Source organism: Mustela erminea, chromosome 6 (genome assembly GCF_009829155.1).
Source record: "Mustela erminea isolate mMusErm1 chromosome 6, mMusErm1.Pri, whole genome shotgun sequence".
NCBI classification, from domain to species: domain Eukaryota; kingdom Metazoa; phylum Chordata; class Mammalia; order Carnivora; family Mustelidae; genus Mustela; species Mustela erminea.
The window spans coordinates 13,044,526-13,188,704 of NC_045619.1; the positions used below are offsets into that span (position 1 = coordinate 13,044,526).

General features: G+C 43.2%; 2 long non-coding RNA genes and 1 pseudogene across 2 annotated transcripts; 1 reads left to right on the plus strand and 2 right to left on the minus strand.

Moving 5' to 3' along the window:
- Nucleotides 1–21,671: 21,671 nt before the first annotated feature.
- On the minus strand, nt 21,672–40,581 carry LOC116592862. The gene is made up of 3 exons (XR_004286635.1): nt 40,460–40,581; nt 31,650–31,776; nt 21,672–21,880 (listed from the first exon to the last, which is right to left on the minus strand). It is a non-coding gene; the product is annotated as an uncharacterized LOC116592862 (long non-coding RNA).
- Nucleotides 23,761–24,614, plus strand: LOC116592860 (annotated as a pseudogene).
- Nucleotides 40,582–44,697: 4,116 nt separating the features above from the next.
- LOC116592861 lies at nt 44,698–84,287 on the minus strand. Its single transcript, XR_004286634.1, has 3 exons — nt 84,253–84,287; nt 56,778–56,959; nt 44,698–44,764 (listed from the first exon to the last, which is right to left on the minus strand). It is a non-coding gene; the product is annotated as an uncharacterized LOC116592861 (long non-coding RNA).
- Between the last annotated feature and the right edge of the window lie 59,892 nt (nt 84,288–144,179).

Consider the following 144,179-nt stretch of genomic DNA (forward strand, 5'->3'; position numbering starts at 1 on the left):
ACTTCTGGTCTCACCATGCACCAAGACCAAGCCCCAAGAGCCTGCTCCACCTTTCAACAGCTCTCACCATTCGAAAGACAACTAAGGATGTGGAAGTAGAAGCATCACCAGCACGGGAGTCGGGGACCTGGGTGCCCAGCCATGTCCTGACCCCAATTAACTCTGAGAGCTTGAACAAGGTCATTCCTCTTTGTGGGTATCAGTTTTGTCATCCGTTAAATGAGAGTGTTGACCTGGGCTATAAGAAGTTCACTTCTAGCTCCTGGGTCCTTCATCCTAACATGAAAGGGAGAGAGAATTCTTCCTAAAAGTCAGGGAGAGAAACTTCCTGGATGGTTCACCTCAGAATGAAAAGGACTTCAGTTAACCTCTAGTTTTTCAGAGTCTCTGGGAATCACCCATAAACATGTAAGTTTCCAACCAAAGTACATTGTTGCTTTTTAGCAAGGAATCTCCCCCCTCTCCTTCTCTCTCTTAGAGTGGCATTTCATGTCCACAGAAAGGTAGGTTTTAAAGGTATAGTGGCAGAAATTCAGGGTGACAGTGATGCGGAGAACTTATTCTCAAAACTGCTTGTCATTCAAGGACACAGAAGGGAATCAACCCACCATCATTTCTCAATTATTTCTCCTCCTGAAGCTCATTAAGGCTTTCTCAATTCATAATCAATACATTAAAGTCCCTCTGTTTTATAAAACAGTTCATCAATATTTTATGGTTTTAATAATTTATGTTTTATTACAGAAGCAGATGGAACCCTACAGCACACATGTTCTCTAGAGACGACAGAGGAGAGAGAAAACCTGAGTTGCAGATTCTGGACTTAAATAATCTGCCTTTCTGTGCCCCTGTCTCCAATTTGGAATTTTCGGAGGAGGGATGGTTCCTGGGTGATGACCCACTTGACTACAAACTTCCTGAAGGAAGGAGCCACTCCCAGTGATTTCTTGACCATGTACCATTTGTCAAGCACTATGCTGAGTATTTGACAGGCATTTGTTCATCTACTTCCCCCAAATTGCCGTGGTAGAGAAGTATTGTTGTGTCCATTGCACAGATGAAGAAACAGAGGCTCAGAATTTGCAAAGAACTTCGTCAAGGCAGCCCAGCCAGGAAATGCCAGTGCGGGGTTTGAAATGAGGTCATCTGATTCCAGCATCCATGCAGTTAACGTCTCTGTCCTTCAATGGCCAACATTCCTTCTCTTGGAAATATTATTTATTGTCAAGTTCTGTAAGCAGTGGGGATGCTGAGATGAATGGCGTAGGTGAGACCTGAGAGCATGGAGCTAATACCCAGGGGCAGGGTGGTTAGACCACATGTACCTAACTCTTTTTCAAAATGTAGAGAGCTCAGAACTCCCACCAGATTCCACCCAATTGCCCCCAAGCTCATAACATGTCTCCCGCAGACCATTTCACTAGCCAGGTCAGGGCATGGCTTGGTCATCTCGGCTGGGCTCGCGTGGTCAAGAACAGAGACCCGGACTGGGCAGTGGAGATACCAGGCTCCAAACCCGAACCCCAGAGGTCCATGTTTTGATGAGCTATCCCCCTGGGAATGTGTTTTCCCAGCACACCAGGGAGTGTTCTCCTGGAGGTTCATGTTTTCTCGGTAGCTGTTATTCGTAGGGGTCCTGTGATTTACCAAAGGCCTGGGGCAGTTAGCTTCTTTCATAAACACAGCAAGGAATTTCAGGCTGGTGGAAACATTTTGCTTCCATTTCCAAGGTGGAGACCAATGTAGAAAGGCTTGGCGCACTAAAGCTTCGTCATCTGCTTGTGAATCTGTCTCCATCGCTTTATGAAAACTGGGGTTTATGTCTCTTTCAGTGTTAGACCCCACTGCCTAACACAATGTGTGGCATGTAGTAGGTGTTCCATAAGTGAATGAATGAATCATTGCTTGAGTTCAAAGCCGGGGGCTATCATTTACTTCCTGTGCAAACTTGGGCAAGTTATGTAAGTCTCTGTGCCTCGGTTTCCCCAAATGTAAAACAGGATGACAAATAGCACCTATTTCACAGAGCTTTTACGAGGACTAATCGAGTGACTAGACATGAAGCCATTAGAAGAATGCATGACACCTGACATAAACAGAATAAATGACAGTTTCCTGCTTTTCACAGTATCTGTACTGGCAAAGGACATTTTCCAGCTGAATAGAATTTTCCCATGCATATTTTCCCAGTGAATTCAATTTATTCAATGCAGAATACGTTTCTGTAGGTATTTGTCATACTAGGAATGATTTTTTTTTTTCCCAGATATTTTTCGGTGCATTTTTTGAGTGGCCATTTCTCTTGGTGAAAATTTTTCTGGTAGGCATTTTTCCCAGGAAGACTCTCTCTCCAGAGGTTTTCCCCTTTCCCTTTTTTTGCACTTTTTTCCAGTGGCTGCTTTGCCCAGTGCATATTTTCATGGTGAGTATTTTCATAATAAGTAGTTTTCCCAGAGGATATTTTTCCCAAGGAGCACTTTTACTGAGACTTATTTCCTGGTGGGTATTTTTGCTAAACACTGTATGTTTTCTTGAGATATTTTTCAGAATGAAGTGTGCCTCCAGGGTTATTCTCCAAATAGGTACTTTTTCTTAGAAGTTAGAGTGTTTCCATGGGTGTTTCCCCCCAAGAGGTTTGATCTCATTATGGACCAAATTGTGTCTTCTAAATTTGTATATTTTTAGGCCTAACCCCCTCATTGTGATTGTATTTGGAAATGGTGCCCTTAAGGTGATTAGGGCTCAATATAAGGATGGGGCCCTGATCCGATAGGATTAGTGTCCTTATAAAAAGAGAGACAGACACCAAGAGGCCAAGTGAGGACTCAGCAGGAAAGGGATTATCTGCAAGTCATGGAGAGAAGCCTTAGGAAAAACCAAGCCTGCTGGTACCTTGATCTTCTGGAGACGTCCATCCTCGGGCACTGGGAGAAAAAGAAAATTTCTGTTTTTTAAGCCCTCGCGGCATTTTGTGATGGCAGCCCTAGCTAATTATTACAATTCCAGGACTTTGGATGTTTGTGTTTGGAGCTGCAACAGAGTGGTAACATCTTTCCTTCCAGCTACTTCTGCTGGTCTTTCAAAGGCCTCCCTTGCTCAGCCCACGTTGAGCATGAAGTCCAATCTCGATGCAAGCAGGAAGTCAGGGCGGGCCTAGGGCTCCCTTTTGTGCTGCTAAAAGAATATATTGTCCTTAATCCGATTTACTTTCTAACCTGAAGCTCTCCGTGCGTCTAGTCCTGGCAAAACCAGCTTGCTAACAAGTGTTCTGGTCCCGTCCACGCAGCCCTGAGGTTGTACCACAGAGCGTCGTGGACACCTAAAGGTCCTGAGGAGCACAGAAGACATGGCTCGGGTCCCTTTGCCCACATAATCCCTTCTTGTCGCCATCCAGGTCTTTTCAACCACAGAAATAATCAAAAACCGATTCATGCCGAAGTGCAAACCACTGGTGGCAACTAAATCCGTCTGTGAATTAAAGGAGTTAAGGTCTGCTGTGTGGAATTTGCAGGATGGGCTCACGGTGGAGGGGAGGGGGATGATTAGCAGAGAGCAGCCCATCTGCTGGGTATCATCCCTACCCTTCCTACAAAGTGCAAGATGTGCTTCTCTGGACTCAAGTCAGCACAGGGACACTTCATGGGGTGGAATCTCACCACATGTAGTAGGAAGGATAATGCCCCATCCAAACACGCAAGAGGCTTCAGGCAGTCCTGACTTTTCTGTTGCGTGGCTCCCCAGCACGCCTCTGCCGGCTCCTCCCTGTTTGGTTCTGGTGGACACGACGGTGTGCTCCAGCCTCCACATTCTCTTCCTCACAGGCACGTGGCCGGACAACATTTCCTCGTCATGGCCACAAGACGGGATTGGGGTCAACAGGATGTGAGCATTAGTGACGAGCGCCACGGCTGAGTCCAGCCCCTAAAAACCTCTCTGGCGTGATTCTCACTCTTTCTGCAGCTGAGCCGAGATGTCTCTGGAGACTTGTCACAGGGAGGAGCCACAGCGTGGAAGGCACCTGGCTTCCCAAGGGACTATTAAGAACAGAGTCTCCGCTCGTCCACGGTGGACTGTGGCATGAATGAAAAAGTCAAACTTTCCTGCAGTGAGCCACAAAATTCAGGGAGTAATTAGCCCACGTCCAACCATTTCCTGGCCCTCTCGGAGCCTCAGTTTCCGGACGAGTAAGATGGGGAGATCACGTGACATCTGAAATGCCTTGGCATGAAAAACTGCAGGCCTCTAACTTTGTCCAGAATTTGGTCCCAGGTCTTCGGACATGAAAAAATAAAAACAGAAAAACAAGTGCATTCATCCACCAACCAGGCTCTTAGTGTTCCATATGTTACTCTCAGGGCAGATCGATTCTTCTTTTAATAATAAAACAGCAGACCACCCATATCCCACTCATTTTCGAAACAGGGTTTCAATTGACTGAGCCTCCAAGCCTTGAATTCCATAGCATGAATTCAGTCAACAATCGACTGAATTGAACTACTTTCAACTTATGGGGAGGCCCCTGATTTAAAAATCATTTCTTGGGGCGCCTGGGTGGCTCAGTTGTTAAGTGTCTGCCTTCAGCTCAGGTCATGATCCCAGGGTCCTGGGATCGAGCCCCGTGTCAGGCTCTCTGTTCACAGGGAGCCTGCTTCCCCCTCTCTCTCTGCCTGCCTCTCTGCCTACTTGTGATCTCTGTCAAATAAACAAATAAAATCTTTAAAAAATAATAATAAAATAAAAATCATTTCTTATGTTTTTACCCATATCACCCAGCTTCATTCCCACTATACCCTAGAGAAGCATGATCACTCCACATCTGCCAGGCCACATAGCTCTCAGGGGGATTGTCTACCTTGATGGAACAAACAACACATGGCTTGACTTTCTGTTTGAGAACTTTGGGACATTGCCTGGAGGGAATGGCAGCTGTCTCCCCAGGCTAGATTTAGTCACAGACAATAATGACATCTTTCCACATTCCCATGATATCGGCTCTAAGTGAGACCCACCAGGATGCGTGAGAGAATAAAGGTGGATTTTCTTTGTTGGATGAGGATGACTGATCTGAATGGTGCCATGGTTTCCCTACTTTCCCCTTGAGTTGACTCTCAACACAGAAGCCAATTTGATCCTGCTAAAATGGGATTTGCAGAATTGCAACTTGCTCCTTCCAGAATTGCAAAGAATTTTATCAGGCTCAAAGTAAAAACCAAAGTCATTCTTAATTTGGCCCATGAGGCCCTACCTTTTCTGGTGTGACTCCATTTCCTTCTCATGTTGTCATCTCTCACTGCTCCCTCCATTTCAGCCACATGTCCCTCTTTGCTGTGACTCAAACACCCTAAGTAGACTCCTGCCTCAGGGCCTTTGCAATTGCTGTTTCTGCTTTCTGGAACGCTCTTCCCTAGATATCTTTATATCCTGCCACATTTCCTTCCACTCTTTGTTCCAATGGAGAGAGCCTCTCTGAAAATTCTGTTTATATTTACAACTCCCTTCATCAAAGGCTCAGCCTATCCCTCTTTCCCCGATTTTATTTTTCCCTATAGCCCTTTTCTCCTTCTAGCATGCTCTACCTATCATACCTAGCTTTATTTTATTGTCTACCCAGCCCTTCCTGAATATAAGCTCCATGAGAACATATCATTGTTCTTTTACCACTGTTTCCTTAGCACCTAGAAGTCTGAATGGTAAGAAGGAAATACTCAATAAATATTTATCGAATGAAAGTAAAATTTCTTTCTGCCCTTATATCTATCAAAAGCCCCTAGATTTAATATATTTCATTATTTGCTTTGGACAGATGTCAATTGTTGTTTTTACTGTGACTCTATTGTAATTCCAGTTGGGTCACCCAAATTCCATAGAGAGTGGAATGGCCTTGCCTTAGTGAGAAAAGTAAGCCTGGGGAGGAGGCAGAGAGTGGTGACAGGTGCCAAGCTGTTAGGACCCCATCCCCTCAGAGCTGGCGATCCCTGGCCACGGCAGAGGTTGCTGATCCAAGATGTGTGGACCCTGAAGTGGTAGGCCTGTAAATCCCCTGAAACCACAGGCAAAAATGTGTTTGTGTGCGCATGTGAGTGTGGGGATGTGAGAGTGTGTGTGTGTGTATATGTGTGTGTGTGTGAGTGTGGATATACAAATGTATGTGTGTGTGTGACTGTAGGGCATGAAAGCGTGTGTGTATATGTGAGTATCGGCATGTGAGTATACATGCGGGTGTGTGTATGAGTGTGGGCATGTGAGTGTGTGTGTATGTGTGAGTGTGGGTGAGTGTGGGCGTGTGACTGTGTGTGAATGTGGGCATGGGAGTATGTATGTGAATGTGTGTGTGAGTGTAGGTATGTGTGTGAGTCTGTTATGTATGGATGGGTGTAGAGTGAGTGTGTATGTGTGGGTGGGTGTGGAGTGTGTGTGTGTGTGTGTGTGTGTGTGTGTGTGTGTGTGAAGCATCGGGTGTATGCTCATTCTCTTCACAACACCTGCACATGCCGCCCTCCCCCGCCCCTGGCCCGCGGGCTCTAGGATTACAAAATCCTCAAGTCCCTCCCTTGTGCGGCTTACATTCCGGTGAGAGAAGAAATGTTAGGCAGATGCCTATTTCCATAAATAGTAAAGCTAAGAGGCCAGAGAGTGAGCAGGCTGGCGGGGAGCTTTTCCAGGTAACTTAAGCCAGAAGGTGTCTTTGAGAAGGTGGGACTTGAGCGGGGATCTGAGTAAAGCGGGGAATGAGAGGTGCAGTCGTCAGGACGCGGTGGCCCAGGCAGAGGGAACGGCAGATGCGAAGACGCCGAGATAAGAATTTAGCATGTTTAGGAGATGGGAAGGAGGCCGGCGCGAAGGGAGTGAGGGGAGCAGAGGGGAGAACGGCAGGGCAGGAGGACAGAGAGATTAAGGGGGGCAGGTGTGTAGCAGCGTGCAGAGCCCTGTGCCGGCGTGGCGTTTTACTGAGCTAAGAGGACAATGGGATTCCCCCGGGAGGCTGTGAGCAAAGACCTATCACCCTGGGACTTGGGTTTTAAAGGGCTCTCTCAGGCTGCTGTTCGCAGAACAGACTGAAGGGGGCGACGTCGATCAGGGAGCTGAAGGGAAAGGCTGCAGAGACCCCCATGAGCGGATGGCCAGGACCAAGTAGGTGGCCTTGGAGGATGAGACATGGGGTTGCTGACTGAGACATGCGGATGTATGGACATATTTCTGGAGGGATGGCCTATATTGGCCACCTGTATCTCCTGACAGCCCAGCAGGCCTCTTCTGGAGAAAATGAGTCCACTTCACATATGGCCAACAACCTTGTCTTGATGGACATGGTGGACATGGAATGGTCCCTCAGAGTTCCCAAACCCACCCAGCTGAGAGGCCAGTCCTGGACCTCGGCAAGGTCAGCAAGGCTCCCTTCCCTGGAAAACTGTATCTTTATTAGAAAGACAGAGTTCTGGGCACCTGGGTGGCTCAGTGGGTTAAGCCTCTGCCTTCAGCTCAGGTCGTGATCCCAGGGTCCTGGGATCAAGCCCTGCATTGGGCTCTCTGCTCAGCAGGGAGCCTGCTTTGCCCTCTCCCTCTGCCTGCCTCTCTGCCTTCTTGTGGTCTCTCTCTCTGTCAAATAAATAAAATCTTTAAAAAGAAAGAAAGAAAGACATAGTTCTGAAACTGGATCATATTCACCCTGACAGGGGTCCCCTGAAGGGGTTGCCCATGGGTTCTACTGGCCTGACCATGGGGCTGCTTTGGTCCCCTTTTTTTCTGATGACTGGAAGTTCCAAGTTTTCCTTGTTTCTATTATCCTATCATGTATATATTCATGCACATATATGAATATATATATACCTACATGTATGAATATATACATACATATACATGTATGCATTCATATACACCATGATGTTATTATATTATATACAATGGATTATGTTATGCTATATTGTGCTATGCTATGTACACTATGTTATGCTATGTATATTAGCCAAAGTTTCTGTGCTTATCAACAACGTAACCTTAAGCAACACAGAGTCCACAGCTGTAATGAGATTATCAAAAGGGTCCAGGCTCCCCGGAGGGTTACAGTAGTGTTCCGGAACCTCGTGCATCAGAGCTCGGTCTGTGAACGAGCATCCCCATCACTCAGGCTCTTGGCAGAAACGCAGTACAGTTTCTAACCCCACCCCAGACCTACAGAATCAGAATCTGCTCTTGCACAAAATCCCCAGGTGATTCCTGCACCCACTAGAGCTTGAGAAGAGCTGTCTGAGAGCGTGACGTGGGAGGAAGCTATCAGACTAGGAGGCAGGACACCTGTGTTCTAGACTTGATTAGCGCCCTAAATAGTCACATGACGTTGCCAACTCTCTTCCTAATATTTCGTCTCTCGTTTTCTCACCTCTTGCAAAAACTAAAGCAGGTCTGTGACTTGCTGTTTGCTCTCATGACTCTTTGGGTGCACCCACATTCCAGCAAGAGGCGCAGAACATTTTAACCAGTTAAATGTCCGTATCCCGCACGTATGGAGGAGTGGGCAGCTTTATTCACTCATCAAGAAATGTTTGCTGACTCTGTTCCTTCTGACAGGCACCTGCCGTGTTCTGGGATGACTACCTGTGTCTGCCCCAGCCCAGTACCAGTGCTCAGTAAATGTTTCCAAATACATGATTTAATGAAAGGATCCCTTTAAAAACCAGTTAATGCACTGAATGTACAGTGTAAAGTGATTTTTAATTATTATTATTATTATTATAAGCATCTCTTTAGAGATCCTTTTCCAGTTCCAACAGCCTAGGAATCTATGGAATGAGTCATTTGTCAGCTGAAGGGTTAGCAAGGATGGATCGTATTTTCTGGAAATCCCAGACCCTCACCTCATGCTTCTCTTTAAGACACGCCATCCGCAGGTTCCTCCACCCCACTTGTGGAGACCTTCTTGGAATTCAAGGATTGGTAGGTAATTTACCTGCCTGGAAAAACAGGTGCTAACTTCTTTATAGCTAAGCTGTTGGGGGGGGGGGAGGGTAAAAGCAACTGTTTCCATAGCAACAGAAATGTACAATTTAAAGGACATAGTGTCTTGCTTAAATCTATTTATAAAGAATGTGTAGGAAAACAATTAAGGAAACAGCAGATGAAGTCCTCGGGCTCCGGCTTAATTGTCTGTCTTCCATCACTTAGCACTCATGAAAAACAGGCTATGACAGATAGGGTCGATGGGTCATCGGCCAAGAAGGGGCACCAAGAGGCACGTGTGACTTTCCTTGTTGGCTGCAGAGAGCTGAACCCGTTCACAGTCTTAGTATTCCCAGCCCCAATATTGGAGAACCCTCTGCCCGTGGCTAGCCTGGGTCCAACAATTTGGAAGGCAGGCCAGAGATGTGGGTAGAAAGTCATCACCTTCGGGGCCACTTTCACTGACCCCTGGGGCACTCTAGAGCGAGAGAAAAAGTCTTTTCTGTGACCTGCTACTCCCGCAGTGAGATGCGCAAAGTTGCATTTATATCCCCTGCCTCCTCTCCAAAATGCGTAATTCTTCCTGGTGCTGGGGCAGGGGTGGGGGGGCTCTCACTCAACATTCCCAAAGCCAGTCGTCCCCCTGCCCGCTGACTCGGATCACATCACCATCTCTGGCATCCAGGAGCAATACCTCCCACATCCCTAAATCTTGCCCACTTTTTCTTCTCGTTGTCTCCTGCTAGGTGTCCATCATCCTGACCCAAGACGGCACAAAACACAGCAGAGCCAGGCTGGATGCGGGGCTTCTGAAGATGGTTCTGGGCTTTTCCCCAGGCCACATCACATCTTCCATCGCACGCCCTGGTGTAGATCTCCAGACCCCAGGGGTACCCAATGGTGTAAATCCGGACTGCTGAGCTGAAGAACCCGTGACCACGCATGTCCTGAACTTGGAGCCCAGCCTGCAAGATCCAGATGTGGGACTGATGTTCCCTGCACAGCTTCGCAAAGGCTTTCAGCTTTCCGTTTTCTGATTCCACAGGAGCTGTGGAGCTGTGCCCTCCCCTCCCCTGAGACCCTCGTCATCGTGGCGCGGATGCAGCCTGTCCCCAAGAGGCAGTGGTGGCTGCTGACCTCCTTCCTCTATCTTTCCGTGCTCCCCAGCAGCCTCACACATGTGTTCAGCCTGGTAAATGGAAAAGACCCCTCACTGCCCCCCCGAGCATGAATGCATCTCTTTCACTAATGAGGCAAACCTGTTAGGCCCTGTACAAACAGCATGCTCTCCAACTCTGAAGATGTGCCTCTCTCTGTCACGTGGGCTGATAATGACCCAACACTTCAAAGTAAAGAGAAAATCAAAATAAAAACCCAAGAATGCTCAGTGTCTTGCTTGTTCAATAAACCCTCCTGGGCCATTTCTCCAGCACCTTCTTCCCTCCCCCAAAAGACCAGATCTTGTTTTTTTTTCTGTAACAGCTCAAACTCTCTGGCCACAGGGGTGGTTGGTGGTACTTCAGCCTCAGACCAGCCTCCCCAAGCCAAGTCCAAGCTCCTTCTGTGGCTCCAACTCCTTCCCACAAGGGCCAGACACCTTCTCTTAGGATGCACAGCTGCCTCCCCCTGCATTTCTCCTCCCCAAAACCATGTTTGTCTGGCCCCTCCTTACCATACAGTTCTCAGCTCCGAGCTGCTTTCCTGGACCACCGTGCCTAAAGGAGCCTTGCCCAGGGTCATCCTGTCCCTGTCCTACTCCCTTCACGGCACTGCCTGACGTTATTCTGTACCTTTGTGACTCCATTTATCTTCTGTTTCCCCCACTTGGATCTCTACTTACTGAAGCAGACACCCTCAATCATTTCCACAGCCTTAGTGTGTACTCAGAGTCTAGCACGTAGTGGGAGCCCCACAAATAAGTTTGTTGAATTAATGCATAATCTTTGTTGACAGCTCCCTGATGTGTGGTTGGCCGAATAATCCCCCCAAGTAGAAGAGGACCGTAGATCCTATAGGATTCTGTGAGCTTTCGGGTAGGAACCTGGGGTGAGTCTCTTCTGGGAGACCTGGTACTGTAGACCAAGGTCAGGTACCTCGCATGGGACAGAGAAGTCAATAGATAGCAATCCATGGAAGAAGGAGTAGCAAATGCAGTGCAAAATGCTGAAAACATTTTTAAAAGCTGTGAGATGCTACAGAATGGTTCAGATTTCAGGCAGAAAGTTGGTATGGAGCCTCCATTGGTTACCAACTCTGTAGACATTAGCTATCACCGCATACTACCTGCTGCACGAAGCAGAGCAGAATACCGCCTGGTTATGAGGGTGAACGTATTAACCCGTTCAGGCTGCCATGACCAAGTACTACAGACGACGTGGCTTAAACAACAGAAATTTGTTTCTCACTGTCCTGGAGGCTGGAAGTCCATGATCGGGGATGGCGAGACTAGTTTCTTCTGAGGGTTCTCTCCTTGGCTTGTAGACAGATGTCTCCTTCCAGGGTCTTCACTTGGCCTTCTCCACGTGTCTGTATCTCGGTCCGGGTCTCTTCCTCTCGGAAGGACATCAGCCATGTTGGACGAGAGCCCAGCCCACCCTACTGACCTCATTTTACCTTCATTACCTCTTTAAAGGTCTTATCTCCACGTAGAGCCACAGGCTGACATAACAGGGGTTAGGACTCCAACATACGAATTTGTGGGGAGACATAACTCAAGCCATAATGGCTAATGAGATTTACTGACATAATATGTACAATCTTTTAGAACCGTGCCTGATACATTTCCTCTGTAAGTGTTGTTATGATAGTCATTATCTGTAATTTTAATAGATTTCATCTCTATATCTTTGCCTGGCCCATATTGCTCAATAACTATGAACTATTGCTATTAGTTTATTCAAGAAATACTTTCCATCATCCATTAAGTGCTCATCCCTGTTCTGGGGCAGGGTGGTGCTGTGACGAGGAAGGATGAGGGACCTGTCCGCAGGGAATTTATTATTATTATTTCCATGGCCTTTCATTATTACCCAATCACATAACCTTTAAAAAAAAAAAATCCGCGATTTAACAAATGTGAAACCACGTTAGTGCCAAGAGATGTATTTATCTTAAATGTTGGTAAACCATCTATTTGTTGTCTGTACTAGAACTTGATGGGATTAAAGTTTAATGCTTTACCGTGTCAAGGGTCTACTTTCTCAGATGCTGGGACAGAACAGGCCCCTCCTCCACCACTCTGGGCTTCTCTCCAGGATCACCGAGTTTGGTTGTGGGACCGGCTGACATTCCCTCCAGCACTCTGGGGTTTGATATGTGAGGCTATGGGTTGTCAACTCGCACAAAGTGGTTCCTGTCCCCTCTCCCCATGGATGACGTCTGCGTCCCACCTGCTTATGGCTGCAAGTCAACCTGCAAGTTGCTTATTCACCGTTCCCCAGTTTGTAACCTGCATTAGGCAGAACGCTTTTCAGTTAGAATAAACTATCCAAAAAAAGGAATTTGTTGACAATATGGACTAGATGTTTGTGTCCTTCAAAATTCACAAGTTGGAATTTGATCCTGCCCCTCCCCGGTGGGATGGGGTATGGGGGTAAAGCCTTCAGGAGATGATTGGGTTCAGATAAGGGGGGTATGGGACTGCCTTGATGGGATTACTGTCTTCACCTGAAGAGGGATAGAGACAGAGCTTTTCTACCATTTTTCTCCAGTACTGCCCATCTCTTTTTCCTGTTCTTTGCTTCAAATAGTGCTGACACTGTCATTTTTGTGCAGTTCAAGATACTTAAGGAACTCCTCCTGCTCATTGTGAACTGTTCTTATACACTGATACTATACTTCTGATTTTGACCACCACCTTTTCTTTAAATTTTATTTTTTATTTATTTTCAGCATAACAGTATTCATTACTTTTGCACCACACCCAGTGCTCCATGCAATCTGTGCCCTCTATAATACCCACCACCTGGTACCCCAAACTGCCCCCCCACCCCTTCAAAACCCTCAGATTGTTTTTCAGAGTCCATAGTCTCTCATGGTTCACCTCCCCTTCCAATTTCCCCCAACTCCCTTCTACTCTCTAACTCCCCATGTCCTCCATGCTATTTGTTATGCTCCACAAATAAGTGAAACCATATGATATTTGACTCTCTCTGCTTGACTGATTTCACTCAGCATAATCTTTTCCAGTCCCGTCCATGTTGCTACAAAAGTTGGGTATTCGTCCTTTCTGATGGAGGCATAATACTCCATAGTTTATATGCACCACATCTTCCTTATCCATTCGTCCGTTGAAGGGCATCTTGGTTCTTTCCACAGTTTGGCGACCGTGGCCATTGCTGCTATAAACATTGGGGTACAGATGGCCCTTCTTTTCACTACATCTATATCTTTGGGGTAAAAACCTGAGTAGATATCTTCTCTGGGTTTCTTAAGATATCTATAGGTTTTCTTTGTCACTGTATTTATTCATGATGATGCAAAGTCCAACTGTTCTTTTTAAGAATTTATACATTCTTTCAACAGTGATTTATTGAGCACCTACTATGTGCAAGATACCCATTGTAGATCCTGACAATATACCAGGTAACAGGGGAGACGCTGTCATCACACTCCCAGACCTTGTATTTCAGTGAGGTGGGGCATGGTATGGATGTAATATTGTTTGTTTGTTTATGTCTTAACCTACTTTTGAGGCTCTGGCTAGAGGATGGTCAATTCCCCTTCTAGAGCCATTAATTAAGTTCACACCTCTACCCACCTACCTTGTAGGGCTTACACTCTGGGTCACTGTCCACCTGCCCTTACAGCACCAGGGTCACATACCAGACAACCAGAGAGAGCCCTTCTGTCCCACAACCTCTTGAAGTTATTCAAATTTGTCTATCCTAGAACTACTTGCCCCACCGCAACTTTTCCTCCTGCAGAACACACAATAAAGCTCTGGCCTACGGGTACCTCCCCTCTACCTCATGACCCTCTATAGTACTTCCCCTGAGTGTCCATGAATAGTATGTTATTAATCCCCAGGGAGCTGAGAGTAGTAAAACAGCAAAACTCTTTCTAGTTGCTCTCTCTTGATTTGTGTCTGGCCTCACTGTACCTCAACCAAGATAAAAAGAATAAAACAGTGTACCAGTTGAATCCCTGGTTCTTGATATCTAAGTATAATTGCCTCAGATTCCCACTATCATGACGTGGAGAAGCCCTCAAATACGGTGGAATTTCTGCTAATTCCTTGTGGTCTGGATTCCCGCATCCCCACATAGTATCTCTGTTCCAAGCCCAAGGTTCCTTGATAAAAACTCACCTTCTTCATCTACTTCCAAAAGAAATCCACGCACAACTAGTGTTTATACAATGATACTGAAAACAGTGCATTTGGGGTAAATATGAGAGCAGTTACCTAGGGAGAGTACAGTAACAGAAGAGATCCAGAATGACACCCCAAGGGGCTCTGACATTTCAAGGCTGGGTAGAGCAGGATGTGGCTAAGGAAGACTGAGGTGGTTAGAGAAAAAGCAGGAGAGAGTGAGTGTGTCCCAAGAGCCAAAAGAAAGGGAAGGTCTTGTCAACAGTGCTGAGAATGGCCAGGAGACCAAGCGACCTGAATGCTGAAAAGCATTCCTTGGATTCAGCCATGTGGGGATCTGTGGAGATCTTCTCAGGAAGCATTTCAGTAGAGTGGTGAAGACAGATAACAGCAAGCTGAGGACGGTGTGGGAGGTGAGAAGAAAAATGCATGCATTTCCTTGAAGGAACTTGACTAAGAATGGAAGTAGAATGTGGTAGGAAATGCTTCAGCAGCCCCAGACTCCAGCCTGCAGCTTGGCATCATACTCAAGTGGCATGAGGCAAAGTTACCAGCATGGCCGTCAGAGTGGATAGATGGATAAGAGACAAGGAGTACTCCTGGGCCCCTGTAACCTGCACCTGTGGCCAAGGGACCGGAACACCTATTACTACAGTGAGAAGACTCAGAGTTGCCAAGGGGAATGCCACAGCAGCCACCTAAAAGCTGCAGAAGCAAATACCCAAGACCACCATCTCCAGCAGAGCCAGCACACATGGCAACCATAGAAATGGATGGCACAGCACACACACACACACACACACACACACACACACACACACAATGATGCAAGCATGTCAAAGAACACAGCAGTCAATGGGAGGGACTCAATGACCAGAGCTGGAATCATTAAGCAACAAGATAAATAAAGTACTATTAGATTATAACCCAAGCTATAAAATCAACATCCAAGAGTCCATACTGATACAAATAAATAAATAAGGAGACAAATCTCTGGTGCAGATGGGGCATTACTTTTCACTTCTTGCATGTGGGCGGTACGTAGTGACTTCCTTCTGAAGAGGACAGTCTGGAAGGGGAAGGATACCTTCACAGTGGAGAAACCGGACATATACTACCTTGGTCAGGTGATCAAGGTCAACATCAACAGCTGTAAGTCATATCAATACCATGTACCCTTGAGGTGGTATGATGTGATAAAAATGGAAATTTATCCCTGTGTTCTTGCCCCCTAAACTCATAGCCCCAGTCTCACCATGAGATAAACATCAGACAAATCCCAAATGAGGGATGTTCTACAAAATATATGACCAATGGTCCTCCAAATTGTCAAGGTCATTGAAAACCGGGGAGCTCTTAGAAAATATCATAATCAAAAAGCGCCTAAGAAGACATGGTGACCAAATGCATGTTCTGGATAGAATCTTAGAACAGAAACAGGAGAAACTGAGGAAATCAGAATAAAGTATGGACTTTACTTAATAATAATGTATCACTGTTGGTCCATTAATTGTGACAAATGTACCATACTCATGTAAGATGTTAATAATAGAGGAAACAGAGTGTGCAATGTATGGGAGCTCTCTGGACTCACTTCACAATAATTCTGTAAATCGAAAACTGTTCTAAAATAAAAAGTTTATTAAAAACACAAAGCAGATGGCATCAGATGAAGTGTGCCTCAGGGCTCTACATGTCCCTGGAGATACTCTGACCAGCCCCTCCACAACAATTGTCAGGAAGGATTCCAAGGATCTGAAATGAATTCAAAGACCCTGTCTTTCTCCTCCCACTACCTCCTTAGAGTCACCTAAGACAACCCCCCCCCCGCCTTTTCATTCAGATTCTATTTTGCAGAGAAACGGGAGAAAAAGAACATTCTGAAAATCAATTAATTACAAAGCTAAAGAAAAAGCCTAAGACACTGGACTTTGATTACTGGGTTGGACCCACCCAGTGGGGTAGAAGGTGGGGACAATCAGAACAGTCTTGGGGAAATAAAGAAGCTCCATTTATGTTGCACAATTGAATGTATTGTGAGTAAAGGCGCAACTCCTTTATCCTTGGGTCACGTTCAGGATTCTTAGTCTGTGTGCGGCATGCATCTGCCCCCACAAGCTGATGACAACTACCTAGAAGAGAAATGGCACAAGGTCTTCTGTGGCTGCTGCCAGGATGCCAAGATACAAATGATATGCAGAGACCCCGTGGAAACAAGCCCACAGAAGAAAGGGAAGATGTGGGGAGGCAGATTCTTCTCACTTGGTAGAGTTCCTTGTCATGCATAATGGTCTACCACTCAAATTCTCTCCACTCTGGGTGTGCAGACCATACGACGGCAAGCTGGAATGAAGAAATCCATACCTGCTTGTGAGCCATCCTTCAGGGACCCTCAACCAGAGATCCCAACTATATTGGTGCTACTCTCCTCGGGTGGAAGAAACAGAGACATAGCACTGAGCATTCCTCATGCATTCTATAATGCCCTCAGACGTGATGCCATTAGTTTGTCCTCCTCATTTTTCCATGTTCACGTGGGAAATTAGACCACCCACTGTACTCTGCCTTGGGGGATGGGGGAGCAAGGAGGTGATGAGGATTGGGGAACATTACTATTACCTAGTACATATTGTAATGCATAATGTAATTGTAATATGTGATATATTACATATTAATGCAGCTAATTTTAGACAAAAGGCTAGGTGGGTCCAAACTAACTGATGTTGTGGGTTGTTACAGATACTTGAAAAAGCAAGTGTGCAAGACCAGACTAGGCTAGCAGGGCCTGCAAGAGAGGAACCATGCCTTGCTAGGGAACACCAGATAAGGAAATACAGTTAGTGGCAGGCAACCCACTCCCTTGCTCGTGATCCGGAAGCTTTGTTCCAAGTATAGAAGGAGTGAAATGAGGAAACCCACAAACTCTCTCTGGAGCCCAGTGGTTCCCATCCTTCTTGCCCACTTTCTGATTCTGAATCAGTAGACTAATTTGAATTTCTAGCAAGATTCCGAATGGCACTGCCTGCTGGACCAAGGACCACACTTTGTGTTGCATTACTATGGAAATCAATCAATCAATCAATCAGTCGCTGAGCAGAGTCTAGGCAGACATTCTTGGCCATCTCCCTTCCCAGCTCACCATATGTGCTTCCTCTCTGCCTGTCAGAAGCATCCACATGATCTGAAGATGTAAGATGGTTTGAGAAAGAATGGAAAGAACCAAAAGTTGTAGCTATAGGGGGTTCATGAACAAAAAATTCTCCCATCCTGTCCAGTGCAAAGTCACTCTTCAAGACTCTGTCCCCAGGATCTGCCTTCCTAGGTTCAGAGATAAGCTTTGACTTAAACTGGTGAATTTTTTAAACGGGGGGAGGGGTAGGATCAGACAGGACTGAAGTGAACTCATTGGTTGAAAATTTGATGAATTATTGAACACTACCTCTGAAACTAATAATGTACTATATGTTAGCTAATTGAATTTTAAAGAAGAAGAAAGAAAGAAAATCTGGGTCCCATTGAACAGAGGTAAGAGCTAGCTTCCTTCTCTTACCTAGTTAGGAGGTTAACTAATAAGCAAGCCTTAACAGTGCTGTTCTCATGGTGTCTGAAGTATAAATTGGCATTCATAACACCCATTGAAGGAATGAACCATAATCTCATCTATTACGCATTTCTTCAAAAGTACTTGCTTATCTCCAAATCATGTGATATCATTTATTGAACACTTCCTAGGTACCATGTACACTGGGAATAGAGACAAATGACAAGGCTCTACACTCAAAGACTCACAATCTAATGGGGAAGAAGACAAAAACATGGCCTGTGGTGGTACAATTTGATGTGTGCTGCTGTAAGAGGTATTTACAGAAGGGGATGTCAACCCAGGTTGAGAGTTTTGCCAAAGGCTTTCTGCAGGCACTGACATCTGAACTGAGATCTGCAGGTCAAGAAAGAGTTGGTCTATGTTACGGACTGAATTGTATTCCCCCAAATTCATATGTGGAAGCCCTCACCTCCAGTGTGAGGTGGGACCTCTGGAAGGTAATTAGGGTTAGATGAAGTCATGACGATGAGGCTTTGCGATGTTGGAAGTAGTGGCTTTGTATAAAAGAGGAAGAGAGAGAGATACCTAGTGTCAGGATCTGTGAGAAACAAATTCTTATCATTTCAGTCCCCAATCTATGGTATTTTGTGATAGCAGCCCCAGCAGAGTCCCGGGGGGATGGGAGAGATAACCTTGTCCGGGGAGTACCAGCCCTTCCGGATTCCTGAATCCCAGGACTCCCACTGCTGGTACTACAAAGGAGGTGACTACGACGATGACAAGTAGAAGTTCAAAGCAAGATACCCAAGAGCTAGAACGCACGCTACTAACCATGACCAGTATACGCATTCAAGGAAGGACAGGGCCGGTGAACGTGGAGCAGGGGGCAGGTGGCCCAACGATTTCTTGGAGGGGGTGTGGCAGCAGAGGGGAAGAACCCTGGCCCAAGGCCAAGAACAGAATCCAATACATTCTCCCTTTGCATTCCATTGTAAAATGAGCACGCGACGGATTCTCTCCTCTCATCCTCTCTTTCCAAGCTGGCTTTCCACAGGAAACTGTTTGGGGACGTGTGTTTGCTTGAGGCAGATTGGAGAGGCCATGGCTTTGGTAAATGTGCATGGAGCTCATTCAAACTGGATGGATTCAAGTACATTTTGGCCAAAGGATTCTCAGAAGCCTTTGCCTAACTGGTTACACAGAGGCAGTGCTGCTGACTCCCTCCCGCGAGCTGGGCTGTACATCTATGGCAACCTTTTAGGGCACTTACCCAGCGAAAAAACAAAATTATGCATTGAAGTGGAGGCGTGATGTGCAGGGGAGAGACAACAGCGTCTCTATTAAACCACTTAGCACCACCATCCTCAGCCACTTGGGGCCGGAAAAGATGGTGTGTTTGAAGGGTGGTGTTTTAAAAAACGTGTTCCGAGCACGTACAGAAATAGTGTTTTGGTTTTTTTTTTTTTTTTTTTTTTTCCTAACAATTAAGAAACACTTTCAGATACTTTGCTGCGGTGGGATATTTCAGAAACATTTGTGTCTTTAAATGCCAGATTCCTCGGACTGGTTATTGCAGAAGTATGGGTGTGGGGAGCTTCTATTTGAAGACATTTTTTCAGAATGCACGCAAGCAGTAGTGGTTGGCATGGGAGTTTTTTGTTCTTTTTCAACCTCTTAAAGGGATGTATCTTGGGACCCTCAAGTTGCTTAATGACTGGCCCCCTACCGACCTCTACATTCTCTTCTCTTGAGACTCTTCAGTTGACCTCTTACACAAAACAGGGCCCCAATGTCAATAATAAGCCAAATATTTCATGCTGTTGGGTGCCTCTGTTTCTGCCCTGTTCCCTCCGCCTAGAATGAATTTTTACCGCTGCTTGCCGAGTGAACCCTTTCCTACACCCTCTGAAATAAACATGAGGTATGACTTCCTCTAGACTCTGAGAGATTTAAAAAAAAAAAAAAAAAAAAAAAGACTCATTTTCTCTCTTTTGCAGCAACACCTTTGAGTTTAGTCCCTGCTCCTGGGCACTTGGACAGTATAGACGAGTTTCTGCTCTTCCCCACCTTACCTTATAGAAATGGAGAGTCCAAAACAGCTTGAGAACATGACCCTTCGTTGCTCACCCACCCCCAGACACACAACTTCTCTGGCCCTGCCCCAGGCTTATTCCAAAGCTCCCTCACGCTTAAGGGGCTGTGTCCCTTACCTGGTAAGCATCAGTTCTGTGTGTTTTCTCTGGATGGATCCATTGGTACATGGAGGCATCTACACTATCTGTGAGTCACAGAGTGCTTTATGCAACCAGCTTAGCAGCTGAATTTTTTCTTACTCTCAATCTTTACAGGCCTGGGCTTAGGGAGGCAGGGTGCATGAAAGCATCAGCCTCATACTAGCCAACTAGCCAAGAATGAACATTGAACTCTGGGTATTCCAGTGAGCACTTAATAGCATCCAGCCCAATGTACAGTAGGAGCCCAGAGGATGGAGTTGCCAGTCTTGCCCGGGGAACAGAGACCTTCCCAGAAGAGGTGCCCCGTACAATCATTGCATCCATGCCAGCGTAGCCCAGACAGCCATGCGACACTTGTTTGTTATTTTGGCTGGATGTGGACAAACATATTTTTTAATGTTTAAAGACAATAAATAGGGCGCCTGGGTGGCTCAGTGGGTTAAGCCGCTGCCTTCGGCTCAGGTCATGATCTCAGGGTCCTGGGATCGAGTCCCGCATCGGGCTCTCTGCTCAGCAGGGAGCCTGCTTCCCTCTCTCTCTCTGCCTGCCTCTCCGACTACTTGTGATTTCTCTCTGTCAAATAAATAAATAAAATCTTTAAAAAAAAAAATAAAAAAAAAATAAAGACAATAAATAGTACAGGTACACTGTGAATCTGGCAAAAATTCAAAGAACCCAAGTCTATTACATGTCATTCTATTTGCCTAATTGATGAACATCATTCTGCTTTCAAATGTTAATTCATTTGAGCTTTATAACAATTCTATGAAGTTGGTACTATGCTAATTTTGGGTCCAGAGGACAGAGGACACTAAAGCATGGAAAGGTTGGTTAATTTACTTGAGGTTGTAGAACTAGCAAGGCAGCGGAGATGTGAACCCACACAGCATGGGGCTGGAGCCCAGGCACCCAGCTACTATCATGGACTGCCTCCTGCACAGATAGGGTGACAAACCATGAACTCAAAGAGGCTGGGGCCATCTCTCCCTTTTTTTTTTCTTCCTGAGCTTATAGCATGGCACCTCATAGGAGCTAAATATTAAGCACTTTTGAAGAAATGGATCATGGAAACAATAAAAAGAACATTTCTTTGGTTGCATTAATCACACCCTTATATAGATCTGCTTACCTATTTGTCTTCCTGGCAAACCTTGAGATTCATAAAGACCAGAGGGGGAATCTTCTTCATCTCAGAATCTTCTCAGGTCTAGGACACAGTGAATTCATTCACTCAAGAGATACATATTTAGTGCTTTGAAACTAGATTATCACATAAGGTCCATAAACGGTGTTGTAATGATGTTGTAAAAATTGGGGGGGGGTATTTTTTAATCAAAGATGATTAGCCCATCCGTCATAGGTCTATACTTGGGCCGTCCTCACGACAAAGGTAATTCCTTCTAAGAAAGCCAGATTTTCACAACAGAGCAGTTGACAGAGTGGCCATGTTACGTGTGTTACAAAGAAATACAATATCATATCAACTCCCCTGAAACGAACTTCAAAGTCATCCTTTTGTTTTTTTGCAACTTTAACTTACACTCCCTTTTTCAAGGACAGCTCTGTGATTTAACGTGAGTGTGCCCATAAATCAATCACGTCACTTTATGCACATGTATCTCACAGGGATGCCCACAAGAAAGGGCACAGAGCATCCTTGCCAGATATTTCATAATTCTTCTGACAAAATCATGTGATGGTTACCCTTTCCATTATCATTAGTGACATTATCTAATGGAGTATAGCACAGAGCATGAAGAAATGAACTTTAAAATTGGACCCACATGGGTTCAAATTCTAGTATGCTGTATTTAGTTTTTTCCCTTTTAACATGTGACTTCATCTTCCTTTCCTTCCCTGCAGGAAAAAAAAAATGGAAATAATAATGTCCACGCACTTGGGACATTGTGAGGTAACACATGTCAAATGCCAGACACATAATAGCTCTGATATAAAAATTATTTTCTTTACGTTTCCCCCATGACCCTCGGTATCCATAAAAAGTTGTCATAGCCATACTACTAATGGGAAATGCTTAAGCGAAAAAAGATATGCCTTGCCAATGTCTTGACTCTTTGAGCCAAGGAGTCAGGTCATCCAGGATATTAAGAAGGTATAGCAAATCCAACAGAATAATAGGAGGGACTGGCCCCTAAACCCTGGGTTTTCTTGGGGGCATTTTAGTGAGTTCTTTGAAAACTCCACAAAAGGAATTCCCCTTACACTATTCCCAGGGGGTGAGTGATGCAAGCTCCAGGAAACTGTGCATAAAATATGCATATATGCACATACTCAGTATATTATGGTTTTTACGAATGTGCACCCTAGAGTCAGACTACTTTAATTAAAACTGAGGTTTCAACATGTATCAGCTATGTGTCCTTAGGAGCTGTATCGAACTCCCTCATGCCTTGACTTTGTTATTTGCAAAAGGAAGATAAGCATTATACCTATCTTCTAGAGTTGTCTGGAGAATTGAATGAAATAATGCATGGAAAGCACTTGGAACAGTGCCTACCATGTTGGAAGCACCCCAGAAGTTGTTCACATACAAGTATCAATAGGGTTATCTTGGTGATGGGATGATGGTCAATTCTCACTGCTTCATATTATTACACATTTTCCGAATCTTTTGCGGGATCAGTCATTTGCCCTCTCACCCATAGCCAGACCTTAATACAGTTTCAATGGGAGAGATATTTTTTCCCCTAGTGAGCAGGCTTTCAATCAAAGGGTGGGAGAGAACTGGAGACTTTCATAGAGCCAACAGATGGAGTCCATAAAGAACCAACAAAGGAACACGGGAAGTGTAGTCTAGAGCAATTCTTAGAGGGAAAGTAGCTGTAAGAGCTTTCTCAATAGATGGCCTAACAGTGCAGGCCAATGGGGTGAAAAAATCTTTAGAGTAGGGTCCAGACTCAATCACAGGTTGGCAGGTTACAATCAACAGAAGTGGTGGGAACTCCAGAGAAGCAGACAGAACCTACCTCATCCAAAGAGGACCACCACCACTGGCTCTTGCCTGTTATAAGCCATGCTGCATTTCCACATCTTATGACTTTTGAAGAGAGCTCAAAAATCTGAAATTTTATGTAAAATAACCCCAAATTTTAAATGTTGGAAACCACTTTCAATTTTTAAAAATATTGAAAGCTAAACAAAGATGTCCTGAAGCCGTGGGTTTGCAACCAATGTGTTAAAGCCTCATCTCCATCCGAAAAAATTCAATAGAGGAAGTGGAAAAAGTTCATATGAAACCCAACAAGGCACATGAGAGATGCCCAGTGGATGGCAAAACAGAAGGAGCAGAAGGGTCTGGGTTCTCGATGACAGTGTTGAGACAACAAAGCAAGCCTGGCGCTACCTGTCTCCTGACTTGTTAAAGAAAAACAAAACAATAAATGTTTAATGATTTCATCCACAATCAGCCAGGTTTTCTTTTACTTGTGGCCAAACGCACCCTTATGTACATACAAAGCAGAAGATTAATCTGGAGAACAATCTGGAGAGAAAGGTGAAGCTGTAGAAGTGTAATCCCTCAAAGAAATCTAACTGCTCATTCAATCATTTTACAAATATTTACTGTGGAACGATCCCATGCCAAGCACTAGGCCAAACACCAAGGGCTTCAAAGATAAGTCAGATTCAACCTCTAGGAGCTCACACATGGAGGCATTTTGCAACTCATCTTCATGGACCAAAAGGAAAAAGAGAACTAGCTTAAAAAGCAGGCCATGTGTTTTTTCCGGCTGGAACCATGGAGGGTGCAGAGGAGAAGAAAAAGAAGGTTCCTGCCGTGCCAGAAACCCTTAAAAAGAAGCGAAGGAATTTCGCAGAGCTGAAGATCAAGCGTCTGAGGAAGAAGTTTGCTCAAAAGATGCTCGAAAGGCAAGGAGGAAGCTTATCTATGAGAAAGCCAAGCATTACCACAAGGAGTACAGACAGATGTACCGGACCAAGATTCGGATGACGAGGATGGCGAGAAAAGCTGGCAACTTCTACGTACCTGCAGAACCCAAGTTGGCGTTTGTCATCAGGATCAGAGGCATCAGTGGTGTGAGCCCAAAGGTTCGAAAGGTGTCGCAGCTCCTTCGCCTTCGTCAAATCTTCAATGGCACCTTTGTTAAGCTCAACAAGGCTTCAGTTAACATGTTAAGGATTGTGGAACCATATATAGCATGGGGGTACCCTAACCTGAAGTCAGTGAATGAATTAATCTACAAGCGTGGTTATGGCAAAATCAACAAGAAGCGAATTGCCCTGACAGATAACACATTGATTGCCCCGATCTCTTGGTAAATATGGCATCATCTGCATGGAGGATCTGATTCACGAGATCTATACTGTTGGAAAACGTTTCAAAGAAGCAAACAACTTTTTATGGCCCTTCAAATTATCTTCTCCACGAGGAGGGATGAAGAAAAAGACCACCCATTTTGTGGAAGGTGGAGATGCTGGCAACAGGGAAGACCAGATCAATAGGCTTATTCGAAGAATGAACTAAGGTATCTACCATGATTATTTCTGTAATCGGGCCAGTTAATAAAGGACTACTCTCAAATGGAAAAAAAAAAAAAAAAAAAAAAAAGCAGGCCATGTGAATGGGCTGCCTACAGGTACAATCCTGAAGGCAATTTCATTCTAGGTGGTAAAGAAATAAATCTATAGACAGGTCTAGGGCTGGCTGCCAAGAACACAAAGTCTGGGTACAAATGTCAAGAGTGGAGTGTTCAGACGTGGCCGCCATGCCTTATGTATGAGGCATTTTCATTTGGCTGCTACCTGGAAAGCCCTAGCCCTGGTCTCCTTGCCACTTTCTTGTACTGCCTACTCTGATAGTGTGATTTACCTCCATTCCTTCTCAGATCCCCCCTGGGCCTGGGAACAAATAAACAAGCAGAGTATATGGCCCCAGAGAGAAGTTAGGGAAACCAGGGTGATCTAGGAGAAGAAAACGGGCTGGGCACCAGTCCCCTTTGTAGAGATGAGCAGGGAAAGGAGTTGTTACTGGCTCTGTCCTCCGTCTTTCTCTTCTCTCCGTGATCTCCCTGATTATGCTCTTCCCACATAGACACTGAGCCCTCTGTGAGGAAAGCTGAGACTGGTCCAACAGTCTCAGGAAGCCAAGGAAATAAAAAGGCAAGGGCCGGTGGTGTCCAAAAGGAAAGAACTTCCTTACCTCCTGTTTCTAAGTCCTCATGCTCAGAAGTGGGAGGTGGACAGGTGGCACAAAGGACAAAATAGAGAATTGCTTCCAAAAAGAGCCCTATTCCCTTCTGCAAAGGCCCTTTCCAATTAACCCGAAGGAAGGGTGTTTTTTTTGGGGTTGCGTGTTTTTTTTTTTTTTTTTCCGCCTTTCTTCCTTGAACCAAGCTTTGCCTGATATGGTTGACTTTGGGCAGCATTTCATAATTTAAACACAGAGAATACTGTTGTTAAGGTCCCCTAGAAAGTCCCAAGACATAAGTTTGCAGAACTGAAAGTGAATTTAAACACCATCCGGTCTTACACTCCCTCAGCCCCGTGTTAGACTTGAATCCACTCTGCCAAATCAGGAATCCACTCTGCAAACATTTCTTGAACACCTCCCCTGTGCCAGGCCCCAAGAATAGAACAGTGAACCAAACAGGCAAAGTTCATCGCCCTCATGGCACTCACCCTTGAACACCATGTGCTTGCTCTACCTTCGTCTGAGTATGTGACGTTTGGGGTCAAAACAATGCTTCCTGGGACAGGTCTGATGTCTGCAAGGCTCTTTCCTTCATCAAATCAAAATACATGTCTCAGTCTTCCTTCACACGTATTGAGTGTCTCCACCGCTCCAGACTATTCAACTTGAAACTTGCCTCTCCTCATTATTTGACATTCCTCATGACTACTTGGTAGGGAAAAGATTTATTCTCATCCTACAGATAGGGAACGGAGTCCTAGAGAGACTCTAGGACTTGGCCAAGGCTACTCTGTTAGCAATGGAAGAGCCAAAACTGGAATATAGACCCTTCCACTGAGATCAGATTCACTGGCCAAAGGCAACCCAGGACCTTCTTGCTGGGTCCTGTCTGGATGGAGGAGGGAACAACTTTCCTTCCTGAGATGGATGTATTCTTGGAATGAAAGGAGGTTGACTTCTGCTGACTGTGATTAATTCAAGAAACTGGGCAAAGAGCATTTCTCCCTTCATTATCCCTGCTTATATGCAGGAGCCTAGAGAGAGGAAAGTTTCCCCACTTTATTGCTGCTGGAAGCTTGTACTCAAGGACCCCGTGAAGCCTACAGAGCCACACTTTGCCAGAAAGTCCTATAGTCCTTAGGAATGACTCTTAAGCTAGAATGCTGGAAGGTGGGAAGGAGAGCCAAAAGAAAGCACTCACCCCCCTCCCCAAGACCAGCAAAGAATCACAAAGCTGATTGCAAGGACTCTTGGCCAAAATGCTCAAGCTCACAGGCAAGGTCTAGAAGGGCCTTAGCATTGCTTCTCCTTTCATTCAAATAGCCTGTACTGTAATGCAGGTATGCAAATCTCAGGGTGCTCTGGTCCAGCCCCCTCAGTTTACAGATAGGGAAATGGAGGCTCAGAAGAGGGCCTAAGGTAGCAACAGCCAGTAGGCAGAAGCCTAAAGACAAGGGGTCAGCAGTTTGGGAAGATGGTTTCAGGCATGGTTTGGTCTAATGTCACATCAATTGGGAATTCAGTAGATGGCCGGACTTTGCCCAGGGGAACAGCAGAGTCTCTGTGGCTGTAGGGGGAAGGCATTAACCAGAGTGCTTGGAGTGACTCAGACCAAGCTGGGTGACTTTTTCTGTTAGAAGATTTTTATTTATTTGACAGAGAGAGAAAGAGAGCACAAGCAGGGCAGTGGCAGAGGGAGAAGGAGAAGCAGGCTCCCCATTGAGCAAGCCTGATGCAGGACCGATCCGAGGAGCCTGGGATCATGACCTGAGCCTAAGGCAGATGCTTAACTGATGGAGTCACGCAGGTGTCCCCAAGCTGTGTGACCTTTAAAAAGTTACTGAACTACTCTGTTCAGCAACCTCATCTGTAAAATGTAGATAGAATTTAAAGTAATATTACCACTGTCATTGAGTTGGGCAGATTAACTGGGATGCTCCAAGAAAAGCCCTTGGCACACAGCCGGGTTCAACAAATAGGGGCTATGATTATAATCCCATCCATCCGTTTAAAAACTTATTTCACTATACGAGAGAAAACCAAGATTCACACAAGACAGTGGAGGCCAGATCTGTTCCTGGGCTCAGTCAGGTTCCAGAGCCTGTGTACTTAACCATTACCCTGTGTCTAGGAGCATAAGACAGCACAATTTCTCAGGTAAAACACTGGCCACATGGACCCCACCCATTTCCTGTCCACACATCCATCCTCCACTGACTGTGAACTCCCCGAAAGCAGGGAGCTACCCATCGGGTTCATTATTTAACCCTACCATCCCAGTACCTGTGGGTGCACAGTGTTGGTTGAGTAACGAATTGAAGGCAAAAGAGCATCACAGATCATGACACTTGGGGGAAGAGAATGAAGCTGAGGGATGGTTGTTCACACCTACTCCTGCTCCCTCTTTCCTGATGACTTCTCTGTCTCTCTCCCTGTCCCTGCCTTCCATTCCTGGGAAGAACCAGTGCCTCATGGAACTCATCTTTCCTCTTTAATCTTCTTGTGTTACTTCTACCTCTGGAGAATTCATTTTTGGCTAGGTGTCATACCTCTTCCACGCCCCCTCTACAGCTAACAAGCTGCTCATCACCCCTCAAAACCCAACTGAAATGCCACCTCTTCCATGGTGTCTTCTCAGCTCCGCTGGGGAATGTAAGTCAGTGCTCCCCATGCTCCTGTGGGTCTTTGTTGTAGTTCACAGCTCTGCTCTGGCATTTACCAGGTGGAAACCTCTGCCTGGCCCCAGTGCTCTGTCTGTCCTACTCGCCCTTGCTAAGCCATCTAAAGGCAAAGCCTGAGTCTTCTTGTCTCTACCTGCAGCATCGAGCCCAGAGGCTGGCATCTAGCAGGTGACAGGACATTGATTAATTAAATGAATGAATGAAGACCAGAATGTGCCCAGTTCTTTAACAGAAGATCTGTTCTTCTGAAGTAAGCAGCATTCAGACATTTAGTAGCTACTCCTTACTGTGCCCTTTGAGTCTACCATGCACTGGGCACAGTTTGAGGCCTGGAGCTCAGGCCTGAAGGAAGCAAGAGAAGTAAGAGGCAAGTACACAAATAAAGAAACAAGAGATTTTAGATGGTGATGAGGGCCATGGAGGGAATAACCCAAGGGGTTAAAGAGAGGGTCACTGCGGTGTTAAGGGGTCAGGGTGGCCTCTCTGAAGAGGTGAGATATGAGCTGGGACCTGAATGAACACAGGAGCTGGTGGGAAAGACCAGTGGCCAAAACTATGCCAGGCAGAGGGAGCATCGAGCAGAAGGGCTCTCAAGAAATGCAGGCTTGTCATGTTGGAGTTATAGCAAGGGGACAAGGACACCTGGCAAGGTGGAGTGAAGGGAAGGTAGAGGAAATGAGACTAGAGACTCTGCAAGGGTCAGATTTTTAGGGCCTCATTGGCATGGTAGGGAGTTTGAATGGACCCAGAATAGTGACTGATCTGCCTTATGTCTTTGAGAGATCACCACAACCAAGGAGAGAAAATGAGTTTTTTGAAGCCACTGCAGAAGTAGACACCGGAAACCCAGTTAGGAAGCCATTCCATTAGTCCAAGTGTGAGTTGATGGCAGCTGGTCCAGGACGTGCTGCTGGTGATGGAGACGAGGTGGGAGTCAGGAGCTATATTGGAGGTAGGCCCTACAGAACCTGTTGGTGCACTCAGAGCAGAAGGTGGGAGAAAGATGGGAGCCAAGGGTGGTGGTGGTTTGTGCAGATGTATTTCTACATGAGAATGTTCTATGACTCCAATGCTTACAGAAAGGACCCCCTCCATTTTTGTACCTCTATGTCCAGGGAAGGTGTTCCACACCCAGCTCCTTCCTCCCATCCCCAAGCCCCCTACGCTTGCCTCCTGCATCTTTTCCTCTTCAAAAACACTGCCTGAGCCTACGAGTCATTGCTATTGATTTCTCTAGCAAATGCAATTTGGGAAAAGCTGGTTTCCTTTTTTTAAAGCATCATTTGTACATAGGAAAGTGTGACATGGGGGATGATGGCTTCCACAGAAAGCTATCCCATCTTGGGCACGGTAAGACACTGCATGAGCCAGCAGTGCTGGGGGAGGATTTGGGACTGTAACATTTTAATAAAGTGCTGATTTCGGATGGGATTTCATGTCTAGGAGGGAAGTGGCTTGAGCCAATGGCATGCTTCTTTTCCTCGTGTTTGCCAAAGCCCTTTGAGAAGGTTGAGAGCCTCATTACTATAAGAACCTATTGTAGACCGCACACCATTGAATCCTTGGCCAGCCTGTGAAATTGATTCTTTGTACTTTCATGGTTTAAGTAACAGATGGAGGCTGATGGCAGCTGGTTGACCAAAATCTGAAGATGGAAAACATACTGCATCTCCTGAGCACCCGTTCTTTCCATACCCCACCCCCTTGGTCTGCATTTGGCAGCCAAAGCCCCTCCCCAGGTTTTCAGACCAATAATGCTCTCAGTGTATACCCAGCATCTATTTATTTTTCTCATCCAAACCAAATGTATTTATTGAATGCCTCCAAATGCCCTGGGGTCGCAGCCATAAGCAAGAGGCAAGGTCCCTACTCTCATGGAAAGCACACTGAAGTAGGGAAGGAGAATAAATAACAGATAAGAATTTCACAGAGTAGTATATTAAGGAAAATATGACTGATGACAATGGAGGGACTCTAGGACAGGGTTTGCAAATATTTTCTATAAAGAGCCAGGGAGTAAATATTTTTGGCCTTGTGAGCCATGGTCACAGCTATGCAACTCACCTGTTGTAGGACAAAAGCAGTGCAGATGAAATGTAAAGCAAGGAAGAATAAAACTGCATCCACAGAAACAGGTGGCAGGCCCATGGACTGTGGTGTGCCAACCCCTGCTCTAAGGGAATGTGGGAGGAATATTTTAAAAGGTGCACTGAAATAGGGTGATATTTAAGCTGAAGTCTGAATGGTGAGAAGGAGCTTGCCACATAAAGAAGAAAAGGGAAGGTGTTCCAGAGAAGGGAACAGCACGTGCAAAGCCCTGAGTCATAATGATTTCAGAAACAGTAATGCCCACCCATGTGGTAGAGCAAAAGGAAGAGGAAGGTCATGGGTAGGCAGGGATTGGGCTACAGTGGTCCATAGTCCAAGATGAGGCCTCACACATAGTAGGTGTTCAATTAATGAATTATGGCTCTATCAAAGGAAATTTAAGGAGCTCCTGGTTACTACCCAAATAATTTGGACAAAGTTCCACAGTCTTCACTCAACTCTGTGTGCACCAGTCCTAGACACAAGAATCTTTGCTCCTGTGGTCAAATTCCCACCTAGAACCTCACTTCCATCATTTATTTTTCAGCCTTGTCTCCTATGAAAGAGCCCACCTATGCCCAGACCCTGCCTTCCTAACCTAGCTTGAGCTCCCAGAACTTCCAAAGCCAGGGACTGACCTAAACCTAAGGGATTCTTGCCTCTGCTCCCCTAGAAGAGAGGGTCCTGTTTTGTGTTAGCCACTGACAAGTGAAAACTCATTAGAGCAGTCACTAGACTAGGTACATTAGCAAATATTCTAATTCTTCTCCTTCCAGGTACTTCCCCATCCCCTGAAAGTTATATGATCAGTAACATGCTTTAGCAACGAATTGTAAACAGATAAGGTGTGAGTAAACTCCAGGTAGAAGCTTTAAGAGCCAAAGTATAAATTGCCACATCTCACTCTGTCCAGCACCACAAATATGCAGCATTTGTCAAGAGGGAGCCCCTTCCATCCACGTTGGACATAGAGTATTAACAGAAATAAATTAGTGTTGTGTTGAAGCACTACGATGCCATGGTTATGGCAGTAACACAACCTACTCCATCCCGACATAATACAGAGATGAGACCCCCAAAAGGAAGGGATGGTCATAACAAAGATCTAAAATATGTTACATTGATATAGAACTTGAACCATGGGAGACTCAAGATGTCCAAATTTAAGGCAAGAGAGCAAGCCAGGGGAACACGGAAACACAGCACATCCAATAAATCCAACTACTAAAGGGTTGTAGATATGACTGTTGGCTCACAGGAACTCCTACATGTTAATTCTGGCCTCTAGAAGCTCACATGCTGTGGACAGCTCAGCCACATACATAAGGAAGTACAATACCTTGTGTAACAAGTTGCCATGATGGAGTTGTCACAGGAACAAAGTCATGGGAATAAGAGAAGGTAAAGTGGCATCGATAGTACCTTTAATTATACAGTAATAGTAAGATTAATTGGCAGGTTATGTTTGGTGGATCATGTAGACTCTACGAAGGTAGGGATTTGTCTGTCTGACTCCTATATCCCTGGAAATATATCAGGTACTGGTGAGTAGATGTTCCATAGATTTTTGTTGAATGAATAAATTTTGAATCTCAGAAATATGGTGGTGGAAGAGTATTTCAGGCAAAGACAAGAGCATATGCCAAGGCATGAAGTTTAACTTTATAATCTAAGAAGTTTCACTTACCTGGATAATATAATATGCCCAGGATGAGAAGGAGGCTGAGGGAGACATGGGAGAAGGAGTCAGGATGATCATGGAGAAGCAACCTGGATTTGCAGATGCTGAGACCAGGCTACTCAAGGTTAAATACCTGCAGGGATAAGGAAGAAAATGTGAGCATGTGAAACCATCGGTTGTTAAGATCTATGTGCTGGTAGAAAGCTGGCCAACTTCATGAACTGTTGGGTGCGTGTTCCTGCTAAAGGCTTTCAATTTGAGATGTTGACAAATATTGTGACAACCAAACACAACATGTCTATAGGCCACAGGCCAGTTTAAAGTCATCAATTTTCAAATCCTTGACCATCAGAAGACAACTGGGGCTTCAAGAAAAAGGGTATAAGTCCCCAATCCTTGTCCATGTTTAACATTCTTGAAGCTGACAACTGAATGCTTTTCATGAGTTTGGCCCAAAACAATGTGGCAGCCAACACTGCCTGAACTTACATGAGGCTATTCATAGTCTTCATTTCTCCCTCTTCATGTGACTATTCATACATTTCACTTTGTGTGTGTGGTCATGGCATACACGGCTATACCTATATAATGTGCTGTATCTTGTTTTTCTTAAACCCCAAAGATTCTGAATTTTTGGAAGACTTCAAAGCTTTGAATCAAGCCTTATGGACCTCTAACATGATCGGCTTCATGCTGTTTTGGTAGAAAGCTCTGGCAGTTGTAGCCATGGTAAACTGAGGGAAGGAGTCAAGAGAGCTGCTTAAGGAGCTCTGGGCAAACCACTGGTGAAAACTATTGAGAGCTGCTCCAAGATAGATATGCTGGAAATGAAGAGGCTTGGGGGATATTTCCCAGTCAGAGCAACACAAATCGGTGCCTTATTGGAGGTGGGAGGTAAGAGAGGAAGGAATCCAGGATGAGTCTCATGCTTCCAGCTTGTAAGAGTGGACAGATGGTGAGCCATCCACCACAAGAGTAAATCCAGAATGATTAGAGTTGAGGGAATTAAAATTGTAAATGCCAGTTTGGACTTGTACATGTGAAGTTCTTCTGTACCCTGTGGTTGGAGATGGAAATGTGGATTTCGAGCCCAGGCAAGAAGCTAGTGACAGAGTACAAATTTGGGAAGTATCATGGTTTAAATAGTGTCCCACGAAAAGATATGTCCAAGTTCTAACCCCCTGTAGCTGTGAGTGTGAATTTCTTTGTGGATATAATTAATTTAACAATCTTAAAATGAGATCATCCTGAATTAAGGGCCCTAAATCCAATGACTGTTTTCCAAATAAGAGAGGGAGAGGGAGATTTGAAACCCAGAGAGAACACAGTGGAAAGGAGAAATTAGAGTGATTGCCAAGGATGCCAGAGCCACTCGAGGCTAGAGAGAGGCAAGGAACAGATTCTCCCTTAGAGCCTCCACAAGGAACCAGCTCTCCTGACACCTTGATTTTGGATTTCTGGCCCCAAGACTGAGAGAATAAATTTCTGTTATTTGAAGCCACTCAGTTTGCGGTAATTTGTTATTGCAGCCCAAGGAGAAGAACACAGAAGACTTCAGCCAAGCAAGATATTTCAGCCCCAGGAGATGGTGAGGAGGAAGGAGAGAGATGGACTCAAGACTGAAGTCAAGAGACACCAGCGTGGTGATGAAGACAGGACGGTGACTAAGGGCAACTGGGGACTAAGACGAGAACTGGGAGAATGGAAGCTCAGAAGGGCACAAGCTTCAGCAAGAAGGTGTGCTCTGCAGTGTCAAATTTTGCAGAGAAAACATATAGAATGAAGGCTGAAAAGGGAATACCAAATTTAGCAATAAGGTCATTGGTGACTTGGAGTTGGAGGAGTTCCAGTAAACTAAGCAATATGTAATTTGTGAGAAATGTGAAGTCAGTAGAGAATTCTTCTAAGAAGTTCGGCAGCTATGAAGGGAAGGAGGGGGCCAAGTCAGTAGCTTGACAGGGTTTCGATTCAGGAAAAAGGGTTTGCAGGCTGTGGAGCACAAACATGTCCACCTGCTGTTTGTGGGAAGGAGCGGTGGGCAAGGCTGGCAATGTAAGAGAGAGAAAGGGACAAGACAGGTCCATCTGACAGAGAGTTAAATGCAACATTTGGGGCATGGAGACCAGGGGCTTCTTAGACAGCTATGGTGGGGAAACAGGTGCCCACTTAGAAACAGCTCCCAGCCTCCCTTGCAGCCTGGTGAGAACATGTGATCAGTTCTCACCAAGGGAATGGAGCAGAAGTGGTATGCCTCTTCCAAGCCAAGGTGCGGGGGAAAGGGGTATGCCTTTTCTCCCTCTTCCCTCTTAGCTCCAACTAGATGCATGAGGATGTCTCAGCCCTTAGGGGTGGCAGCACCACAAAACTGAAAAGGTCGGGGTTCCTGAATCACCACCTGGAGGAAAGCCTCCTATTAACATGAAAATTCACAATAGACTGTCATATGAGTAAAAGAGAAAAATTGTCTTAAATCATGGAAATGTGGGAGTTGATTTGTTTTAGCAGCTAGGTGACTCTAATACAATCTGCTTATTGTATGTGTCCAGATCTTCCACTGCTGGCTTCCTGCCACCTGCCAGAGAACTCAACTGTTACCAGACTAACCTACTAGGGATCACCTGCCTGGCAGTGGCTGGCATCTGTCCCACACTAACTGACGGTCTTTGGTTTATTCAACATAAATGTTTAATTCCTACTATGTGTAATACACCAGACAGGAGACAGGGATACAGGCCAGAGATGTAATAAATCCCTGCCTTAGGGGAGCTTACATTTGAATGGGGCACACAGAAACTGAGCAGACTCGTAAGCCTGTAATGTAATACCAGGTAAGAATATATGATGTGGGGTGCCTGGGTGGCTCAGTGGATTAAGCCACTGCCTTCGGCTCAGGTCATGATCTCAGTGTCCTGGGATTGAGTCCCACATCGGGCTTTCTGCTCAGCGGGGAGCCTGCTTCCCCCTCTGTCTCTGCCTGCCTCTCTGCCTACTTGTGATCTCTCTCTCTGTCAAATAAAATAAGTAAAATCTTTAAAAAAAAAAAAAAGAATATATGATGTGTTATTTAAAAAAAAAAAAAAAAGAAAGAAAGAAGAATAGAGGGATAGAAAGTGATAGGCGGGCTGGGGTGCAGTTTTAAATGAGTTAGTCCAGGAAGGTCACTTTGAGGGTGAGACGCTGATGCAAATATTTAGGCAAAGTGACGAAACAAGCAAAGGAAAAGCTGGAAGAGAGGCAAGCCAGACAGAGGGAACAATTCGTGCAGAAACCCAGAGAAGAGAGTGTGCTTAGCGTTTCAGGGGGTGGCAGGAAGACCCGCGTGAGGACTTTGGGTCCTGTTCTAAGAAATAGGGAGTGCAGGCCCGGTCTCCCAGGCCGGCAGGACTTCTGCCACCATTTCCCAAGAGGCTGCCTGCTCCTTCGCCACAGATCTGTCCAGCTTCCAGGACCCAGCTCCTGCCCCTCAGGTCTCCACTCTGTTAACTCACTCTGAGCTCCCCTGGGCACAGAACCACGAGACTATAGGGTCCCTTGACCAAGGAGAAGCAAGGTAGAGGAAGCGGCTTCTTCCATGAGAGGTGGCTCCTTTGCAGAGAAAAGAAAGTTCATCGGCATACTAGGGGAGAAGCATCACCCACGAGGCAGTGAGCACTAAGTCTATATTTGAGCTGAAAAACATGCAGACAGGCGGGCGGGAGCCCAAACACAACTGTTTATGCCTTATGCGATCGCAAATGAGTAATTTTGCCTCCTGGAGTTTCAGGAAGCTCCTCCAGCTCGGAAACAGAGCCATCTCTCATACTAGAAGGCTGCAAAGCTGTGTGAGAGGGTTTGGGGGCCTCCACAGATGGAAACGCTTCGAACAGCCACCGTCCTTGCATTTGCAAAAGCCGCTTCTCTCATTCTGTCCATTGGTCCTGTCCACACAATAATCTAGGGGGGACTGGCCCCTTTTAGTTTACAAACGAGGGCGTTCTGGCACTTAGAGGTGATGTGTTACGTACGCCTAAGGTCACAAGGCCAGTGGTGGGGTTATTCTTGTAAAGCACACTTTTTTTTTCTTTTCCTAAAGATTTTATTTATTTATTTGACAGAGAGAGACACAACGAGAGAGGGAACACAAGTAGGGGGGAGTGGGAGAGGGAGAAACAGACTCTCCACTTAGCAGGGAGCCTGATGCAGGGCTAGATCCCAGGACCCTGGGATCATGATCTGAGCTGAAGGCAGACCCTTAATGACTGAGCCATTCAGGCATCCCCTTGTGAGCCACACTTAAAAGTCATCATTATCCCCTTGCTTGAAATCATCGTTGGGTACCTAAAATTCAAACTCCTTCTTAGATTCTAAGAGATCTTACACCAGGGATCAGTAAACTCTAGCCCACTGCGTGATTTTGTAAATAAAGTTTTATTGGGAGGAAGCCATGTTCACTCATTTGCATGTTCACTCATTCTCAGGTTTGCAAATTGCTGTGGCCGCTTCTGCACTACAATGGGAAAACTGTGTAGTTGCTTCAGAGACTGGCCCACAAAGCTAGAAATATTTACCATCTGGAACCTCTAATTTCAGATTTATGGACCCTAGCTCTTCACCATCTGTCAAGACCCACTTTTCCTCTGATCTCTCTGCTCTCTCTTCTACTCACCCTCTTCCAGGCATAGTGGTCTTAGCCTTGCTTTTCCTGCCCCAGGACCTTTGCACTTGCCATTCTCTCTGCAGTTCTTCATCCCAATTTTTATATGCTGGTTTCCTTTCCCATTTCAGGTCTTGGATCAAATGCTGACTCCTCAAGGAGACCTTCCATAATCTCCATATCTAATAGGGCCCCAGTCCTGTCTCCAATTCACTCCTCTGTTGTTTTTTATTTTTTGTTTTTTGGTGGTTTGTTTGTTTGTTTTTTGGTGACATATATAACCTTGTAAGTCATCTTATTTTTTTAATGCACTTATTGTTAGAGTCTCTCACTAGAAAAATATCTCCATGGAAACAAGTACCCTGTTTGGGTCACAGTTAAATCCTTGATATACAGAATAGTGTCTGACACAGAGTGGATATTCTATAGTTAAGAGCTAAATGAATCAATGAATCAATGAATTAATGAGTAAATCATAACTATCCTTGGTGTACATCGGCATTTTTCAACCTTGGCACTAGTGATACTCAGGGCTGAATATTTCTTTGTGGCATGGAACTGCCAGGGGCCCCGTAGATTGTTGAGTTCATCCCTGATCTCTACACACCATATGTCACCACCGCCACCAAGATCTGTGACAACTGAAAATGTCTCTGCACATTGCCAAATGTCCTCTGGGGTGGGAGGGAGAGCGATTCACTCCCAGTTGAGAACCACTGAGATACGTGCTTTAAAGCTGCCCTTAGAACTTAAAATAGAACAATAGGCTTTTACGGAAGACAACAGTCATCCCAATTCCCAGTTAATTGTAGTTGTACATACGAGTGACCTCTGGGTCAGGTCCTTGATAAGCTGATGAAATTGCTTCATGAAGGAAGTGTCGGCAATGTTTTAGAAATGAAAGTCCCAAGTCGGAAACCACTTTAATGTTCTCAGTAGGGAATGATTAATAATCGGGAAGCCAGGACGTATGGAGCTACAAGTTATTACCAGGTTCTGGACTCACATGAATGTAAAGAGATGTTGCTGGGTTCCAGGGAGATGGGGAGGTGGAGGGGGCATTGTGATCAGAGAGGTCAAGGGGCTCTTCTGGGGATTTGACCATTTACAGGGAATCAGAATTATTAATGTGAGTGTTTTATTAAGTCTTTTCCCGTGACAAGAAGAAAAACAGATGAGAACAGAGATGGCAGCAAATATAGCACCTGGCAAGGACTGTGGGTGATCTCTGGGGTCCTCAGAGGACGGAAGGATGGGCAGAGTCCCTTTAATGATGCTGTTTTCTGGGAGGAAAATGCTGAGTTCAGGGAACCCACTCTTGCTGTAAGAAAGCTGCTGCTGTCCCGCCTTGGATGTAGAGGCTGGGGAATGTAGTTTGCTCAGTTCCTGGGGATGGAGTCTAGTTTAGTAGCTCTGGCCCCCATGGGGCATAGCTTAATGTACCACCCATCAGATAGAGCCCTGCTTCACCAGAAGGATGGTTGTCCTCCAGCAGGTGATCTGTAGGGTACCATGGTATCAGCAAAGAGGAGAGCCAGGACAGGCTGCCCCAAACCATAATGTGCATTTCGTGATAAGAACAGGAATTGGAAGGGAGAAACAGGGCAGCATAGCCAGCAGCCAGGAACCGTTCCTGTTGTGGTTGGTACATTTCTCTCAGCCTGACTTCCCATGGGTCCTTTTCCCCTTTTGACGGCCCCAGGGGACTAATCCTCATCCCATTCCCCACCCCCCCTGCTGCTGGGACTGCCTCCAGATCTCAGATTTGTCTCCCACCAAAGACTGGTTTCAAATTAAAGGTGTAGTTCTGGCTCCCAAATCTCATTGTGGGAAAGAAGCACACATTCTTTTCTTCCTAGAGTGTTGGGAGAGGGAAATAGACAGGGGTAAATGCAAACAGCATAAGAAGGGAAATGAATATAGTGGGATCCGTTGTTTTTATGTATCTGGGCTCCATTCCCCCTTCTGAGTAGAACACTCACATTTTGGGGGGGAGACCCACCATCCCCTAACTCTCAGTTCTTGGGATCTGAGTTATGGCTAACATCAGCCACACCAGATTCAAGGGCAGGCACATGGCCCCGTCCTGTGGCAATCATGGTATGGTATCTTTCTGCTCACAGTAAAGGGTTTATAGGTGGACAAATGATCCAGGTCAACCCAGTCATCATTAACTCAAGGACTGATGCTGAAGAATTTAGGGAAGATGAATGTTCCTCCTGCCGGGATTGAGGACAGAACAGAATGAAAACTAGGAGTTCCAGGGAGTCTTTTTCCACTGCTGGTGGGGAGCCCGGCAGTTGAGCCAACAGTGAGGAGCTCCGTGAGATGTGGACAGCCTGACCATGTCCCGATGATTGTTTGCTACAGCCGTACCTGAAACTGACCCTATTCGGAACTCATCAATTACATAAGACACACATTATATAAAATACTACTTTCAATTTTTTTCAAGTAGGTTTTGGTTATCTCTTGCAACAAAAATATTTAATATCTCTTGCAACAAAAGAGTCTTGTATTTTAACTCATAGAGTTCCCAAATTCTCATCGATTTCTCAAAGACATGTTCTTTGGTCGATGTAAGTTTCCTTTATTCCCTATAACTTCTAAACCCTTTCTTAAACAGTGGGTGGGTACTTTCTCATACATAGGAGTACTCCATCCTTAACCCCAATGCTGAAAGCTGCTGAGCATTTACTGATCACCTAAAATGTTCAAGGTGCCATGCATGCTTGGTTCTTTATCTAGAGTTTATTATAATTTAACTCAGGTTATAAGAACATATGATAGACAGTCTTACCCTCAATAAAGATGAACAAACTGGGATTCAGAAAGCAAAGTAAGTGCTGAAAACCCCGAACAGCTAAGAAATGGCAGTGCGAGCATTCAAATCCAACACATGTTTCCAGGTCTATGAACCCTTCTCTGATTGTAGCCTGAAATTACAATTAAGAACATCGGCTATGTCCTGCTTGACTGTTGGGATTAACAATACAATTCACCCTACTCAGCGGAAGCCCAAGCGCTGGGCTGAGCACATTGCCTATAATATTTCTAACATCCACACGACACTGTAAGATACGGATTATATTCTTACCATCACCTCCATTTTAAGAATGAAGACACTGAGGCTCAGAAAACGTAAGACAACTTGTTCAAGGTTATACAGTTAGCTCAAGAAGAGATAGAATTCCAGACCACGAAGAGTCCAAGCCAGCGTGCTTTCCAGTAGCCAGATTTCCTCCCAAATCTCAAGTGAGAAATTAACATCTCAAGAGCTTTGCGTTTTCCCACCCCCATGTATCTCTGATCCATAAAAGAAAGCTCTTCTTAGGAAATTTCGTCATATGCCATCCACTTAAATACTTTATGCAGGAAAGGCTTGACTCCCCAGTTAAAATAAGATACTTGGAGGCTGCTCCATGACTTACACATCTACACACCAAGAAGCGTAACAGGTGCATCATAAGCACTTACTCCATCCAGACCTTTCCCGCAAGTGAGGTCCATGGAGATTTCCCAGGGAACGCTGCTAAAATTGCAGATGCCCAGATCTGAGGCCAGGCTGGCTGAATCAGAATATAAGGGATGAAGGGATAAAGAAAACGTGGTATATTGAAATAGTCTACATATAATATGTATTATGAGATCTTTTATATATAACATAACAGAATATTATTTAGCCCTTTAAAAAAAAGAAAGAAGGAACTATTGCCATATGTACCAATAGGCATGAACCTTGAGGACATTATGCTAAGTGGAATAAGCCAGTCATGGAGACATAAATATGACAGGCCTCCACCTATATGAGGTGTCTGAAATAGTGAAACTCACAGAAGCAAAGAGCAGGATGTGGTTGCCAGGGCAAGGAGGGAGAAGGTAATTGTCAAAGGCCATATAGGTTCAGTTATGCTAGATGAATAAATTCTAGAACCTGCTGTACAACATTGTGCCTGAAGTTAATAACAATGCACTGCACACTTAAAATCTGTCATTATAGCATGCACAACAATCACTGAAATAACCCTGAGTTAGTCCCCAAAACACCCACCAATACTTATGTTTTTTAAAGATCTGTTAAGAGGGTAAGTCTTAACCTTAAGTGTTCTTACCATAAGAAAATAAAGATTCAAATTTTAAAAAAGGACACCTGGAGACAAAGCACAGGGGTCTGCATACTTACAGGCATCCAACTGACAGTGCATCCAAGGGGTTATTCTGCTAAGTCAACCGGAGGGACAGGCGTATACTTCATTCCTTCGCTTAACAAATTTCCTGAGTGTCTTTTGTACAAAATGTAGCTTCTAGCCATTGAAAATAAACAGTCACCAAGGTCCCTTCCCTCAAGGAACCTAGCAGTGGGAAAAGATAATATATAAGTAAATACGAAACCCTGTTTACTTACAATTATGCCAGGTTTTTTGGAACATGTAATGGGCAGACTCGACATTGTCTGTGTGTGTGTGCGTGTGTGCGTGTGTGTGTGTGTGTGTGTGTGTACACACAGCGGGCAAGGATCATTGTGCACTTTGAGGATCAGGGGGCATTCTCACTGGGCTCTGAATGTTGGGCAGGAAATAACCAGATAAACCAGCAAAGTGTCTGAGACATAAGAAACAACGTGTGCAAAGGTCTTGCGATGGAAAGGTGAAAAGGTGGTTCTAGAAGCCAAAGGAGGGGGTCTATAGTGTAGAAAGAGAGAGTAAGAGTGTTCACTATGAGACTGATGAAGCACAACCTGGGTGTGTGTGGGGGGGGGGGGTATACACCACTATGAGATGTGCATTTTGGGACGTATTTTTTTTCTTTTTTTCTTTTTAATTCCACTATAGTGAACATAAAGTGTTATATTAGTTTCAGGTGTAAAATCTAGTGATTCAACGCTTCCATCAGATGTGCATTTTTAAAATATCAGCCCACCTGCTTGATTTAAAAAACAACAACAACAACAAAACATTGCAAAGAGGACAAGAGTAGAAGCAGGAAACTGAGTAGGGAGACATTTGTTGTCCAAGCAGGAAATGAAGATGAAGGTGATGTGGACAGTGGACAGAGCAACAGGTATTTGGAAGGTAGCAACAACAATCTCAGGGATGGATTGGATACAATGGCACCGGAGAAGAGTTGCAAATGGCTAGATAGAAACCCAGGAGAGAACAAGGGTTCCGTCAGGGAACACAATGAGCTCAGTTTTGGAAATGTCAGATGTAAGTGTGTATCAGTCAAGGCTCAATGGAAGACAAAAAAACCATTCCAGGTGTTTTAAGCAGTAGTAGATTGAATTCCAGAATCAGATGTTCTCAGTGGTATCTCTTGCTAGGTAACAAACCATTCTAAACTTTGTGGTTTATGAAAAGAGCCCTTTATTTAGCTCACAATTCTCTAACAATTTTGGGTTGAGTGTCGCTGGGTGGTTCTTTGCGTCTTGGCTGGAATCACTTTTGTCTACTGTCATTTGCAAATTAGCCAAGCAGCTCTGCATGTGACCTCTGATTGGCTGTTGGTTGAACATGATGAGGACCACTGGGCCACATATTTCTCATCACTGAGCAGTTTGGCTTGAGCTTTTCACATGGCTGCTGGGAGGAAATGTACACGAGGTCTCCTAAGGGGTAGGCTCAGAGTGGGTACAATGTCACTGCCTCATTCTGTTGGTGAAAGCAAATTACAATGCCAGCCCAAATTCTAGGAGTGGGGAAATGGACCCATGTCTTTCTGGAATGGGCTGTAAAATCTCACTGCAAAGAAGCATAGATATAGGGTGATGTAAGAATATCCTAGTCATTTTAGCAAACAATCCACCACAAGTACTTCTAAAATCACTGAAAGGACTGGAGGAACGTGCTCCACGCTCAGCCTCCAAGAATGCATACGAGAACTTGCTCATCGGGGAGCTGTCTCTGCCACAATCAGGAAGGCCATTGCAGGACAACTGATTTCAAGAGTGGGCCACTGTCCTTGTGATACAACAATCAAGAATCCCCTCTTGCTGCTACTGCAGAAGCAACTGGCTTTCCACATCCTGGAATGCAGTGAGCAGAGATGGGGACCTGCTGCAGAAGAATCCAACACCCCAGCACCTGCAGCAGGAAGAGGGCCTCCACCTTCCCCATCTCATCTGCCGACATATAACTCATAGAATCAGAATTTCCTCTAGAACTGCAGCTGCAATGGAGTCTGGGAAATATAATCGCTAGCTTTCCAGCCTTAATAGTGAAAGAAGGTACTCTAGAAGGGGTTGGGATGGATTCTGGGTGTCAGACCACGATGTGTAGCTCAAGGTGTTGGTGAAGAAGCCAAGGAGAAATGATAAGGAAGCAACCAATCAGATGCAACTGCCACTCGGGGAGGGGTGGCTGGGGAGTCTGGGCTGATCTGAGATTTGAATAAGAACTGAGCATGGTCCAGGAGTCACCGTGTGCCTAGGATTCAAGCCAAGGCCAAACATCCTAACCATTTCTGGTGTACAGTTAACAACCCAGCCCATCCCCACTGCCTCAGTGATTCTTGCTTTAGGACAAGAATGGTGGAACTTGTCTTTAAGTACCCGGAGACCAGAGCCTAAGCCTGTTACTCCATAGCTCTGTGAATTTGACCACTTCCCTCCTACAGTCTTGGTGTTTTCCCCAGTGCGGCACGATGGGCTTGATTTGTCTACACAGATGAATCTCAAAAGCCTTTTTCAGCAACAGGATCTATAAGAGTTTCTTGCTCCCATGTACAGGTATGATTCATCGTCCCCCTCCGGAGTCTCTTTATCAAATGTACACTTCCCAGCGGGTGGAAGGACTTACTCCCTTGACATGTGGTGACAACAGCAAGGAAGGTGCCCTAGATTCCAGCCAGGCTGTCCTGTTCCCCACTCCTGCTGTGCTCCCAGTGCTGGGCTCCCTCCATGCTTCTTCACATTTAACCTTTCTCTCCTATGCAAACCGTCCCCCATCCTGCTGTGAACCTGGTCTCAATCTGGGGCCAGTTACAAGACTGGATCCAATTGTCCTGCAAGGGCAGCTTCATGGCCAGGATCTCAGGAAAACTTCTGAATCCATCTATGGCAGACTTGGTTTTCAGGGACCAGCCAGAGGGTTGGTGAGAATGTCTGGGGATCGCAGAGCTTTGCCTGTGGGGTCATTCAATGGAACTGAAGGGTCAACTGAGAGAGGTAATCAAAGTGGAAGAGAAAAATCTGGAAACTCAGCAGTTCCATCTTTTTATCTAATCAAAGTGTATGAGAAAAAATTTAACCAGCATAGTGTCATAGACATAAAAATGAAAAAAAAAAAAAAAAAACCTCTCTATATAGTCAAAGACCACCCAATTGCCCTTAGCAGCCTGGCTGGCATCTGATGTGTTAGTGTCCTTACTACTGTTCCCAAAGTGGTTCTTCAACCAGGTGAGTGGCAGGTGCTGTGGCCCCCAAGGTCTGCAGGAATCAGTGATGTAAAATTGTACAGGCCATCTGAGGGGTGGGAATTCTAAGAGCAATGAGAAGGGATAGGGAGCGGTTTGAGCATAGGGATGGCATGATTTAATTTAGAAGATCACTCTGCTATTATATAATGAGTAGGTAATGAGAGTAAGAGGAGAGGGAGGGGAATCAGTTAGGAATACTTTCACAGGGATCCACCCGGTAGGGGGGTGATATGAGCGATAATGGAGCCTCCGCACAGATGGCGGCTGTGAAGATGGCTGAGTGGGGCTCAGATCTGGTTAGGAGGGTTTGCCAACAGGACTTGCCATTCCATGGGGGTAGGGAAATAAAGAAAGAAAAGGACTTCTGGTTGTTTGGTTGGAGCTGCTGGGTGGATTCTGATGACATTCCCTAATATGAGGAGGTCTAGAAAGAAGACAGATCTGGAAAATCAACGTGTGAAAACTGCTGGCGTTACACTTGGAATGTCCCTAAGGTGCTGACCTGAATGAGAGAAAGAAATAATGGATGTGAGAATCTGGAACACAGCAAGGTCGGTCCAGAGTTAATAATCTAACCATTATCACCAAATACGCAGTTTATACAGGCTTAGGCTGGATGAGATCAGGCCAAAAAAAAGGTACACACCAGAACAGGACCTTGGACTGAGCCCAGGGATACTCCATGATTTTGAAGCCAAAGGATATCAAGTCAGCAGAGGAGAATGACAAAACTAGCAAGACAGGAGTGAGAGCAGGAAAGGGTGGTGTCCAGAAGCCAAGGGAAACCCGTCACCTGAATAGATAAGGCTAGAAGAGCCCAAATCAATCAGGCCTTCTGGAAGGACATTCAATCAGTGACATCATCTGCACAGAGAAAGGGAAGCACTTACTGAGGAAATGATGTTGGGCAAATAACTACGTGATAAGCAATAACCACATCAGGCAAAAGAACAATTTAGTTTAAACAGTAATTATAAGCCAAAATCACAGGTCATTGTTTGAATTAATTTTGAGGGCTTCATCTTGAAAACCCCAGTCTCCCAGCAAGGACTCAACTCCATCTTTTGGCTAACACCTGAAAGTTCCCATTGGTTTAAAGAGAAAGAAAGAAAGATCTTAATATTTTTATATAGCTCTTTATATTTTTATATATTTTATATAGATCTTTATATTTTAATAATTTTTCACTGTTTTATTTTTTAAATTTATTTTTATTTTTTCAGTGTTCCAAGATTCGTTGCTCATGCACCACACTCAGTGATCCATGCAATATGTGCCCTCCTTAATACTCACCACCAGGCTCACCCATCTCCCCACCCCCTCCCTTCCAAAATCCTGTTTGTTTCTCAGAATCCACAGTCTCTCATGGTTCATCTCCCCCTCCAATTTCCCTCAATTCACTTCTCCTTTCCTTCTCCTAATATCCTCCATGAAAGGTCTTAATATTTAACTTAAGTTATAATAGCTTCCCAATGCTTTTAACTGTGGCTCATCAGTTGTAGTTTCAAAGTGAAATGAGCTGCTTGTGCCATCAGAGGTAGAAGAGAACAAGAAGGGGTTCGATGCGTGTTGTTCAAGACGCACAGTCTTCACTGGGGCCTCTTGGGGAGCCAGGGATAGAACTAAGGGGTCAATGAGGTCAAATGGCCAAAAAAAAAAAGAAAAAAAAATCATCTTTAATTTCAGTACCTTTGATTCTGTGACCAAGAGAATCACAATTTTTCTGTATCATATTACAGTTGTTGCAGGGATCTTGAAATATTGTTTATCCTCATCCACTACTTCAAAGGAGACCTGCCTCTAGATCCTATTCTTTCATGTGCTAACAAAGAAGTACACACATGATTATATCACAATTCTTGTTGCTTTTGTCTTATCGATGTTTTGACAACTGAATTTCAATGTCACTGATTTATCCTCACCAACTACTTCAAAGGAGACCTGCCTCTAGATCCTATGATTCCTTGTGTTAATAAAGAAGTACATACAGTACTATATCACAGCTCTTGTTGCTTTTGTTTTATCAATAGTTTGATAAACTGAATTTCAGTATAACCCCCGGATGCTCCTTTGTGTTTTATTTGATGCATTTAAAAACATGACACTGAGAAGGGGCTCATAGGCTTCCCCAGACTGCTGAGGGAACCCGTGATGTAAAGATGAAGAGACTGTGTCTAGAACAAAGTCTGGTGGGGGGTGGAAGGGCGTGGGGCGGGACTGCTTTAGGAAAAATGGAGAAAATGCTTGACTCCAGAAGCAACTCTGATCTGAAGAGAAGGTACTCAAGAATTGAGATACCACATGAGAAGAAAAGAGTGAAGAAGAGATTGCTCCTCGAAAAATCTAGAAAACATGGGGTAGGAGAACTCAGAATACTCTATGTAGCTCTTAGCTCTTGGGAGCAGCAAAGGAGGAAGCATCCACTTTTGAAACAGTCTGAGGCACAGAAGCCCAAAGCGGCAACTCCATAGTAAAAATTAAGAAAACACAACAGCGAGGTTGTAGATTATTACATTAATGGTTTCCAATATAGCGATGCCAGATACAACAAACAAAAATACTGGATGACCAGTTAAATTTGAATTTCAGATAAATTTTTTAAAAAACTTTTTTCAGCGTAAATACACCCCCAGCATTGCATAGAACATACTAATACCAAAAAAAATTATTCTTTACTTATCTGAAATTCACCAAGGGTTGTCCTGTGTTTTATCTTGTGGCCCTACCTGTCAATCAATCATGCCTTCCATTAGCCACACTTAAGTGTGGTCCCTCCCCTATGGATGCTGGTCATGTGACTTGCTTTAGCCATTGAGATGTCAACAATTGTAACACACGCAGAGACTTGATAGATGCTTGAGCAGAGCCCGCCAAGCCTCCTGAATGCTACTGCCACCATGTGCGGAAGCTTGGTTTAGCCTCCTTGAAGATGCAAGATGCCCTGTAGAGAGAAGTTCAGGTGGCCCAACTGGCTGAGCCCCGGCTGACCATCCAGCTGAATGCAACCACAGGAGGCACCCAGATGAGCCCAGCAGAACATCAAGACCACCAGCCCACGGAATTAATGAGAAATTGCAAATTGCTGTTTAGAGGTGTCTTGTTATGTAGCATCAACCATCGATAGGGTGCATATTGTTTTAACTCACTTAATGAAGGTTTCTGCAGCACTTACTACATGCAAGCCACTAGAACAGGTAGATATGCTGTAATTGCCAGAGCACTATAATCCACCTACATTAGAATCAGGCAGATAGAGGGGTAAAAAATCTATATTCATAGACCAGCCCTGTTGAATCTGAACCTTTGGAGAGAGGACTGAGTCTTTTGCATTTTTGACAAGCCTCCCTGGTAATTCTTTTTTTAAAGATTTTATTTATTTATTTGGCAGAAAGAGACACAGCAAGAGGGAACACAAGCAGAGGGAGTTGCAGAGGGAGAAGCTGGCTTCCCACTGAGCAGGGAGCCGAATGTAGGTCTTGATCCCAGGACCCTGGGATCATGACCAGAGGCGAAGGCAGATGCTTAATGACTCAGCCACCCAGGTGCCCCTCCCTGGTGATTTTTAATTGTCTTAAGAGTTTGAAAACTACTACACTAAGAGACCCCAAAAGCAGGAGACCCCAGTGGGTCCTCAAGCTATGCAACCCAGGGGAGGAGCTAGAGAGGTAGCAAATACTCGGGATCCAAGGCAGAAGGAAATGACTGTCTCAAACATGGCAAAAGAAAAATCCTATGAGCCAAAGCGAAAGGTGAGATTCACTCTGAAGGAGAGGCACAAGAAAGCTTCACAGGAAAGGGGGCTTAGTGAGTATGGATCACAAAAAAGGGCAGTACTAAGAATTTAGGTTCTTGGGTTTGGGTCTCAGCTAATGATAGCCACCATTTATTGAGCAACTACTGTTTTAAGGGGATGAGCAAGGCTCTTTACATGTACTCTACCGAATCATCACAACAACCCTGCAAGGTAGATGCCATAATCCCATTTTTAAATGAAAACAAAAGGCTCAGAGAGGAGACGTCCCTTGCCCAAGGACACACAGCTTGCAGCTGGCGGAACAAAGATTTAGCACCTATCTGCCTGACTCCATAAATCAGGGACCTCCCATTGCATCACATCGCCCCTGACAAGGAGCCAGCTCACCCTTCGGGCCTCTGTTTCTCCATCTGAGATGGAACGAGGTAATTTCTGAGGCACCATTACTAGAACCCAATCGCTTCCATTCTCGAGGCTGATTGTCTTTGTTGGGTTGGGTGTGGGAAGAGGGCAACCGCAGAACGGATGGACCTCAGCCCTTGGGGAAATGTTGCTGGGGTCTGTCTCGATCAGTTTGGGCTGCTGGAACAAACCAGCATAAGCTGGATGACTTATCAATAACAGAAATTTATTTTTCACTGTTCTATGAGTGGAAGCCCAAGGTCAGGGTGCTGGCATGGTCAGGTTCTGGGAACCTCTTCCGGGTCAGCAGACACTAACTTCTTATATCCTCACATGGCAGAGAGTAGGGAGAAGCAGACTCTCTAGTGACTCAAGTAAGGGCACTAATCTCATTCATGGGGGCTCTACCCTCTTGACCTCATCTCCTCCTAATTACCTCTCCAAGGTCCCCCTCCTAATATCATCACATGGGGAGGTAGGGTTTCAACATATGAATGCGGGCAGAACACAAAATATTCAGTGGATAATCATACTCAACCCAGAAATGCCATTCACAAACCATCTGCCTGTCGGTCTCAATAATCATTGCTTTAAAGACTCTGCTTGCCTCCTACAGGACATGAGAGGGAAAGATAGGATGAAGGGAGGGAGGCAGACGAGCGAATAATTGAGTGACTGAAAGAATGACTGAATGGACGGTGAGTCAATGAATGAGTAATGGGAACCAGATGGTTGAGGAAACTCTGATTAAAATGGCCTCAGCCAAATTAAGAGGACTAATAAGTGCTTGGAGCAAGGGTAAGAGAGGCAAGGCATGCTCCAGAGAGAAAAGGAGCTTAGCAAACATCAACGAAGGCAAGGAGAAGATGAGATGTGCAGCAAGACTGACCTGCACAGCTTTGAGGGTCCAGGAGGAAGGGCAGAGAAGGGTGGGGGGCAGGGAGAAGGCAGCTGAGGGGGAATGAAGACTTGGCCATGGAGTAAATGCTGAGTGGGGAGCACGAATGGTCCCTGCACAGAGTTCTGCCCAAAGTGGGTGAGAAGCCACTGATGATTCAAGAAACAGGGAGCGAGTTGACTACAAAAGAGCAGCAAGGACACTCAGATCAGATGACTGGGTGGTGAAGTGCTGGGGTCATTACACCCTGAGACCATGTGGGTTAATGAGATGTCAACGGTATCAGCCCGTGCTGAGAGTCCTTCATTCTGTACTAAATTAAGTCAACTCAGATCATTTAATTAACTATCCTCTAGTTTTCGTACTTTGAAGAGGAAAAAAAAAAAAACCTTTCATTTTCTTCTGATTTCTGAGAAAATGAGTCCCGGCTTTGAGACTGCAGTAGGCACTTTGATAATCAAAAAATGTTCCTCAAATGCAGGAGATTGTTCTGTGAAACGAGATAATCTATTTAGAAGGAGAAAAAAGGAACTAACATTTATAGGCCAAGTACCGTACCAGGCACGTTATGAACGTCAAATCACAGAATCAGCGCACTAGCCCCAAATGGTGTCTTGCCATCTCTACTTTACATATAAGGAAACTGAGTCCCATAGTATCCAGCCCACTGGAAGTAGAGCCCCAGGTCCAGAGTCTGGCTGGGCATTTGCCTCTGGGACTGTGATTTATCATTGTTTGATTTCCTTTTTTCAGGGTACAACCTAGAGAGTTCATCTCTTTAAATATTTGCCATACTAAAGTATATTTTTCATTGGCAAAAGCCATCCTATTAATTGAATTTGGGGATCTAGTCTAGGACCTTACTTTTCAATAATATTTAATAATTATTGCTTCCTTCTAGTTAAAAGGGTAAACATAAGAGTTGGAAAGATGTATTCAATCCAAATATGCCTCAAATTGAGGCTCTCTTCCAGTGGTAATAGTGATAAATTATGTTTGTATAGAATGTTACAAAATTCCACGCATCTCTCACTTAACGTATGCAAAACTGAAGCCTTGATTTTCCCCGAAGCTCTCTGACTTTTGCTAATTTTCCTCATCTCACCCATGGGTTTAGGCCATGGGTTTAGGAGGCATTTCTGTTTTCCTTTCCTTCACCCCTGACTTGTACCCCATCCAACCCTGAGTCCCAAAGCCTTTCCTCTTCTCCATCCTCACTGCCAGCGTCACACCGCCCCGTGTCGCATTTAGCTCACTGCCATGACTTCCTAACTGGCCCTCTGTTCCCCACCATATTCCACTCTGATGCATCCCCACACATAGCCCAGGTCGCCTCCTTAAAAAATAAGTCAGCTTATATCCAAATGACCAGGAGACACAGGAAAAACCCTCCACATCACTAAGCATCAGGGAAATACAAATCAAAACCACAATGAGACACCACCTCACACCAGTCAGAATGGCTAAAATGAACAAGTCAGGAAATGACAGATGCTGGCGAGGATGTGGAGAAAGGGGAACCCTCCTACACTGTTGGTGGGGATGCAAGCTGGTGCAGCCACTCAGGAAACAGTATGGAGGTTCCTCAAGAAGTTAAAAATAGAGCTACCCTGTGACCCAGCAAAAGCACTACTGGGTATTTACCCTAAAGTTACAAATGCAGTGATCCGAAGGGATACCTGCACCCCAATGTTCATAGCAGCAATGTCCACAATAGCCAAACTGTGGAAAGATCCCAGATCTCCAGTAACAGATGAATGGATAAAGAAGATGTGGTACACACACACACACACACACACACACACACACACACACCCCACTGGAATATTACTCAGCCATCAAAAAGAATGACATCTTGCCATTTGCAACAATGTGGATAGAGTTAGAGTGAAATATACTAAATAAAATAACTCAATCAGAGAAAGACGAATATCATATTATTTCACTCGTGTGGAATTTAAGAAACAAAACAGATGAATATAGGGAAAGAGAAGGAAAAAATAAAATAACAGGAAAATTGAGAGGGAGCCAAACCCCAAGAGACTTAATCATATGAAACAAACTGAGGGTTGCTGGAGGGGGGATGGTTGGGGGACGGGGTAACTGGGTGATGGGCATTAGGGAGGGCATGTGATGTAATGAGCACCGGGTGTTACATGCCACTGATGAATCACTGAACTCTACCTCTAAAACTAATTTTAAAAATGTAAGTCATCTTAAATTAAGTCACCTTCCTGCTTAGAAGCTTCCATTGATCTGGAGCTAATAGCATGGTACCTGTGTTAATCCTAGGTTCTGATTAATGTAACCGTTTTTGGAAGATGGAACATGTCGACAACAGTAGAGATTGTGTAAATGGTATAAGGGAACTCTCTGTATTATCCTTGCAACCCTAAATCTAAAATTGTTTTTAAATTCAAACAATTCTTTTAATCTTCCAGAGATTTCCATCTGACTTGGACTAAGATTTGGACTCCTTTCCACAGCCTGCCTGCCTCCTCTATACCAGTTCCTGTTACCCTCTCGTGTCCCCTGCTCCATTCACCGTGGCTTCCTCTTGGTTTCTAGAAAATGCGGTGGATCAAAGTCCTTCCTCATCTCAGGATCTTTGCACATGCCATCTTTTCTGCTGGTAACTTCTCCCTTCATTCTTCCTGTTCCTTCTTTTTGGTCCTTGGGTCTCAGCTTTAAAAAATCCTGCTCAGGAGTCTTCCCTGACTCCCTGTCTAAAGTGGTTAGTCTCCTCACCCTGTATGCCTGCTTCTTTCTGGTTGTGGGCTTCCCTAGCACCTTGTCCTGTACATGGAACATCCATCGGCTTGTGTTTTAATTCCAAGATGATAGTTTGATGTGCTTAATCCTCCTATCTCTGGCACCAGCATTTCCTTCACAAGAGCACAGCCCTTGGGGACCTGGAAAAACTTGTCTTCAGCAAAGTATGCTGGAAATAGATAAACTAGAATTTAGTTCCCCAGCCTATCCTCTAGAGAATGGGCATTTTGAACAAGAGTGATAAAAGGAATGAGAAAAAACCCCTTTCTGCACACTGTTTCTGGTCCCATTTCAGCCCTCCCCCATACACAGGCTATAAAAAGCATATAGAAAACACTATATGAAGAGGTGGTAGAAATAAGCTTGCCATTGAGAACTTCATCTCTAATTTAGATAAGTGTGTCTCAGGAGATATCCGTCTGTCATCCCCTTGAAAGCTTTTGATAGCATGTGACCCTCAGCTCAGCATTTTAGTGCCCGGACTCCCCCTCCCTCTCACCGTCATGCTAGTTCAATGGATCACGCAAAATCAAAGTTACAAAGATGTTCCATACCACCCATGGGCAGGGGACAGGCTTCAAAACAAGCAGTGTTCATGGGGGTTCTATTCAGTGAATAAGAAAATGTGATATAAGCAGCTATCATTTGTTGAGGGGTTCACTGTGTGCCAGGCACTGAGCAAAGTGTATGCTTTGTATGATCTCATTTGATTCTTCACATCGTTTTGTTCAATAATGTCACCCAAATGCCTAGGATAGGCACATAGTAGGTGCTCAGCGAAGTTTCCTATAAATGAATGAATAATGCTCTGACACAGGTATTGCTAAGATCACCATAGTCTGGAGGAGGATCCTGAGACAAAGAGAAAGGAGTCTGTTGCGCATGACACAAGCAGGAAGTGGGAAGTCGCAATGGAGCCCGCATCTAGTCTGAGACTACAGGCGTACCAGTTTTAACAGCTAATCATCACAGCCCCCACTCTCATCCCAGTCTCATTTTGGATACAGGTCCATCAGATGGCCTAATCCCAAAGCACAAGTCCCCAATAGCTCTCCAAATCTAAAGATAGCCACCTGCACACCGAAACCCCTCTCTATTGTCTTTCTAGATGATTGGATCTGAGTGCTGTTCTGAATGAAAGGACGACCTTACAAAAGACCTTTCTCCAAAATGACATTGCCCTTTACATTTGAAAGTCAGCCGGCATCGCTTTCCTTCCATTAGTTCAGGGTTGCTGAATTTCCACTTACTTCTCCAGTGGGTAGATATATAGGGAATATGCATGGATCAGAAAGCCCGGGTCAGTTTTGTTGAGTAACCTGAGGGTGAAACAGGTTTGATTGGTGTTCTCACCGGGCTGCTGGCCAGAACGCAGGGGTGTAGAGTCTTAAATAGCTCTACCAGCCTGCAAGGCTACTAATCTTCATGCGGAAAACGAGACCCACATGGGGTGTGGGGAACGAGGCAAGATGATAAAATGGGAGTCAGAGCATCTCTTTGAAAATAAAAACAGTGATTAAAAAGTAAGTATATTGAACAGGACAATCTGAGGCTATGATGAGAACGGGGCCCCTGGAGTTGTGCAATTAGACAGACTCATACCTGGGCCAACAACTGTACTAAACACTTTATATGGATTTTCTCAATTAATTCTTACAATAAGCCTTAGTATAAACCATGTTATTGCATGCAATTTCCAATGAGGAACGTGAGGCTCAGAGAGATTAAGCATCTTTCCCAAAGTCACACAGCTACTCCATGAGAGAAGACTTTAACTAACTGCTATGAAAATCAGCAAAAATATGGAGAAGTCCTGTGGATTGGTGAGATGCACTAGCTTTAGGACACTGAGTCTGCTTCTCACCAAATATGTGCTCAGGGATTAATCCCTACCCAGCTCCTAATCTCAGTTTCCTTATCTGTCAGAGGAGGAGACCAAACCATATCAGCCAATTAAATGGGGGATTTGTTGCCTCTAGATAGTGCTGAGAAAAAAAAAAAAAAAAACAGAAGAGGGGGTCTAATCTGGTATAGACTCCGTCAGAGGGAAGACAAAGAGGGGTCACAGGAGCTAATGCTTGACCTGAGATGTAAAAAGTAAGTAGAAGTTTGTGGGGACTAGGACTTCAGGGACTGGGAACAGCACATGCGAAGAGGTGGACTGGTGAGCATAATAAGGAAATCTTGAGAAGATGACATGTTCAGGGACTTCGGTTGGTCACTTCTCTCCACCTCCCTGCCTTGTTTTTAATCTATGAAATGAAGTTATTGAGTTAAATGCTCTCGGAGTTCAATGTCTCTGTGGTATTATCTAGAACACCAGAAAGTGTATTTTATTTGGTATATTTACAGTAATGACTGTTTACGCAGGTAATTAGTTATCTAGTTAAAATACCTTTCCTTCTAATCTCAACATTTTCAGTTACTAGATTGTCTGGATTCAAACCCGGCTCTCCCTGCCAGCTAGTAGCCCTGGAACCCTGGGCCAGTGACACAGCCTTGTAGGCACCACAAGTCTATCCTTTTTCAGAAGATATTTGAGATAATAAACAAATGTATTTCTATTAAAGGTGATAAAACAGCAAATAGTGACTGGGTTGGACTATAGTTCTTTTCAACTCTCTTCTGCTCCCAGAGCTAGAATGAGTTTGGTCTTGGTTACATCATTAGAACAAGAGAAAAGGAATGTCTTCATTTTCCTAATACTAGCCTTCCACCTGGAAACCTGGGATTGGTTTGGTAAACACTCAAGACTCAGCAGATATTCCCCCTTCCCACCTCATTCTGCTCACAGCTGGACTCCAGAAACCTTGGAACACTAACCTACCATAACCCCAAGCCATAGATCACTACTGATTTTATAAACATCATATTTACGTTTTCAGATTTCAGTCTGAAACTTTCAACTTTCAGTCACCATCAGTGGCAGAACCCGGTCTTTTTTCTTTAAGTATAAATCAAATAATTGCATCTTCTTCCTGACCTGTCTTACTACCAAAAAATCCACTACAAACATCATTTTAATCAAATCCTGCTATTAAGCTAAAACTAGAGTTTTTACCAGCTAATTCCAGGCCACTTTTCAAATCCACAGAAATGGTAAACCGACAAAAGAATGAACCTGGGTATGAATGGATCAAGTGCAGGAGAGGTAGACAAGAAAAGATAATTCATACTATGGCACAATTTTCCTAGGGGTTCGGTCCAGGTCAAGAAATGCAGATAATTAGGGGTTCTGCTCTTTAGAACTTGAATAAATGAAGAAAGACAATACTAAATGAACTCAATAATTAATGCATAAAGAGGTCCAAAGAGAAAGAAGGTGAAATCAACCATGTGAATCAAAGTCCTTTTTTGTTTGTTACCTTACCATTTCCAAACAATTTTCATGGCAAACAACAGTCACAATAGAGCATCTATAGTGGTGGGCATTGAACACCTCTGGAGATGTTAAACATATATACTGAATGCACTGAGACACAGCGGCAATTAGAAGCTCTTCCTTATCCCCTTCTCCAAACTTAAATTCAACAGATAACAAAATAAAGATTGGTTTTCTATTTAAAAACCCACTTAAAAAATTGGACAGCCACATACAGAAAAATGAAACTGGACCATTTCCTTACACCACACACAAAAACAGACTCAGAATGGATGAAAGACCACAATGTGCGACATGAATCCATCAAAATCCTTGAGGAGAACACAGGCAGCAATCTCTTCGACCTCAGTCACAGCAACTTCTTCTTAGAAACATTGCCAAAAGCAAAGGAAGCAAGGGCAAAGTGAACTATTGGGACTTCATCAAGATCAAAAGTTTTGCACAGCAAAGGAAACAGTCAACAAAACTGAAAGACAATTGACAGAATGGGAGAAGATATTTGCAAATAACATATCAGATAAAGGGTTAGTATCCAAAATCTATAAAGAACTTACCGAACTCAACACCCAAAGAACAAATAGTCTAATCAAGAAATGGGCAGAAGACATGAACAGACATTGCTACAAAGAAGACATCTAGATGGCCAACAGACACATGAAAAAGCGTTCCACATCACTCAGCATCAGGGAAATACAAATCAGAACCACAACAAGATATCACCTCACACCAGTCAGAATGGCTAAAATTAACTAAGTCAGGAAACGACAGATGTTGGTGAGGATGCAGAGAAAGGGGAACCCTCCTATGCTGTTGGTAGGAATGCCAGCTGGTGCAGCCACTCTGGAAAACAGTATGGAGGTTCCTCAAAAAGTTGAAAATAGAGCTACCCTATGACCCAGCAATTGCACTACTGGGTATTTACCTTAAAGATACAAATGTAGTGATCTGAAAGGGCACGTGCACCCCAATGTTTATAGCAGCAATGTCCACAATAGCCAAATTATGGAAAGAGACTAGCCATCCATTGACAGATGAATGGCTAAAGAAGATACAATAGATATATGCAATGGAATATTATGCAGCCATCAAAAAGCCCCCAAATCTTGCCACTTGCAATGACATGGATGGAATTAGAGAGTATTACATTAAGCAAAATAGGTCAATCAGAGAGGGATAATTATCATTTGATCTCATTGATACAAGGAAGTTAAGAAACAAGACAGAGGATCATAGGGGAAGGGAGGGAAAAATGAAACAATCTGAAACCAGAGAGGGAGACAAACCATAAGAGACTCTTAATTTCAGGAAACAAACTGAGGGTTGGCTGGAGTGGAGGGGTTTGAGAGGGATGGGGTGACTGGGTGATTGACATTGGAGAGGGTATGTGCTATGGTGAGCATTGTGAATTGTGTAAGACTGATAAATCACAGACCTGTACCCTTGAAACAAATAATACACTATATGTTAATTTTTAAAATAATAAAACAATAAATAAAAATAAAAACCCACTTAGGTTGTGGCATTAACTCTTTGTACTGTGGAAGCTAGAGAAGCACACAGCAGTCTTCCAAAGCCCGGGGATGGGTGGGCTGGCTAGCAAAACTAGCTTAGCTGGGGTTAATCTTCCATGGAAGAAATAACATTTCTCTCCCACTGTGGGGCAAATTAAATTAGAGATGGCTCTAGAGGGCTGTCTCTCTTCAAAAAGCACCCCCAGCCCATACTTCCTACAAAAAAGGAATGTTCTGCCTCAGACCTTGAAGGATACTGAGTTTTATCTGAATCGCTTATTACTTTGGAGTTTGGGGATGGGGAAGGTTTGGAAGATGAAGACTCTGATTTATCAAGAATTGATTCTGTTAGTGGGAAATTCTGATTACATCTCTGTGACTGCAGTCTGATGTGTCATTTGATGAAATTTCCTTCTGACTCAGACATTTCCTCAAAGTTTGCACCCTTCTCTCCAAACCTGGTTTCCTGTGAAACCCAACAGCCAGTCCATTTGGAGCTATTGCTGAAGAGGTTGATGAAAATGCTTATTCCAGTGGACATTAACTGGAACCTGAGAGAAAAAATCTCGTGCAGTTATTAAAAGCGCCCACATTAGGCTCATGGTTAGTAGCAATATGACCTTGGCCAAATTACTTGACCTTTCAGAAACATGTTTTCCTCGCCTATAGAATAGAAATCAGAATATTAACACTGAAGGGCAAATGTAAGTCTCAAATGGTATCTGTAAAACTTTCAGCATGGTTTCTGACCTGTGATAAGCCAGCACTAAATGGAAGGTCCCATCTTTTTTTTTTTTTAATTTATTTATTTTCAGCATAACAGTATCATTATTTTTTCACCACACCCAGTGCTCCATGTAATCCGTGCCCTCTATAATACCCACCACCTGGTACCCCGACCTCCCACCCCCCCCCCGCCACTTCAAACCCCTCAGATTGTTTTTCAGAGTCCATAGTCTCTCATGATTCACCTCCTATCTTAAGCAAACAACAAGGAACAGAAATAGAAGAAAGGAGTACTCAGAAAATGGGCACAATGCCAGCCCTCTGGGGCTTCTAGACCTGTCACAAGCCTAGAGCTGTGTGAACCCCTCCCAAAGTGAAGGGGGGAAATGAGGGTGGTCTTCCACTGGGGAGTCCATCAGTTTGAAAACAAGGAGCCCCTCCTTCTTCTCTCTGTACTAGTAATGCCTGCTATGGTTTTTGGCCAATGGAAAATGCTCGGTGAATATTTGAACAAGTGAATGAATGAGCCACCCAAAATCAACAAAGCTAAAACCTTAATAATAATAATAATAATAATAATAATACTTGTATAGTGTTTACTAAATGCAAGGTACATATAACAAATGCTTTCAAAACATTAACTCATTTAATCTTCACATCAACTCTATGAAGGATGCCCTACTATTATGCTTGTCTTGGACAAGATGAAACTGAGACACAGTAGAGGTAATCTTCCCAAGGCCACACAGCTAATAAGTAGCAGAGCTGGAATGTTTACAATGGAATATTACTCAGTCATCAAAAAAGTGAAGTCTTACCATTTGCAATGACATGGATGGAACTAGAGGGTATTATGCTAAGCAAAATAAGTCAAATCAGAGAAAGACGATTATATGATTTTGTTCATACGTGGAAGTTAAGAAACAAGACAGAGGATCATAGGGAAGGGAGGGGAGAATAAAATAAGACAAAATCAGAGAAGGAGACAAACCATAAGAGATTCTTAACCATAGAAAACAAACAGCATTGCTGGAGGGGAGGTAGGTGGGGTGTAGGGTAACTGGGTGATAGGCATTAGGACTTGATGTAATGAGCACTGGGTGAATGAATGGGTGTTATATGCAACTGAAGAAATATTGAACACTAGAGTTCATAGTTCATATTAAATTATGAAATAATAATACACTATATTTTAATTCTTTGAATTTAAATAAAAAAAATAAACATAGGCATCCTGGGTTTCAATTCTGTGCACTTAAACCTAAATGTATTACCTATCTCAAAAAAAAAAAAGAAATTTACTCATTTAAAAAAAAAAAAAGCTGACTTGTGCTTGTTTTAGAAAAAAATGGAATGTACAGAATATTAATCCATTGGTTTACTGTCTTCCAAGCTTTTTTTCTATCTATTTGATCAGAGTTACAACCATAACCTGCATACCAATTTACAGCCTTTTAAAGGGATTGGTTGCATAATTAGCTCTGCCAAAATTTGTAAAGAATTTTTGCAAAGTGAAAATTAACACAAAACAAAACAAAACAAAAAATCTATTTATCACTTGCTAGTCTTGGTGCCCAACCCCAAGGATGGAGTCCTTCCCAGTCCTTTGGTCACAGGGGCTCTGACAGAGCTTTCCTCCCAGAATTTGGATGTAGAATATGGAAGCTGACAATACTTAATTTGTGCCTATACCCTGATTTTATCCCCTCAAGGACATTATACTGCTCTTCATGCCCAGCATTCTTGTTCCCTTCACAATCTACTCAATACCCTGTTTCCCCAACCCCCTCCAGTCAGGGGTCTATTTGGACAACTGCTGTTGAAGGTAGCAGGGGACAGTAAGTACTTTTTTCTTTTGAGTTCTTGTTAGTTTATTCCTCTAAGGCCTGGGAGTCACAACATACAGAAAGTAGAGTCTGTGTTTTTCTAGAGCAGTTAATAAAGTGTTACAGCTGAGCTTTGTGCATTCTCTGCCCATTGCTGCTATCCAAGGACAAGAAGTATTAAGCCTCTCTACATGTAGAAAAGATGTGCAGGGTGCAAGAACTGAAACCTTTTACTTTTTCCTGACATTGACCTATAATTGCCAAGTAAGTTCCCTTATTTCTCAACATGACCTCACCTAGGAATGCATGGGCCAAGGCAGTGATTCCAAATTTTGGCTGAATGTTGGGCTAAGAATCTGAATAGATGTTTGCCTAAAGAAGATATACACAGAGGCGCCTGGGTGGCTCAGTTGGTTAAGTGACTGCCTTTAGCTCAGGTCACGATCCTGGAGTCACAGGATCGAGTCCCACATCGGGGTCCAGATCCATGGGGAGTCTGCTTCTCCTCTGACCTTCTCGTCTCTCATGCCCTCTCTCTCTCTCAAATAAATAAATAAAATCTTAAATTTAAAAAAAAAGAAGAAGATATACACAGACACCATAAACACATGAAAATACTTCAACATCCTTCATGATTGGGGAATTGCAAATGAAAACCACAGTAAGAGACCACTTTCTACCATTTAGGATGGTTATCATCTATAAAATATACAATAACAAATGTTGGTGAAGATACAAGGACATTAGAATCCTCATACTCTGTTGATAGGAGTGAAAAACGGTGCAGCCACTGTGGAAAACAGTCTGGCAGTTCTTCAAAAAATTCTGCAGTTTTAAGATGACCAAACAATTCCACTTCTAGGTATATATGTAGGAGACATAAAAGTACATGTTCATACAAAGACATGTACACAAATGGTCATGGCAACATTAATCATAACAGCCAAAAGGTGAAAACAATTGAAACATCCATTAACTGACACATGGGTAAATAAAATGTGGTATATCCACATAATGAAGTATTATTCGGTAATAAAGAAGAAACGAAGTACTGACAGATGCTAAGATATGAATGAACCTTGAAAGCATTATGCTAAGTGAGAGAAACCAGTCACAAATCACCAGATATTGTATCATTCCATTGATGAGCTAGTTCCTTAACAGACAAATCTCTACAGACATAAAGTAGATTAGCGGTTGCATTGGGCTGGGGGAACAAGTGATGGGAAGTTGGGAATAGCTGTTAATGGGTTTCGGGTTTCCTTGAGGAGCTGTACACTAAAAACTCTTGTATTATACGGTAGTCCCCCATTATCCACAGTGCTGCTTTCTGTGGCTTCAGTTGCCTGACACTGACTTTGGTTCTGAAGCACATGATCCTCCCTCCACCATATCGTCAGGTCACCAGTAGCCTAATACTGTGTCACAGTGTCCACAGCATTCACCTCAAGTCACCTCACCACACAGACATTTTGTCATCTCATACCATCCCAAGAAGGAGAGGAGTAAGTACAGCACAATAAAATATCCTGAGAGAGAGAGAGAGAGACTACACCAGAGTGCACTCACATAACTTATTACAATATATTGTTATAATTATTCTATTTTATAATTATTACTTTTAAATATTTTATTTATTTATTTGAGAGACAGCATGCATGGGAGGGGAGGGACAGAGGAAGAGGGAGAAGACTCTGCTGAGCAGGGAGCCTGACTCAGAGCTCAGTCCCAAGAACCTGAGATTATGACCTGAGCTGAAGGAGAATGCTTAACCAACTGAGCCACCCAGGCCCCCTAATTCTATTTTATTAGTAGCATTGCTGTTTATCTCTTACTGTGCCTAATTTATAAATTAAACTTTATCATAGAATTCTAGATATAGGATAAAACATAGTATATAAGGGATTCAGTACCATCCAGTTTCAAGTATCTACTGAAAATCTTAGAATAGGGACCACCGTACAATTTAAGTAGATGCATTGTATGGTGTATGAATTACATCTCAATAAAGCTATTTTTTATCCATCAAGACAATTACCTAATTCAGTCAGACAGTTGTCATTTCATCCTTGAGAGGCTCAGACACACCAATCAAACATTTTTGACCCAGTCTTTTCCTTTGGCTAGATATGCTAACTCTTCAGACAACATAGTGTCTTACAATGATGAGCATTTATTTAGCTCATAAATCTGTGGGTCTACTGGGTGGTACTGCTAAGCTGGGCTAAGCTGGGGTGGTCTTGGTCTGACTCACTGACACGCTGGTCAGCTCGTCATTTGGCTGGCCAGTCTAGGATGATCTTGGCTGGAGTGATTCATCTGCTTTACGTGATCTCTCCTTCTCCAAAGGGCCAACCCAGCTTTGTTCCCATGGAGATAGTAGAGTTTGAAAAATAAATGGAAGCCCGCCGGACCTCTTGAGCCCTAGGCTGAAACTGGAAATTGGCACAAAATCTTAGGACCACATTTAATTGGCCAAGGCAAGTCATAAAGCCAGCCAAAATCAGGGGTGGGGTGGGGGGAGCTCTGAAAAATCACATTGCAAAAAGCAAGGATACAATAAGCAGTAAAAAATTAAGGCAATTTTTATAATCAATCTATCCCATCGTCTTTGGGGCAGTAAGTCTAGCTTTTAATTTAACTCATTTTGTAGGTGGCTTTAGGCACATTTATTACTTCTTCTTGTAAAAGAGATAAGGCATACTTGACCTTCAATCAGATTTCTTGGTTGAAATTAGATTAAAACCTTCTTTAGACTACTTATTTAAAAAAAAATGAGGTTAAATGCAAAGAGTATTCCATACTTATTAGCAGCAAGTGTCTTATGATCCATGGATATGAATAAGGCAGAGTTCAAACTATCACATACTGGAGAGACCTGAGATTTCTGAGAATTAAAAACCCATTTAGGTAATATCTTCCTTGGAATGAATGCAGAGTACAAAAAATTCTTACACAGGCAGTGTGATTCACCCATCCTAATCCATTCAATTTAGCATGACCTGGTAGAAGACAATAGGGATGAATTGCAAGAATGAATAAGACCTTATCCATTTTTTCCAGGAGCAGGTTGAAGTGAAAATACGAAAAGAGAAGCTACCTCCTAGAATCCAAAGTGTGAGAGAATTTCGAGAAGGATAGATAGTCAGCAGCAGCAAACGCATCTGTGAAAACCAGTAGAGTGACAGGGAAAAGGATCCATTGGATTTGGCAGAGTGCGTTCATTCTATAAATGTGAGTTGAGAAGATACAATATGCTAGGCCCTCTGTCGAATGCTAGAACACAGAATTACTGTCTTCTCGATCTCAAAGAACAAACCAGTGGGAGAAAATAGACATCAAAAAAAAAAAAAAAACAGTGTGAAAAACCATTCTGATGGAGGTTATTGGTCTCCTTACAAAGTGTGCTTTTGGTGGAAAGAGAAAGCTGGAAGGAAGGAAGCCTCCTTCAGGTTGGATAATGAAGGAAAGATAAGGTCTAATCATAGCAGTTCAAGAGAAAGAGAAATCGGGAACAGCTTGAGGGAAATGTTGAGTTCTGAAAATGTTTGCTTTGTTGTGTCATTGTTTTTATTTTTGTGTGGAGACCACCAAAGCATATTTGAAGGCTACGGAAAGAAGCCAGTAGAAAAGAAGAGCTTGTAAATAGAGAGGAAGGGAGCGCAGTCACATCGCCTCCTAAAGGGAAGCTGGATCCGGGAGGTAATCAGAGGATTTATTTTGGAAAGGAGTGGGAATCGCTTCTCCTCTGAGCAGAAAGGGAAGCAGGAAACTTGGACAAGTGCCCCTTTTTTTTAACCAAATCTCCAAACACACAGCAGTTTCTGTCAGTTGGGGTCAACAAGAGGCAATCTAGGGAGATGTACTTTGGATTCAAAAATATTGGCATTCTCCAGATATTTCTAAGGTTTCCTGGGAAAACACAACAGGATAACTGAACCTGGGAGTTTCCAGGACAGCGACGACCTGTGTCTGCTTCCATATACTTTCTGGAGACAGATGTGAGGGAAGTTGAGAGAAACCACAAGAGCAAGTCTCTGCTTTCCTGCTGGCATGGTGGAAGTCATGACGGACAGGAGCAGGTGGCACGAGGCGTGGGACTTGGCAGAGAGAGGCCATGTCTCAGAGCAACTGACAGAGGACAGGAAAGGGTGCCAACCAGGAGTCATCTCCCAAATCATCGAAAATGACTGCAGAGGGATTTATGTATTCCAGGAGAAATGCTGAAGAGGTCATGCTGGTTTATGGGAAAACTAATTAGGAAAGTTAATCAGATGCAAAATTATCCCAATGAAGTCCACACATTCCAAAGCTGAAGAGTTATGATTTGAGGATTGCCTGCTGTTCGGGATGGTGTGTGCTGCCAACTCTCCCCTATTACTGCAGATAATTGTGTCAGCTCCGTGGAGTGTCTCTATATATAAATGCGCAGGGCGTGTCACACTTTTCCTGGGTGCCACTTGTCTCTAGGCCAACTTGTTGCCTTTCAAACAGGAGTCCTGGCGATTGTGCCTGGAAGAAGGGCAGTACAGCCAGACAGGAAGGCCACTAAGATGTCCACAGTGTGTGAGTGATACAGGCACCAGCCTGATTCCTGAACACACGTCATCTCTGTCCCTAAGACATTAGCTCCAATTCCCCTTATTAAAATACGCTTTCTTATTTGCTAGCAGCACAAATGTTGAGGAAGATAGCTGACACTTTTATATTCTTCTTTCTTGACAGGAAAATTTAAAATAACTGTACTGAAGATGAATTGCTGACTACTTCTCATCATAATCTTGATTTTTTTTTTTTTTAAATCCCAGCACAGTTTTGGAGTTGACAGTTCTAGACTAGAAAATCAGCTGTGTTATCTAAGGTTTGCTAAGCTCTCTGAGCCTCTGTTGTGTTCTCCATATTTGGGGCCAACTAATGTACGCAAGTGGGGGTAAAAAGTACATAGACAGAGAATAGAAAGATAGATGATAGAGGCAGGCAGATAGACAAAAAGTTAAATAATAGAGATGATGAAATGTTGAAGATGATAGATGGTGGATGGATGGATGGATGGATGGATGGATGGATGGATGGAGGGATGGACATACTAGTAAAGGAGAAAGGAAAGGAGAGAGAAGAAGAAATGGAGGCACGTTATTCAGAGTGTAGTAGTTAAGAGCATCGGCTCTGTAGTTAGACTGTCTAAATTAAAGTCAAGATATTTTAGTCACTAGCAATGGGAAATCAGGCAAGGTTGTGAAGATTAAACTCAATTATCCTATAAAATCCCTGGCCCTCAGCTACTTTAGTAACCAACAGTTACTCATGCCAATTCCATGTCAGCTACCAAGCTAAGCAACGTATGCACATTAGCATACTTAACTCTCCTGCCATTGCCCCTGAGGAAGATATTGTCCCTATCTCCAGATGAGAGGTGGAGTGTCCAGGCCACCAAGAACAGCTAGGAAGTCTATGCATTGCCCACCCTCTGGGGCTGCCATCCACAAAGACTAGATGGAGCTGGGGCTTTAAAGAAATTAAGTAACTTATCCAAAGTTATACAGGAAGCAAAGAGTAAATCAGTGATTTAAATCCAGGTATGCCTGGCATCTAAATGTGCTTTAAACCCCTAAACACATTCTACCATAAGCACTTATTATGTTGCCCTAATGAAGCTGGTTGATAAATCAGTTTAGTGTTCAGATGAATAAAGAAGGAAACACAAAATGTTTGTCTCCATTTCTCCACTGACCCAGCATCTCATGCACTGTGCAGATTCCATGAGCAAGCCTACAACTCTGGCTGTTCCTTATTCCCAATTAACTGGGTATGACTTGTCCTTTGCTAGATCATCTGCAAATGTTCCTTACTTCCCAACCAGTAGCTATTGGCCACTGTTGCCTCCCTGTCCAAGTGTTTGCTGACGAAACAAAGCCAATTTAAATCCTAGCCCTAGGAAATCTTAATTAGAAAGTCAGGGTTCTCTTCTCTTCCTCCCTCCTCTGACAGATTCCACGGCTGAAGGCCCAGCCTCAGCACAGAGTCAGGAGGGTGGAGACACTGATGAACATTTAGATATTTCAGCCTGGAATAGACACTGAAGGTGGCAGGAGGCAGGTACCAGCTCATCTGAAAGTTGTCAGCACCTCAACCTAGACTGTCATCCCCACACTGGGCTCAAATCCAGGGTTTAAGAGCAGCGTGACTAAAACATTTGAGGAACCCCTCTGTCCATGGTTCTAAAAATTAACACCTTGGAAGCATCCTTCTTCCTTTCTTTAAATACTGTTGACTTCTGTCCAATCTCTGTGAGGAATGCAGAACCCAGTGCCTTGCTTTGCCTGTCTTATAAACATTTCTGATAAGGGCAAAGCTTAGTGTAGAAAAGTAATATTTTGACCCATGCCAAATGAAATTTACATCAGAATGCAAAATATCCCATTATTTAAAAGCAAATTATTCTTTTATGTATTTTTTATATTTGATGGTGAGTTTCTAATTGCTAGATCTCAGTGGAAACATAAATCACAATGTGGCATTTTATTTTTAAGTGCCAATATTTATAATTCACAGAAAATTACATCCCTAGCAATTATTGAAACTTCAGATGAGAATTTCAGATGTCAATTCAAAAACTTTGAGCATATTATTTTCCAAAATTATTTTCAGAGGTAATAAGCAAACACGTTTGGAGACTGCTGTTAAGCCAAAGAAGAGATAAGATAGAGGAAAAACATGGAGATGCAAAACTTTTAAATATATTTTTTAGGTCTATGCTAAGTTTTAAGCATCTGTCTCTCTCCAGCTATTGTGCAAACTTGTTCACGGGTGGAGCTAATCCACAGGAGAGATGGGTGGTGCCTGCCTTGCAAGCAGGTGCACAAGTATGGATTCTCCATGTAGACCTGACAATTTCTCAAAGCTCAGGGACTACCCACCACCTTCATCTCCTTTCTCTGCCCTCTTCTCCAAGTCCCCAGACTGCTAGATGTTGCTCATGAGTCAGGGAAGTTTCATCAAGAAGCCAGAGATTCCTTCACTCATAAATTATTTAAATTAATTAAAACATATTTATTTATAACCTTGATTCTAAACATGTTCTAAGTCTTGAGTAAGGCTTTGTGGTGGAAGAGACATTTCAGCCCAGACCTAAAAGACTCCAAAGAGCTACTGATGGGAAAGTCCAGGAAAAAGTATGCCAGGCAGGGCAGAGTGCAAGAACAAATTCCAGCATGGCCAAAGCATAGTGAATGAAAGGGATAAAAGTGTGGAAATAGGTGAGAAATGAAGGAAGCTACCAGGTGGTGTAATGCCATGGTAAGGAATCTGCATAAATTCTAAATATTGAAAGAAGCCATTGAAGATTTTTGTCCAGGTTCTAAAACCCTCTGACTTACATTTTTAAAAAGCTCATCCTGATTCCCACGTGAAACTATATAGACTATGAGGACTTTGAATAAAGTCAATAGGATACACACACACATACACACACACGTTTTCTTTCCCTCTTGACACTGTGCTAAACTTACAGTGAAGATATTTTGTTCTAAGGCATACACTCAAAACATTGGGGAGAAAAAGAGAATGAAACTTTTTGAAAGTTGGGGGACCTAAGAATAAGCAACAAATGACTTATAAGATCTAAGAAACCAACTCATCTTCTAGAAGTAGGGAAATCTAAGAACCAACCCGACTTGAGTAAGAGCCCTCAGAAGGCCTTAGATATTTTATAAGTAGGAGACAAGAAGATCAAAGTAAGAAAGACTAAAAAATCTGCTTCAGTCTTCAGATATCCAGATCCCCTTCCCTACTCCATAGTTAAATGATTGCCCCACCTTGAAAAAGACAAGAAGTTTCTCTCTACAGAGGATGGAATAGAGGGTCTGTGGTCTTGGAGACATCATATCCATCTGAAGGCAAGGTTGTCAAATTAAATATTAGAAGACTAAGTGAACATGTGTATTTTAGATGCTGAAAACCCCAAGCATGATCTTTCCCTCTAATTCCAGAATGCTGGCATTCATATCTTCTAGAAGATTCTTTTAAGAAGAAAATAAGATAGAAAAGATTAAAATGTTTAAGTATCAGCCCTGAATATTCTACATTGAGGTAATACAGGTTTTGAAAAAAGAGAACAATTAAGGAAGAGGAGACATCAAAAAATAGCTTAAGAATATATGAAAAAAAAAATAGGAGGAGGAACAAGAAGGCAGAGGAGAGGAAGACCTAAATATCATTGGGTCACAGGAGTTCAGCTAATTATTATCAAACCATTCTGAACACTAACAAACTCAATAGGCAATCGAAGAGAAGAAGAACAGCAATTCTAGGAACAGAAAAGTGACCACTTTCTGGAAGATAAGATGTGTGGAGAAGTGAATCCAAGGCAATACATGGGAAGATAGACCATGTGGGGAGGGCTGGCTCCCTGCAAGTGAGAGAGCAGCAGAGCACAGTAATAGAATGTTTAGATGTCTGCTCCTCTGAGGGACTTTGCTCCAGAGGCTAAGTGGGGTGGAAGGGGGAGCCCTCGCATGGACAGTGTGGTCTCAGGACCCATGGGGTCACAGAAAGACCAGGGGTGTCTGAGTGTGACAGAGCTGCTATGTATCATTGCAGGGAAGATGGCTGCAGAGACAGAGATAAGCAGTGCAATCTCGTCTCAGGGTTACCTTAAGCCATGATCCAAGGCACAGTCAGACCACTGCTCTTTGAGCAGGGAACCCACAAGTGGCAGATCTGGGGAGACTCACCTTCCTCCTCTGGAAGGAGCAGCGTGGCATGAATCTGCTGGGTTTGGGGACTCCAAATGGGGCCGAGCACCAGGTGTAGAAATGCTTGGTCACAGGCTAGATGAGCTCCATGTGCAGCTGGAGACCAGGGAGACACACTGAGGAGAGAGGGCCTGAGATCTCAGCTCCTTCAGGCTGGAGATTGGGAGGCTGCCATCTTCATTCCCATCCTCCAGAACTCTACAGAAAGCATTCAGGGAACAAAAGCTCCAGAGCATGAACCTGAGAAGATTACTTAGCCTTACCCTTGACAAAGGCCTTGCAGTTCCACCTTGGGCAAAGACACTTGAAAATCACGGCAACAGAACCCTCCCCCAGAAGGTCAGAAAGAAAATCCAGCCAAGACCAAGTTCAAAGATCAAAGAGAACTGCAGAACTCCAGAGCTAGGGGAAAACAACACAGAATTCATGGCTTTTCCCCCATGTTTCTTTAGTCTTTCAAAGTTAAATTTTTAAGTTTTATTATTTTCTTATCCTATTTTTAAATTATTCCTCTTTCTCATTTTAACATTTTTAAGTAGTTTATCTTATCAATACCTTTTTAAAAATCTTTTTTTTAAATTTTTGTTCTTATAGTCATATTCTATCCTTTAATTATATTTAACCTTATTTTTTTGGTATACATATAGGTTTTTCTTTCTTCAAAATTTTGAGATACAGTTTTTTCTAACAGATCAAAATATATCCTAAATCTAGCACATGGCTTTGTTCTAGTCTCCTACCTGATCACATTCTCTCCTCTTTTTATTTTTTCAACCAGCTTCTTATATTACCAATTCCTTTTTTTAGAATCTTTTTAAATTTTCATCTTTACAGTCATATTCCATCACTTCATTATGTTTACCCCTATTTTTGTATATATATATATGTTTTTCTTTCTTTAAAATTTCAGGAGGCAGTTTCTTCTAATAGACCAAAATACACCCAAAATAAAGTGTGTGGCTCTGTTCCATTCACCAGTCATATATATATATATATATATATATATATATATATATATTTCCTCCTTTCTTCTCCCCTCTCTCCCCATTTTGGGTCTCTCCAAGTTTGGTTAGTGTATATTTTCCTGGGGTTGTTGGTACCCTTTTAGTATTTTGTTCTCTCATCCATCTATTCTTATCTGGATAAAATGACAAGGAAGAATTCACCTAAAAAAAAAAAAAAAAAGAGGCAGTACCAAGTGCTAGGGACCTAGGCAATATGGACATTAGTAAAATGTCAGAACTAGAGTTCAGAATGACGATTATCAAGGTAATAGCTGGGTTCAGAAAAGGGGTGGGGGGAGATACCAGAGAATCCTAGAGAATCCCTTTCTGGAGAAATAAAAGAACTAAAATATAACCAAGCTGAAATCAAAAAAGCTATTAATGAGGTGTAAAAAAAAAAAATGGAAGCTCATACTGCATGGAGCACAGGGTATTGTAAATAAATGATGACTCTTGGAACACTGCATCAAAAACTGATATATTTTATGTTGACTAAAATAACACAATAAAAAAAGAAGTAATTATTTTTTAAAAATGGAGGCTCTTACTGCTAGGATAAATGAGGCAGAAGAGAGAATTAGTGATATAGAAGATCAAGTGATGAAGACAAAAAAGGTGAGAAAAAAGATAAAAAAACTACTGGACCATGAAGCAAGAATTCAAGAGATAAGTGATACCATAAGATGAAACAATATTAAAATAATTGGGATTCCAGAAGAACAGAGAGAGAGGCAGAAGTTATTTTGGAGCAAATTATAGTAGAGAATTTCCCTAATTGATGAAGGGAACAAGCATCAAAATCCAGGAGACACAGAGAACCTCCCTCAAAATTAATAAAAAAAGATCAAGATCCCATCATTTAATAGTAAAACTTACAAGTCTCAGTGACAAAGAGAAAATCTTGAAAGCAGCTCAGGATAAGAGGTCTGTAACATACAATGTTAGAAATATTAGATTGCCAGCAGACCTATTCACAGAGACCTGGCAGGACAGAAAGGACTGGCATGATATATTCAGAGCACTAAATGAGAAAAATACACAGCCAAGAATACTATATCCAGCTAGGCTGTCATTGAAAATAGAAGGAGAGATAAAAAGCTTCCAGGACAAACAAAAATTAAAAGAACTTAAAAAAAATTTAAAAGAATTTGCAAACACCAAATGAGCCCTACAGGAAATATTGAAATGGGTCCTCTAAGCAAAGAGAGAACCTAAAAGTAACAGACCAGAAAGGAATAGAGACAATATACAGTAACAGTCCCCTTACAGGCAATACAATGACACTAAATTCAATTCTTTCAATAGTTACCCTGAATGTAAATGGGCTAAATGCCTCAATCAAAAGACACAGGTTATCAGAATGGATTAAAAAAAAAAAGACCTATCAATATGCTGTCTACAAGAAACTCATTTTAGACGCAAAAACACTTCCAGATTTAAAGTGAGGGGGTGGAAAACAATTTACCATACTAATGGACATCAAAAGAAAGCCGGGGTAGCAATCCTTATATCAGATAAATTAGATTTTAAGGCAAAGACTATAATAAGAGATGAGGAAGGAGACTATATCATACTTAAAGGATCTGTCCAACAAGAAGATCTAACAATTTTAAATATCTATGCCCCTAACATGGGAGCAGCCAATTATATAAGCCAATTAATAATAAAATCAAAGAAACACATCGACAATGATACAATAATAGTAGTGGACTTTAAAACTGCCCTCATTGAAACGGACAGATCATCTAAGCAAAAGATCAACAAGGAAATAAAGTCTTTAAATGATACACTGGACCAGATGGACATCACAGAACATTCCATCCCAAAGCAACAGAATACACATTCTTCTCTAGCACACATGGAACATCTCCAGAATAGATCACATCCTGGGTCACAAATCAGGTCTTAACTGGTACCAAAAGGTTGGGGTCATTTCCTGTGTATTTTCAGACCACAGTGCTCTGAAGCTAGAACTCAGTCACAAGAGGAAAGTTGGAAAGAACTCAAATACGTGGGGGCTAAAGAGCATCTTACTAAAGAATGAAAGGGTCAACCAGGAAATTAAAGAAGATTGAAAAAATTCATGGAAACAAATGATAATGAGAACACAACTGTTCAAAATCTGTGGAACACAGCAAAGGCAGTCCTGAGAGGAAAATATATAGCAATATAAACATTTCTCAAGAAACAGGAAAGGTCTCAAATACACAACCTAACCCTACACCTAAAGGAGTTGAAGAAAGAACAAAAAAGAAAGCCTAAACCCAGTAGGAGAAGAGAAATAATAAAGATAAGAGCAGAAATCAATGAAATAGAACACAAAAGAACAGGAGAACAGATCAATGAAACTAGGAGCTGGTTCTTTGAAAGAATTAATAAGATTGATAGACCCCTGGCCAGACTTATCAAAAATAAAAGAGAAAGGACCCAAATAAATAAAATTATGAATGAAAGAGGAGAGATCACAACCAACACCAAAGAAATACAAACAATTATAAGAATATATTATGAGCAACTCTACACCAGCAAATTTGACAATCTGGAAAAAAATGGATGCATTCCTAGAAACATCTGAAGTACCAAAACTGAACCAAGAAGAAATAGAAAACCTGAAGAGACCCATAACCAATAAGGAGATTGAAGCAGTCATCAAAAATCACCCAACAAAAACAAGAGCCCAGGGCCAAATGGCTTCCCAGGGGATTCTACCAAACATTTAAAGAAGAATTAATACCTATTCTCCTAAAGCTGTTCCAAAAAATAGAAATGGAAGGAAAACTTCCAAACTCATTTTATGAGGCCAGCATTACCTTCATCCCAAAACCAGATAAAGACTCCACCAAAAAGGAGAATTACAGACCAATATCCTTGATGAACACAGATGCAAAAATTCTTGCCAAAATACTAACAAATAGGATCCAACAGTGAAAGGATTATTCACCATGACCAAGTGGAATTTATTCCTGGTCTGCAAGGTGGTTCAACATCTGCAAATCAATCAATGTGATACAATACATTAATAAAAGAAAGAAAAAGAACCATATGTTACTCTCAATAGATGCTGAAAAAGCATTTGACAAAGTACAGCATCCTTTCTTGATCAAAATGTTTCACATTATAGGTATAGAGGGTACATACCTCAAGATCATAAAAGCCATCTATGAAAAACCCACAGGGAATATCATTCTCAATGGAGAAAAACTGAGAGCTTTTCCCCTAAGGTCAGAAACACGGCAGGGTTGTCCACTATCATCACTGCTATTCAACAGAGTACTAGAAGTCCTAGCCTCAGCAATCACACAACAAAGAGAAATTAAATGCATCGGAATCAGCAAAGAAGTCAAACTCTCACTCTTTGCAGATGTTATGATACTTCAAGTGGAAAACCCAAAAGACTCCACTCCAAATCTGTTAGAACTTGTACAGGAATTTAGTAAAGTGTCAGGATATAAAATCAATGCACAGAAATCAGTTGCATTTCTATACACCAACAGAAAGACAGAAGAAAGAGAAATTAAGAAGTCGATCCCACTTACAATTGCACCCAAAACCATGAGATATCTAAGAATAAACTTAACCAAAGAACCTAAGAAGCAAAGAATCTGTACTCACAAAACTATAAAATACTCGTGAAAGAAATTGATAAAGAAACAAAGAAATGGAAAAATGAAAATCCATGCTCATGGATTGGAAGAACAAATATTGTGAAAATATTTGTGCTACCCAAAGCAATTTACACATTTAATGCAATCCCTATCAAAATACCATCCGTTTTTTTTTTCAAAGGAATTAAACAAATAATCCTAAAATTTACATGGAACCAGAAGAGGTGCCGCATAGCCAGATGAATGTTGATAAAGAAAACCAAAGTTAGCCGCATCACAATTCCAGACTTCAAGCTCTATTACAAAGCTATAATCATCAAGACAGTATGGTATTGGCACAAAAACAGACACACAGATCAATGGAACAGAATAGAGATCCCAAAAATGGACCCTCAACTCTATGGTTAACTAATCTTCAACAAAGCAGGAAAGAATGTTCAATGAAAAAAAGACAGTCTCTTCAACAAATGGTGTTGAGAAAATCGGAAAGCCACATGCAAAAGAATGTAACTGGACCATTTCCTTACACCACACACAAAAATAGACTCAAAATGGATGAAAGGCCCTAATGTGAGACAGGAATCCATCACAATCCTTGACAAGAACATAGGCAGCAATCTCTTCAACCTCAGTCACAGCAATTTCTTCCTAGAAACATCACCAAAGACAAGGGCAAGGCAAGGGAAACAACTTCTTCCTAGAAACATCACCAAAGACAAGGGAAGCAAGGGCAAAAGTGAACTATTGGGGCTTCGTTGAGATCAAAAGTTTTGCACAGCAAAGGACATAGTCAACAAAACCAAAATACAGTCGACAGAATGGGAGAAGATATTTGCAAATGACATACCAGATAAAGGACTAGTATCCAAAATCTATAAAGAACTTATTGGGCACCTGGGTGGCTCAGTTGGTTAGGCAACTGCCTTCGGCTCAGGTCATGATCCTGGAGTCCCAGGATGGAGTCCCACATCGGGCTCCTTGCTGGGCGGAGAGTCTGCTTCTCCCACTGACCTTTCTCGCTCATGTTTTCTCTCTCTCATTCTCTCTCTCTCTCTCTCAAATAAATAAATAAAATCTTTGAAAAAATAAATAAATAAAATCTTTTTTAAAAAAAGAAACAACTTATCAAACTCGACACCCAAAGAACAAATAATCTAACCAAGAAATGGGCAGAAAACATGAACAGACATTGCTACAAAGAAGACATCCAGATGACCAACAGACACATGAAAAAGCGTTCCACATCACTCAGCATCAGGGAAATACAAATCAAAACCACAACGAGATATCACCTCACACCAGTCAGAATGGCTAAAATTAACTAAGTCAGGAAACGACAGATGTTGGTGAGGATGCAGAGAAAGGGGAACCCTCCTATGCTTTTGATAGGAATGCCAGCTGGTGCAGTCACTCTGGAAAACAGTATGGAGGTTCCTCAAAAAGTTGAAAATAGAGCTACCCTATGACCCAGCAATGGCACTACTGGGCTTTTACCCTAAAGATACAAATGTAGTGATCTGAAGGGGCACGTGCACCCCAATGTTTATAGCAGCAATATCCACAACAGCCAAATTATGGAAAGAGCCTAGATGTCCATCAACAGATGAATGGCTAAAGAAGATGCAATAGATATATGCAATGGAATATTATGCAGCCATCAAAAACCCCCAAAATCTTGCCATTTGCAATGACGTGGATGGAATTAGAGAGTATTATGTTAAGCAAAATAGGTCAATCAGAGAGAGACAATCATCATATGGTCTCTCTGATATGAGTAATCTGAGAGGCAAAGCAGGAGGTCATAGGAGGTAGGGAGGGAAAAAATGAAACAAGATGGGACAAGAGAGGGAGGCAAACCATAAAAGACTCTTAATCTCAGGAAACAAACAATGTTGCTGGTGTGGGGGATAGGGTGGGGGAGTTATGGACATTGGGGAGGGTATGTGCTATGGTGAGTGCTGTGAATTGTGTAAGACTGATGATTCACAGGCCTGTACCCATGAAGCAAATAATACATTATATGTATTATATGTTAATTTTTAAAAAGAATATAGAAAAATAACTTGATTTTCCATATTTGAAAATTTACCAAATCTTCAGCATAATGGAAAAAAAATGAACCCAAATCTAGTGACATAATTATGAATGTTTGCAGCATCAGTGATAAAGAGGTTTTTAAAGATTTAGCAACAAGAACAATAACAAAGATCCACATACAAAGGCTAAGCTATCAAAAAGGCTTCAGACTTCTTAATAATGGTACTGGATACTAGAAGGCAGGGAATAAGGCAAAGAAATGCCCTTAAAATTCATAAGGAAGTTTATTCCAAGCTATATTTTTATACCTAGCTAAACTTTTGATCAAAAGCCAGTATAGAATTAATTTTCACACATGCAAAGAATTTTCTTAAGTCCTTTTATGACTCCTTTCTTCAGAAGCTACTGGAGAATATGAATCACAAAATAGATGGAGTAAATCAACAAAGATGTTGTGGGATATTAGAAATAGGAGACAGGGCCCAAGAGAGAAAGGTGAAAAGAAGCCCAGAATGACTAATAAGGAGGATTCCTGGGTGAAATCTATGCCCCAGGCATTAAAAAGGCTAGTAGTCCAGGGTGATCAGAACTAAAGACTCAGAGTATTATTTGCAAAGATTAAATAGCTGAGAAATATCTAGAACATCTGTACATCTTGAGAAAAGAGGAGGTTTGGACAAATGGAAACAACTCGGGATTGAATTATAGATAAGAACATAGAAGTCTAAGCAAAGGGGGAAACAAGATCAGTAATAGCTCTGAGGAAAACAAAACTTGTACAGAAAAGGAAAAATAATAAATTACTACATGGCACAGCTGTGAATAGCATTCACATAGCATGATAATGTCAACACAGAAGTTTGATCTAACCAAAATTGTGGTGGTTAAGATGATCACAAGGACAAGAGGATGGCAGGATAATGCATGTTTGGTGAGACCAATGGGAATTCTTAAATAATGTCTAAAACAGAAAGAAATCAACAAGTTGGTATCAACGTGGACAGGACTGGAGGAGATTATGCTGCATGAAATAAGTCAAACAGAGAAAGTCAATTATCATGTGGTTTCACTTACTTGTGGAGCATAAGGAATAACATGGAGGACATTAGGAGAAGGAAAGGAAAATTGAATTGGGGGAATCAGAGGGGGAGACAAAGCATGAAAGACTGTGGACTCTGAGAAACAAACTGAGGGTTTTGGGGGGATGGCAATGGGGGGATGGGTAAGCTTGGTGGGGGGTATTATGGAGGGCACGTATTGAATGGAGCACTGGGTGTGGTGCATAAACAATGAATCTTGGGACACTGAAAAAGATAAAATTAAGATATTAAAAAAAACAAGTTGGTATCTAGCTGGTTATTTAGAAACAGAAATAAACATTAAAATTAAGATCTAAAATTTAAATTATTGCTTGTGGTGAAAGGAAAGTTCAATGAGAGACAGAGAGAGAATGGATGTTTTATGTCAAAATTTGGTACAAATATTTTACTTTGTAAACAATATGCATGAATAATAATGTTTTATTATAGCGAGATCTGAAGTGTACTTAGGTCAAGCCATGTACACATGCTAGATACTCTGATTTTCACAGCAACATTAGAAGTTTTGCCTTATTATTACTTGCATTTTCAGATGAGATAACTGAGACACAGAGGGATTAAATAATTACTGTATGATTACAGGACTCATAAGCAGCACAGCTGGGATATAATTCAAGGAAGTTGCTTTGAGAGTGACCACTCTTGAATGTTATACCAAAGGCTCTTCAACTTGTCCAAGTCATCGACCTCTGGCATTCTGGTGAAGCCCAGGGACCCATTCATTTTAAATGTTCCAGCCGGAAGCAGCAGCATGTGTGAAGGTGCACAGCTGTGAGCTGCAGAAGTGGTGTCCATAGGACCACAGTTATTCCAGATTGTTAGAGGAGCAGGTTTTCCCTTCTCTTGATGTCTTCCCTGTGGCCTCTTTCCCCGCTTTACTCACTCCATCCTGGGGGAAGTGAACCCTTTATCCTCTTGTGAGCAAATTACATGCAAAGAGCAGGAGTCCTGTGCATTTTACACTTGCTGGTTGAAGACTCCCTGAGCCAGGATTGTCTGTGGCTGGTTGGATGACTTGCCTGCTTCAAGGGTATCAGCTAGCAGGCTCATGCCACTCACATAATCCGTGTCCTCTAACTTAACTCTTACCAGAATGAGAAGTGGTATTTTGGTATCCTGACTCCCTTGAGTTATTTTTCTTTACTTATGCAAAACCTAGATGAGAGAGAATAATATTTGCCCTTCAGAGACTCCAAAAACCACATCTCAATTTTAAAAAATATTATACTTACTTATTTGAGAGACAGAGAGAGAGAACATAAGCAGGGAGAGGAGCAAAGGGAGAGGGACAAGCAGACTCCCTACTGAGAGCCCAACTCTGGGGCTCAATCTCATGATCCTCAGATCATGACCTGAGCCAAAATGAGTTGTAGGACACTTAACCGACAGAACCACCCAGACACCCCACCACAGCCCAATTTTAAGTATTGAATGGAAGGCGAGGCCAGATATAAAACTTGGGTGAGAAACAGAAGAGAGACTGACCAGGGAGACTGCTGTGATCCGTGCTTTGAAATTCTGATTTTAACTTGAGGGCCAAAAAAATCCTTTGGATTATTTAAAACCAAATTAAAAAAAAATAATAAAACCAAAGGATTTAAAGTAAGTGAGTAACATAGCCAGATGTACATGTTGGGCAAAAAATTATTCAGTAGAAGAACGGATTGGAGCCAAGGCAAGACTAATACAGGGAGATGAATTCAAATTCTATAAAACCTGTCCAGAAATCAGGTTGAGGAAGCGGACCTGAAGGGGTAGTTATGGATTCTAGAGATACTGAAGGAATTTCTTTATGTGACCTCCACCAAATCCTCCCATTCTGTCCCAACTGCAGGCAAGAAATAAGGTCTCTTCTCAGAATTCCATTTCCTTTTGTTCCTAACTTTTTTTTTCAAGATTTCAATTATTTATTTGAGAGAAAGAGCATAATATTGAGAGAGAGCACAAACAGGGCAGAAGGAGAGGAGAAGCAGACTATCTCAGAACCCTGGGATCATGACCCAGCCCAAAGGCAGACACTTATCCAACTAAGTCACCCAAGCACTCCTCCCTCACCGTCTTTGTATTTTCGCTATTCTTTATAGTTAACTGGTATGTTTTACCTAACCAACTAGACTGTCATTTCACAACAACAGAGACTTTGACTGATTCCTCTTTATTAACCTCACTGACCCTGGTCAGAGTTAACCATAAATAAATCCAGAGAATGGATTCATTTTTATAATTAGGAAAGAAAAGATTCTGGCAAAATCAGGGAAAGGTGAACCTGAAAAGGGGGTTGTAGCAGTTAGCTATTGTAGCATAACAAACCATCCCCCAAATGGAGTAACTTAAAATGGCAACCATTTCTTAGTGCTCACTGATTTACAGGTGACGAGTGGTTCTGTTGACCTGAGCCCAGGATGGACTTACTGATTGGCCTCAGTCATGTATCTGTGATCATTTGACAAGTGGCCAAAGATCGATCAAGGAAGGATGGCTATCATCCAGGTGAAGAAGGACTCTTGAACCACGTGTCTCTCATCATCCAGCCCGCTAGTCTGGATTTGTTCTCACAGTGGCAAGCCAAGTTTCCAAGGGAGCAAACAGAAGGATTCAAGGCCACTTAACGTGGAATGGTAGCACTTCTATATTCTATTGGCCAAAGAGAGTTGCAAAACCAGCCCAAATTTGAGAGATAAGCAAGTAGAGATGGAAGGAACTCCAAAGTCACACTCCAGGGCAAAGAGACAGAAAGGGGTGGAGAATGGGGGACATTTCTGCAAACATTATGCTCCTGGGAATTTTCAGGCACAGCTCTGGCTGCAGCAAAATAATCCCCTTACCAGCAGCGACCACGAGAAACATTTGCTTGATGATCATTGATGAGGAGGAGGAGGAGGAGGAGGCTGAAGAGGAGGCTGAAGACAAGAAAAAACACTTTAAGTCTTCATCACAATAATATGAAATCTCATCTTCATGCAGAGAGGTCCTTTACTCAAAGTGAGCTGGAGGCGATAAGAGGTCCTTTACTCAAGGTTAGCTAAAAACACATATAGGCAGTCACCATATGGAATGCAGGACAGCTAGCTAGGGCCCCCACTGCAGGGGAAATTTGCCAGAAGTTTCCTTCCTTGGCTGAGAGCTGCAGGAGGCTTTTCATCTGGGTTTGTTTTCCCTGTTGCATCTTTCTCTGTTCATCCTATTTGATTATTCCTATGCCTGTTAAGTCTATTTTTCAGATTTAGTTCATAATGTTTTATAATAAAAGACTTTCTCTCACCGCTTTATAGGGACATGGAGAGGATTAACAGTTAATTTAATGTTTGCAAAATGCCTCAAGCACCTTGGAATTAAACATGTCATGTGCAAATAAATAAATAAAGGCTTTAGAGTATAGAGACATTGGTCTTCTCTGAGTTACATGCTCAGAGTGTTAAATGCACACATGCATACAGCCAGCTGGGAATCTGCTGATTCCACCATACAGGAACTGGGTGACCCCAGAATTTGTTCCTCCATGTGTGTGGTATGAGCAGGAAGCGATGTGAGCCAAAATTCCATCATCTACCACATTTTCTATCTATATGTGAGGGGTATGAAAACCAATAGAAATGCTCAGTGTATGATGATCCAAAGACCCCCACACACAGACACATGCCCCTTTCCAGGATCCAAAAAGCTGACAGGTGGCGGAGCAGTGAGGAGGAGGGTCTGCTTAAAATCAAGACAGCAAGATGTTTGAAGCTTACATAGTGGCAGTGTCTAGCTTATGAACATGTTTTGTTCTGTTTTTAAATTTAATGTATTAATTTATTTTTTAAGTAGGTTCCATGCTTAATGTGGGGTTCAAACTCATGACCCTGAAATCAAGAGCCAGCCAGGTGCCCCAATGAACATGTTTCTATGTTGATAACCAGTTTATTGGCACTACCCTCTCTGAGTACTATAGACAGGACTTCCACCCATGCTACCCGGTCCTAGTTTCTTGACTCTCAGCTAACTGAAGATCTCCTGAGAACACAGCATTCATGGTAGCCTGAGGTTCAGGGACCCCAGAACTTGTAATTTAGCTGAAATTACACGTGCATTTAATTTGCCTGTGAGGACTGCCCTGAAACCATCTAAAATGTCTTCTCTTTGGAAATCACTTTTCCTACACAACTCATGCATGAACACATTCTTAGAGTAAAACTCATGGTTGCCAGGTGTGTGGACTTATAATCAGATAAAGCAGACCAGATGAGAAAGAGTCTCCAATTTCTCAGTCTACCCCTCCAACCACATGGTGCACTTTTTAAAATCATCTTTTAGAGAGAGAGAGAGCACAAGCAGGGAGGGGTAGAGGGAGAGAGAGAATCCCAAGCAGGCTCCATACCCAGCGCAGAACCCAATGCGACGAGGCTGGATCCCACAACCCTGAGATCACGACCTGAGCTGAAATCGAGAGTCAGATGCTTAACTGACTGAACCACCCAGGTGCTCCAGTTTTTTAAAGAGACTTCTTTTTTTTTTTTTTTTAAGATTTTATTTATTTGACAGACAGAGATCACAAGTAGGCAGAGAGACAGGCAGAGAGAGAAGCGGAAGCAGGCTCCCCACTGAGCAGAGAGCCTGATGCGGGGTTCTATCCGAGGACCCTGGGATCATGACCTGAGCCGAAGGCAGAGGCTTTAACCCACTGAGCCACCCAGGCGCCCAGAGACTTCTTTTTAATTAGAGCAGTTTTAGGTTCACAGAATTAACAGGAAGATACAGAGATTTCCTATATACTCTCTGACCCCGTACATGTGTGTTCGACCCAGTATTTGTTATAATCACTGAACCTACATGGATACGGTTTGCTCAGAGCTTTTAGTTTACGTTGAGGTTCGCTCTCCATGTTGTACATTCTGTGGTTTGGAAAATGTATAACCTGTATCCGTCATTACAGTAACATACACGGTAGGTTTGTTGCCCTAAATCATGGCACATGTTTGGTGAATTGTTTTCCCTTCAAGGATGCTCATGGTTTTCTCTTTGACCAGATTAGGGGAACAGAAACAGGAGGATAGCAGACCCTATGAGTAGCCCCGACTACCAAACGTTAGGAGAAACAAGAGATGGAAGTTGGGCAAAGAAACCAACATATGTTGAGCATCTCTAGACATCAGTTAAGTTCCATTTTCCTGCCTTACCTCATTTAATCCCCCAGACCCTGTAAGATGGATGTCTTCACCTATGTTTTAATCATGAAGTCAATGAGGCTAAGTTTCTCATATAGCTCTTATATTTTTCTAAGATTTTATTTACTTATTGGTCAGAGAGAGAGAGAGAGCTCACAAGCAAGCAGAGCGGCAGGCAGAGGCAGAGAGAGAATCGGGCTCCCCACCAAGCAAGGAGCCCCATGCGGGACTCGATCCCAGGGCCTAGGATTATGACCTGAGCCGAAGGCAGCGGCTTAAGCCAGTGAGCCACCCAGGCGTCCCACTCATATAGTTCTTAAATGGACTATAAACTCCTTGAGGAGAGGGCAGTATCTTACTCATCTGTACACCTCCCTGTACTTAGCACAGGACCTGGAAGAAAGTAGGTATTTGGTACATAGGTGCTAAAGGAAAATTAAGGAAAAAACAGAGGGGGAATTCAAATCCGCCCCTATTGGTCTCCAAAATCTGTGCAAGTTTCTACAAAACCAACTGTGTGTGTGTGTGTGTGTGTGTGTGTGTGTGTGTGTGTGTGTGTCTGTTTAAGACCACAGAATTTTATCCTGGGACAGAAAATGCCCAAATATGAAAGTCTGCTAAGCTATTTGCCTGTCCCTCCCTTCCTTCCTGAAAATAAAGGATGAGTAGAATGCATCTTCTTTGACGGTACAAGGATTTTTTTTATTCCTCTTACACACTTACATTCTGGCCATTTCCTACTGCCAGAAACCAGCGCTGAACTACAGATTGCCAGTAAATCCATTCATGCTTCTTATAGAAAGACCTCTGGATAAGAACCTTGAATTCAAGGCAAACTACCTATTTAGATTTGAGAACTATATACAGATAGGAAATTCTCCTTTTACTACTAGTTAGGACTCTGAACCCTATCCTACAAAACCCAATGTGACCTTGCCCCATGGCAGCACCAGGCCCTAATTTTCTACCCTCTCTTCCTTACTCACTGGGCTCCTAATGCAAGAGCCTCCTTGGTATCCCTTGGACAATTGCACACAACTCTCACCACAGGGCCTTTGCATGTGCTATTCCCTCTGCCTGGATCTCTCTTACTATAAAAACTATATTTCTCATTTCCTCACTTCCTTCAGGTCACTGCATAAATGTCTTCTTACGAAGATCCCGTTCCTGAACACAATTATCTCAAATCCCACCCCCCTTTTCCCATCATTCTCTGTGGCTATTTGCTTTTTTCATAGTCTTAAGACACCCCCTTGCAACATATCACAGGTGGATTTCTTTCTCCCACAAGGATGCAAGAGCTTGATTTGCTCACAGTTCTACCTTCAGGGCCTAAAACAATGCCTGGACATACGGACACACAGTATCTTCTGAACAAAAGAATGGAATTCCCATCACAGAAGGCAAACACATGTGCCTTCACTCCTCTCTTCTGTGTCCATTTCAGATCTCACTAACTGATTGTAGTAACCACTCCTGCTAAATCAGGATAGAGTCGCAGAATCCTCTTTAGGCAGCAGCTAGCAACCCACTGAGGGGGGCACATGAAAAGAAAGTGATGTGCCTTCTGAGGTCAGAGAGATCTTCTGCCCTGGTGATGTGAACTGGGCCACAGATCAGTCAGGAGGACCCTCCTTTGTCCCTCTAGCTTCAGGCCAAGGCCAGACCTAGCCAAGTGGCTCATCCCTTTGTCTTTTTTTTTCCTCTGAGTCCACAACCTAGTTCTCTGACTGGGTCCAGATACATACTGGAGCCTGCTTGGAGGGCCCACGACAGCAAATTGTGCCCATCTTTTCCAAGTCTGTGCTACAAATCAGGGCTTTTTTTCTTTTCTTTTCTTTTCTTTTTTCCTTTTTTCTCTTTTTTTTTCTTTTTGAGAGGGAGTTGTGAAACCAGCACACCACTTCTAAGACCCTCTGAGTTCCCGTAACCAGGGGAACTGTAGGAACCTACATGGATACGGTTGCCTTCCTTATCTAGAGCAGGAGCGACCCAGGCCACTCATGGGAGGCTTCTGTCGCAGAGCGCCCCCATCTGGTTTCTGTTTGACCTTACGAGGCATCTGGAGGTGAGGCAAGGTGGGCATCCCAGCAGGAAGCAGTCTGGGTCACCCGAGGGACAGAGAGAACAGCAGCTTGCCCATGGAAGAAAGGAGGCTTTTCCTTCTTTGTTCCTTTCATGGAAACCCCTACTCCATCCTCACAAGTGGCTGGGGTCAGGTTGTTTTTTAAAAATTTATTTATTTTAGAAAAGGGGGGAGCATGAGTGGGAGAGGCAGAGGGAGAGGAAAAGAGAAACCCAAGCAGACTCCATGCTGAGTACAAAGTCCAACGTGGGGCTCAATCCCACAGCCCTGACATCACAACCCCAAGGGAAACCAAGAGTTGGAAACTCAACCAACTACACCACCCCAGCACCCCTCAGCTGGGGACCTTCTAAGAGTCCCTCCATCCAGGTGGGGAAGTGAGGTTTGAGGGAGGAAGGGACCTGGGGGGACTCTAGAGAGCAGCATCTGAGTGTGGTTTTTGTATTGTCTGCCCCAGAACCCCAAAATGTACATTAAATTTTCACTACTGTAGCAGCATTCCTCATGCGCTGATCAAACTCAGAAAATGGGATTTAGAAAACGCATTTCTATAAGCATAACAAAATGATTCTTACGAGCATGACAAGTGATTATTTGCCTTGCTGACATGAATCAGACTCTCTTAGGGAGAGCATTTAAAATGCACATGCCCAAAAATTTAAAAAAAAAAATGCACATGCCTGAGCCTCATGTTGGGAGATTCTAAGTCTATAGGTCTAGGGTAGGGCCCTATATTCCGTGGTTGGATAAAATTTCCTAGGTGATTTTGATGTTAATCCAAGTTGGACTTTGCAATAAGCATAGATTTTCCCCTCCTTTTTTTGGGTTGTCTTTGCAAGATGAGCGCTTTTTTTAATTCTTTACTTCTTTGCAAGAGAACATGAGTTCCTTCATCAGATAAACACTCCTTTTCTCTCTCTTTTTTAAAAAAATTCTTTAGAAGATTTTATTTATTTGACAGAGAGAGAGAGCACATGCAGGGGGAGCAGGAGAGGGAGAAGCAGGCTCCCTGCTAAGCAGGGAGCCCAATGCAGGACTCAGTCTCAGGACCCCACGGATCATGATCTGAGCTGAAGGCAGATGTTTAACCGACTGAGCCACACGGATGGCCCAAGATAAACACTCCTAAACACACACTGAATGCTTAATGTGAGCAGGCATGATGCTGTGCTCAACAGATGGAAACTTACTGCAGAGGTAGATGGTACTATTGTTCCCATCTCAGAGATAAGGAAACTGAGGCCACAGAGGCAAAGCCAGAATTTACACCCAGGTTGTTTGATACTAGAACCTACACTCTTAATCACTAAGCTTACTGCCTCCCAAAGACTTCCAGAAATAAAAACACAAAAAATTTAATTTGAAAATCTCACTGACTGAGCAAAAGGGTTTAAAAAAAAATTACGAATCCTAAACATTTCACTAAAATGTCAAATTCCATTTTTCTGGGTTTTCCTCATATAGAAGTTGGACTGGTTGAAATAGATTTCTATGGGTGGAACGCAAATCAGAATAATTGGTTTGAGTAGAGCAAAGTAACCAATAAATTAGCTTGAACATGACCTTTCAGAGGCGGCCTCTATTTTGATTCCATTCTCTGGCCCCGAATTGTCGCCTGCTAATTGGTGGTTTGTTCTCCAGTCAGGCTGCCTGTTTGTGACACCGGGTAATGCATTATGAGATAATCTACTTTCTGTGACTTCACACAGTTCCCATGGCAACCGTCAATGCCATTTCCCTGCAGAGCAGCTGCTTCATTTGTTCCAAATGTGTTGCAGGAATGTAAACATCTTCAATAAAAATGTCCAGTAACATGACAGTCCAGGCAAAGAACGACATTTATATAATTACAAATGGGAAATGACCTGTAATTATCCCAACTTTTTTCCCCCTGGACTAAACCAGGAGAGGTGTAGGGTGGTTTCGTTGTTGTTATTTTAACTTCTGTTCAAAGAAAAAAAATAAGGAGAAGGTTTGTTTAACAAGACTTACTTGAAGAGACACAGCATTTCTTTTTGAAAAGACCTTGTTCATTAAAGCTTTGGTTCATTAGAACCAAGCTGGCAATATTTCTGGAAGGAAAGAACCGTATCTTTTAACCCAACCGCCATGTCGAGGAGACGAGTGCTCAATGGGAGCCTCAGGTGACCTAGATGTTCTGATGTTCAAAACTAATAATCTAAAATTTTCTTGGTTTACAGAGAGAATTCATTTTTAACTCTTGCTGACTAGCTAGCTATGTCCTCAGAGTGAGCTCCTAAGGAAATTTCTCCAATCAAACACCTCAAGACAAAATCCCGAAGCGAAGGAAGTCAAAATCTGGAATTTTTTTGGTGTTTTTTTTTTAGCTTTATTGAGGTACCGCTGATATATAAAAATCTGCACATATTCAGTGTGTACAATTTGATGAGCTTGGAAAGCATCTGGATCTTGATAACATTTTTCATATGCCTCCCTTCTCTTTCTTTGTACATGCTATCCCTTCTGCCTTGAATGCTCTTCCCACCTTCTAGTTCAGTTCATTCCACTTGTTCTTAAAAACTAAGTTCAGGGGCGCCCAGGTGGCTCAGTTGGTTAAGCAACTGCCTTCAGCTTGGGTCGTGATTCCAGGGTCCTGAGATCGAGCCCCATATCGGGCTCCTTGCTCAGCAGAGAGCCTGCTTCTCTCTCTCCCCCTCTCCCTGACGCTCTGCTTACTTGTGCTCTCTCTCTAACTCTCTGTCAAATAAATAAATTATTTAAAAAAAAAAAAAAAAACTAAGTTCAAATGTCACCTGCTCTGGCAAGTTGTAGTAGGTAGAATTTTAAGAAGGCCCACAAAATTCCTTTTTTTTTTTAAGATTTTATTTATTTATTTGACAGATAGCGATCACAAGTAGGCAGAGAGGCAGGCAAAGAGAGAGAGGAGGAAGCGGGCTCCCTGTTGAGCAGAGAGCCCGATGTGGGGCTTGATCCCAGGACCCCAGGATCATGACCTGAGCTGAAGGCAGAGGCTTTAGCCCACTGAGCCACCCAGACACCCCTGGCCCCCAAGATTCCTACCCCTTGGTGTATTCCCACCCCTTGGTGTATGTACTGTATGCAGTCTCCTCTTGAGGGTGGGGAGTACCTATGAATACATGAAATTTCTCTCTTGGGATTAGTTTAATCAAAAGGAAGTTTATCTTGAGTCCTCTTGACATAATTAAGTACACTCTTTTAAAAAAAAGTCAATACAGGATTATTAGTTTCAACTTGGATGTGTAAAGAGCTTGGAAACTGTCATTTCCATTTCCGTCCTTAAACCGAGAGAAAAGTTAGACAACATGAAAAATCAATCAATTTTTGGACCCATGAGATAACTGAAGATGTAAGAGAAACTGATACCTGAAGATAGTCCTGTCCAGAGAGACACAGGGGAGATCTGCTCACCTGGAGCAGAAACCTCTGGGGTCATAAACTGGTAGGAATTCTCAGCAGGTGATTTTGTCAGATTGCTGAAGGCTCAGTTGTGGACTTGCCTGAGAGTGAGAAACTCTTGGGAGCCACAATCTTAGGAGGACCCAGACTTTTTTGAACTTTAGTTCCAGGAATAGTCCCAGGTTCACATGCTAAAGATCCAAGAAAGATCCCTCCTTGATTCTGCCAGCAAGAGGGTATGATTAGTCATTCGGAAATATACCAGAAGCCTTCTCCATTACAAAAGCCTACCCTTCAGAAGAGCTTTGCCGAAGCCATCCAGCTGGAAGGAAGGGAATGCCTCCCACTCCAACCTGCTTCAACATTCCCAGCTCACCTATGGGGAGGAAAAAGATAGTCAACAAGGATAAGGCCTTCAAGGAAGCAGGTAGAAAACACTATAGCTGCCAGGGAAGGAGGGAGGAGATAGGGAAAGAGAAATACTTGCAAAGGTCACAGCCCCAGGACACAATCCCCCCAAAAGATTGAGAATTGCTGGGAAGGTTTAGAATCTTCCCCATTCCTCATACCTTTCCACCACTCCAGTGAGGATCCCATAAAACAATAATGGATTTTGGCTAAAACAGCAGCAATTTACAGACTCTCTCTGGGGAGGGTATTGAGGGAAAACCAAAGTCAGAAAGAGAGACATAAATAAGGATGAGGAATGAGAAGCCTCTGGCACATGTAGCTACAGCAAATATTAACCCAGCACATCTTCTAGACAGATTAACATAGGACCTTCCACTAAAGTCGTATTTACTTGATCTCCTATTACCTGATATAATATGTCTGGCTTTCAACAAAAAATTACAAGTTTAGTCAAAAGGCAAGAAAAACATTCTGAAGAGACAAAGTAATCATCAGAACCAGACTCAGATGTGACACAGATGTCAGAATTATCTGACAGAAAATTTAAAATAACTATAATTAATATATTAAGAGATCTAGTGGAAAAAGAACAGATAGGTATTCAGGAAAGGTAGGTCACTTAAGCAAGAGGTGGAAACTCCAGGAAACCATCAAGTGAATGCTAAAAATCAAAACATAGCCACAGATATGAAGGATATCTTCAGTGGGCTTGTTAATGGACTTGGCACAGCCAAGAAAAGATCCAGTGAGCCTGAAGATAGGTCAACAGAAATATCCTGAAAAGAAAATTCAAAGGGAAGAAAACAAATGGGGAAAAAAAAAAAAACAAGATAGAGCAGCCAAAAACTATGGGACAACATCAAAAATGATAACATACACAAATGAAACACTGTCAGAAGAGAGAATGAAGCAAAAAGAAATATTTGAATTTTCCAGAATCAATTACAACACCAAACCATGGATCCAGAGAACACCAATGAGGATAAAGAAAAACAAAACCAAAAATATCAAGACATTCATATTCAAACTGTAGAAAACCAAAGATAAAGAGAAAAATATTTTCTCAAAGATTTTGTTTATTTATTTGACACAAAGAGGGGGAGACTGCAAGAGAGGGAACACAAGCAGGAGGAGTGGCAGAGGGAGAAGCAGGCTTCCTGCTGAGCAAGCAGCCTGGTGCAGGACTAAATTCCAGGACCCTGGGATCATGATCTGAGCCGAAGACAGATGCTTAATAACTGAGCCACCCAGGTGCCCACAAAGAGAAAAATCTTTAAAAAAAAATAAATAAATAAAGCCACAAGAAAAATTTATCTTAGTTATAGAAGAACAATGGTAAGAACACAGGGAACTTTGTGTTTTTTTCCTGTTTTGTTTTGTTTAAATATATATTTATTTATTAGAGAGAGAGAGCTGGGAAGGGGCAGAGGGAGAGGGAGAGAATCTTAAGCAGACTCCCCACTGAGTGTGGACCTGATATGGGGCTTGATCTCATGACCCCAAGATCATGACCTGACCCAAATCAAGAGTTGGACACCCAATCATCTGAGCCACCGAGGGCCCCCAGAACCAAAGGGCGCTTTGTATCATAAACTGTACAAGAGAGAAGTGAGTGGAGTAAAATATTTATAGTTTTGAAAGGAAAAACCCCACCAACCTAGAAATCTATATCCAGCACAATTCTTCAAAGGGAAGGAAACAGAAAGACTCCCAGACAAGCAAAATTGGAGGGGTTTATTACCAATAGACCTGTATTTCAAGGAATGTTTAAAAAAAAAAAAAAAAAAGGTTTTCAGGCTAAAGGAAAATTGTATGGGCCTGAAACTTGCATTTATGTAAAGAAAGGAAGGATATAGTAGAAGAAATACATGAAGGTAAAATAAAATATTTTTTTAATTCTTAATTGACCTAGAATATACCTTATTGTTTAAAACAATAATGTACCAGTTGATTGTATCAGATAGATAAGCAAAGTAAATAACAGCAATATTGCCATGGATGGAGGGAGGAATGAGGAATTCTCTGTTTTGAGCAAGACACCTGTACAAGCCATGAAGCAGTGTCATGTTTTTTGAAACCAGACTTAGATTGTTTATAAACATGGATTACAAACTAAAAATGGAATGGGAGATCCTGAGAGCATTCTTGGAACAGAAAATAATGTTAGGAAGAACATGAGGAAATCTGAATAAAATATGAATTTTCGTTAATAATAACAGTTCATTATTGGTTCATTAATTGTAATAAATATGCCATAATCTTGTAAGATGTTTATGATAGGAGAAAGTATGTGTGGGATATATGGGAACTCTCTGTCCTATCTTGTGACTTTTCCATAAATCGTAAACTATTCTAAAGTTAGAGGAAGAAAAGTGATACACAAAGAGATTATCCTGCTAGTGTCAAGAAAGAAGCAAAGCTGCCTTGGAGAAAGGCAGTGGCTAGTAGCAAGAGCCTCAGTCCTACAACCACAAGTCAATAAATTCTGCCAACAGCCAAAATGAGCTCAGAAGAGAACCCCAAGCTCCAGCTGAGAAGCATGGTGTGGCCTGTGCCTTGATGGCAGCCCAGTGAGACAGAGGATCAATCTGAGCCACAAAAACTGTGAAATAATGAATTTATGTTGTTTGAAACTGCTGCATTTGTGGTCATTTGTTATGCATCAATAGAAAACTAATGCCCAAGACTTCCCTGACTATTGTCAGACCTATGTATTTCCCAGAGGAGTATCCATCCCTTTTATACATTCACTCATCCTGTACATACTGAGACCTACTATGTGTCACACATTGTCACAGATAGTAGAGAGGGGTGAGTGGGGTATACTCCTTGCCTTCTTGGAGCTTCTTGGAATGTGGTGGAGGGCATAAACAAATACGATGTAGGTGCTGAATTTACAAATATGGTAATTCTAGAAAGGGGGAAAATAGGGCAAGAGACGATGTTTTTAAATACTGGAGGATCAGAGAAGACTTTTCCAAGGAAATCGCAGTGAAGCTGAGACCTGAAAGGTACATGTGCATTGCCCAGACAGCAATGGGGAGCAGAGAAGGTAGCATGTGCTAAGATCCTAAAGAGGAACGAGCTGGAATGTTTGGAGGGCTTGAAAACTCCTGGCATGCTAGTAAACCAAAGACAAAGAGAAAATCTTGAAAAAAGCCAGAGGCAATGGCCCACATGGCTGCTGTGAGTGAGCAAGGGAAGAGACACCGGAGGCAGAGTGGGGAAGTAGGCACGGGTGGTTTAGATGGGGTCTCAAAGGTGATGGAACAGATGCTAGAATTTTCGATGGAGGACTACAGGAAGCCCTTGAAGGGTTTAAGCAGGAGAGCGCTCAGATTGCTGCATGGACTTCAGCAGAATGTTGAGATGATTCCAGAAGTCTAGGTAGGGGACTGACTGGGCTAGAATGATTGCCATAGATGTGGAAAGGAGAAGGTCTGAGAGTAACTCAAGCACTAGGGTACCTAGACATAAGTGGGGTTGATAAGATAGGAAGGCAGCAGCAGTGCCGAGGAGGATTCCAAAGTTTCCAGCATCCTGGATAAAGGTGAAGAAGGCGAGGGGTGGTGCCCCCTGTTCTCACCTCGTATGCTCTTCCCAGCCATCTTGGCCTAACCAGCTCCTACTCTACCTTCAGAACCCAGCTCAGGGGGGCACTTCTGGGAAATATTCCCTGACCCCTCAGCCCTGGGCTCTTCCTCTTGTCCTCGAGCATCTGGGCACCCTGCTCACAGTACAGTGCACTGTGACATAAGTGTTGAGGTACTCCTTTGACCCACAGAAGCAGGAGCTCTTTGAGGGAAAATGGTACTTCAAAACTCTCTATTTCCAGCTGGAACCTATCTGGCACATAATAAGGGTTTGTTGCATGAGCAAATGGAGTAAAATGTAGGAATGATTCAACATTGGGAACCACGCTCCTCAGCACACAGTCTAAATATGAGCAATAAACCAAAGCCCTCTGGAACGTGAAAGCAAGTGCCTTAAGAGGCAAGGAGTCAAGTTCGTGGTCTCTCCTCCAAGGCAGGACACCCGTGGCCAAACTGAGAACCAGTTCACAATTTTAAGGAATTCGGGTTATCTGGTTTCTGAGCCCAGAACAGATTAGATGAAATTTATGGAAGTTGTTGACCTAACAATGAACACGGAACAGGAAAATAAAATGTACTTGACTATCGAAATTGGGGCATTTTGCTGCAAAAAAAAAAAAAAAAAAAAGCAGCAAGTGGGTATCTAATCTCCAGTCTGTAGCAACATAACAATTGCAAATTTAATAACAAGGCAGTTGTGATAATGAGCACATGCATTGCACGGTCCACAGACAAGGTTCATTCCATCTTCTTAACAAACATATGAGAAATTAAGATGTTTGCTTGCAAGGAATTTAAAAAGTTAAATTCAGGAAGTAAGGGGGATGGGGGATGGCACAGACTCCAGAAGGGGAGGGTTGTGAGATGGGAGAGGATTCCCTGTGGTCTTGAGAGGTATTGGTGATGGTCTGGGTGTGACAAGGGTATCCAGGGAGAAGACAGAAACATCTTCCTTGGTTACTACCACAAAGTTTAATTGTAATGATGCCATTGTTATGATTTACCTTTATAGTCTTTGCAATGCATGGATGTGCATTGGTCTACGCTGTGTCTGATTTTATATGTAGAAAATCACTCAACTTCCTCACAGCTGCCTGCAGGACACGTCATATTGTTCCCAGGAAACAGGAAAAGAGATTCGGGTTAAGTAACTCGTAAGCTAGACAGCATTGAACCCACTTCTGCTGGATGCCGAAGTGATTCCAGACACAGACTCCTCCTGGGAGGCAGGTCCCCATTCTCCATCTCCTGTTCTCAGTGAAGGACAAAGCAGGGATGATCGCTCAGACCCCGACTTGGCAACCACCCCTCGTGCTCACGCAGGGACAATGACAGATTGGGGTCAGGGCTCTATGTCGACCAGTTTCCCGTGAGCCGCCTTCTTCACGGTGGAGTGCAGGGAAGATGCTGAGCACGAGGCTCAGATGTGAGACCCAAACATCCTACTGCCCTCTGGTGCTAGAGGTGAACATGTTCACGGAGGCCTGCAACAAGAGTGACAGACAGACAGACAGACAGAGATCTGACTCCTCAAGAAGGTTCCTGAGCCCGTCTACTCAAACAGCCACCTGGATAAGGGGATGGGATGTTGGGGCTCAAGCCTTTGTAGACACCTTGGTTTCCTTGCACAGCATAGCCCGGTGGGTGCCCTAAGCCTTGAACAATCAGGTGAGTCACTGAGAAGTGTTTTTCTTTCCTTATGGCAAGTTCGGTGCCTGAAATGTGCTGTTGGAAATAGAAGTGTTTATTTAAGACCCAGATGGTGCTTTCTGTCTGGCTTTCCGCACCAGCCTGAACAAGTCCGGGCACCGCTCTGGCCTTCCTGACAGCCCCAGCCCATCAAGCTCACTCACATCTTCATGCAACAGCCCTCAGAGCATGCAAGGTCTAGCCTTGGGTTGTGGACCAAAGTGAGGACCCATTCCTTCTCTGCACGTCATGTGGGCTGGTTCCCTCCAGTATCCTACTGGGCATGGTCTCATGTGTGCATCAGGGTTACGACCTCTCTCCTGGACCCCCCATGGCCTCCCTGTGGGCACCCCTTTGCCTTACCACATCGTTAACTGGAAGGGCTGAGGGTCACTTGCAACCACAGAGATGTCGTTGTCAAGGGCAGTTTTGAAAATCCTTAAAATCCAAGACCTGTCACACTCCTGCTCAGTAAGTGTGTCCCCCTAAGAGAAAGGGAGCTGCCATCAGTTTCTGAATGTTAAGCTGGTTTCCGGTCTACACAGTAACCTCTTACCCACCCTATTCCGTGAGTGACCCACATAGATACACTCCCATGGGGAATAAAACTCAGCTTTCATCAACCCCCATCCCTGTTTCTTCCCCTTCACAGTTCAGACCTTGCTTTTACATATTCTGTTATTTGCTCACGTGTTTTGTTGGTGGTTCCTCTCCTCTTACCTGCCCTACAATATAAACCCCATGAGCCAGAGCAAAAAGCAAGAAGTCTGGTATCTTTTTGCCTTGTCCGCTATACCCCAAAAACAGATGGGAATATATTGTTGCTTTATAACTATTTGTTGACTGACCAAATGAATATTAGAGGAAAATTTTTCTAAAGCTTCCAGATACGCCTGGGGGACACCTGGATGGCTGTCGGTTAAGTGTCTGCCTTTGGTTCAGGTCGTGATCCCAGGGTCCTGGGAATGAGCCGCACATCGGGCTCCCCACTCAGCGGGGAGCCTTCTCCCTCTGCCCATTGTCCTGCTCATGCTTGTGCTTCTCCTCTCCCTCTCTCTCTGAAATAAATAAATAAAATCCTTTTTAAAAAATCACTTTTCCAACGAAACTTCTTTTATAATTAATTAACTAATTAAAATAAAATAAAATAATGTTTCCAGCTATGCCTGACAACAAGGCAGCAAGAAACAAGGCCTAAGAAAACATATAGCCATTCCATTTTTAAATCCTTACAAAATCTCTATGTGAAGCTGCTTGCCCAGTTTTTTTCCTGGGGTTATTACTTCACACTTGAAAGTAAGAGATGCATGATGTTAAATATTGGATATTAAATAAGATCCGAAGCTAGACCTACCCTGAAACTCCCATTTTTACCTAAGCCAGTCTGAGTTTGCTTCCTGTTCCTTGCAGCCAAGACTGCTGACCCATCAAGAGGGTAGCAACTGATCCTGTTGAACAAAGATTCCTCATGGAAAACTGCACTGAATAATTTAGACTAAAGTGTAAACAGCACCACAATGAGCTAACAATGCTCTTCTACATGGTTTATATATAGGAACTCATTTAAATCTCCAAACAACCCTGTGAAGATAAGGACTAGTATTATGCCCATTTCATAAGTAAGGAAACTGAGGCACAGCAAGGTTAATGAGCTACCCAAGTCACACAGCTAGTAAGTGGTGGTGGTGGTGAAGTTTGAACATGAACAGGTCACTAGGCTTTACCCTTCTCACCAACTGAAAGTCCATGTGCAGGGATCAGAATATTAGAAAAGCCACCCAAAGACACTGGACTGGCCTCTGTGTCTCCACGCTTCACCAGTAGCTACCACTGCAGCCTCCGTGAACCCCCATTGCTGTTTCTTCATCTCAGCAAGGTCACTGGGCAGTGGCGTCAGGATAGTGTCCCCAAGCAGAGAGCAGGGACAATGGAAGGGAGCTCACCTTGGCTTTGCTTCTGTCAAGAGGACATGTCCCACAGTGCCAGCCATCCAATGTCTGGACAATATCCTGTCTTCCTGTAGTTTATGGTGGGAAAGCAGGTGGGGTTCTAGTTAGCCCATTGTGCCTAGAAACGGGAGTCTGGTCCGTTTATAAACTGTTCTTAAGCATGAAGAGAATTTCATCCTGTTTTTGAATGAAATCTGTCACATATTTGTGATATAATGGAGGGATAAGTGAGAGGGATTTGGGGTTTCCCTGAATTCAAATCCATACTGTTGGACACAATTCTTTCATTATTTATGGAACCCACAATGGCTTCCTTGTAGGCATCAAGTCTAAAAATCATTATCTACATCAGTCACTAAACCTCTAGACCAAAGAAGGGTCACGATGATCCATAAGGGTGTTGGAAAAAAAATGCTAGAATTTACTTTTATTTTCAACTTATTTTAAATTTATATTCTGGGTGTTTTGTGATGAAAGGTAGATTCGAATGATAGTAGTTTTTTTTTTTTAGATTTTATTTATTTACTTGACAGAGAGAGAGAGAGACATTGAGAGAGGGAATACAAGCAGGGGGAGGGGAAAAGGGAGAGGCAGGCTCCCCGCTGAGCAGGGAGCCCAACACGGGGCTCGAACCCAGGACCCTGGAATCATGACCTGAGCCGAAGGCAGACGCCTAACAACTGAGCCACCCAGGTGCCCTAGTACTTTTATAAATATTTTATAAATAAATCTATGTATTTCAAGGGATGTGGGCTTTTTGTTTTTTGGTTTTTTACTAGAGGAATACACAATCAAAATAGCTTGAAGTTCTCTGAACTAAACAGGGGTCAGTCAACTTTTCCTGTAAAGAGTCAAACAGTAAAATATTTCAACCTTTGCGGGCCATCTGGTCTCTGTCCAAACGACTCAGCTCAGCTTTTGCAGCATGGAAGCAGTCATAGGCTATATGTATATAAATGAACATGAATGTGTCCTGACCAAATTTTATTTGCAAAGACAGGTGGTGGCTTGGTTTGGGCTACACACTGTAGTTTGCTGACCCATGGCCTTGGTGATTTCTGAAGATACTTTCAGCAAGAGTCTTCTGGCTCAATTTCAATCCACAAACTGTCGTGGGCCAGAGCGGAGGGTCTCCGAGAACACTAGCTCCACAATGTTCTTAAAGGGTTACGATCACTTACACCACTCAATCCTAACCTTCCACCCAATATGCAACCCCTTCTCTAACAGCAATGAAATGTAAACCAAAATCTCTCCAGAAATTACAAAGTGGTTAAAACTCAGGCACTGGAATTACACGGGAAGTTAATATCCAACTCAGTAGATGTAGAACTGGGCTCAATTTAATTACTCCTGTGGCCTCCATCCCCATCACGTGTAAAACCCAGACTTTACCAGCTACCCAGCAAGTGTGCTGCACTGATTGAAAGGGATTGTGGGTCAGAAAGTGCCTAGCACAGAAGCTGACCCATAGCTGCATGGATTCCAACCCTGTCTTGGCTCTGGGCCCTTTTTGTTCTCCAAAGCAAAAAAAAATTGTTAAGAAAAATCAGAGTAAGAGCAAAAGAGAAAAGAGAGAATAAGAGAGAAGAAAGAAGGTTTTGCTATTCCTTTGCTCCTTCTCCCAAAGGTCTGGCTTCTTGTGCTGGGAAAGCTACCTTTCCTACTTGCATTGTCTCCCATCAAGGTGCCTCCCTAAGGACATGGAGCAGGGCTAGGAAACTGGGGGCGGGAATGTGACCGGCAGAAAATGTTCATATTTATTTTTTATCTCATCTTTTCTAAATTTCTATTTTTGATATGTTGCTTATAGATCTAGTGTATTACACTATAGTACACGCATGGGGTTTAGCAATAATGATACCTACATTAAAGCCTAAGCTCAAACAAATCTCTGGGTTGTGGTACATGATCAAGGAGATAAAAAGTTGGGGAGACTGCTGCTTTGGGGTTTGAGAGGGATATTCAGACCCACTGATGTTTTAGAGGAGTCAAGAAGCAGCAGGATAAATTCGGTGCCTCTTCTTGGAGAATTCATGTTGCACAAAGATGTTTCCAGTCTCTGTGGGAGTGCTGTGAAGTGTGTAAACCTGACGATTCACAAACCTGTACCCCTGGGGCTAATAATACATTATATGTCAATAAAAAAATTTAAAAATTATAAAATTTTTTTAAAAAAGATGTTTCAAGTCTCATTAAGCAAACACATGTTTTGGAGTTGAAAGCCAAATCCACACTATTTTTTTTTTTTAATTATGAAGTGCAGCATAAGACTTCTAAGAAATTTTCAGAGTGATTGTTCCTTCCTCCAGGTATACCCCAGACCACTCAAGAACATGTGCTTGTACTCCGCTGTCTGGAGGGAGGAAGTTGGGGAAACGGTGCTATTGTCAAAGGACCTACTTGAATAAAGTTGCTCTTGGCTGTCTGAATCCAACTCTTCCCAAAGTACAGAGTGTGGGGAATATTCTGGAAGCACACTGTGGAGACTCACATGTGACTCCAACGACAATAGAAATAATAGTATACATTTATTAAGCACGCTTTCCATGAGAGGCATTTAATCTATACCATGTCATATAACCCTCATAACAATATTACAAAGTAGATGCTATTATTATGCTCCTTCAGCTGCTAAAGAACTGCAGTGGGTAGAATTCTGAAATGACCCTTCAGGACCCATGTTTTTGTAGAACCCCCTGTCCTGGAGTGTGGCCAAGACCCATAGTTATGATAGGATGTCACTCCTGTGGTTGTGTTATATTATATGGTAAGGTCGATTTTTGTAGATGTGATTAAGGTTCTTAATGAATTGAGTTCCTCGGCCCCTCGGTGGCTCAGTCGGTTAAGCATTTGCCTTTGGCTCAGCTCACTATCCCAGGGTCTTGGGATCAAGCTCTGCATCGGGCTCCCTGCTCAGTAGGGAGTCTGCTTCTCCCTCTGATCCTTCCCCACTTGTGCTCTCTGTCTCTGTCTCTTTCTCTCAAATAAGTAAATAAAATCTTAAAAAGAAAAAATCAGTTGAGTTCTTCAAAAGGGAGATCATCTTGGGTGGGCCTGACCTTATCAGGTGTGCTCTTACTGGGTCCAGCAGTCACAAACTAAGGAGATGAGAGAGATATGCTTAGAAAGTAAAGAGTTATGTCATGAGCTGCCTGGAGCAATTATGTTAACCAACTGCAGATAGAATTTAGGAGCTGCGAGTGTTTCACAGCCAAAAGCCGGGAGCGGAACAGGGATCTCAGTCCTCGACCACAGGGAAATGAGTCCTGCCAATGATCCATCAGCTTGGAAGCGGAGCTCAAACCTCAGCAGAGAACGGCAGCTCCAGCCAGCATCCTGATTTCAGCCCAGAGAGACCGTAAGTAGATTCCTAAGTCCACAGAAACTGTATTATTTTAAGAAAATGTATTCTTTTAAAGTCACTGGGTTTGCAGTAATATGTTACTCATATTGGAAAATGAATACAGGAAAGCTAATATGGCCAGCAGGAAGGGGTCCCAGATTTAAACCCAGGCAGCCTTGGTACCTTCATCCATTCACGCATTCACTCATTCAACACTGTTCCTGGTTCTGGAAGTAGAGCAGTGAGTAACAGTGTTCCTGCTGTCATAAAGATGCCAGCCTAGTGTCTCTGAACCCTGGTTTTTAGCACTGCACCACACTGCCTCCCTGGAAGCCAAAGGGGCTATGAGACAAAGGCTAGTCTCCCCAGAGAGGAGAGGGATCTCAGATCCTTGTCGGCAACTTCTCAGGAGAGGGTGGTTTTTCCCAAATAAAGGAAGGGGAACACAAGTCAAGAGGAGGTCACCACACCCATGACAATGGCCATATATTTCACTGGGCTTTGACTTTCTTCTGGAACTCAGAGGGTTTTTCCCATATAGATCGAAGAAAGTCAGTGTGGACAGGGGCTTCTGTCAAAATGCACTTAGTTATATATTTAATCTTATTTAATCTGGTTTGTTTCCGGGACTTCTGTTTTCCAGTTTGTGATCCTTTTAAAGATATTCCAGGGCGCCTGGGTGGCTCAGTGGGTTAAGCCGCTGCCTTCGGCTCAGGTCATGATCTCAGGGTCCTGGGATCAGGCCCCGCATTGGGCTCTCTGCTCAGCAGGGAGCCTGCTTCCTCCTCTCTCTCTCTGCCTGCCTCTCTGCCTACTTGTGATCTCTCTCTGTCAAATAAATAAATAAAATCTTTAAAAACAAATAAATAAATATATTCGAGATTGCTAAAAAATCTTCCAAATCTTATTTGTTTGTTTGTTTGTTTGTAGATTCACTACTTTGATGCCCATGCCTGGAGAGAAAGGACTGGAAAGTTACCATTAGTCTGTGAGGGCTTTGGTCAAACCACATCTAGGTGTTGGTACATGTCTTCCGCACGCCAGAAGCTGACAGTGCAGCAAATGAGATGAAGTCTAATGCCTGCCCGTGTCCTCAGAGACTGAGCAGAGAAACACACAAGTATGAAAACCTAACAGTGTAAACCTTCATAGATGCGGCCAAGAGGCACCCCCAGGAAAGTGCACGAACTTTGGAGCCACCAAGACCTAGGTTCAAATCCCTGCTCTGCCCCTCTCTACTGTAGTAGATTCAATCATAACAATGGCAATGACCACAATTTTATTAAGTGCCTGCTGTATGCCAGGCACAATGCTGAGTCCTATCTATAGACAATTGCAGTGACTAATTCTCGGAAATCTGCAAAGTACAGTATGCTCTTCATCGTAGAGAAGAGACCATAACGTTCAGCAAGGTTAAGCAACCTGCCCTACATCACTCCGCTAAATAATGGGAGGGGTGAGATTTCTGTAGAACCTCCTAACTTCCGGGCTTCTGTTTCCTCAATTATAAAATGAGTTTAATAGTACCCACTTTACAAGGCTGCATGGAGGAAAACATGAGATAATGTCCACGCTGCCCCTGGTTAAAGGCAGTGGCTCAGAACGTGTTCGTTTCCCCGTGGGAGCAAGTATCCAGCTGCAGGAGTACCAGTGGGCTTCTTGGAGGGGGTGTGGCCTGGAAAGGGTAGATTACACTCAGAGACTATTTTGAGTTCAAGGTCATTAGCGCTACCTCCCCTTTGCTCTGCAGTCAGGCTGCTGGGCACCATGCAGAGAAAAGAGAGCTCAGCCCGTCTTCATAAACAACCATTCATTCTCTTCCTCCTCCAGGCGAAGGCACCTGGGATCCCGCTCTCAGTGCACACTGCCCAGTGCTGGGCACACACCTGGATGCTTGATTCATTCACTTTGCAGAGGAGGGGGAGCACAATTATGGGACCCCAAAAGAGGCCACTTTGGCATGCGGATTGGTTTTTTTTTTTTTTTTTTTTTTTTTTTGAGCTGAAGGCAATAGAGACCCTGCAGGTTCAAAAAAACTTTTCTTTAGAAGCTTTTAGATAGGGGACCAAGCCCAGAAAGAGAGCTATTACAAGAGATAACTTTGTATCGGAGTACCCTGTCTGAATGGCAGGGCAAACATCTAATTACCAAACATCATGCTCTTCCTATAGCTCTGTGAGTCACCCTCCCCGCCCCGGCCCCCGCCTTTGAAGCCCCAGACCCCTACCCCATTCCTCACCTCAGGATAGCATATCAGCTGCAATTGCCGGACTTGTCCTGGGGTGTCATATTTTTTATGCAGCTCTAGGATGTACGTAATTAAATTTGTGTTTCTCCTGTTAAACTGTCTTATGTCAATTTAATTATTAGACCGGTCAAAGAACCAGAAGGGTAGAAGGGAAATGTTTCCCCTTCTACCCAGAACTACAGCAGAAAGAGGCAACAGTGCCCTTTCTTGAAAAGTTATAAGCTCTTTTCTGTTTGAATCGGCAGAGAAATATTTATCCAGGATTGCAAAAATCCTCCAAGAGAGCATTAGACTAGTAAAAAAAAAAAAAAAAAAAAAAAAAAATGAAAGAAAGAAAAGAGAACAGAAAGAAAGAAATTTCTTGGTGTATTGAAGAAACAGTGCTTCCCTTTTGACATTTCATAAGGTATAAATTTGATAGCAACAGAAGCCCCAGGGGCACGCTGTTAGCTAAACCCGCAGGTGAAGGCATAATGCTGAAAATCTCGGGGAGCGCCATGTCCTTGCCTTTGTTATCCTGAGCACACTTGCCTACAGTATCTCTGGTGTAGACTTTTCTCCACGGTTAACTCACCAGGGACTCTAGCTTCCAGTCGCCTCTTAAAAATGCATATTCTAATCCCTGCCCCTGGCTCCGTTGCAGAACTCGTCCTGATAGGCAACAACTCCAGGATCTGAATTTAAGAAATTTGGCTGAGCTGTCTGGACCCTTTCGAGAGCCTGTTCCTATTGTTTCTGGCCAACTTCTTAAAGTCACCCCCTTTGCTCTTTGATGAAGGGGGATGATGGTGACTTGCCATTCAGGTAGTGAGTGACATTAGGACCAAAAGGAGGTTTGGGACCAGAGTCCCTCACTCACTCAATGCTACCAGAAACTCATGGTGGGTTTCAAAGATTTTTTTTTTTAATTTTTTAATTTATTTGACAGACAGAGATCACAAGTAGGCAGAGAGGCAGGCAGAGAGAGAGAGAGAGGAAGAAGCAGGCTCCCTGAGGAGCAGAGAGCCTGATGTGGGGCTCGATCCCAGGACTCTGAGATCATGACCTGAGCCGAAGTCAGAGGGATGAACCCACTGAACCACCCAGGTGCCCTCATGGTGGGTTTCAATGAGGCATTTGCTGCACCAGATTTGAAAAACATTAAAAAAAAAAAAAAAAAGTAACAGTTGGATAGAGTTTGGAATCTGATCCTCTGTGAGATGAATTTAGGGATCTCCTTAGTTACGCAGGAGACATTGACTTGCCGTGGGGCTTGAACTTCAGCATACGTGTGATTTACATGCTTGGGTTTGTTTTGGTTTGGTTTGTTTTTTTACAGTATACAAAGTAAGTCTTTTTTTTTTTTTAAAGATTTTATTTATTTATTTGTCAGAGAGAGAGGGAGAGAGGGTGAGCACAGGCAGACAGAATGGCAGGCAGAGGCAGAGGGAGAAGCAGGCTCCCTGCTGAGCAAGGAGCCCAATGTGGGACCTGAGCCTAAGGCAGCTGCTTAACCAACTGAGCCACCCAGGCGTCCCCAAAGTAAGTCTTGATTTATGGAAACTTTAGATTCCTAGCTGCCCCTCCAGGAAGGTCTGATTCAATTCAGTGAGACCCTTGACTTGCATTTTGCAAACCTTAGATGTGATTTTTTTTTTTTTTTTTTTTTTTTAGATTTTACTTTTAAGTAATCTCTACATTCAACGTGGGCTTGAACTTACAACCCCAAGATCAAGAGTCACTTGCAATTTTCATAGCAGCAATGTCCACAATAACCAAAATATGGAAAGGGCCCAGATGTCCATCAACAGATGAATGGATCAAGATATGGTTTATATATACATAATGGAATATTACGTAGTCATCAAAAAATGAAATTTTACTACTTGCAATGACGTGGATGGAACCAGAAGGTATATGCTGAACACAATGAGTCAATCAGAGAAAGACCAATGTATGATTTCACTCATATGTGGTATTTAAGAAACAAAACAGATGAACATAGAGAAAAGGAGGGAAAAATAAAATAAGATGAAATCAGAGAGGGAGACAAACCATAAGAGACTTATAACTCTGGGAAATAAACTGAGGGTTGCTAGAGGGGTTATGGGGAGGTAGGGGGGATTGGGTAACTGTGTGACAGTCATGGGGGGGTATGTGGTATAATGAGCACTGGGTGTTGTATGCAACTGAACTCTACCTCTGAAACTAAAAATACACTCTATGTTAATCAATTTAAAAACAATAAGTGAAAAAAAAAAAAAAAAGAGTCACATGCTCCTCCAACTGAGCCAGCCAGGTGCCCCAAGCCTTACAGATCATTTTGAGGCAAATGGCTCTGGAAGCTTCCCTTAAATGAAAAGAGAAAGGACTCTGGAGTCAGGAAGCAGTCTCTGGCTCAGATTCAAACTCTCTGTTATACGCAACTAATGAAACATTGAACACTACACCAGAACTAATGATGTACTGTATGTTGGCTAATTAAATTTAAATAAAATAAAGAAAAACAAACAAACAAACAAACAAAAAATTCCCACTAGGTCATTTACTTGCTGTGTGACTCAAGACATGTGATTTAACTTCTCTGGGGCTTGGTTTCCTCATCCATAAAAAAAAAAACAACTCTCTGTCTCAAGATATCTGTCACCGTTTAGAATCCTAGACTATTGAATCTTTGCATAGAAAAGGAAAAGGTACAGAAACCAACATTTGATGGAGCCCCTGTGGTATTCCAGGCTTGGATTACAACTCCTTTAGGACTCCTTTAGCTACATTTTTCTCCTTCCCAAGTCAAAGAGCCTATGCTAATCTGTTTGGGCTTCCAAAAAATACCTGCAGGGTAGTGTTTTCTGACCTGTATTCTAACACAAAATGGGCATGGTGGGTTAATTTTGTTCAACACACCTTGGTTGTTTTGTAAAATAAAAATCTGTGCAGCTGAATCCATTCATTCTACTGTGTTCCAGAACCTGTGTGAGATGCTGGGACGTCCCAGTGGGCTGCCTTTGTGGAGCTGGGCACGCCGGCACTCCTCGCTGGCCAAGCCTGTGAGCGAATTCGAAAGCAGCTGGGGCAGACGCTGCCCCTTTCAGCCCAGGTTAGGTGAGGCTGAAGAGAAGCCCTGCGAACCTGCTCTGGGAGCTGAGCCGAACTGCATCCCAGCTTGGCTGCTCGGAAATAAAAGAGGTTCAGGCCAGCTCAATTCAAAACACCTGCCCAAGATAAATAGCCAAATAATAATGGCATGATATTTAAGCACTGACATCCAGACTTCTAATCTGCTGTGCAGGCTTGTAGGGAGAAGACGAAAACAATGGAAAGACCACACGAATCCGCTGAAACAGAAATACAGAGATGCAAACAAGCAGGTTTTCCCAACATGTGGTCTCCAGGCCACTGGCCACACAACCTCTCTCAGGGGCCTTATTTTAAATTCGGGTTCCTGTCCCCTTTCCAAATGAACTGATTCAGAAACCCAAGGGGGAGGGCTTGTAAGCTGCGTCGTTCACAAGATCTCCAAGCCTCCCTGCTCCTTGCCCCCCCACAATGAACCTACAGCCAATCTAGCAATTACTGTAATCTTGCTACATCTAAATCTGCACAGCTTTTGTAGTCGGTGTGTCTCCCTCCTTTCTGGGCTTAGTGGTAAAAAAAATAAATTGGTAATGTTTATAGAGCACTCTATCTACCAAGGAGCGAGGGATCAGGCATTTTACAGACTCATTTGATCCGCACAAAAACTCTATCTTGGTTTTATTGTCATCCCCATTTTACAGGTGGGGAAACTGAGGCCCAGAGTTTGGCGACTTGCCCTAGGTCTTACTCATTAGGAATGCAGTCAAGATTCAAACTCAGACCCACGTATCACACAGGGAAGGATCCTCCTTCTTGTAACAAACAAATCAAAAAGGAAAGCAAGATGTTGACTGCAGTCGTTTCCGGGTGGTGGGAATATGGAGGAATTTAGTGTTTGTCTATGTGGCTCTTCTCATTTTTTTCTACAGTAAACATGTGTTTGTTTTTAGTCTGCAAACAGACCTGGGTTCATACTTGTTTTTCTGCACTTCTTTGCTGTACAAATTCAGGTAAATATCTAATCTCATCGAAGTTCAAGGTTCTCATCTGTAAAATGTGTTTAATTTGTGTTATTGAACCAAGATACTGAACCAAGATACTTGAAATCCAAGAGAGCTCAATGCAATTACATTCCTGGTGACAAAACCCATTAGGTCCCTTTCCTTACTTCTTTCCCTCTACTCCTCTCTGACCCCAGAAAGGGCATCATCGTCTTCCCTGTCATTAGTGAGAGGAGCTGGAACTGCAGCCTGAACTCAAGAGCCTTCCCCCAGGTGGCCTGCTGGACCAACAGCACGGGCATCCCAGAGAGCTTGCTTAAGTCATGGGCCACCCCTCCTCCCGGACCTACTGAAGCAGAGTATGCTTTTTAAGAACTGCAGTGCTCTCACAGAAGCATGGGTTAGAAGATTGTTCTCCAAAAGAGGGCATGTCACACACAGAATAAAAACACTCATCTATGGGAGTACAGGAAGAAAATACTAGAACTATTTATGCCGATTTTCAGTGTCCTTTGTTAATGTCTGATATTTATGTATATTTTATGATGTACTTAATAGACTAGTGGTGAGTACATACGTGGGTGGGTTATAAGTTAAACATTAAGGAGGGGACCCCTGAAGGAGGGGACCCAGCGCTCTGCACACTCAGATAACATTGGCCCTGCAACACTTCCCACACCAAGTTCCAGGAGGCTGGTTGAGAAGGCGGAGGTGCCCTCCATGCTCCTGCTGTTTCCTCACCATTCAGTGCTCCTTCTAACCTTTATTCTCCCGGGGAAGGGAAGTGGGACTTCACTGCTAGGTTGGTAGACCACCTTCTTTTCCTCCTACCCCCTCTGGGAGAGCACATTTCATTCCTCCTCCCATGATGTGCTTTTCAAGGGGGCTCCTCTCTCTCTCTTCGGGGTATGCTGTCCGTCACCAGGCCATCAAGGGTCCCACCTGCCCTTTCTCCATTGTACTTGCTTGGCAAAATTCAAATCTTGGCTAACGCCAACACTCAGCCTGCTCTGTGCTTGCCCCAGGAAGCAGGAGGTGGCCTGGAGAACACATCCCAAGCTGACAACACTCTCCTTAAATTCGTGTCCATAGGGGAACCTATGGTGGCTCAGTGGATAAAGAGTCTGCCTTCCGCTCAAGTCACAATCCCAAGCCCTGCATTGGGCTCCCTGCTCAGCAGAGAGCCTGCTTCTTTCTCTCCCTCTGCTGCTCACCCTGCTTGTGTTCTCTCTGTGTGTCAAATCAAATAAAATCTTAAAAAAAAAAAAATTCACTTCCATGAAAGTCAGCTGGACCCCTAATTCCACCCCCCACCCGCCCCCACCAAGTTTCCCTCCTTCCATGACTCTTTTCCCCATTTCTCAAAACCACCCCCCAAATATCCCTCCATCCCCAAACTCAGGTCAGGACCTTCATCATCCCATGCTTCATAGTTGAGGAGCCACTGCCCTTTGCCAAGGAGTGGCTTGGCCTGGATGTTGCATTTTAGGTATTTCCATCCTCTGGAATCAAATCAGCTTGTCTCCGGCATCATGTTCTCTCCAGCACGCTCCGCACCGCTGGCCCTCTGTCAGTGTTGGAGCCAAACACCACGGTTTTAGAAACTGCCCTTTTCCCTAGCACCTTATTTATCCTCAAAGCGTTAGTGAGCTTTAAAAAATTGTGCTAGCAGCGCATGACACGTGTGACGGGCCACAGCTTGCGTTCCCCATTTTCCAGACCAGGAAATCTGGGACAGCAGGCCAAGCTCCTGGGCCAGCACCACACAGGGAGTCAAGCCAAAGTTGGAGGATCTTAGTCCCTTCCTAGAACCCATGGCCTCTTTGGGACTGTATTCTCACAAAAGGGAAATCAAGAAATGTAAAATACAAAGACTTCTCCCCTGCCCTCCCCCAACATCCACTCCCCTCCCCCGCTCCCCCTGCATGAGTTTGAAGGATGCATTCTAGAAAATGTCTAATAAGATGAGCTGGTTTCAAGGCCCAGAATCCAGGATGAGAGCTGGCGACCCCGGGGACGAGTCAGTGTTTTTAATCCAAAGAGACCTTTTACAATAACAAGAATGTCTCCGATCTGGGCTGGTTGCAAAGGGCTTTCAGTTCTTCCGGTGGCTGTCAGATGGCAGGCAAGCCGGGTTTTGCAGAATGGGCTCCCTAAGAAACACCCAAGACAATTAAAAATGCCAATTTCCGGGCCTTCAGCTAGACCTAGAGAATCAGAATTTCCAGGGTTGGATCAGAAAAATCTTTATTTTTAACACACCCCTCAGCTGCTCCCGAAGCCCAGGCAGGTTTAGAAGGCCTTGAGGCCTTGTCATTACGAATCTATTTATATCCTAAAATGGCAAAGCTGGCAGGGACTTAGAGATGCTTTAGTCCAACCCCTCATTTTACAGATAAGAGAGAGAAGTCTTGAGATGGGGCCTGTCCAAGTTCCGAGACCCAGGCCGAGTTAACTGCGGCCCATTTAACTCTGAGTTCCGGTAGCAGATCTAATTTCAGGATCTAATTGGCACCACTCAAATGCATTTGAATATTAACTTTTTTTTAATAGCTAAAGAGCAGAGCCAGGTTTCTCATTTAGATTCTTCTATCCAGCAAAGTAGGTAATTTAAGCCATAAGAATAGGCATCCTCATACACCATAAAACTCAATAAAGTGATTTCCATCGGCATCCCATGAACCTGTCTATTTTTCTGCATTGGTCTTCAAGTACTGAGCAGTCTTGGTCCTGAAATCAGTTCTCTAGCCCCTTTTACAGCTCCCTGGAATGACTGCACCCTCGAAGTGGCGCAGGGAGATGGGAGCCGGTGGCGGGCTTGAGTCTTTCACACACTGAGTCATCAGGTCACCTCCTGAGTCAGCCTAGAAAGCCACTCACTCACCAGCAACAAACAAAATACAAGTGTATTCTGCGTGTGCTTTCTCCTTGTGGCAGGTTTGCAAGCAGAGGTTGTACACCTGGTGGGGAGATGGTGCGTGGGTGGGGGGATGCACATGCCCCTGGTCCAGTGAACAGAGGAGCTGACAGGAGAATAAACATGCCATCTTAGGTAGTATAAGAACGGGAGGGCAGCTGCTGCCTTTACTGCCTCAAGTCCCTACCAAGTCCCGTCTAGGGATTTGTTCCCACCGTCTCTGCTTAATCTGTGCGACCCAGGCCTGTGTATCTTGCTACTGGCAAGCTGACTGCTTTCCTGGATGTGTGCCTCCTTAAATCCACCATAGCCTGCCAGGAGCCTTGAGCCCAGCACGGTGCCTGGAACTCTGTGGGCTTTCACGAAAATATTGGTGGAACTTTTGAACTAGACTTACCCTGTCTCGTACCCATATGTTTCTTGAGCTGCTTCCAACCCAATATCTGATGCCAAAGTGAATTCAATTGGATTTTTATCCAACAAGAGTTGAGTGCCTGCTGTTTGCTAGAGCCGTGTTAAGATCAGAAGATCCCCTCTGTGCCAAGAAGCTGTAACTGAGGGGAAATGCACACACGCATGCGTGTCGTGTCATCCTTACACAAGGCAGCCTGTGATTAACACAACTCAAAGAAGTGCAGAGGCCGGCCGCGCAGTGGGAAGATTCCCCCTTGACTTCTTCCTCTTTATAAATATTTTTAACAGCTTTATTGAGATACCACTGACATTAAAACTTGTGTATATTTAAGATGTGCGAACTGATGTTTTCATATGCAGATACATTGCAAAATGATCATCGCCATCAAGCTAATTAACATATTCATCACCTCGATGCAGTTACCCTTTGTGTCTGGTGAGAAGATTTAAGATCTACACTTGCAGCAAATGTCAAGTATACAATACAGTATTGCTAACGCGCATCAGCGCACTGTACATTAGATGTCCAGAACTTACCTGTCTTGCATAACTGAAACTTTGTGCCCTTTGACCACTATTGTTCCATTTCCCCCACCTGCCACCTGCTCCCCTCAACACACACGCCTACCCGGCGACCCCCATTCTACTCTCTGCTTCTGGAGTTAGAGTGAGATCATGCAGCACTTCTCTTTCTGTGTTTTGCTTAGTTTGCCTAGCAGAATGTCTTCCAGGTCCATGTGTGCGGTCTCAGGTGGCAGGATTTCTTCCTTTGTTAAGGCTAAGCGATGTTTCATTGTACATATATCCCATCTTCTTTGTTCGTTCATCTGTCCAAGGACGCTGAAGTTGTTTCCACATCTTGGGAATTGTGGATATTGATGCAATGAACTTGGGGGTGCAGACAACTCCTAACCCACTGTAGGCTGTCTGTCACCTGTTGCCATCTCTCCGGACAGTAGGCTCAGCAAGGGTAGGGATCTTTGCTTTCGTTCACAGATCTTGCCAAGTGTCTAAAACAGTAGTTAGCACGTGGTAGGTGATTTACAAATATCTCTGAATGATTTTGACTCAGGTGCGGTCTGGATTCCAATCCTCTTTCTGCTGATTATCCATCCCACGACCTAAGACGATGCTTTTTCATAGCTTTAGCTTCCTTATCAGTGAATCTGGAATAATGCCAGTTGTGAGGCTCAGAATTTATAAAGCAAGTGATTTTCAAACAATGGCATTAATGTTACTGTGATCATCATATTATCTTAGTGATAATATTTTCAAAAGGCACAACATTTTGGGAGAGAAGCTTCATTATAAGTGATACACGTATTGTATCTTTTGACTATCCACTAGGATGCTATCAGCCAGAAGTCACAGAAAACCAAATCATGGTGGCTTGATTTTTTTTTTCTTTTCTCACATAACAGGAAGTCTGGAAGTGGAAGTGGATCCACAACATCAGGGCTGGTATCTATGATTCTCCTGACCGAGAGTGGACAAACAATGGCCCAATGACCAAATCTGGCTAGCCAACTGTTTCTGCAAATAAAGTTTTATTGGAGCACAGTTATGCTCACTTGCTTACATACACCCTGCTGCTGCTTTTGCACAACAACAGAGTTGAGCAGTTGTAACAGAGACTGTATGTCCTGAAAAACCTAAAATATTTGCTATTTGGCCTTTACAGAAAAAGTTTTCAAACCCCTGCTCTGTACCATTCCTTAATGTGTTCCAGGAAACCATTTGTTTTCAGGACAAGGTGGGAAAGGGGGCGTAAGTCCCCCTTGTCCCTTTAATCAAGAAAGCAACAGTTTTCCCAGAAGGCCCTAGCTGACTTCCCCATTCACCTCATTGGTCAGAACAGGGTCACATGATCACCTTTTGCCAAAAAGGACTCTGCGAAAGTAAGAGCTGGTTATAATTGTCTAGACCTGAGCTGTCCAATAGTGGGCATGGGCCTTGTGTGGCTGTTAAGGTCTTGAAATATGATTGACCCCAATAAAGATTCGGTGTAAGTGTAAAACATACATCAGATTTCAAAAACTAACACAAGTTGAAAGTACACCCATTCATAATTTTTTATTGATTACATGCTAAATGCTAATATTTTGGCATATTGAGTGAAAATATGTTACCAAAATAATTTTTACAAAAATTAAGCTATACTATCAAACTAAATTTCTCTCTGCTTTTTTTCATGTGCTTACTAGGAAAATTTTAAATTACATATGTGCCCTCACAGGTGTGGCTCTCATTCTGTTTCCCTTGGACAACACTGTGCCAGGCTAATCATGATCCAATGCCTGAAGCTGGGAAAATTGCTACCTTAACTATGTGGGCATTCTGTCAGCAAGAAGAAAGGGGGAGGAGTGGGGAGGCAGTCATTGTTACTAACAGGGTTTGCCCTATTCCTTTATTTAACAAAAGAAAAGAAATGAGTACCTGATCCATGCCAAGCACTAGGAGAGATGATTGGAATAGGACCGAGAGTGACACAGACATGGTCCTGAGATCATGGAACTTAAAAATCTTCCCAGAAAAAGAAATGCTAGACCTGGTTCTTGTAGGATGGATTGGACTTTGACAGGAAATGGCAGGCAGTGTTGGATGGGATGAGCTGGAGGGCATCCCAGAGGGAGGGTGGAGAATGTAAAGATGATTGAGAGACAATAGGGAGCTAGATGAGGAGGAAGGGTTTTACCCACATTGCCCTCCTCTTCTTACTGTACCCTAATCTGGGCAAACTCACCTTGTCTCCATTTTTCAGACTTATACAATCCCCACCCCTGAAACTGAGATGTCCTTCCTCATTTTCCACTCTGCCTTTTTGGTTCAGTGAAATACCATTATTCTTTGAGGATTAGGACATGCATTCCCCCTGCCGGAAAACTTCCTTGACCCCCAATCCCAGAGGTTAAGCTCTACTTTCTTTGTGCTCTAATAAAAATAAGAATAGACTTAAAGTCATAGTTGAAAACATCTGTTGAGCATTTTGGCATGTCTGGCATCACGGTTTGAATTAGATTATTTGAGTGTCCTGTCCACCTTATTAAATAAAAATGTTATCCCATTTTACAGATGAAGAAAAAGAGGATTAGAGAAATTAACATGTCCATTTCCCACATCTTGAGCTAAAACCTAATGCTAAGAAAAAGTTAGGAGGCTTCTAGGTGGGTTAAGGGTAGAGAAAAGACATTTTAGAGAGAAAGACCAGAGAGACCTGGTGTTTCACCAAAGCAGGTGATTCCCCAACAGGAGAAGCAGATGTACAAGGAATAAGAACCTGGGAAAGAGGGGGAAGGAGAAGTAAGTAAAGATCAAACAGGGATGAGCCCAAGTATCACACAAAAATGTGTGAATTATATTTTTTAGATAACTAGGAGCCACAGAGGAATCTACACAATGGACATTGTTCAGCTTGCATTTGGGAGACTGGAGAACATTTAGGAGGTGACCCCATCTATCCAGAGGAAAGATGATGAGTTGTATCAGAAGAACAGTAGCAGCTGTAACAGAGAAGTTTGGGAAAACTTTGGGAGGCAAGCTTGACAGCCCTGGTGAATAATTTGTACACTGGGAAAAGAAGATGAAGCTCACTCCCCAGCTTAGGAGGTGGTTACATCACTCATCTCATCTGAGAGCGCGCGCGTCACTCTTCAGGTTAGGTGTTGGCATTCTTGTGTTTCAGATGAGGACATTGAGACCCAAAGCAGGTTGAATGGCTTATTCAAGGTCACATCAAGTATTTGACAGAGGCAGATAGTCTGGCCTTTCCAAAGCCCAAGATCTTGTTGCAACTCCGAATTGCCTCTAACCCGAAACAAGGAAATGAACTCCATCCTCAACACTCTTTGTTTGTCAGACATTAAATATGACGGACTCATTCATATATAAAGTGTTTAAATTCCTCACTAATCTGCAGAGTCTTTTGCAATCTGGGTTCTTCACATAGAACCCATTTGGTTCCTTTTGAGTAAATACCATGTTGCAGATGGATAGCGGTACCCCCATTCTGTATATACTCATGCCTTTTTTGGTGAGTAAAGCCAGAGATGTCCAGTAAATTCTTCAAGATCCTGCCATCAGTAATGAGCAGAACTTGGGTTTGAACTCACGTCTGTCTGATTCCCTGTTCTTGCTCTCAATACTACACTCTCCAACTTTCTAGATTAAGGGATTAGCTTGCAGATGGGACAACCTGGGAAAAGACTGACAAGGGAGCCATTAGGTTTTTTTATTCCCCATTACCTCATCTACCTACCCACCAGGCACTTTGCCCTTCATTCTTCAACTGCAAAATGCAGGGGATAATAGTATTTGCTTCGTAAGGATATTATATAATCCATGTGATTAGCTCATGCACACAGTATATGTTTGATAGAAGAAAACACTACTTTTTATAACTCAACCACTAGCGGTTCCTTCAATTGTGTGGACTGGCTTTGCTCTGGCTTGAGTCAACTTTTCTGCAAAAGTTGACCCTTCCCTGACTCCTATATCAAATTCAATTTTTCAACCATTGTTTTCGCAGTTTTGGTAAATTCTTTGTGATGAGACAATGGAGAGGGTGTACTATCTCCAGCAAACAGCTTAGACTATCCCCTGTGGATATACTGGGGGGTGTGTCTTAATCAGGGTGAGCCCAGAGAATCCCTGTCTGCTCATACACTGAGGTATATACATACAAGGGAATATTACCCAATCTTAAAAAGAGTGAAATCTTGTGATGCTACAACAGAGATGATAAGACAAGTAAAATAAGCCAGTCAAGGAAAGACAAATAGTACATAATTCCATATATAGGAGGTATCTAAAGTAGTCAAATTCATAGAAACAGAAAGTAAAATGATGGTTTCCAGGAGCCAGGGCCAAGGTGAAATGGTTCAAGATGTATAGAGTTTCAGTCATTCAAGATGAGAAGTTCTATAGATCTGTCATGTAATAATATGAATATAGACAATGGTATGGTATTATACCCTTAAAATATTGTTAATAGGATAAATCTTAAGTGTTTTCTAGCCTAATATAAAAAAAGAGAGGGGAAGGAAGGAAAGAAGGTGGGGAGGAAGGGAGGAAGGAAGGTGAATGGAGGAAGGAAAAAGGGAAGAAAGAGGAAGAAAGGAAGAAAGGAAGCATTCTCCCCTAGAGACTTCAGAGGGGGTGTGGCCCTGCCAACACCGTGATTTCAGACATCCAACTTCCAGAATTTTTTTTTTAAGATTTTATTTATGTATTTGACAGTCAGAGATCACAAGTAGGCAGAAAGGCAGGCAGAGAGAGAGAGAGAGAGAGGAGGAAGCAGGCTCCCTGCTGAGCAGAGAGCCCGATGTGGGGCTCGATCCCAGGACCTTGGGATCATGAAAGCAGAGGCTTAACCCACTGAGCCACCCAGGCGCCCCCAATTTCCAGAATTTTGACAGAATTCTGTTGTTTCAAACTGCCCAATTCATGGCCATTTGCTACAGCTCCCCTAAGAAACTAATATAAGAAAAAACACTAAGTTCAAAACCCAGGGAAATCTCAGCTCCTCCACCCCCACCAAAAAAGGGGAAAGTCTTTAAAAGAAAGAATAGTAAGAATTTTTGTAGGGACAAGGAAGGATATCCACGAAATAAGAATAGGCTCTGAAGAAATAAGACCAGTTCGCCATCATGGATAATATAATTCCTTAAGCTCAGAACAAACTCGGTAGTCTAAAGAACAGGATGGACATATATATATGGAGAACAATGTGGGAAATGGGTAGATTGAGCCTAGGAATTTTCCCAGAATGCTGTGTCAAAGAATAAAAAGGTAGAAAGTAAGAAAGAGTATAAAGATATAAAAAATAACCTGAAAAGCACAAACATCCTCAAATAGGAATTTAGAAGAGAAAATGAAGAAAATACAGCTGACCCTGGAACAGCAGCAGTATTAGGGACACGGACACCCACCATGAGTACAGCTGAAAATCCAATTATAACTGCTGACCCCCCAAAAAACTTAACTACTAATAGTCTACTGTTGACCACAAGTCTTACCATTAACGTAAATAGTCAATTAACACGTTTTGTATGTTCTGCGTGTTATATACTCTATTCTGACAGTAAGGTAAGCTAGAGAAGAGAAAATTATAAGAAAAAATATATTTAGAGTACTCTATTATATTTACCAAAAAGAATCTGTGTGTAAGAGGACTGCGCAGATCAAACCCGCATTGTTCAAGGGTCAACTGGGCAGAGGAAGTAATGAAATGAACGGGAAGACATTTCCCAAAGTCAAGGAAAGAGACAAGACTTCACACTCAAAGGGCAGAAGAATACTGAGCAATCTGAAGGAAAAGACAGGATGTTGATGTTACAGATTTGGGTACCTAGCTCATGAGATGCTCGGGGGTAACTGGGTTCCCTACTCTTTCCCCTCACATTGTACCTGGTGTATCACTCCCTGGAGGCTGTCTTCTTGCTCTCTTGTCTTCAGTGGAACTTCTCCACTATCTGAAACACAATAAAAGCATCAGGTCAGAATTCATCCTTGATTCTGGGCCAATATTTGTGGTGTGTGGAATTGGAAGTACCCATTTCAGAAGAAGCCTGTGGTATAATTAGAGTTTATTAGTCTCCGTAGTGTGTGCCCATCAGAAGTCCATCCCGTTTGACATAGCTTTGGCCTATAACAGGCAACAGCTTTTTAATCCCTGCCAAGCTGGGCGGGGGGCGGGGGGTGGTCAAAAGAAGAAACCATCTCTGAGATCCATTATTGCATATAAAATGTGCAAAATGCTAAGAAAAAATGTCGTATAACAATCTGTTTAGGTAATATTTGAATGTATTTATTGGAGATGTTGACATTTATTAAGCGAGAAAATGAGTGTTCATCAAGTGAAGTGGACTGGGGATTGTAAGAATCTCTGACCAAATAACAAAAATAAAGAGCTACATAAGCCAGTCAATGTTTTAAATTAAAACAGCATGAATCTGCGATGCAAGTTATCAATTTTGTAAGCATGTTCAGGGCTGGCACTTGGTAAAGCCCAATGTCTCTCGAGGAGTGAACAGTTCACAGGATCATTTTGTGAATCAAGTCTTGGGAGACGAAACTGAACCAAAGCATTTTACTAGTAAATGAAACATATTTAATTTGGTGTCTCATTCCGTGCCAGCCTGTCATTAGAGGGACCTACATCAAAACTTATAACAACAGCTTTCCATCAATAATTGTTTGACAGTTACCAGGCTACTGGGTGTACCTTTCAAATGTGTAATTAGGAAGACTTGGCAGATGGGACATATTGATCAATAACATAGTCAATTTTCTATTATGGAAATAAATTGATATTTCCACTGTAGAAACATTCCTTTCAGAACCTCAGAACAACACGATTTATTTCCAGCAAGAAGGTAACTAAGAGGAAGTGTAAATGTTACGACAAATAATAGTAGGCATTTACCAGTCCTTTGAACTATACTCCATTTTCAGTGTCTCCAGGCGATGTCAGGTTTGGTTAGCAGTTTCCTCGCAAGAGATTTGTTCTTAAATTTCTGCCTTAGGACAGGAGAACTGGCTCCAATTCTCACCTTACTGTTGGTCCAAGGAGGGCCACTGTTATTGGAGATGGAGTGAGCTTTGGTGGGAGATGTGACACGGAGGAACAGGGACTACAGGGCACAGTGGAGGAAGGAGATAGATGTGGGTATAAATTTTAGCCTTGAACTTGGACCCATTGCTCTCTCTCTTGGAAACACACACCTCACCTGTAAGTTAGAATCGACTCAATCTAAACTCAGGTCATTTCCCTTCTGCTTACTAACTAGTTAGGAAGCCTTTTCCCCGGACCTCTCCCAGCCTTGCTTTCTTCAGTGGACTGCGTGACAGTGAAATGACAGATTTTAGTTCCTTTCCCTTTCCCTGTGATATGGGCAGTGTACAAGCATTGCACCAAGTTATAGGAATCTGAGGACTGAATGTGCAAATTGCTCAGTCCTTTTTTTTTTTCTTTTTTCCTTTTCCCGGTGTCCTCCCTGGGAACCTGCCCCTCTTACGGGCTAGGCACGGATGAGAGGTTTCCCGTGTTTTTGAGCTCACTGCCCTGGCTAAAGCCAGACTGAAGGTGCCCGGAGAGGTAGTCAGGGGCCTAGAGAATGAAAGAGAGACTTTTAAAGGATTAGTGGAAAAGGTGTAAATTGATGCTTTCTTCCCAGGGACAGATTGTATTTTCCAAAGATGGCTGCAACATTCTCTCCCATCTTACACCACTTAACCTTGACCCTCCTCCTCCCTGAGTTGTGGGATCTAATCCTCTTGTCCTTGAAATCTGAGCTGATCTCCTGATTTGCTTCTACCCAGTAGAATGCAGCAGAAATGGAATCCGTGACCTCTAAGATGAGGTCCAACAAGGCCAGGTAGCTGCCACTTGGCTTTCGAGGGATGTTCACTCTGGGCACACTGCCTCCTGAGAATCAGGCCCCTTGCTGGGAGAAGGCCCTGCCATGTTGAGAAGGCTCCAGTCGAGTCATCCCAGCCCAGCAAGCAGGCAAGACCTCCAAATGCTCCCAGCCCCAGGTGTCTGACTCCCCACCTGCTCTCTGAGTCTCCCCAAAGGAGTCCCCAGTATTGTGGAACAGAGATAAGTTACCCCTTCTGGCTCCCAGCCTAAATACCTGACCCTCATAATATGTGACCTGAACAAAATGGCCGTCACTCCGTGTTTTTATCACTCAGTGGGAGATGGTCCCAACCCCTGACGCCATGTTGGGAAGGCAAGGACACCTGTCCCATGGGGAGACGAATATACCTGAGAATTCTACGCCAAATGTCATTCTGTCCGGCTCAGAGGTCTTCAAAACTTGTTGCAATGAAATGCATTTTTTTAAAAAATGCATTTTTTAAATGCATTTTTTTAAAAACTTGCTGCAATGAAATGCATTTTTTAAGTGATTTTTTAAAAATCATTTACATATTTATTTGACCGAGAGCGATCACAAGTAGATAGAGAGGCAGGCAGAGAGAGAGAGAGAGAGAGAGAGAGAGAGAGAAGCAGGCTCCCTGCTCAGCAGAGAACCCGATGCGGGACTCGATGCCAGGACTCCGAGATCATGACCCAAGCCAAAAGCAGCGGCTTAACCCACTGAGCCACCCAGGCGGTCCAGTGAAATGCATTTTATACTCCTAATCTTGGTGTTCCTCTGACAAAACAGAATGATGTTAATGTCTTCATTTGCAGGGGAAATATGTTAATGATGAGGGTTTTTTATTTTTTTTTTCCCTCCCATAATTTCTTTTTAAACCTTTGGCATTCGCTGCCCCTTGCTGACGAGGAAAACTAGCTGTAGTTCAAAGGCGAGGAAAATAGTGGAGCAGTTAAGAGAATGGGCCCTGGAGTTAGAAAAAAAATATATGAACAAAGTGAACCAGGCACTTCCTGCTATGTGACCTTGGCCAAGACCCAGTTCTAACACTTAATCCTGTCATCTGTTATAGGGTAACTATAGATCCTCCCTCATGGAGTTGTGTTGGGATTAAAGGAGAGTAAGTATTGGGGATAGTGCGTAGTGCATGTAAATAGCCAATACAAGTTTGCTGCTTTTATTAATAAAGCATTCCTATACCACTGCAGGCAAAGTCAAGGCAGAAGGTAATTTTCACGGTGATTTTGTCCTGCTAGAAACAGTCTCAAGAATGTGTGTTCATGCAGACACATCTGAGTTTTACAAATTAGATAACGTCTTACAACAAAAACTTCCAGATTAGTTCTTGAATTTTCCACTCTTCTGATACAAAAATTCCCTACTGAAAAAGAATCTACTGAAACAGGAACTGCATGGCCATTGGAGCAGAACAAAAATAGATTCTAATCCTGGATTAGTTACTTATCGTCTCTGAATCTTGGTACAGACACGATGTATTAAGTGCTCAATAAATATTTGTGTCACAAAATTCTAAAAATCATTATACTAATATCTACCTATTTCTTTCTTAGGATTAAACGAGATAGGAAGTAAAAGCGCCTAGCTCGCAGTTGCTGGTTGGCAAACAACGTTCACGCAAAACGATTTTTTAAGTGCCTGGCATATTTTATTAAGAAACTCCAAATTTGATCAGTTCTTTTCATCCTGATGAATTTTAATTCCTTTACCATGCAGATAACGGCGTGTTAGCTACTGAGATGGGTTTACGGAATATACTCTCTCTTCCATCCTAGAGATTAATAACAACGGGCTGTGCGAATAAAATAATGGAGCTTCTCAGAGGAACTCAAGAAGCTGTACATATATTAATCCTCATCCTTGTGAAGAAAGTAGGAAACACCTCATTTTTCATGAACTTAAGAGATAGCTGAGTTTGCTTTTATCTCAGACACACACGCGCACGCACACGCACACCAGGAATACAGTGTCTCTTTATAAGCATGAAGTCTCAAGTGGTCATGGAATCATTAGACTCCCTTCCTCTGGAGATAAATTTAGATCTCCGTGACTTCCTGAGAGATCATTTGTTTCATCTTTAAAATTAAGGAGTAGTGGGGGAAAGTTCCGGTGATTCTTTCGTTAATGCTCAGCAATTTCTAGTCCTCTGCTTTGAAGCAGCTAAATTCCCATCACGTGACTCACCTTCCTGCCATAAATCTGGCGATCAATCAAAACGCTCCAATCTGGCAGCCATTTCCTAGGTAACCAACCCCAAGCGACTTTAATGGACAGCCCATAACAGACAGAAACCAGCAAGAGAAAGGAAAAACCTGTCCATTTGTATTTCTTCCTCAATGCGTTTAAATAATTAAAAACACCATCAAAAAACGAAATCCATAGACCCAATAGTATGTAAAATCGGTTGCATAGGGCTTTGTTACATTCATGGACTCGCCAGAGAGAGGAAGAACCATTTACTCAAGGCTTGACTTGCCCCTGAAGGCGTTTCTTTCAACCTTTGACATGAAGTTAGTTATCGGGTCAAATAAGCATAAGCATGATCTCAAAGTCTCCTTTCGAACTAGAACTATCATAACTGGATAGATCTATCCAGACTCTTTCTGGAACGCACATTGGATTACGCCGAGTAATTCAAAAGCAGATCTTTCCTTCCTAGCCCAGCCTTCAGGGGACCGCAGCCCCTGTGGCCGTCCTGACTATAATCCTGGGAGTTGCCCTGAGCCACAACCACCATTCCTGGGGGAAGGGAGAGGGGGTCCTACCCCTCAGACTATGTGAGATGATAAATTTTGTTGCTCTAAGCTGCTAAATTTGGGGTAGTTACATAGCAATATGCATATTTTTTTTAATAAAGATTATATTTATTTATTTGACAGAGAGAGGTCACAAGTAGGCAGAGAGGCAGGCAGAGAGAGAGAGGGGGAAGTAGGGTCCCTGCTGAGCAGAGAGCCCGATGTGGGGCTCGATCCCAGGACCCCGAGATCGTGACCTGAGCTGAAGGCAGAGGCTTAACCCACGGAGCCACCCAGGCACCCCAATAGGCATATTCTTAAGTGGAAAAGTAAGTGGCACACCGTTAGGCACGCGATGATTTTTTTTGTTTGTTTCTTTAAAGTCTATCTATGCATATGCAGGAAAAAAAAATCACAGATATTGCTCTCTCTAGGTGGGGAGATTACTTAATGTTTTCTTCCTTCTAACTTCTCTTTATTTTCCTACTTGTCTACAGTGAATCTCTTGTTTCTGCAATAAAAAAAAAAATTGAAGTTAAAAAATTTTAGTAGTTCAACAAAGCTTAAAGGTTAAAGCATCCATCTGGGAGTCCGTCTTCAGTGAGTCCTGGAGGAAGCATGTATCAGTACATGACCTTTGGAAAAGATACATAATCTTTCGGAGCCCCTATTTTTTATTTTGTAAAATGTTGGTAATGAAAATAATCGTATCTCATTAGGTTTGGGGGTGGCTTAAGTCAGTGAATCCAGGTAACGCTGGCATAATGGCATAATGCTGGTCACATAGTAAGCACTTGATAAAGGTAAGGAATACATTTAAAAAGAATCACCTTCCTATAGGTAAGTACTTTCTGAGTGTCAGGCAGCGGGTTAAGGTAATTAAACCTAGAAAATACCAGAGCAATAAAGAAATGGCTCTGGAGTCAAAAGAAAGAAAACCATTAAGTCTGGAATATCAGCAGCGGCATCACAAACAGCAGACGAATACTGAGCACCCTCTTTGTGCAACGCAGAGGAGAAGGTACAAAAGCCCAGGATTTAAGAACGGAAAGACGTACGTTCGAATCCTGTCCCTTCCTCATAAGCTGTGTGACCGTGGAAACACAACCTACCGTCTCATCTTCAAAATGGGTAAAGTCCACTGGGGCCATGGTGGCAATCAACGTAAATGGAACCGGCAATCTTAACCACAAGAACAATTCATTGAGAATACTCAGGACACATATACAGTCAGTGAAAATAAAGATCAGTTTTGGAAAACTGTTAAGTGTGGAAAGGTTCCCGGAGGCTAGGCAGAAACCACAGAAGGACCAGGCAGCAACAAGGGTGTGGTTAGCAACCGTCAGTGTGAATATGCCCTCCCGGTGGCCCCATGTCCTTAGGTCAATGGCTCAAGAGTCACAGACCTCCATGGGGAATACCATGTCACTCACACACTATTGTTGGCTCTGCCAGGGCAGAAGAAGTGTCTTCAGCCTCCATCAGTAGGGGGGGTGCTATTTCCACCATGACCACGTGTGTTGGGCTATTTCAGGAAAGGGAAACTGGGCACCAAAATGCCAGGTGCCCACCATCATAGGAATAATGATACAAAATATTGCAAACTCATTACAAGGATGAAGGAACAAATAATGTCTTTAACGTGCATATCACAATGACAGGCACATAGTTGGTGCTCAAACACCGGAAGCTGGGCGCCTGGGTGGCTTTGTGGGTTAAGTGTCTGCCTTCAGCTAGGGTCATGATCCTGGGGTCCTGGGATTGAGCCCCACATAGGGGATTTTGCTCAGCAGGGAGCCTTCTTCTCTCTCTCCTTCTGCCTGCCACTCCCCGTGCTTGTGTACTCTCTCTGTCCCTATGTCTGTCAAACAAATAAATAAAATCTTTAAAAAATAACAAAAACTGGAAAAATAACAAAAATTGGAAGTTATAATTTTATTTTTTAGACTTTTTTTTAAAAAGATTTTATTTATTTTTGAGAGAAAGAGAGAGAGCAGGAGCACAAGTGGAAGAAGGGGCAGAGGGAGAAGCAGGCTCCCCACTGAGCAGGGTGCCCTATGTGGGGCTCGATCTCAGGACTCCGGGATCATGATCTGAGCCAAAGGCAGACACTTAACTGACTGAGCCTCCCAGGCAACCCTGGAAGCTATTATTATTTGACAATCCAAATATATCCTCTGGGACAGAGCAAAGTTTAACTGACCACATACTATGCGCCTGGCCCCTTGCCAGGCTGAGGATAGACTAGGTATAATATCATTAATAGAGTGTTACATCTGCTTATAATGAGATTACAGGATAATGGGGCAGGCAGAGAAATAAAAAAATAATAGAAGTTTGAAATAGTTGTGATGAGGACCAGATGCTCTGGGTTGGAGTAAAGCATTCTGGATTCTCAGAGGAGGGAGCTATTCATTCTGTCTTGAGTAGCTGGAGAACTTGGAAAGAAAAAGGAATTCTTCCCTGAAAAGATGGCATTTGAGCCTGGAAGATATTCTCTTCCCCATCTATCTCGATCCTGCACATTCTTCAAGATGCTTCTTCTCATAAAACAGCCTAGCTACTCCATCCAAAATGCAGATTGAGGAATTTGAATAAAGAAAAGTTCTGAATGAAACCTTCCAGGTGGGCAAGTGGTCGCCAGGCATTCTTGCATTCGTTTCTTTTTTCTTCGTTATCTTCCATCATCATCCCCACATCATACCCAGGGGAACACTTTTCCTTCTTAATTTATGGTCTGACTCAAAGCAAAGCCTTTTTTTCCCATTTACTCATTTGTCATTTCAAGAGTTGGCCAACACTTATCCAGGGGGGTAACCCAGACAGCACTTTCTAGTGGGTAAGCACCTGCGTTATCAAATCAAACACGTCTGTTACAGATTCTACTTTTGTCCTTCCTCTCCAGGTAACCTTGGGCAACAAACTCGCTGTAACTGTTTAGGCATGTGTAAGCCAGTAAACATGATTCTCAGAGTTGGGACACCAGGTGGGTATACCCTTACAGGGCGAGAGATGTTCAACAAATATTAGCTATATTGTTACCACAGCTAGGATGTGGGTTAGCTAGGCTACTATTCAAAGTGCAGGATGCATCATTAGCCAAGCGAAGACAGGGTGGAATTTTCAAAAGCCTTTGTTAAATATTAGCAGAGACAGGAAGGAAATAAAGAAAATTCGAGAAATACGGTAGTTTGATATATAACCAAGGACAGCTTTCTGACTCTTTGCTAGCCTATACTATTACTGTTTCTTCACATCCTACAATAGTGGCTGGCCCCAGGAAGGTGTTCTATAAATATTTAGTGAGTTATGTAATTAATAATGTATGTTTTCTCAGTGAGGTTTAGCTTAAGGACCATTACCTTCCAAAACTCCAAGGGTCATTTACACATGACATACATAGATGACACTATACTTCGAGCTGTGGTTCTCAAACTTAGCTGGACTTTGGAATTACCTGGAAACAATTCAAAAAGACTGAGGGCCTAGGTGTCACCCCTGGTGACTTTGGTTTAATCGGTATGGGGTGTGGTCTGGGCACCAGGGGCTTCCAAATGTCCCAGTAGAGAAAAACATGCAGCCAAGTGTGAGAACGAATTCTCCAAGTATTCTGCATGAGCTCTGACCTCTGGATGGTGCAGCAGGATTGTACCGTTATTAACGGCTCAAATCCTTTGTGGTTTTTGAAGCTGTTCTCTAAGATGTACAATGAGGGGGGAAATGGGCAGGTCTGCCTGCAGTGGTAATTTATTATGCTGAGAGAGTAAAGAGTTGAGATCAGATAGGCCTGGATTTAAGTGTAGGCCAGCTTATTACTAAATTGTATAGCCTGAAGCAACTTGCTTTGGTGGGAAGGGTCTCAAAATTCAAAGAGCTGTGACACGGAAAGCGCAGCAGAGGGTCGGCCTTGAATAACAGCTGATCATCACTAAGTCTTCTCTGACTGTTCAGCATGGATCCCTTCTTCCGCAGCTTTCTCTCACGTCCAGGCTAAACAAGAAATTAAGTACAACGAGTGGATGGAAAAGATTCTGTCACCTGTGTTTGTAAATAAAGTTTTATTAGAACACAGCCATGCCTTTTCTTTTATTGTCTATGGCTGCTTTCAACTTCAACAGCTGAGAGACTCTATGGTCCACAAAGGCTAAAAAATTTCCCACCTGGCCCTTTACAGAAAAAGTTTTCCTGCCCCTGGTCTAATCACCAACGAAATACATTTTATGATAATGAGGATCTACTATTACTTGAAAACCCCCTCCCCCACACTGTGATTTTGGTTCTTTGAAGCCAGACCAGCTCATGTCATTTTTCTCTGATAATTCTATTTCATATTCACTTCTTGCTTGCCAAAGAACTTTGATGTGTGAGCTGTCATTTCCCACAGAGTCAAGCATAGTGTTGAGCAAACAGAAGACACTTGAAAAATATTTGACTGATTGATTGCCTTTCTCTGATTTATTTCAAGCTCTGAGCAATTGGGCCAATGGTTATTTTTGTCGCTGACGTGATAGGTCATGAAGACCATCCCAAATCCCTATATCAAATGGGGACAGAACATTTCAAACCATTGTATAAAATGGCTTTTTTTGTAACCTTCCTGATTGTCACTAGTTTCCATCCATTTCTTTATAAGCGATATGTGATTCTTCCCGCAAGAGACAGTGCTGTTTCTGTAGAAAAGAACAATGTTTAGGCTTGAGCTGAAACCCCAGCTTGGCCACTTTCTAGCTTTGAGGCCTCAACCATATGGCTTGTGATTCAGTATCCTTTAAAATCTAGACGAGTCAGAAACATGCTCTTCCCTTCACTCATTTGTCTTGGTCTCACTTCTCAACCAGTTCCTGGGGAAATCATATTGGTGAGTTTTGTTTTACAGCTGCAGACAAGGGCATAGACCAATCTAAAGGCAAGCAAGTTGGTCAAGGAAAACAGAGATGAGAAGCAAATGTTCAAGGCAGGAGATAAGGGATGTCGTCAAAGGTACCTGTCTATCTGTGAAGCCCTGGAGTGATGGGATGTTTCTTGTCATTCATTTGACCTACTTCCACCTGTCCTGTGTAATAAATGGCAAGGCATTCAATACTGTTAACTACGCTATTTCTATACATTGTCTACTTGGTTTTAATGATATTTTCCAGTTATATTGTGCTTGTTATCATACCAGAAGGACCCACTCTTTTTTTTTTTTTAAATAATTGAATTTACCAAGGAGTTTTCATTACAAAGACAGGATGAACGTGGTCCAACTACTTAACACCGTGGCTCTATGTGAACCTGATGTTGAAGTTTCTAAATGGAAGGTTATGTAAGTATTTTGAGTTAATTCTGTCTTTATTCCAGATATTGGATGATCCTTTGCTGGAATTTTGTATGTATTCGATACTCTTCTCCTGGATAATTTCTAAAAGAGCGTCTGAAAGAGATTATGGAGCTGGAAAGTAAGACCAAGGGCGGAAGAGCTATTTTTCAACTCTATGAGAAGATGGCATAGTCGCTAACAGTTCCGCAGAATTGTCTTCCCCGCACTCATATATTTCACAGCAAAAGGGATTTTTAAATTTATATTGGAATATGGAAAGGTCTTATATTATGGGAATTCACTTCAAATTAAATAATGAACCATGAAGAATCAAACGTGAGCACTCTTCAGAACTCTGATAATGTAAGTCTTGTCTAATAAATAACAGTCATCTTTCCATGGTACTCATTTAGTAATCACAATGATCCTACAAGGTAGGCAGGGCAGATATTAAAATTCCTATTCAGTAGTGTAAGAAAGCCTTAGGGAAAGAAAAACCTATGCATACAACTGGGTTTTAAACCTGTATCTGACTTTAAATCTTTCAGGGTTTTCTATTTTCTATAGATAAACCATCTTCTGATCCCCAGGAGGGGGGCAAGCATGGTCTTAGTAATTGTCCTGTGTTTTTCCCTACAATCTATCCAGCTTCTGACTTTTTCTTTCGTTTTGTCTCTCAGCTCTAATCAGCACCCTCCCTTTGAGAAGCATTACAGAATTCAACTTCCCTCTTTGTGGCCAGATTTCTTAACTCCTCCTTATTTTAGGGTAACTGTCCAGCCCTACCCAACTCTGCTGCAAGACCTGAATCTCTTCCTTTCTACACCTGGCAGACAGTGTCTACTCCAATAAGGTGTTTTGGCCGGCCAAGAGGCTATACAGTCCATTTCCTCTGAGCTTCTGTTTAGAGACAAGTGGTGGAGACCAGCATTCGGACTAGGGGCTGGAGACACCAGAGGGGATGGAGATTATAAAAAGGATATTCTCCATCTGGCAGGCCATGAGAGCCAATTTTGGTCCTTATGGCTACAGGAATAAGACAGGATTGTTTTCATGAAAAACTGTGTGAGACTCTGAGTGAAATCAAAGCTGCTTGAGAGACTCCTATTTTCATTCATTCAACAAATATTTAATACGCAACTACTGGGTGCCCCACATTCTTAATGACACTGAAGAGACATCAAGGAATGAAATAGGAAAGAATTCCTGATCTCAAAGAGCTTACAGTCTAGTTGGAGAAGCAGACAGTGGACATATACACAAAAATAACTACACTTTAGTCTTCCAACCCTTGGACATGATCTATATTTCTATTTTAATTCTTTTATTTCTCTCAGCAATGTTTTGTTACTTTTAAGGTTTAGATCTTGATTTTTGTTATATTTAGTTCTAAGTATTTTGTGGTTTTTGAAGCTATTATAAATACAATTTTTACATTTCATTTTCTAATTGTTTACTGCCAAATGTACAACACAGGTGATTTTTTTTATATGAACTTTGTATCATGCAACCTTGTTAAATTCATTTTTTTTTTATTATTTCTAGTCATTGTTTTGTGGATTGCTTAGACTTTTTTACGTATATAATCAAGGCATCTGCAAGTAGAGACAGTTTTACTTCTTCCATTCTATCCTTATGCCTCTTATTTTTTTATCTTGCCTTATTGCAAAAGTGAAGATGTCCTGTGCAATATTAAAAAGTGTGGTGACAGTGGACATCCTTGCCTTATTCTTACTCTTGGGTGAAAGAATTCAACATTTCACTATTAATTATGATGTCCTTTGTAAATTCTTTACAGATGTCCTTTTACACTTCTTTTTATCCCTGGTTTGCGGAGAGATGTTACCTGACTAGGTACTGACTTTTGCCAGGTGTGCTTTTGCATCATACAGCTTTTCTTATCTATTCTGCTAATATTATTAATTATATAAAATACTATGTGTAGCTTTATATATAATATATAATTATAACATAAATATGTAAAATAATGAATTATATAAAAATTTAATTAATAAGTTGTAGTATAAATGGTATAAAAATAAGTTATTTTCCACATATGAGTAAAATCATATGGTATTTGTCTTCCCTGACTTATTTCACTTAGCATAGCACTCTCTAGTGCCACTTGTGTTGTTGCAAATGGCAAGATTTCGTTCTTTTTCATGGCTAAAAATTTTCCATTGTTTAAAGATACCATATCTTCTCTATGCATTCGTCATATAGAATTAAAGAAACAAAACAAATGAGCACAAGAAACAACAAAAGAGAGAGAGAGAGAGAGGGAGAGAGAAGAAGAGAGATACCAAGAAACAGACTCTTAAGTATGGAGAGCAAACTGATGTTCCAGAGGGGAGGCAGGCAGGGGCGTGGGTGAAGTAGGTGAGGAGGATTTAAGGAGTACACTTGTGGGGATGGGCACTGAGTAATGAATGTACAGAATTGCTGAATCACTCTATTGTGTGCCAGAAACTAACATAACGCTGTATGTTAACAAGACCGGAATAAACATGTAAAAACAATTAAAAAATAATAAAAAAACAATTAGGAAGGAATAAGAGTAATGGGAAGACTGTTTCAAACAGTGGGCAAAGAAGACCTCTCTGGAGAGATCACGTTTGAATGAAGACTTACGTCAAATGAAGGAGAAAACTGTGCAAAAGTTTGAGGAACTCTCATCCCAGGCAACAAGGGGTTGAAGATGGGTTTGAAGGGATAATCGGGGGTTATTTATATTAGCCTTGGATGCCAGCGTAAAAGTTTGGGATTTTGTTCTGAGACCCCTGGGGAATCATTGGAGGGTTTTTAGCAAAAAAGCACCATGAACCGATTTATGGCTTCTAAAGATCCTCCTAACTGTCGCATGGAGAATTAGATGCAGGTGTTAAGAGTGGTTGGGAGGGTCAGTGGGGACTGTCTTATCAGGCCGCCAGGGACAGCAGCATCCTGGATTAGAATGGTAACTGATGAGGTGGTAGAAAGTGACCTGTCTGGGGTTTGCTGTTGGACTGGATCCGGGATCAGGGGAAATTGAGGATTCAAGCTGGGTGCCTGGCCATGCTACTTGCTGATGGGAGAGAAGAGGATTAGGAGGTAGAACCAAGAGGCCTGCTTCTGGCATGTAGACACTCACCTCTTTCAGTAAACCCCAAATAAATAACCAGACACACACTTCTGGAGCTCAGGGAACAGGTGAGAGTAGAGAAACAAAATTGGAAGCCTCAAGAATATAGATGATAGTTAATTTCATGCCATTAGGTGAATTCATGGAGGAAATGAGAGTAAATAGAACGGTGTGCTGGGGAATTCCAACATGTGTAGAGTCAGGAGGAGGTGGGGAAGGAGCAGCCAGTGGGGTAAGGGGAAACAGGAAGAGCGGAGTGGCTCAGAAGCCAAAAAAAGAAAGGGCTTTGTGAGAAAGGGAGTGATCCATTGGTCCAGCGTTCCTGAGAGAACACGTGGGATAAAGATCAAAAATTGACCACGTACTTTGAGAGGAGGTCATTGGTCACATGGAAAAGAACCACCTCAGTGAAGAGGGTGGGAGGGAGAACCTTAATGGAGTAAGTTGAATAACCCAGAGATTTATAGTGACTGGGTTCAGTGGTTTGGAGAGAGCAGACAAAGTTTTCATAAATTTCACTTTAAAGGAAAGCAAAGAAATTACTTAGAGCTGAGATAGGAAATGAAGCCTAAGGTTGGCTTGTTTCATTTTGCTTAAACATCGCAGGAACGTCCCATCTGCTTATATGCTGATGGGAATGCGCCCTGCAAAGGGAGAAGCTATGGGTACAGGAAGCAGATGGGATCATTGAAAAAGCAGTGAAGTCTGTGACTAATAGGGCAGGACGAAGTCTAATCTAGGATTGAGTCCCCAAGGACTGGCTTGATCCAGGAACCAAACCAGTTCTCCACAGGGAGAGGACAGGAAGGGAGAAAGTGATGAGGGTTGGTGAGTAGATGGGGTAGAGGCAAGTCTCTTAATTCAGGTCCCATCATCAACGGCAGTGAAAGAAGAGATGGAGCCATCCGCTGGAGTGATGAGGCCAGAGCAGTCCTCGAAGGCTGGGGAGAGGAGAGGAGGACACAGGAGCCCTACAGGTAAGAGAGTGAGGGGCAGTCCCATCCAACGGCCAGGAGTGCTAAAGTCTACCTGTGACTTACCATAATTTGAAGTGAGATCTATCAACAGGGATGTGTGTTCTTCTGCCTCCACGTTCTGCTACTTGGGCTAAGAAGCAGATGGCAAGTAGCGTTGGGGTCTACCATGCTGGTTGGGTGGTGGTGACGCATACAAGCTGTTGATTGCAGAGGTGGACGGTGTTATCTAAGCTGAATTATGAGGGAAGTGATAAATGTAAAATGGTATTAGGGTCAGTGGAGGTCTTAATGAGATGGGAGAAGTCTGTTTGTGGAGGGGAGGTTGGGACAGTAGAGTCAAAGAGTAAGATGCTGAATCAAGAATTGGAAGATGGGGAATGCATGACTGGCTCAGTCAGATAGGCGTCTGCCTTCGGCTCAGGTTATGATCCCAGGGTCCTAGGATTGAGTCCCTCATCAGGTTCCCAGCTTGGCCTCTCAAATAAATAAATTTTATATATATATATAAAATATATATATATATAAATTTTATATATATATAAAAATATATATATATATATTTTTTTTTTTAAATCGGAAGATGGTTCAGCTATTGCCAATGACAACGTCAGGGGGAAAATTTATGGGACAAGAAGCTGGGGATTTGGTGAGGAATAAAGTGGGAAAGATACGGGAGGGCAGGACAGAGGTCTGGATGTCGGATGGATGGATAGATCATCTAGGTAGATGTGGTCCTCAAAGACTTTGCACATCAGGTGTCTCTTGGATAGCCACATATGTCACTGCCCATCAGACATACTCTCTCCTAGGTCCTCTCAGTGCTGCTTTCCCCTTCCCCTGCTTTATCTCTACCATATTTCCTGCCAGCCAATGTGTTTCAGAGGTGTGTGCTATTTGTCGCCTCCCCTGCCTCCTTCACAAAGGCTAGGATCTGCTTTGGTTCACAGCTGTAACTTCAGAAATGAGGGACAGTGGGTCTGGAAGAGACACTGAGAAGCCCTGAGGACACGAGGACATGCACCTTGTCCCCTAGTCTGGTAATCCTCAGGGGTGAAAATAACAACCAGCACTTATGAGGGCCACGAGGAAGGGATTGCTCTCAGGGGAGTTATAGCAATGAGAGGAAGGGGACACACAGGGAAGGGGTTACAGGTGTAGATTTCTTTCTTTTTTTCTTTTTTTTTGGAACACAGAGGATAAGAATGAAAGGGACCAGGAAGTGAGTGGGAAATTGGGTCAAGTTAGTGATGTGCAGAGCAATTTAGGGTTATGTCCAGGGGACCAGGGATGGCCAGAGAGGCTTGGGAGTGTCATGGAGACTGAGAAAACAAGGCGTGGAGGGAATAGTGGGATCAGGGTTGGGGTCTTATAGGAGAAGGTGAGCTATTGATTCTCCTTATGGACTCCATTTAGGGATTAGTTTAGGGAATGGTCCGTTTTGGAAAGGAGATTGTAATGGCCTTGTCAAGAGCCTATAGATTTCTGGTGTCCTCCTTAAATACTCTGGTGGGTTACATCATGAGATGTCTGTCCCACTTCTTAACAGGAGCCCACACCCAAGTCCTAGCAGTTTGAAAAGACTGGGTCACTCTACCCTGCATGGGCCTACGTATCCTCACAATGAGTGCATGAAAGAAAGACATCTGTAGGGAACATTCCAGGAGATTCCAGCATGGTAGAGCAGATGATGGGAGCTGGAGCAAGAGAGGGTTTTCCTCCAATGGCCTACGTTCCTGCATGAGAAGATGTGACAATGCGGACTGGAGAGCTCCAAAGTTACTGTAATTTGGGCATAAGTGGCAAGTGACCCATCCTATAATCACGAGCGGAGGAAGCCAGGGGCCATAGACGTTACATGCCACAGTCCCCATCTCTAGCCTCCTTGCCACACCTTTTCCTAATGACTCACTTCTTGCTCCACCTCTTAAAAAAAAGTACAATTTGTCTTTTTAAAAAGTTTCCCTAGAGCAGAGGTGATTCTTAAGCACTTACGTTTCAAAGGATATCTCGGTTTGCAGAGCTATCCAGAGTTGAGATGTCAACAGATGAGGTTAGGAAGTGGAGAGCCCTGGGCTGTCCCTTGGAGCTGGTCATGTTCTATACCAGGACGCCCACAACAAGCTGCACCATGGACTAATTTGAACAAAGTCACCTTATGGGCAAATGGCCGTCCTGAGTCAATAAACTTGAAAGCAAAACCGGGGCGTATATCCAAGAGAAAACGGAATACTCTTCATCTATATGAAGTGGGAAGGCATTGACCTAATTTATCGATAAAAGAGTCAGGTGAAAGGTGGAGATAGATGCACATATTAGAGTGGTTCCAAGGAGTTCCAGAGAACAGCTCTTCAAGCAAGTCTTCTCCAAAAAGGCAATGAGCAATATTTTCTCTTCATTTCTGCATGAGTGGAGGGTCTCCTCCCAACATCTCTTCTAGCTCTTGGAATAGATTGCTTTGTGTTCCCCTTCCCCTTCTCCTTCCAGGGGTGAGGGTTCTAGTCTAACTGATCTTTGCATTCCCAGGACTTGGCCAAGACTGGATATTCAGAATATGCTCTTTGAGCAAAACTGGATGACATGCTCTATGTAGTAATGTGAAGTTTCAGCTTTAAGACAATTCTGAGCTCAACTTTTTAATATTATAAAATCAGAATGGGTACTAAAAATAACTTCCGGGGGCCTGGGTGGCTCAAATGGTTAAGGGTCTGCCTTTAGCTCAGGTCATTATCCCAGGATCCTGGGATCGAGCCCCACATCAGGCTAGGGGAGCCTACTTCTCCCTCTGCCTCTGCCTCTCTTTCTCTCTCTCTCATGAATAAATAAATTCTTTTAAATAAATAACTAATTTTTATTGAGAGAGCTGTATGAACTCTATGATTGAATCTTCACAGCATAGTCTATGAGGTAGGTACTGTCATTACCTCTCTTCTACATAGAAGAAGGAGGAGGAGGAGGAGGTGGTGGGGGAGGGGGAGGAGGAGGAGAGAGAGAAGAGGGGAGGAGAAAGAAGGGGAGGAGGGGGAGGGAGGAGGGAGGAGGGAGAGGGAGGGGGGAAGGAGTGGAGGGGAAGGGAGTGAGGGGAGGAAGGGGAGGAAGAGTGGGAAGAGGGGGGAGGGGAGTGGAAGGAGGAGGGGAGGGGGATGGGAAGGAAAAGGAGGAGGAGGAGGAGGAGGAAGAAAAAGAAAGAGGAGGGGGAGGGGGAGGAGGAGAACAGAGGAGGGGAGGAGGGGGAGGGAAGTGGGGGAGGGGAGGGGGAGAAGAAGAAGAGGAAGAAGGAGATGGAGGAGGAGGAGGGGAAGAGGAGGAAGAAAAAGAGGAAGAAGGGGCGCCTGGGTGGCTCAGTGGGTTAAGCCTCTGCCTTTGGCTCGGGTCATGATCCCAGAGTCCAGGGATCGAGCCCCACATCGGGCTCTCCGCTCAGCAGGGAGCCTGCTTCCTCCTCTCTCTCTGCCTGCCTCTCTGCCTACTTGTAATCTCTGCCTGTCAAATAAATAAATAAAAATCTTTAAAAATAAAATAAAATAAAAGAAGAGGAAGAAGAAGAGGATGAAGAAAAAGAAATACATATATAGTGTTTAACATGTGACAGGCACTGCTCTAAGCACTTCTATTTATATTATCTAATTAAATCCTGCTAATAAAACTTTGCGGTAACTACCATCCTCCTCCTCATGTTACTGACAGCAAAACTAAACTGCAGTAGCACCTTTAGTAGGTAGCAGCACTTGGAAACCTCCTGGGCGCCAGGGTCCACATGATCAACCAAAATTACCCCTCAATGAATCCCCAAATTCCCCGCCCAAAATAATAAACATCCCGGGACCTTCCGAAACATCTGTATTGATCTTGTCCAAGAATCCATATCATTCTGAACGCGGAACCCAAAAGATGCTGTCTTCTTGGGAGAGGAGAGAGTAATAAGAAATAGGAACACGTTAATGGGAGAAAAAAGAAAAAACACCAAGAGTTTCAGAACTGTTCTTTCAAAGCCTGACAGCACCCTTTCAAGGATCCATGTGCCGCTCTCACAGTAAGTGGTTCCAGTATAGATTTCCCATTTGGTCATTAACACCCATTATCTCACTCCCCCCACAGACTTGCCAAATTTACTTTTAACTGCTCTCAGCACTGAGGCAGAGGGGGGCAGGATAATGAGTCTCCACAATGCATAATTATTATAAATGAGCAGACATAAACTACACCTGTCAAAATAAATGATCAGCATCTTAAAACTGCTGGTTTCTCCATTCACTGTTTTGTAAACTTGAGTTACCTGGTCCTTGCTAATTTCTCCTCCTGCTATTCCAGGACTCCCCACGCCCCAACACACACACTGCCAATTTGAGCGCCTAGAGTCAGCTCAGAAGGTGCTTGTCGCCCCCAAATTCTTCTGAGGATAAGAGAAAAGCTTAAAGTAAATTGTTCTGCAGGGAATGAATTAGTACATAACTAGAGCTCCCTGAAAAGGTGTCAGACATGGGCTGGTTCATTGCGACTCTGTCTATCAGCATTCAGCCTCTCAATAGTACCCCTTTTTTGTTCTTTTCCTAAGGTTTCTGCCAAAGTGACAAAAAGACAATGGCAACACAGCATAGAAGGCAAGCTCATTTTCAGTGTAACTATATTTAAGGAATGTTCAGCCGACAGTATTTTGGATGCAGAAACACTGATTTCCATAATCCCCGAAGTTCAAATCCAACTAACAAAACTACTAACTGGTCTACATCAGTGTAAAATAATGGTCAATGTGGTGGGGTTTTGTTTGGTTATTTTGCTTTTTAAAGATTTTATTTACTTATCTGAGAGAGTGAAAGCAAGAGAACACACGAGAGGGGGAGAGGGGCAGAGGGAGAAGCAGACTCCCAGCTGAGCAGAGAGCCCGCTTCTGGACTTGATTCCAGGACTCTGGGATCATGACCTGAGCTGAAGGCAGATGCTTAATGGACTGAGCCACCCAGGTGCCTTTGTCTAAGTTTTTTGTGATTTTTTTTTTTAAGATTTTATTTATTTACTTGACAGAGAGAGAGAGAGATCACAAGTAGGCAGAGAGAGAGGCAGAGAGAGAGGAAGGGAAGCAGGCTCCCTGCCTAGCAGAGAGCCTGATGTGGGGCTCCATCCCAGGACCCTGGGATCATGACCTGAGCCGAAGGCAGAGGCTTTAACCCACTGAGCCACCCAGGTGCTCCGTATGTTTTGGTTTTTAAAGATTATATACTTGTGTCTTTTTCTTGCGAAATATTTTCCCCACTATCTTGGGTGTATTAGTCAGGATTCTCCAGGATGTGAGCAACAGAAATAAGGAGGGGACCTTTATTAGAAGGACAATGAGGTCACTCAGCAAATCAGAGATAGAACTGAATGATGGGACAAGAAGCAGGAACAGAGACACCGGACTTCCTAGGGAGACTGAATGAGATTAATTCCAGCACCCCGACTTCTTTTGAGAGAAGATCTGATGGCCCTTGATAGAGCCATGTGTCCATGTGCAAGGATGGAGGAGTAAGACCCTGTGAAAAGTGAGCCTATATCCAGAAGAAGGAAAAAATAGAAAACCAATGGAGCTCCTACCCTGTGTTTGGCTTGTTCCTCCATACAAGAAACCCTCAGCTTTCCAGAATTTAGTTCCTGTTCCAACACACTCTGGTCCAAGACACAAATCTGGTTTTCTTTGCTTTCTCAGGTGACAAACAACTCTAAGAAACCAAGGGTCAGTGGTGGTCAGAGGCTTTTCAGACAGCTCTGAGTCCAGAGATGTGCTCTCTCTTGGACGGATCTGGATAATCAGAGCTTTGGGAGAATGAAGATTGGATAGCTAGTCTCTCTTCACCAAACACCCCCATGAAAGTTTTTAAAGATATCGCTCACCTACCCTCAATCCACAGCTGATCCATGGTTAGATTTACCTTGGGGATAAGTATATTCAAAGATGATATTCAAACCCTGTAATAACCTCCCCACCCTACCCCCAGCCCCGAACAGATCCAGACTCCGCTGTGTCAGGAATCACCCCTTTAGCTGCTGGATCATGGGAGGTCCAGGCAGATATATCCCAGCACCAACCAGAAGCTTGCCCCTCGTTCCTGGGGAGTGCCCACCCAGCTTTGCGGACCCTGCCCTCTTGCCCACAGCTGTAGCCTCCTGAGCTGCCCCTGCAACCTATATCTCAGGGGCCCTCTGGGAGCTCTAGTCCGAGACTTGGCCTCAAGCCATTTTGCTGTACATCGGAATCTGAATTTCCTCTGTTGGATATCTGGGTTCCAGGCCTATTCTTAAGCTATGGTCCCCATAGAGCATCTGGATATCGAGGACAACAACCACCCTTTGTCCCTTGTAACCAGTTTCTGTTCCAGTAATATGTCTGGCATCTCATTCCCAACCTACAACTGGGGCATGGCCTGCTCTGCACCGTGTCCCTTGTCATTCATCCATTTGTCTGTTCACAAACATCCCCTGGGGCTGCTGAGACTGATTAAACACAATCCTTGTCCTTGAAGAACAAACAGCCCTACTCTTGAGTCCCACCTGGTGCCAGAGGGCTGACTCCCAGCTCATGGACCTCTTAGAAAGCAAAAGCCTACTTGGACACCGGGGTAGTACTGTGTTGAAAATTACTAAAACCAGGTATGCCTGGGTGTCTCAGTCATTTAAGCATCCCACTCTTAATTTTGGCTCAGGTCATGATTTCAGGGTCGTGGGATTGAGCCCTGTGTTACACTCAGAGTGGAGTCTGCTTGAAATTTTTCCCCTCTCACTGCCCTCCCCTCAATCAATCAATCAATCAATCAATTAAACTGCTGAAGCTATGCTCGACCCATTTGTTGGGAAATCTGAGTACTGGTCACTATGGGCTGGAGAACTTGGATGTTAGAACCAATCCTTCCTTCAGCATTAAGAGATGCTCCACCCACACCCCCTTAAGTGAAATTAACTTAGCTCTCTGAACTCCCCTCACCTTCCTTGGTCTTACTAAATAACCAGGAACATCTAGCCACACCCCCACATATAGCACCCCTGAACTCTCCCTAAATTCATGCTCCATCATCGTCAAGGAAATTCTTGTGTTTTCCCTGTTCCTTGGAAACTTCAAGCTAAAGGCTGTATGAGTCTGTATGAAATGCGAATGTTCAGCTTTCCCCAAAGACTCTGCTTTAATATAAAAAGTATAATATTAGCTTAGAGATGTCACCATAAAAAAAATCATCACCAAAAATAGGTTATTAATTCAGAAGATGTCTGATTTTGAGATGTCCTACTTTGTTACCCTAAATTTCAGACTTTGCTACATCCATGCCTGGCTAGAAAGCTATCACAGTGTTTACAGAACACAGAAAATTGGAAGAATTAGCCAAAATGTATTTGAGAGTATATTTGTCCTTCAGAGGGAAAGTAACCCCCTAAAGGCGAAAGGCAAATGGAAAATTTTTGGTTTTATTCCAAAGGCAGCCAGGACACATAACTAAGCAGGCACCAGACTGTCTTCATCCTTTGGTTCTGCAGCAAAGGGAAACCTGCAAAGGCGAGTGGGCAACATTGGGCTAGCTGCATCTTATCAGTGCATCTATTTAATGTCCTAAGATGTGAAGAAGTATTTGTAGGAGTAAGTGGCCATTGGCATTCAGTCCTACAAGGGTGACTCCCTGATTCACCAATATGGAACTTCTACGCCCCGTGTCACCTGGTTCTGCCCTACCCCACTCCCCAGTTGCACTCAGCGCACAGCATTCCAACCTGGTCCCAATCATCCAGGCTTCTGTCCTCATCACTCTTTTTTCCTGTTGATGACCACAATTCATCTCGAAGACCTACTACTCAGTGTCTTTCATAACTCTGACCTTGACTGACATTCAAAAGCCATCTCCAGCTGCTCCGCCTCTGGATTCTCAAGGTGACCGCCTTTCCTGATTTGTTTTGGCCACTGGGCACTAGAATGCTCCCTCCATAAAATGCAGATTGATAGTCAAGCATAGTCATTCTCTAAAATAAGTTAACATTTATCTTTCCCATAAATACTGGCAATGGCATCAGGCCATTCCCTTCAAAAGAAGCTGTGAAGTCTATTGCCTTTGTTTCTATCTGAGATTTCACAAGGTTTTGTGCAAAAAGCAACAACAACAAAACAGCAAAAACCTGATTTGCTGCCCAAGTGGTGAAGTTGGAAGGTATGTAGACATTGCAGCTTACCTTTGGTTAGAGCAGTAGGGCCTCCCAGCTGGGTCTTTTGGCCCAGTCCTTGGCTGTTGAAGCCAGCTCTAAAAAAGATCCTTGCTGCTTTTGGCTATTTGGTACATTGTAATAATTACTTGGCGGTTTATGTGATTGATAATGACACTTTTTGCTTTTAAAGCAGATCCCCTGCCCCCCCATCTTCTTGTAAAGAATTCAGGGCTTAATTGTTCTTTCAGGGCACTATGGGAAGAACTGGGGTAGGGTGTGGAACTCAAAACAAAACTGGTGCTCATGTGAGAGCTTTTCTGAAAACATTCCATCATGCACCTGCTTGCTGGGGGATAGAATTTTAGGGGAAGGATGTTGGAAAAGGAAAAATGACTCCTAGAGTCAATGTGCTCCTGGACTGAGTTGTTTATAAAAGCAGAGAAGTAAAAGTGGTTTTCAGTTCCTTCTATCAAAGTATGTTTTAGTGGCAAGAACTCTGGACTCTCAATTCTAGACTTGAGTGTCCCTAAGACATCACGTGACACAGAATGCATATTCACTCATTTAATCACAATCATGTATTGAGTACCTACTACATGACAGAATTCTTAAGTATGGTAGACACCATCCCTACTCTTAAGAGGTCATATGAAATGAGAATTGGATCCAGCAAGATGGAGGCCAATGGTGACCTTAGCAAGAGCCATTTTGCATGAAGTAATAGCATCAGAGGCTTTGCTGGGGGGTGTGGGGGGCGGGCAGAGAGGGGGCAGTGTTGAAGAGTAACTGTTGGGACATGAATTGCAGACAGCAAGGGCCAACACACGTTGCCAAACTTTCAAGAAAGCAAACCAATCTGATTTGCCCACTTTTGGAGAAGAGACGTGAAGTGTAGGTTACTCCTCCTCCCCCAGATACAGCAAATGGATAATGTCAAGATTAACTACTTGTTGGTAATTTCTCTCAATGGAGTTTAAATTCAGGATGAATTAGACTCCATTGTCCTGGAACAGACTGATTAACATCTTAGTGAAACTTAACCAAGAAGATCCGCACCCCCCCACACTTTTGCCCTCAGATACCGCTGATTCTCTGCAATGGACTTTGGTAACTACAACATGAGTTCAGACTAGGGAGTGAGCCCTTAAAATACAATTTTTCTTGGAGTAGATTCTCCAAAGGCTGAGGATCAAGAGTTTTAAAATTTTATGGATGTTGGGCTAGTGTTGGGAAAATCTTATGAGTACTATGGATAAAATCCTCCCTTGACTCTCAAGCTACTACCCTATTTATCTCTTTCTTAACATGAAAACTCCTCAAAACACAAGATATAAAGCACCTATAATAGTACCTGGAACAAAGCAGACTGTTGTAGTTTAGTACTTTTCCCCCCGGGATTTAATCCTCCTGCATTTCTAGTTAGGACATCAGTGATGGGTGTCCACATATTATATGTGATTTTCAGTGCCGGACAGGTGTTCACGGTGAGCTACTAAACAGAAACTTTTTTTTTTTAAGATTTTATCTTATTATTATTTTTATGATTTTTACTTATTTGTTTGTCAGAGAGAGAGAGAACAGGCAGGGGGAGTGGCAGACAGAAAGAGAAGCAGGCTCCCCCCTGAAGAGGGAGCCTGAGAGGGATTCAATCCTAGGACCCCAGGATCATGACCTGAGCTGAAGGCAGACACCTAACCCACTGAGCCACCCAGACATCCCAAAGATTTTATTTATTTATCTGAGAGACGGTGGGGTGAGGGGAGCCATCGGGTAGAGGGAGCAGGAGAAGCAGACTCCACAGTAAGCAGGGAGCCCAATACAGGACTCCATCCTAACACCCTGAGATCATGACCTGAGTCATGACATGAGCAGAAGGCAGATGCTTAAACAATTGAGCCATTCAGGACCCCCTAAACAGAAACATTTGTATACATAGTAGAATTTGGAAAAACTATAAAATTGACCATTAGAGCTCAGTTTTGTTGGGGGGCGTGTGGGCATGAGTGACCAGCTCTTGAGATACATGTGTTGGGATGCCTTTGGCTTCAAGTCCCAGATAACATTGACTCAACCAATCTAAACAATGAGGACATTTAAAATTTTCAAACTGCAAGGATTCTGAGACACGGTGGCTTCAGAATTAATTCAAAGTTCAATGTCATCAAGGGCCCAGATTTCTTCTAATTTTCAACAGTACCATGGTGCTAGCTTTGTCCTTGGTGAGATCATGGCCACAGGATGTGGTTGCCGCCATTCTGAGTCTTACACACAAACACAGCAACGTTCGAAGGAAGGAGAGGGACCACCTCTTCCTCTTTTTGTCAGTAATGAAGCCTACCTCCCAAACCTTCAGCATAGTCCTCATATCTCATTGGCCAGAACTGCCTTAAGTCATTACCTCTAAATCCAGTTTCTGGCAAGAGGACCGTGACTCAATGGCGGTTATAGACTAATTAGGATCCGCCCCTGGAACTGGGGCTTTGCTTGCAAGGATGAAAGGAGAACGACTCTGGCAATAGGTACCAGCGCCATCTTGAAAATTCTGCACCACTGACTTTGAGTGGTTTGCAAGGGTTGCTTTGCTTTAGAGAACCAAAGAATAATCAGGCCTCCCAGGATCCCTTTTGGCAGGATACACAGAGTAGCCTAGGAGTGTTTTATAAATAAATATTTAACAAAAAGCTGGTGTGCTGGGCTAGGGTTGATAAGGGAGCAGGCTTGGAAACACTGCTTCAGGCAATTTCCTGCTGGCCAACTTTATAGCCAGTGACCAGAAACTTTCCATAAACAATGGATACTCCAAACTTTCTTTAAGACCCCCGGGCTGGAAGAAGAGCCAGTTACACTACAAATTCAGTGAGGTTGGACAATTTGATATTGTGATTTATAAAAAGAAATATATGGTCTTTTTCCCCATTTCTGGCGTAGAGCTCCCAAAACCCTTGGAATTTCCTTGAGATGAGAGAGATAAATGTGTGTTTTGTTATGCTAATGACATGACTTTTGTGCCTTACCTAAAGATGAGGCTGGTTGCCAGGAGAACCAACTACGTGGGGAGAGGGTTGTAACTTTCATTCTGATCCCTTAGCCCTCACCCCCACCAACCTCCAGGGAAGGCAGAGGAACTGGTAATTGAATCTACAGCCAATGGCCAGTGATTTAACCAATCAGGCCTATGTCATGAAGTCCTCACTAAAACCCAAAAGGCCCATGTTGGGATAGCCTTTGGAGATTCTGGAGGAAGTGGTGTGATCAGACAGCGTGGAAGCTCTGAGCCCTTTCCCCATACCTTATCTTATGTATCTCTTCCATCCGGCTCTTCCTAAGTTGTATCTTTTCACAGTAACCAGTGACATAGTAAGTTTGTCTGAGTTCTGTGAGTCACTCTAGAAAATTAATCAAACACAAGGAGGGGTGACTACGTGGCTCAGTCAGTTGGGTGTCTGACTCTTGGTTTCTGCTCAGATCATGATGGAGCCCCATGTGAGACTCTGTGTTTGGTGTGGAGTTTGCTTGGGATTCCCTCTCTGCCCACCTGTGCCCTCTCTCCCTCTAAAATAAATAAAAATAAAATCTTGAAAAAAAAATGCAAGGAGGAGGTGATGGAGACCCGTGATCTATATCTTGTTGGTCAGAAGCACAGGTGACAACCTGGACTTGCTAATGGCATCTGAATTGGTGGGGGGAGGGGCCGTCTTATAGGACTGAGCCCTTCACCTCCAAGATTTAATGTTGTCTCTGGATAGACAGTGCTGCAATTGAGTTGAATTCTCAAATACCTCAAATACCATCCTCTCCCTCTCCACGCCCCCAACATTGAAACTGGGTGTAGGAACCCAAAGTAGACTGTGAAATATTTAAGTCTTTCATGAAAATAAACCACAAACAAATGAAACTGTTACTCCAAAACTGGGTTTGCCTCTTGGTGGATGTCCAGCCAAAGACACAACCAAACCAAAGAAGAGGAAAAGAAGGGTTTCATTTGCAGTGAGTGAAGGAGAACAGCAGGGACATGTCCTACAGCAGCGTCTCCTTGAACAACAAAACTGGAGAAGTTTGAAGCTAAGGGTGCACACATATTCACAAAGGGGCTCATGCAATGGGGAATTCAGCATGGAGCTGGGGCAAAAGTCTTCTAATGAGACAGATTCCAGGTCTCAGCTGATTGAAGCCTCCTGGACTGTCAAGGGTGAGTGTCATTGATTCTCGGGCTCCAACTGGCCCTTTATTTGATGGCTTAAAGGGGTTGAAATCCTACAAACATAACTAAAAAGTGTGCATTGTTAGGCCAGTCTTTACTTTTGAACCAGCACTGGGAGTTTTATCACTGATTTATTGTCCCTGCTATAAGTAGGGACATAGGAGGATATGATTATCCTCCACTCTGATAGTGGCTGTTCTTACATTCTTTTTTTTTTTTTTAAGATTTTATTTATTTATTTGACAGAGAGAGATCACAAGGAGGCAGAGAGACAGGCAGAGAGAGAGGAGGAAGCAGGCTCCCTGCTCAGGGAGATGTGGGGCTCGATCCCAGGACCCTGAGATCATGACCTGAGCCAAAGGCGCAGAGGCTTAACCCACTGAGCCACCCAGGCGCCCCACATTCTTTTGTTTCCTTAAAATTATTAACCACTAGGTCTATTTGTCTGCAATTTCATCATATCCCATGGAGAACTGTAAGAAATGCACTCTGGGCAGGTGGTGCCATTAGGCTACATCACAAGATGGCAGGGTGGTGGGGGAGGGGGGACTCCATTGACTTTTCTTATGTCAAGAAAGGTCTGTCTCCTCTTTCTTTTCCCAGGGGACTCCTAGCTCTTTCTACTTGCAAAATCACCATGACAATAAGGGCCCTGACTTTTCTTCTCCCTAACTGACCTCCTAGGAAGTGGAGTGGGAGGAGGTTGCACAGGAAAGGAGACAGGATAAATAGCGAAGTTTTTCCAAGAAGCAGAAAGGACCAGAGGCAAGAATCGGAGAGCTAGAGACATAACTGCAATTCTGCATCATGCTTTAAAAAAAATCCAAGAAAGACTGAATTTCCTGCCCAGAGCAATTCTGTACTGTATAATAGTAGCATGTTTGTTGGCAGCTAGACTGTATAGGTTTTTTTTAGGGAGCTCATCACCAGATTAGGCACTTGGATCAACACTGATTTTTCCATGAATGATCACTGAAGTTTTTAAGTCAGGTTTTGTTCACATAATTTAAGTAACATCTCTCCCTTATTAAACAATGAATATTTTATGCTTTTAGACCAATCACAACTGTTTTGAGTTCATTTTCAAAAATTAATGAATTAAGTAACTACACTTATATCTTTAACATAGAAACTAAGATGTCATGTGATCTAAAAAAAACCAATCATACTACTCTTGAGAGTCTTAATGAAAATGATTTAAAAAAATTTGTTAATGACTTTGGAAATTTTAAGTAGAATATCTGGATGTTAGAGTTACAGGTAGCTCAGGTTTACTCCATCCAGCCAAAACTTGATAGCCAAAATATCAATGATATCAGCAGCAATTTCTAGGTTGTACTGAAATCTCAGGATTGAGTAGAGAGAATGACCATGTAATTTTGTTAATATCACACACTGACATAGAGGACCAAGAGAGCTTCTAGAGAGAAATCACCAGAATGACTAAGTAGATGAAGGGATTATTCCAGAACGGACTCAACAGAATTGTACTTGACAGAAAGAGCCTTAGAGGACTTTTGATTTCAATTAACTAAATCATAAGGGTTGTTAACTAAGACAATCGTCACTACCATTTACTGGTCGTCCGGTGAGCCAAGCATCCTGCAAGTAATGTAATTTATATTACTTAGGCTGCAAATAACAGAATCTATTTCTGGGTAAGATGAGCAGACCTGGATATTTGGGGAAGAATTCAGGTGGTCTGCAGTGGAGTGGAGAAAGCTGGTGAGACAGCGAAACTGAAGGGACCCCATTTTGGAAAGTCTCCTTCTCTGCTGTTTTTCTGCAATGCCCTACTGATGCTCTTTGTTTCCCCCTCGCATCTGAGTAAACCAGGGAAGCTATATTCCCACTCTAAGGAGGAGGCATGAAAGTTAATCATTCTCCGAGTTTCATCCTAGGTCTCCAGATACCTGAAGACGTCTACGAAGAACCTAATCCTGAGCATGTTCTAGGACATTAGCTTCAAACAAGCCACAGTCACGCATGCGGCAATACGCCCTGCCTTTGGTGATGTATGGAGCAACACCTATTTTTGGCCTGACATTGGCCTTTGATCCGACCCTACCCTGGATTTCTGGAGGAACACGCACCCTACCCTCTTTTGATTATAAATCTCTAACCCCAAGTGTGGGGGAGACTCGCTTTTCCCTTCCGAGTCTCCCAGATACTCTGTCTGCTATGCTCTGTCACTCACGGTATTCAATAAACTCTGCTCTCTCTCCCTCCTGGTATTTGATTTCTATCCTGCATGACGCTGAGGATCTTTGTGGCTCATCCTGGGGGACCCTTCTCTGGGTCCTTGGATCTGACCTCCTTACCTCACCATTGAACTCAAACTGAAAACTGGCAGGGGGTGCCTGGCTGGCTCAGCTGGGAAGAGCGTGACCCTTGATTTCGGGGTCATGAGCTTGAGCCCCATATTGGGGGTAGAGATTACTTGAATGAATGAATGAATATTTTTAAAAAAACAAACACAAACTAAAAACTGGCAGGACAGAAAGGGGACTAGGGAGCTAAGGCAGCTGGCAAGCAGATATTTCAGAGCGAGTCGTCCTTTGGATCCAGCAGCTTCTAATTGGTCAACCTGGATCAAGTGGTCACATCTTAGCGGCCAAAGGGAGGGACCACCTGCTCCTATCAGTTTCCTTATTGGGGGTGGGGCCATATCCAACCACCACCCGTACAGTAGAGAATTTCGCCTTAATCCGGTTATTCAGGTTGAGGGCCACAAAATTAAGATAAAATAAGATAGATAAGCTTCCCTTGAAGGCTGCCCCTTCAAGGTCCCAATAGCCTCATAACAATTTTTCCTATATTAAAAAACAAGAAACAAGAAACAAAAAACAAAAAACAAAACTACTTGCAACCAAAATAGTACCAATTCAACTGAGAATGGTCTATGAAGCCCACCCATAAGTACCACCGCAGTCTTATGTTAAAAAAAAAAGAAGCTCAAATTGGAGCCATTTGTTACCCCCCACCCCCCCAACCAGCAAGCCAGACTTAATTTCCTATTTCAATTTATCCCAGGAATGTGACCTTTTAACTGTCAACCTGAAATTCCTACCAGCCCTAGTGAGGTCATCTGCATGATAAAAACCATGCCTTTGGTTCCACTCCAAAAAAAGCTGGCCTGGCCTGAAGCAATCCCCTTTTGTTTGCTAATAAAGTTCTTGCCCCGCCTATAAAAAAAAAAAACCTGCCTATAAAACCCTTCCATTTGGTGCATCTTCTCCCAGTGCCTCATTGTCTTGAGCGGCTGCTTGGCGGTGCTGCTGGGTTCCTGGATCGTTTAATAAACCAATCAGACCTTCCGATGTACTCAGTTAAATTTTGTTTTTCAACAGGTACATCCTGGCTTAGGCATACAGTGCGGACCCAGACCGACAGTATGCCAAAACTCCAATGGTTTCCTCCTCTGTCGCTGGAAAAATCTAACCATTTCGTAAAGGCGAGGTCTAGGTGAGCAACAAGGTAGAAGAGGTAGGTACACTTGGAGTTTGGGGCAGTATTCCAATAATTTATTTGTGACTTCAAGACAATGTGGGCGCTAGTCTGTGCATGTGTGTATATGTGTGTATGTACCCGTCCGTGTTCATGCATTTCGGCCAACCAACCAAGCCATCGATTAGAACTAATCCCAGTTGTTGGAGCTTACACACCGAATTCAGCATCTCCAGCCTGTAAGCCCATATCAGAATTATTCTGCGGCTCATCTTTTCCCCCCAAGGCTTAACTTTTAAATTGGACTTGCCTCTCAAGGCCTGCTGGGACCCTAGTATTCATGGGTATGGATGCCCAGCATAGAAATGGCTCCTTCTTCAAAGAGAATGCCCTTAGGCCTTCAAGCAAGGAAAAACAGCCTCATCAAACTTGGGGAGGGAGGGCTGCTTTTCCTGGGGTTTAGTGGGAGAATTACTGAGGGTTGGGAGCTCCTCTCGCTCTAAATTCTCACATACCCCCCCCCTCTTGGGAGCCCACTCTTAACAATAACCCATCTTATACAAAAGTCACTTGGTGATGCTGTGAATTCAACAGACATTGCTTTGGTAATCCACGGGATCAAAGTTCGCTTTTGGTTTTCAGCTGCAATAGATAAGAGATTACTCAGCTGCACTCATCCAAAGTCCCCGATTTCTGAGTTTTGAGCAAAAACGGGAAGATACGGGAACGTTGTTCTATTTCTTCACATGACCACCCGTAGTCCACGAATCCCTCATGCTCTTGTAAGTACAGAATTTGATGTGTTCGTACGATAATTGCTAAACATTTCTTTATGGCCTTTTTCTCTTCCATACCGTTAGCTTTAAGCTTCTTCCCCCTCTCACCCCGCCTCCCTGCTAACTGATGTGATTTCATTGCTTAGCTTGAAACCGCAAGCCCTTCTAACCTCTGATGAAAGGAATCTCAAGAAAAATAAGGAGATAAATGTTCACCTTTTTGCTTCAGCTGTAGAAAAGCAGATAGGATTTTGTACAATGATGCTGTATGTGCAAATGTATTTTCTTAACAAAGGAGTCTTTACAACACTCAGACTTGAGATGGTTTCAGCGGGCTGGGTGTTACCTTTCACTTCTAAA